This window comes from Cryptomeria japonica, chromosome 1 (assembly GCF_030272615.1).
Source record: "Cryptomeria japonica chromosome 1, Sugi_1.0, whole genome shotgun sequence".
Taxonomy (NCBI): domain Eukaryota; kingdom Viridiplantae; phylum Streptophyta; class Pinopsida; order Cupressales; family Cupressaceae; genus Cryptomeria; species Cryptomeria japonica.
The window spans coordinates 374,914,160-375,058,338 of record NC_081405.1 but is presented as its reverse complement, the minus strand read 5'-3'; positions in this window follow the sequence as shown (position 1 = coordinate 375,058,338).

The following is a 144,179-nucleotide window of genomic DNA, read 5'->3' as shown; positions in this document are numbered from 1 at the left end:
AGATATGAGCTTGTCCCACATTGTCTTTGCATCATTGCAGCCTTCTAGATCATTAAACTTGGAGTCGGTCAATGCAAATGTTATTTCAATCATTGCTTGAATATGTTCTTGCTTTGCCTTTATCTCTTCCATTGTCAATGGATAGGTTCTCGGTGTAATGAAATCATTCTCCAGATAATATACAACATATTCTCCAACTCCTGATAGGTGCAACTTCATCCTTTTCTGTAATGTAGAGAAACTTGACTTGTTCAGCTTCGGTGCATCCCTCTTGTACATCTTTGGATCTTTTCCTCAAGTACCTTTAAATTTTTTTTCTTCTGGAGTCCAAAGCTCTGATACTTAAAGTAAGTACAGATGCCAAGCTAACAAGATGAGAGTGGGGGTGAATCATACAAACTTAATCTTCCATAAGAACAACAGATTCAACCTCGGTAACATATACTTCAGTAATATAACCAAAACTGCTAAACATGCAAACTCATAAGCATATAAACATCATAACACTCATAACACCTGATTTAACATGGAAACCCAAATAGGGAAAAACCACTGTGGGATTTTAGACCCACTAAGAAATATACTCTTCTAGAGTATGTTCGGTTAAAAGAAAAACCTGTTAAAGATTACAAACACATTGCTAGATGTGACCCGGTTAAGGAATTTCCCTCAGATCTGTTAGGATCTTCACCTTGTTAGAAGTGACCTTGTTAAAGGATTTCAAACACTCAATAAGAATGTCACCTTTCTAGAGGGTTTTACAAATAAGACTGTTAAGTCCACTCGGTTAAGAGATTTTCTATCACTTTACAAAATAACAGTAATAAAAATCTATTTGCAACTTCACATCTAAAAATGCTAAAGAAGATTCTTATTTTCTCAATACAATTTAGTCATAGGACTTATCTTGTCCATCTGCTGGGCTCTGTACTCTATTATTCAAATAGGTCTTCAAGCTTCTATGCTCGGTTCACTATGTAGCATCCCTGTGCTTACACTTTCCTGCATACATTGTTTGTCAATGGTTCCTTATTTATAAACAGTTTGCCAACTGCTTAATATCCTTTATCACATATCCCATGATCAATCATAGCCATTATATCTTCAAAGTTGACTAGGTTCAATGTATCCTTTGATCTAAAAATGTTTTACCTTGCCTTGGAACTTGCATACATTTCTTGGAACTTATGCTAGGGTATTGCGGTTCAATCTGAGCTGTAGATTTTCCTGCCGATCTTCCTTTGCCATAGATCCTTAACAACCTTTATACACATTGTAACAATCATTTAATCATAACCAGCTCATCAGCTTCCTTCATTAAATAATGCTTTTATTCATTCAATGCATTCTGTTATTACTCGGTTGCAACTCGGTAAATATTAAACTTCACTCGGTACACATTCTGCCTTCATTAACCGATAGCGATAACCTTAGGTTTTATCGACTAGGTTCTTTTCTTGGTAACATAGTATAGTATTAACCTTACAAACAATAGCATATGTAGGATATCAAAAACAATCTAAACATCATGATCTCATCATTGTCTAACTCAGTAATAGTTGCCCATTAAATAACTTATTTCTCCGCTTATTCATCATATTCTTTCCATGTCTTTTACCAACATCTTTATACTCACCAAATCATACTTCTTAAGATATGGCAACATCATACTAAATTAGAAAATCAATTTCTTGACATCAATGACAAAATAATAATATTAAGACAGTAAACATCCTTTAGCAGTTATATCCATAATCATCAACAACCTTCTCAATATCCTAATTGAAATGCCAACAATCTCCCCCTTTGGCATTGATGGCAAAACCAATTGATTTGACCTAATTGATTCAGTTTGCTATGAGATTCTGAAATGCTCTCCCCCTGTCATCAGTCTTCTCCCCCATACAATAGTTTTCTCCCCTTTTCTTTAGTTTTCTCCCCGTTTGACAACAATGCCAAAAAGTAAAGAACTAAAACATAATTTCTTCCTATATGAAGTGATTTCCTGCTGTTATGTGTCAAATTAGTCTCAGTCAGAGCATTATGTCTTCAATTCCTGTTCCTTGTATTTGTTTCCTGCACACTTTTAGAAAACATCCTAAAGTGTGTAAATAAGCATCAATCCACACATAATATTATGTAGATTCATCGAATTGATGCTTTCACCGAACTCAGTCAATGAATGGAAGATAGGGGTAGGACCCCTAACTTACTTCTGAGATACTCAAAAGTGTCCCTTGGTAGTGGCTTGGTGAAGATATCTGCTATTTGTTCCTTTGTGCTAATATACTCCAACACAACTTTATTCTCTTGAAATTCTTCTCTATGATAATGGTATTTGATAGAGATGTGTTTTGTCTTAGAATGCATAACAGGATTCTTTGAAATGTTAATGGCACTAGTATTGCCACAGAATATAGTTACTGGCTCGGTAACTTTCTCATTTATACCTTCCAACAGTTGTTTGATCCATGATATATTGGTACAATTCAATGCTGCAGCAAAGTATTCAGCTTCTGTTGTTGACTGTGAAACACATCCTTGTTTCTTCCTAAGCCAACTCACTAGTCTTTCTCCTAAAAAGAAAGCTCCTCCACTTGTGCTTTTTCTGTCATCAATGTTGCCTGCCCAATCAGCATCAGTATAAACTTTTAAATCAAAGTCATTTCCTTTCTAATATACTAAGCCATAATCCTTAGTGCCTTTCAAGTATCTAAAAATTCTCTTCATTGTTGTCATGTGTGTTTCCTTGGGCTCTGCAGAGAATCTTGCAACTATACCTACTGCATGTGCTATATCTGGCCTACTGTGAACAACATATTGTAGCTTTCCAATCATGGATCGGTAAAGTATCTCATCAATAGATGTAGATTCATCATTCTTTGATAGTTTACAGTTGGTAGTCATAGGAGTACTTACTAGTTTTGAATCCTTCATTTCAAAATTCTTCAAGATTTCCTTTATGTACTTGGATTGAGTAATGAAAATCTCATCTTTCATTTGTAGTATCTGTAAACCTATAAAGTAATTTATCTCACCAATTAATGACATCTCAAATTCTTTGCTCATTTCATTTCCAAAGTTCTTGCATAGAGAGTCATTTCCACAAAAGATAATATCATCAACAAATATGGTTGAGATTAGTATTCCATTTTCATCATTCTTCATGTATATATTGTTCTTTTCACTTGTTCTCATAAAACCAATCTTGATCAGATAAGGGTGCAATATTTCATACCATATAAAGCTTTGTTCAATTTACATACCTGATCTTTATTCTTGTCTTCAACAAATCCTTCAGGTTGTTCAATAAAAACTTCTTCTCTAATATACCATTCAAAACTGCAGATTTGACATCCATTTGATATACCTTGAAATTCTTGTAAGCAGCATATGCCAACAATGTTCTTACTCTTTCAAGTCTTTCCACAGGTGCAAAAGTCTCACCATAATCAATTCCTTCTTCTTGGGCATAACCTTTGCAAACTAATCTTGCTTTATTTCGAATGACCTCACCTTTTTCATTCAGCTTGTTTCTGAAAATCCACTTTGTATCGATTACATTTTTATCCTTCGATCTTGGGACCAGGTCCATGTGTCATTCTTCTTGATTTGATCACTCTCTTCTGTCATAGCATTTATCCAATCTTCACTGTTAAATGCCTCTTTCACTATCCGCGGTTCAAATTCAGATATCAGACATGTGTTCTATCTCAGTTTCTTCCTTGTCATCACTGGATCATCCTTGACTCCTATAATCTGACTTGATGCATGATGTCTTCTGACATACTTGGCTAATATAGGCTCGGTAGGCTCTATATGATCTTCTTCATCACTCGGTAACTGGATATTCTCTTCATTTTCTTCAATAGTTCTCTCGGTAAGACTTGTCGGTTGAACATAGACAAATTCTTCATAATCTTTTGGTTCCTTAGAATTTCCTTCATCATTTCTTTTTGCAAATTCATCAATTTTCACATTTGCACTTTCTACTATTTTTTTAGATGATTTGATCAGACATTTAAATGCTTTACTTCTAGAAGAATAACCAAGAAATGTTCCTTCTTCACTTTTCTGATCAAACTTTCCATTTCTATCATCTTTGTGTACATAGCATCTACTTCCAAATATTTTGAAGTAACTTACATTAGGTTTCTTGTCATACCAGATTTCATATGTTGTCTTCAAAGTTCCTTTCTTCAGTTGTACTCAGTTCAGGGTGTAAACTGATGTGCTTATTGCTTCTCTCCAAAATGTTTGTGGCACTTTCTTTTCAATCATCAGGGTTCTAGCACAATCCACAATAGATCTATTTCTTCTCTCAGCAATTCCATTTTGTTGCGGAGTTCTCTATGCAGAGACTTGTCTTTTTATACCATAATCATTGCAGAATAACTTGGACTCATCAGATGTGAACTCTCCTCCTCTGTCTGATCTAAGACATTTCAGTTGTCTTCCTGTTTCATTTTCAACTCTTGCCTTGTACCATTTAAACATTTGAAAAGCTTTTGATTTTTCTTTTAAAAACATAACTGACATCATCCTTGAGTAATCATCCACAAATAATATGAAATATTTGTCACCATAATAACTTTGGAATTTCATAGGACCACAAAGATCAGTGTGCACAAGATCTAAGATTCCCTTAGAAGTGTAGGACTTACTTGTAAATCTTGATCTTGTCATCTTACCCATCTAGCATCCTTGGCACATAGCGTTCTCAGGTTTTTCCAAACTCGGTAGACCTCTTACTCGGTGCTTCTTGCTTATCTTGATCAGATTATCAAAATTTACATGACAAAACCTTTTATGCCATAACCATGTATCATCTATCTTTGCATACAGACACTTGTTCCGAGTTGAGTCAAGGTTAAATGTGTTACCTTTTTTTTGTGTCCCAGTAGCAGCTAACATTCCATGCTTGTCATGAACTTTGACAAGTCCTTTCTGAAATTCTATTCGGTAACCTATGTTGTTTAGCTTTGCTACACTCAACAAATTGTATTTCAAACCTTCAACCCAATAAACATCATTGCATTTTGCATTGTCAAGAAGTGTTATAGATCCTTTACCTTTTACCGGACATGGTGCATCATTACCAAATCTTACATAGCCTCCATCATAATCTTCTAATGTAAAAAACTTGTGTTTATCACCTGTCATGTGATGTGAGCATCCACTATCTATGATCAGAGAATTATTAGTATTTATGTGATATTAGGGCTTTTTCTTCATACCTTTCTTCATCTGATCCATCTTTGATAGCCACATAAACTACTTCCTCTGTATCAGTTTCATTTGATTTATCAGCATTGGATTCCTCATCGGCTATTAAGCATGACTTTCTATCTCTTCTTCTGAAGTCTCGGTGTCCTCTGTAGTGATTATCTTTATGTTTGTCATCTCAGTAATTTCTCTTTTCAGTAGAATCTTTGTCAGGATAGTTAGAAGTCATATGTCCTATCTTATCACAATTGAAACATTTCAAAGGTAGTTTTCCTTTATACTTACCTTTGCCTCTCGGTAACCTTCTGGCTAATAGTGCTTCAAACTCTTCTTGCTTTCTGATTTCCTCATACAGCTTGTGTACTTTTTCCATGTTCTTGCAAAATCTTTCACTTGCTCCATTGTGATCCCCTTCAGTGTACTTACTCATTCTATCATTGTAATCATCAGATTCACCAATATGAAAAGAACTAAATGCAGATTCAACTTTATTTACCGAAGACCCACTGTTATCAAAATTACTTAACTCAAATGCATGTAGCTTACCAATAGTAGCAACTAAAGAAGCTGGCATATTGGGTATAGACCTCAATTGATTGATTACAGAGACTCGGATTGCATAAGCTAGTAGAAGGGTTCTTAACAACTTACTTGTTATATCCTTTTCTTCAATAGTTCCACCTACTCCTTTGATTTGATTGACAATCTCCTTTAGTCTTGTATTGTATTGGGTTATGTTCTCACCTTCATTCATCCTCATAGATTCAACTTGTCCTGTTAGACTGTCCACTTTTTCTCTTTGAACATGTTCATCACCACCATACGTAGATATGAGCTTGTCCCACATTGCCTTTGCATCATTGCAGCCTTCTAGATCATTAAACTCTGAGTCAGTCAATGCAGATGTTATTTCAATCATTGCTTGAATATGTTCTTGCTTTGCCTTTATCTCTTCCATTGTCAATGGATAGGTGCTCAGTGTAATGAAATCATTCTCCAGATGATATACATCATATTCTCCAACTCCTGATAGGTGTAGCTTCATCCTTTTCTGCCATGTAGAGAAACTTGACTTGTTTAGCTATAGTGCATCCCTCTTGTACATCTTTGGATCTTTTCCTCAAGTACCTTTAAACTTTTTTTCTTTCAGAGTCCAAATCTCTGATAATAATTGATAGTTCTGATACTTAAAGTAATTACAAATGCCAAGCTAACAAGATGAGAGGGGGTGGGTGAATCATACAAACTTAATCTTCCTTAAGAACAACAGATTTAACCTCGATAACATATACTTCAGTAATATAACCAAAACTGCTAAACATGCAAACTCATAAGCATATAAATATCATAACACTCATAACACCAGAGTCAACATGGAAACCCAAATAGGGAAAAAACATTGTGGGATTTCGGACCCACTAAGAAATATACTCTTCTTTATTATGCTCGGTTAAAAGCAAATCCTTTTAAAGATTACAAACAAATTGCTAGACGTGACCCGGTTAAGGGATTTCCCTTAGATCTTTTAGGATCTTCACCTTGTTAGAAGTGACCTTGTTAAAGAATTTCAAACACTCAATTAGAATTTCACCTTGCTAGAGGCTTTTACAAATAAGACTGTTAAGTCCACTCGGTTAAGAGATTTTTTGTCACTTTACAAAATAACAGTAATAAAAATCTATTTGCAACTTCACATCTAAAAATGCTAAAGCAGATTCTTATTTTCTCAATACAATTTAGTCATAGGACTTATCTTGTCCATTTGCTGGGCTCTATACTCTTTTATTCAAACAGGTCTTCAAGCTTCTGTGCTCGGTAATCACTATGTAGCATCCCTGTGCTTACACTTGCCCGCATACATTGTTTGTCAACACTTCCTTATTTATAAACAATTTGCCAACCGCTTAATCTCCTTGATCACATATCCCATGATCAATCATAGCCATCAAATCTTCAAACTTGACCAGGTTCAATGTATCCTTCAATCTGAAAATGTTTTACCTTGCCTTGGAACTTGCATACATTTCTTGGAACTTGTGCTAGGGTATTGTGGTTCAATCTGAGCTGTTGATCTTCCTGTCGATCTTCCTTTGCCATAGATCCTTAACAACGTTTATACACATTGTAACAATCATTTAATCATAACCAGCTCATCAGCTTCCTTCATTAAATAATGCTTTTATTCATTCAATGCATTCTGTTGTTACTCGATAAATACTAAACTTCACTCGGTAGACATTCTGCCTTCATTAACCGATAGCAATAACCTTAGGGTTTACCAACTAGGTTCCTTAGGGTTTATCGACTAGGTTCTTTGCTCGGTAACATAGTATAGTATTAACCTTACAAACAATAGCATATGTAGGATATCAAAAACAATCTAAACATCATGATCTCATCATTGTCTAACTCGGTAATAGTTGCCCATTGAATAACTTATTTGTCCCCTTATTCATCATATTCTTTCTGTGTCTTTTACCGACATCTTTATACTCACCAAATCATACTTCTTAAGATATGGCAACATCATACTAAATTAGAAAATCAATTTCTTGACATCAATGACAAAATAATAATATTAAGACAGTAAACATCCTTTAGCAGTTATATCCATAATCATCAACAACCTTCTCAATATCCTAATTGAAATTTCAACAATCTCTCATTGTTTGTTATAATGCCAACGGCTGAGTCATCCTCTTTGGATAGTTTACAACCGATCACCATTGGTGTACCAACCGGTTTTCTATCTTCCATGCCAAAGGTCTTCAACACCTCTTTGACATACTTGGACTGAGTGATAAAGATTCCATCTTTCATCTGTTGGATCTGCAATCCAATGAAGAACTTAATCTCCCCTATCAGTGACATCTCAAACTCTTTCTTCATCTCATCTACAAACTCACGACTCATCTTGTCATCTCCACCAAAGATAATGTCATAGACAAATACCTCAGAGATTAGGATCTGATCTCCTTCAGACTTCAAGTAGATATTGCTATCTTCACTTGTTCTCTCAAATCCAATCTTCACAAGATGGGAATGCAGACGTTCATACCAAGCTCTAGGTGCCTACTTTAGACCATATAAGGCTTTATGTAGCCTACACACCATGTCACTGTCTTCAGATAGGAAAAACCCATTTGGTTGCTCTATATACACCTCCTCTTCAAGTACACCATTTAGGAATGCAAATTTTACATCCATTTGATATACTTTGAATCCTTTAAAAGCTGCATATGCAAGAAGCATACGAACTCCTTCCAATCTAGCTATAGGAGCAAAGGTTTCTCCATAGTCTTCTCCTTCTTCTTGGGTATATCCTTTGCACGCTAGTCTGGCTTTGTTTCTAATCATTGTTCCATCCTTATTCAGCTTATTTCTGAAAACCCATTTAGTACCAATGACATTTTTATGCTCCGGTCTGGGTACCAAAGACCATGTACCATTTTTCTCTATCTAGTCAAGTTCCTCTTCCATTGCCTTGATCCAGTCTTCATCTTTATGTGACTCTTTGAATGATTTAGGCTCAAATTCAGAGATCATACATGAGTTTTCTCTTACCTTTCTTCTTGTAAGGATTCCTGCATCCTTATCTCTTATGATCTACTTAGGATCATGATTCATCTTGACATGCCAAGGAATGGTCTTGATAGATTCCTCTTGCTTTTCTTATTCATCCTCATCTCCATCAGTATTAGCATCTACATCTACCGGTGTAGGAACACTATTATTGGTACTCGATTGACTGACAACCAGTTCCCAAAAGGTTACAACCAGTTCATTTACCGCTTGCTCACTGCTGGTTTCCTCAGTTTTCTCAGAGGTTTCATCAACTCTTACATTGATGTTTTCCATAATTCTCCGAGTCCTATTGTTGAAACACTTGAGAGCTTTGCTCTTAGTGGAATACCCTAGTAATATTCCCTCATCATATTTTTCATCAAATTTTGTCTGGTGTTTGCTCCTCTTGATGTAACATTTGCTACCAAACACTCTAAAGTAGCTAACCACAGGTGTCTTACCAGTCCAATACTCATAAGGAGTTTTATCCTTACCTTTCTTGATGAGTACCCGGTTCATTGTGTAGACTACAGTGCTCACCGCTTCTGTCCAAAAGGTGTGAGCTACCTTTCCTTGAATCAACATAGTTCTAGCTACTTCAACTACAGTCCTATTATTCCTCTTTGCTAGGCCATTCTATTGTGGAGTTTGGGGTGAAGATAGTTGCCTCTTGATCCCATGTTCTTCACAGTACTTGTTGAATTCACAGGAAGTGAATTCCCCTCCTTAATCAGTTCTCAGGGACTTGATCCTTTTACCGCTTTCCTTCTCCACTAATGCTCTGAAAGCTTTGAACTTTATAAAAGCTTCAGACTTATCTTTCAAGAATGTGACCCACATCATTCTTGAGCAGTCAACAGCAAGAATAATGAAGTACCTATCACCCTGCACACTCCTAGTTTTCATAGGACCACACAAATCAGCACAAGATCAAGCAAATTGTCAGTAGTGAAAGGTTTACCTTTAAAGGTTGAGGAAGAGATTTTCCCCAATTGACACTCTCTGCACAAGGTATTATCCGGTTTGCTTAGTACTAGCAACCCTCTAACTACCTTGATCTTACAAGCCTTCATAATGTTATCAAAGTTTACATGGAAGAGTCTCCTATGCCATATCCAGCTATCATCAAATTTAGCCATAAGACATGTACTTATATTTGCATTCAGCTAAAATAGGTTACCTTTGGTCTGCATGTCAGTGGCCACCAATTCACCATTATTTCCTTTGATTTTGCACACTCCATTCTTGAATTCTAGAGTGAGACCATTGTCATTCAGCTAGGCAACACTCAGAAGGTTGTGTCTGAGACCATCAACCCAATACACATTGTTAGCACTACTTTTTCCATTCAGAGAGATGGACCCTCTGCCTTTGACCATACATGGTGCATCATTACCAAAGCGAACCACACCACCATCATACTCTTCCAAGGTTAGAAGCTTGCTCCGGTCACTAGTCATATGGTGAGAACAGCCACTGTCAATGATCCACTCATTGGAATTATCAAATTAGGAGACAAGAGCCTTCTTGTCTGACACATCTTCCTTGATAGCAACAAACACAATATCTTCATTTTCTTCCTCTTTTTATTCCTCATCTATGACACCTTCATCAACTGCCACAAAATAGTTTCTCCGGTTTCCTTCTTTGAATTTCTTGAACCTTTCCAGTTTGTCCTTGTTGTCACCATTAGGACAGTTTACAACAATATGTCCTATCTGGTTGCAAGAAAAGAATTTCAAAGGGAGCTTACCTCTATATTTTCCAGTTCCTTTAGGGAGTTTTCGGGCAAGAAGAGCTTCAAATGCCATCAAAATCTACTCATCATCCATTTGTCTGCTCTGTCTTGGTTCACCACTAGTGCTAGCTTCTTTTCCTTTTCTGGATGGTACTGCAGAAGCTTTAAAAGCTGATTCAGTCTTTTGAACACTGCCATCAAAACTATTTAGCTCATAGGCTGTCAACTTTGCAATGATGGAGTCGAGGGATACCTTAGTCTTGTCTATTGATCTCAGCTCCTAAATAGAAACAACCCTTATTGCATAGACTAGTAATAAGGATCTCAGGACTTTGCTTACCACATTGGAATCTTCCATTTTACCACCTACACTCTTGATATCTCCAACAATGGTTTTGATTCTTATTCCATACTGTTGAATGGTCTCACCTTCAACCATCCGCATATCTTCAAACTTCCCTCTAAGGCTTTCTTCCTTAGCTTGTTTTACATGCCCATCACCGCCATAGATATTTTCAAGAGTATCCCATACCTCTTTGGGATTTACCTTATCTTGGACATCAATAAACTCAATGTCAGACAAACTACTAATTAGGGCTTCCATGACTTGCCCATTCTCCTGCATCTCTCTCTTTTGGTCATCGGTGAGAGTATCGGTAGGGGCAACATAGGCATTCTCAACATAGCTCCAGTGTTGAGCACCCATGCTTCTGATGTATATCTTCATTCTGTCTTTCCATATACTAAAATTTTCTCTGTTAAACTTTGGACCTTCCCTCTTCATCATTAGACTGGGATCTTTACCTCAAGCAGTTAAGCTTATAACACAGAGGACCTAGAGGATGCTCTGATACCAATTGATAACTCAATGATGAACGAATAGTACCAAACTGGTACTGAGAGGGGGGGGGTGAATTAGTATAGACAAAAACATACTCTTAAACCAGTTTGTCAGTAGACACTATGCATTGATAGACAAACAGTAACACCGGTCCTTAAATAGAGTACAACCAGCAAAACCCAAAATAATTGAGACAAGCATAAACTGGTTGACACTTATCTTCTCATACAATCTAACACTTCATTTTCATTTAACCCTAATGCATGAACAAGTAATCTACCATCAAAGATATACATATAAGCAACTAGATCAACATGATTCACCGCTTGACAGAAAACAACATAGCATCACATGAAGAAGACATCACACATGACACACATATTTTTCACGTGGAAACCCAACTGGAAAAAACCATGGTGGGGATGAATACCCACAAGCTTGTTTTTGAACTCTTTAGAATTTCGCTCTATTAGGAGCCTTGTCCGGTTAAAGATTGATACAATAGGTTCTGTTACGAACCGATCCTGTTAGGGATCACCTGGTTAAGGGATGGCTAGAATACTCGGTTAAGGGTTAAACTCTGTTAAAGGTTACCTTGTTAGAGGATTTCAAGAACTCAATGGTTTGAGTCACTCGGTTAAAGGATTTACAGCAAGCCGGTTAAAGCTACCCTGTTAAGGGATTTCTCAACTATTGAAGTGGTTAAAGATCAACAGGTATTACAATGATATGGTAACATCACTCAATGCCAATGTAGATCCGCTTTAGCTCCTCTTCACCTTCTGCACTTACACTCTATAGGTATCACTTCTCTCCTCTGGTCTAGCAAGAATTACATATCTCTTCTCTTGGATACACACACACACAACTTTTGCCAACAACCTCAGAAAGAAACACAACATCGACCTTATAGGAAATAGATAGGTTGGTAGCATAAACCCTAAACCCTAAACCTATTAGGTTAAGGAATTCAAATGGTTCAATCCTGACCATTGAGCACATTACATTAAATGCAATACTCTTGATCCAATCTCAAGACATTCTCCATCGTTTGTTTTCCACTGATTTCTTGGTGGCTGATAACCCATCACATGTTATCACCGTTTACAGACTTCGCACATTCCTGAGGTAGATAGGAACAATCTCCTTCATGCAAGATCCTTCACGTGCACAAGGCTTACGTGACAACACGATCTGTTCTTCGTTACCATGCTACAAAGTCACCGGTTGAGCCACACAGGCTTGAAGTACTTCAACCGGAAACCCTGAAGTTGAGACTACCAACCGGTAGTCATACAAAGCTTCCATGTGTCGATTCCCATAATCATATGCCAGTTCACCTTGAACAAACACACCGCTTCACTTTGGCATGAATGCCGGTTCACAGTGTTATACTGATTCTCACATATGCCGGTTCTCACCTCTTCAGCATATTGACATCAATGACAACATACAATGACATTATGTCCTCATAACGGTTCACATAATGCCAACAACATATACATATATATATATATATATACATATATATATATATTTATGTATGTATGTATATACATACATATATACATAAATATATATATATACATACATACATACATATATACATAAATATATATACACACACACACATATATATACATACATACATATATACACAAATATACATATATATATATAGATATATAGATATACATATACATATATATGTATATATATACACATATATATAGATATACATATACATATATATAAATATATATATATACATATAAATATATATATGTATATATATATATATAGAGAGAGAGAGAGAGAGAGAGAGAGAATGTATAACTAATTGTTTTGACAAAGGGGGAGATAATACAATAAGATAGAGATAAGCTGTACAATTGGGAAAGTTAATGCAAATTATCTATATTGCATTAAGTGAGTGTTGTCATCAATGAAAAATGGGGAGATTGTTGGTAGCTGTTATCATTGATGTCAACTTGCAGCTTGCATGTTGTCATTGATGATATGTTTGATATGATGATTGTCAGAGCATGGGTAGATTGTTGGAAGGTGTTGTCATTTATATAAAGTGTAGATGGATGGTGGTTGCAAATGCTATGTGTTGTGGATGCACACCTTCTTGGTGTCTGATGTCTACACTTGGTATGATGTGTTGATAACGTGCTTGATGGAAAAGATGGTATAGTAATGATATCATATTAAGATGAGGATTAGAAGCATTAAGATGAGGATTAGAAGAATTAGAATGAGGATTAGAATAATGATGATGATGAATATATGAAGTATTAAGTTGAGGATTATAAGCATGCAAATAAAGTGGATTTGATTATGATGATCTTGTGTATACTACAGGGTAGTGGTTCATATTTCTTATTTTATCTTGAGTGTGAAAATTATGTTTCTAATATATTCTGGTCTTTGGAAGATTACTGAAGTAAATAATTATAGGAATGTATGTTGAAAATAGTTTCAAAGAATGATCCACATTTCTCTATATTTGATGATATGGTCTTGTAGATTTGAATATAATATGTATGCTCTATGGAAATTGTACTCTTATTTTTTTAGGTCCTTGGTGTTCCAACCTATGTGGTTGGTAATTGTAGTTGGTATTGCAATTGATATGGCTGGTAATTGCAGTTTGTTAGCAATCTGGCTATCTGTAAGCATTGGTCCAAAAAAATCTCTACATTTCCCCGCACTAGTGTTTCTATTGTTGTAGCTTGGCAGACATGGTTAAAATATTTGTATTGTGTATCAGCTCAAGTTTTAGTTGTTGAAGTATTTCACAAGTGTAGTTAATGATGTTATGTTCATGACTATCTTTTGGCCTTAAAAAATGAAGTGTTTTGTATCAGTTTGTGTTGCGCCAACATGTTTTGATGTGACAGTGAGAAATAAGTATTTGGGAATTTATTTGGATGTTCAAGGAACATCCTTATGTGCTCAACATGATGTTGAGTGATTTGTTTGGTGTCACATTATGCCTAATACTAGTTGTTCAGGTTAATTATTGTAGTTTGGTTGACAAATCTTGTTCCGCTACTTGTGCTATGTCCTTGGGGGTTTGTGCCAGCTTTGGAGGCTCATTTAAGATACCATTGGGTCCTACCTTGGGTTGTAGGGATCTACATTGAGTTACTTCATTTAAAAAATATGATTTTAGGTCAATTGTTTATGTGGTACATGGTTCATCTACACATTACCTTGTTATTGGCTTTGGAGGATGTGTGTCAGTGTGTGTGATTTTTGGGACCACTTATAAAGTTGTAATATGATGTTTTAGGTCATCTCTATCTCTTGGATTGGATCTCTCTTATAATAATTATGTATGGTGGCCAACTTGATAGGACATATTTTTGTCCCCTATTTTGGTTGACCTAATTGAATTTTTGTAATAAAGAGGATGATATATATGGAGGATCATATTAGTATGGAGGTGGCGTGAGTTTGTGAGTTATAGTGGAAAGTGAAAGATGTGAAGTTGTGGTTGTAAAAGTGTGTGGTAAATTATTAGCGTCTAATTGCATTATAGCTTTTTGTATGAGTAGCTACATTCAAAGGAGATTTCCAGGAGTATTTTTGTTGAAGGATTATTCATCTTGACTCATATATTCATGTACCTTGCTTAGATATAGGGATTCTCCCTAGAAATTTCTTTGTGTCTTTCCCTAAAGTAATGAGTCACAACCTGCAAGTCTCTTGTATCTTTCCCTAGGGTAGTGCGCCTCAGCTTGCAAGTCCTTCCAGGAGTAGTGAACTTCCTTGGTAGTATGTCTAAAACAAACATTGTAATCTTGCTCATATATTGTGAGTTAACTCTCACCGTGGTTTTTTCCCTTTTTTGGGTTCTCCACACAGATTTTGTTTTCTCTTGTGTGTGGTGTTCATTGTTTTATATTTCATTGCTACTAATCTAACTAAGGATTCATTGGATATGAAATTGTTATTAAAATCATAAGTGATTGTTCAAGACTAACTCAACCACCTCCTCTCAATCTTGGGGTGTTCTCAACACAATAGACAAGTTGAGGAGGATTAAATACAATATGTCCATATTTGATGTGTTGCAGAGTTTCCCAACACAAAGGGAGGCCTTGATCAAATTATTAGAACCTTCCAAAGGCAACTCTACCACTCACCCATTGAAAAAGTATGCATCCAACATTAATATAGTCAAATCTATTTTGAATATGCTCAAAGATAAATTTGAAGTACCTTTATTTCTCTCAAGTGTGCAAATCTTGGGAAATAATCTACACAGTTTCCTAATAGATTCAGGAGCTTCTTGCAAAGTCATGAAATATTCTATCTATCAAAAGCTCAATCTCACTCCTCCTACCAATCGAGTTGTCATATAGCTTGATAAATCAAAAATAAAAGTGGTATGAGTCCTTAAGAAAGTGCATATCTAGATGGTTTGATCCAAGAATATAATAATATTGATTTATATGTGGTGGACATCCCCAAACTATATGAAATGTTGCTAAGTTGTGAATGGATGAAATATTTAAGAGGATGGTTTTCCACCAACTTCATTTAGTTATAGTTGCCATGGAGGGGCTTTAATAATCAAATGAAGATATATGTTGAACCAAAGATGAAACAAATGATAATAGAATAAAAATCTCCAACTGAAATAATCAACTTCATGGAGACTGACTTAGGGGTCTACAAGCTCAACCAAATATTGGCATTCAACCATAAGGAAGATAGTGATTTAGAAGGATGCCCCATCATGAGCTTACGATATTTTACTATCATTGATGGTATATTCAAGGAATTCATGAACAAGATGGCCAATAACTTGAGACAACTAGGGGTTTTGATGGATTTGTCATTCCAATTACTTCCAAGGTAGTGTCGCATTCATCATCAAGATGACTTTGAATTCACCTATCCTACTTGCCAAGATGTAATAGCACGAGTTAATATCCAATTACGTTGGGATGAAGGTGAATAATACATAAAAAATGCAAGCTAGATGTGTTAAGGTAGTTCATATAAAGACAACTTGAATGATTTCAAGTGAGAAGCACATGTTACCTCAATGAGAGATTCAACAATTAAAGTAGATAATCAACAGGAAGGCTATGTTGATAACAATCAGCTCCAATAGACCAAGATAGAAGAAAAGGAAGACACTTACTCCCCACCTTCGAAGAAAATAAACAAGCCTAAGTCTTACCATAATGAGAATGAAGGCATATGGAAGCTATGATTCAATGGATCAAATAGTAAGAAAGTATTTGGAGCAGGAGTTTAATTATTAAATGCCAAAGGAAAATCACGTGTACTAGCAATATGGCCTAATATGAAGCATTAATACATGGTTTGTTGTTGGTGCACAAAAAGGGGGTCAAGGTGTCATCAATAGAAGGTGATTCTCAATTGGTCATCTACAAAATCAGAATTCAATATGCTTGTCACGACAAATGGCTTAATCCATATTGGAATTGAATGTGGGATTTGATTGAAGACTTTGATGCCTTTAATATCATAATTATCCCATGCTGAAATAATAGTGTAGCTAACTTGTTGGCAATATCAACTAGCTTTTTGGAGTCTATGAAGAAATCTAAAATAAAGAGGTTCTCTATAGAATTGATCTCTACCCTAGAAGTGCCTAACAATATCATTAAATTTTAAGTTTTCAATGATGACAAACACTACTAGAGTTCATTATGTGTAGAAATATTTTCAAAGCACAAGTGATTAATGAAGAAGAATGAGAACTTGTTGAGATAGAAGATGAGAGGATTACCAATCTTAAGATGAATACAATTCCCAATGGGATGATTTTGCTAGAAAGGATATTTTACTAGGATGGTTCTGCTCAAAGAAAGAAGCCTCCTATAGAGTAAAGAAGAGATAAAGGTTACCTTCACAACTTAGGTAGTAAAGAAGACAAGAGAGAGGTCCTGGTTGGGAAAGTATGTACCATCAAGTGAGGGGGAATAAATTATCCAAGCCTTGAGAGATTATCGGGGGCGTGATAGCTTAAAATTATGAAGAATTGAATACTTATGACACCTTAATGATTATTCACACTATTCTAATAAGGCTCGATGCAAACCCCTTTAGGAAAAGATAGCACCCAATCAACACACTCGTAGAACCATTTATCTTGAAGGAAATGAAAAAAAATTTGAGTACGAAGATCATCTTTCTAGTGTGACATTCTACTTGAGTGGCCAATCTTGTCCTAGTAAGGAAGAAAAACTAGAGAAATCTAGCTTTGCATAGATTTTTATAAGCTCAATAGGTCTTTAAAAAATCATAATTATCCTCTACCATCCTTGGATGAAGTATTGTAGATTTTGAATGTTTCCCAAATGATGTCCTTCTTGGATGGGTATTCTAGATACAATTAAGTAATGGTTCAGAAAAAAGATAGATTGAAGACTGTTTCTACAATAAAATGGTGAATATTTGCTTACCAACGAATGCCATTGAAACTTCTAAATATTGGGGAATTTTTTTTAAGAGAAATGGATATTACCTTTAGCAATTTATTCGAGAAATGTATCACCATATACATGATGACTTAACCATATTTTCTAAGAAAAGAGTCAACCATGTCAAAGACCTCAAAAAGGTACTACAGAGATGTCAAGGTTTCGGTATCTCATTAAATCCCAAGAAGTGCATCTTTGGGGTGATGTAGGGAAAATTGATAGGCCATGTAATTTTGGAGAAAGGAATTTTCATTGATCTTGAATGCATAGAAGCTGTCCAGAGGTTGTCTTTGCCAAACATCAAGAAATAACTTAAGTCCTTTGGTAAAATCAACTTCATCTAACAATTTATTAGCAATTTTGAAGAGATCGTCCACCTACTTAACAATATGCTAAAGAAAGATGCTAAAATAGAGTAAAACCATTGAAGTAAAGAAAGCATTTGAGGAGATCAAAACCACTATAGTGAGTGCCCCTATACTTTCAAGTCTTTACTATACAAGGCCCTTCAAAATATACTCATTTGCCTCAAAACACTCCTACGATGGATTTTTCACTCAAAAGGGATCAGATGAAGACAAAGGGCCAATTTAATTTATGAGATCACCTTTAAAGGTGTAATACAGGGAAATAGGTGTTCACAATATTAGGCATGCAAACTAGGAACTAAACCTATTTCACTAAACATTACATTAGGGATAGGAGATGAAATCAATAGATTCAACTTGAATTATGTGAAGAAGGTTGAATGTTTATCACTCCTTTTAATTGAGTTGAATTTGATATTGTGAAGATGAAAATTGAATGCTTAATCTATGCCTAAAGATGGAAAATTTATGTAAATTGACATAAAAAGACATTTGTATATTTGATATAAAGTTGTAAATATAGATTTGAGATGAGGAAGATGAATGGAACTTGTAGATAGACCAAAAAAGAGGGACAATGGTGTTTCAGGAAACCCTATTCTCAAAATGTTAGATGTGAATGAAACTAACCTTTTCAAAACCAAAATTCTACTTAGAATTTACCCTAGAATTTTCATAAGTTGTTGGACATAGGTGTGTGAGGCAACCGTATCCTCTGCTTTTCATGCCTACAAAAGATAGATTTGATTGTCTCTGCCTAATTCTAGATTTATAGTTCTTGAACCTATCACCTGCAAATAGAAAAATAGGAAAAGTGATATGTATAAAGGTTTACCTAATTCAAACCCTAGGTTTGGAATTAACCCTTTAATTTAAAATTAAAATTAAAATTGAAATTGAAATGTAATGGAAGTGTAAAGTGCGTCTTTTGATGGAAGAGGATAGATCTGATTTGAAATGCTTAAAATTGAAATGTGATACCTTGATGAGTGTTTCCTTGAAGTATTCATGCAATGGTTGATGTTGTATTTAGGATGTAGGATGTCTTCAAAAATTCTTGATTATTGATTCCATGTTGAATGCTTGACCTCTCTTTCAATCTCTTAAAAATTCTTGATTTATTTCTCACTTAAATTGAATCTTTATCTTGGTAAATGGAATTGTGAACTTGTAGAGAGATGTTCAAATGAGGGGGTAAGACTTTCTTTTATACCCCACTGCATCAAGCATATTTGAAATTTTGATATAGGTTGACATGGGAATAGATTTCCCACCCATATTTCATGATCACTGTTGGGAGCAAAATTGGGCCTCTTTTGTCAAGAAAAGGGTGCCCAAGGTGCCATTGTCCATGGAAAATGGTGCCTGAGGTGCCTTTGTCTAGACAATCAAGGTTGAATACAGTTCCACAAACTAGATGCTAGGTGAAGTTTGATAATTGAAGCTGGTGTGAGCAAAATCAAACATGGTTAATGCACAAAAGGCCAAAATGAGAAAGTGAGCCCTAAGTGTGGATGAAAATTGTATAGGGATGAAATTTATGATGCTACATTTATCCCCCACTTTATCAGGAGTATGATCCTATAGTCATACTCTCAGTGAAGTACAAAATCACATTTAAAAAATTTCATCAAGATATTAAAAAGGTAAGACATACCAAGCCCCCATAGACTTGGGATCTTATCAATCTAATAAAAAGGTAAAAGGATCAAAACTTGAATAAGAGAGAGAGAGAGAGAGAGAGAGAGAGAGAGAGAGATCATGACTATGTTTACTATGAGTCATGTTTAGAAAAGATATAAATTTTGAATTAAAAAATCATTGTAAAAGATTACAAAGCAAAAGGCTCAGTTTGAAAAGTAATCTAAAAAGAGATTGGAACATGTCATGGTGTGTGATCAAAGTGTAAAAATCAAACTTTGTGATGTGTGTACTGTTAAAGCACAAATTTGCACCCTACTAAACTATAAGTTTAGCAATCTGGCCTAACATGGGATTCACTTCTGCATGTGGGCAATGCATATCCTGAAATGAAACCTCCGGTTCCTAGGCCGGTTCCTATTGGATAATCACCTGATACTCTCTGATATTGAACTAACTTTGCAGGGTAAAGGATAAGAATTGCAGAAATGAAACTTAAAACTGAAACTAAACTTAACCAGAACCTGGTGATACACCAAAATGTGAGAGATAAATGATAAAAACCGATCTCAATCTACAATATTCTACTTTAATTGATAAACACTTCTTTCCTGTTATAAGTTTGCATAAGTGTTTCATAATAAGGTGTTGAGATGAACCAATGAGGAAGAGTAATTCTTCACTCAAAAGTTTTGAACTCTTAAACACATACTATGACCTACAAACATACACACGTTCCTATATTAAGGTACTATCTGAGACAAGTAAACAAGGAGCAATATAACTCACAAATTTAACTTCATCAATCATGCTTGTACACAAAAAAAATGGAAGGAAGACGAGGCTTGATTCCATAGAATACTGCTCCAAAAGATGCTATCACATATATAATATCTCTAAATCTGAGTTACAGAATCCATGCAAAAGAAATGCTAAGGACAAGAAACTGTCTCTGAAAACACTGTTCTTGCATAAATCTGAACTAACTTTTTTCAAGTGTCCCAAGACACTAAGTACAAAACCTCCCAACTGATTGGGTCGGATGCAAGAAAAGGGCCTCAAAAAGAGGAGTCTAGAAGACACCAAAAAGGGCTACAAACATGGAAAAGTCTTCTTCAATCAATAATCAACCCAACAGATCACTAGAAATAGCCTCAAAAAGCTCAACCAAGTAATAAAAGCTCCCTAAAATGATGAAAAAGTCCAAACTCGACCCTTTGCCTAAAAGTGCTCCAACCTTCCTAAATTTACTCCATTTGATTTCAAACAACCTCATGTTCCTATTAAAATGTCCTTATCTCCAAAATTATCTCAACTCCTTTTGAATATTTCCCAAGTAGTCATGAATACTCCTATATGCTCTCCCTATGTCTCCAAACCGAAAAGGCTTCTTCAATGGTAGCCTTATCTCTCCAAAATTAACTCATCCTTCAAAATTAAGTCAAAAGACTTAGTCTCCTTTTAGCACATAGATACATCTTTTACACTTTTAATAATAATAATACTTAATTACAATTTATAATGATATTGTAATTAAATATTTTTACAAAATGATACAAGCTTAGACAAAGAAAGAAAACAAAATATATAAAAAAATAAAAAATAAAATAAAACATACTTGATAATATCGATGCTTAATGAAACATTTAAACATTGATATTATCAAATATATTTTATTAATTTTATATTTTGTTTTCACAAAGCCCAGCGGACTTGAAGAAAAGGATAAATATTACAAAGGGCTTTGTCATAACCCTAAAATCTTATACTCTTCCGCATTGACTTAGCCTTTCATTTTTTACAAAATGAAGAAAACAGCTAAAGAAGCTTTTCAAGGGTTTGAGAGATAAGGAGATGCTGCCATTGCTGTTCGGATTTCTATTGCTTTGCGAAATCTTTTGGTGAGGTTCTTCTGTGCTACTACCGCCATTATGAATTATTTCTATATGAAAAATATATGTTTGCTACTGGTGCTAAAATATTCACAAGCAAATTCAATGTAGATTTTATATTCTTCTCTTTCCTAGTGCTTTTCTAGTTTTAAAAGTGAATACATAGAGGATAAAACTTTGTCCTTCCATAAATTCCAAATGAACATCATTGTTGTTGAAGAGACTCTATTCTCCAGAAGCATTTTGGAACTATCAACCCTTTCGAAAAACTCACTCCTTCGTCATGCTCAAATGTTTTGACATCAGATCGAAGGTGCACATCAAGAACTTTACGAAGAGAAACAACTTCGAATTTGACATTTCTCATCTGGTGTGAAGATTATTTGAACAAACCCATTTTGTGCATAGCTTACAATCATTGCATTCCATGAGAAGACATCTTTTTTAGGAATACTGTCAAACAATTCACGTGCCCTGTCTATGTTTCCACATTTTGCATACATGTCTGCCAGGGCAGTTGCAACTACAACATCTGACAAAACTTTCTTTATCTTTTATGCTTTGATGGATGTCCATACCCTGTTCTAAATTTTTGATTTTGGCACATGCTGGGAGTATGCTGGCAAATGTGAAACAATCTGGTTGGAGCCCTGTTTGTTGCATTTGGTAAAATAATGTGACTGCTTTGTGAAGATACCCATGTCTTTAGTATGCTGTAATAACTGTATTCACTTTATGAGCATCTCCCAAACTTCCACACTTCACATACATGCTAATAAGCTTATTCTAAAAAGTTGTGCATGTAGAAAATACAAATATTCTGTGAGTGATGAAAAAGTGGACTTTTTCCCCTTTTGAAAAAGGTGTTCTTGAGAATGCAGGTCTCTAATAATTGAAGATATGTAGAGGAGTCTCCAGGTGAACTGAAAATGCTCCCAGACTTACCAACATAGATTGAATAACAGTGCAGATTTTCCTTGCTCCAATTAGTCATAAAATGCCATTGCTACCTTATATCTCCTGACTGTGCATTTTGATCTTATGTAGAAATGAAGTTCGAGCATGGGCTCATGACACTCATTTCATTACTAGTTGATTCTGATTTCATTGAAGTTTACTGTTTGAACATGCATTAAAATATTTCAGATACTTTGTTTCTATAACAACCTGTTGCATTGAATCATTTATCTTCACTATGTAGCATTGACCTTTTTAAATACTGTAAGGTTTCACATTGAAATAATATGTCCCTTAAAGCAGTTTATCCATTAATGCTTTATTTTTATATATATCATGACTAGTAAAGTAAAAGGTTTCATATTTAAAACAAATATGTCCCTTTGATACTTCAGTTGGTTTCTTCATCATTCCATTTTGATATTCTGAGACTAGTTACTCTAAAAAAGGTATGTCGGGCTCATACCCGAAGGGAGCCTCGGTCAGGGGCACATGCCAATTAGAGTAACTAATTATCTCCACATGAAACAAACACATTAGCATAAATATTTCTTTCTCCTGAAGCAGTGATTTGTGTCTTTATCTTTCCTGCCCTTTCGAAATAGAAATAAGATAGGATATGATAAATAGTATATTGTAGGATAATCTTTCATTGTGTAGATCTGTTGAATCTGACACCTCTTCTCTTTTGTGCAGGAAAGTAGGGGTTGTTCAGAATTTGAAGACCGAGAAAACAGTCATAAGGGCAACGGGACAACCAATAACCAGTCAAAGCAACCCAAGGCAATGACTGGTTATCCTTACACTCACTATTTGATTCTATCGTTTTCTATTTTGGATATGTACGAAAGATAGAAATGCTAAGCTCACGGCTTGTGTGAGGTTTTAAGGAATTCAGTGCATGTATAAATATGCTTCAAATGCATGAACTCAATTTGTAATCTATCATTGTTCAATACAAATGAAAATATTTTTTAAAAAACACTACAATGTACCTTCTGTAAATGCAATCATTTGATAAAAATGCATCCCTTGGCTAAAATTACATGGGTAATGAAATTTTAGGTAACATGTGTTAGTGTAGGTTTTTTTATTTTCCTTATGTTAGGGGGTATTTATTTTTCCTACACATATATTATTAAGCTTGCTTAGGTTATTAGGTGTGGTTAATATGAGGACACGTGGCGGAATACATTAGCTACATGTGTAACTCTCCACCTCACATGGGTAGTTGAGTTACACACCCTCTTTTGGCTTGTTGTGCCACCTCTCATAACCACTATTTTGTCATTTCCTAAGTGGGTTATGGGGTAGTTGGGTTTCTCACCCTCTTTTGGCCTTATGTGCCACCTCTTATAACTCCTTTTTTGTTTTCATGTAAGGAGGTTATGCCACATGTTTTGGCATTTACCAAGTAGGTAAAAACCTCCCACCTTTTATGGGGTAGTAGGTAAAACCTCCCACTTTTTATGGAGGTGGGAGTTAATGCACCTCTTGGTTGTATATGCTATTATTTTTCTATATAATAAGCAATATACTCTCACCTTCACAAGTGAAGTGATAGCTCGGTGAGAGTCTTCTCTAAATTCTCTTCTTTATCTCTATTTTTCTCTCATATCAGATTTATCTTCATTCAGCTATTTTGATCTTCGATCATCCGTTGCTTGGAGTTGCATGTGATCTATGACCGACATCAGATCCTGGCTCAATTCTTGCTTCTCACAGAATTTAACATGGTATCAGAGCCGTGTTGTCTGGTATAGCTCATTGCTTTTCTGATTTATTTGAGAGATTTGAGATTGTTAGATAGCTAATATTTTTCTTAAAAACCAAGTATGCTCTTCTCCTGCATTTTCGTGTGATCTGGAGAATCAGAACAGTTTAAAGGAAAATAAGCTTCTAGTTAAATCTGGTTTTATATATGTGTTCTTTGAGATCTGGGTGATTGCAGCATTTTTGGTAATATTGGAGGCTTCTTTAGCATTTCCAGAGTGTCCAGAAGGCTTGTGAAAATCATAAGTGACTTTTATTTCACCAAATTCAGAGTTTGGAGAACACAGTAAAAAAAAATCAGAGTACTTGACGGAAAGCTGGAAATGAGCACTCTTCATAATTGCAGGTCTTATTGAAATATTCTACCCTTCTTTGTTAGATATTGCAGGTTGAATCAGCTGAATATTTTTTTTCCCTTCTATAGATCATATCTTTCTTCTCACAACTCTATTTTACAAAAATGAATAGTTGTTGGAAAGGTATTAAGATACATTGAGCAGCTAAAAGGCTAATTTTTTCAGATTTTGTGTTAAATTTATATGTATTTAAACTTTCTATTTTGGCCATTAAAGCCTTAGAAAGCATTGTAATCTGATAAAAGCCTTGTAAATGCACTAATTATAAAGTGCCAACCTTGTAATATTTGGGGGGGGTGATTTCAAAGACTAGTGAAAAGGGGGGGTGTCTCTTGTGTCTTCTTTCTTGCACTCTTCTTGACTCTTTGCAATCTTCTTTTCTGCTATCATGGATGCATCTACAGTTCCACTTTTAACACCATATAATTACTTTGAATGGAAATCTAAGATGATAATATATCTGAAAAGACATGGATATCATTGTGTTACTATGGGACTTGAAACTGAACCTCAAGATGCTGCAGAAAAGATTAAATGGTTTAATAAATGTGATGAAGCTTTTGGTACATTGTGCATGTCAGTCTCTCCAGACCTTCTTTTTCACATTGAATCTGCTACTACACCAAATGCAGTATGGACTACTTTGGGAAACCTCTTTGGTAAGCAGGATGAACTAAGAGGTCATCAATTGGAGAATGAACTCATAGGGTTGAATCCAACCAATTTTGATACTATACAAGACTTCTTCACTAAACTTAAGTCTATAAGATTGCAGTTGGAACAGTGTGGAACTAAGAAAGATGATAAGCAACTGATCTTGAGTATTCTTTCTAAGCTTGGTCCTAACTATTCAGTGTTTGTTTCTACATTCTATGCTACCAAATGTGCCCTAGGTACCACATTCAAAATGCCTTCTTTAGATGATTTTGCTACAGAACTCACTAGGGAGTAGGACAAATTGGTTCAAATGGGTACAATAAAGCCCTCTAAGTCACATGCCTTAGTTGTAAATCAAGGCACAAAAGAATAGAAAGGGTCTAGTAAGCAAGATAAGAAACAAAAGAACCAAGGAGAGAAGAAGAAAGATCAGAAATCTGCTACTTCAAAAGCAGACAATGAGACCTCTTCATCAAAAGGTGAACAACCTAAGAAGGAGAAGGTCAAGTGTTCTTATTGTAAGAGGCTTGGTCATGATGAACATAAGTGTTTAAAGAAACAAATTGATCACCTTTCAAATCTTCTTGAAAAGAATAATATCAAGGTTCCTGATTCAGTCAAACAGAGTTCATCGGAAGGATCTTCTAAGGACATAGATAAGAGTAAGGGGAAAGGAAAGGGTAAGGCCCTAGTTGCTATTGCTTCACAACCAAATTCTTGGATAATTGACTCAGGTGCTTCACACCACATGGCTTCTTCAGAAGATGATTTCATATCTTTAGAGCCATGTTCTATGCCTTCCATCCTAATGGGTGATGACACTCCTGTTGAAGTGCATGGGAGAGGGTCTGTTGATGTGGGTGAAGGAACATTTCAAGATGTCCTTTGTGTTCCATCTTTATCAACTAATCTCCTATCTGTTTATCAGATCACTCACACTGGTTCTGGCAAGCGAGTTGAGTTCACATCAGATGTAGTGGTAATCAACGAAATGCATAATGGGTCTACTGTTGCTATGGGAAAAGCAGATCATCATTCTAGATTATATCAGTTTTCTCACTTTGTTCCTGATTCTCCTTCGATAGTTTTACTCACTCATGCAGATGAGGTGAGTTGTTTGTGGCATCAACGGTTTGGCCACTTGAACTACCATTACTTGCAACAACTCAGTCAACAAGAAATGGTTTCAGGGTTGCCTTCTATTCGATTTTCTGATGGAGTTTGCCAGGGGTGCATTCTTGGTAAGCATCCAGAGGAGAAGTATGATAAAGGTAAAGCTTGGAGAGCTACACAACTATTGGAGTTGGTACATAGTGACTTGGCAGGACCATTTCCACAACCATCTTTCAGCAAGGCTAGATATGTCTTGACATTTATTGATGACTTTTCCAGATATACATGGGTTTACTTTCTCAAACAAAAGTCTGAAGTCTTTGAAAATTTTCTAGATTTCAAAGCTTTTGCAGAGAAACAATCTGGGAAGTTCATCAAGATTCTGTGTACAGATAATGGGGGTGAATATGTTAATAATCAGTTTGAACAGTTTTGTGCTTCAGAAGGTATCAACATGCAGCACACAGTTCCATACAGTCCTCAACAAAATGGTGTAGCAGAACGAAAAAATAGGTCCTTGAAGGAGATGGCTAATTGTATGATTCACTCCAAGTCTTTGGCACCTCAGTATTGGGCAGAGGCCATCAACTGTGCGTGTTACATCCAGAATCGAGTTCCTCATAAAGCTGTGAAGGGGGTAACTCCCTTTCAAGCTTGGACTGGTCAAAAACCCACAGTTAAACACTTTAGAGTGTTTGGTTCTCTTGCATGGGCCCACATTCCAGCTGAAAAACGCAAGGCTATGGATCCGCAGAGTAAGCCTTGCATATTTGTTGGATATCCAGATGATGTCAAAGGGTATAGGCTTCTCCATCCCACTACTCATGAGTTGTTCATCGAGAGGAGTGTTCGTTTTGAGGAGAGTTCTTCTAGTTCTTCTCATACCACCTCTCCATCCACTATCACATTGGAGAAATTGCATTATGATGACAGTTCTTCAGAGGATCTTAATCCTCCTAATCTTGATGAGGAGTCTTCCTCCTCTATTTCAGATGGTGACAGTGATGATAAGGATTCACATTCCTCTCATAGTCATCATTTCGAGGCCGATGATTCTCCCCCAGACTCTCTAGCCTCAGTGCCTCTTTGGGCTCGACAAACTTTTGAGTCAGCAAGAGATTGGCTTGGCGATCCATTAGATACTAGAAGAACAAGGTCACAATTTCAGCAAGCTCCACATCTCTTCATTGCTTCAGCTTCTGATCCACAGTCCTTTCGAGAAGCTTTAGGTGTTCCTGAGTGGGATGCTGCAATGCAAGAAGAGTTCAATTCCTTGGAAAGGAATCACACATGGGATTTAGTTCCTCTTCCTAAGGGAAGGAAACTTGTTCAATGCAAGTGGATCTATCGAACAAAATTTGCAGCGGATGGGTTGGTTGATAAGTATAAGGCTCGCTTGGTAGCAAAAGGTTTTTCCCAAGTTCCAGGGGCTGATTACTCTGAGACTTTTGCTCCAGTTGCTAAGATGAATTCCATCCAACTTGTTCTTGCTATAGCTGCAGCCCATCATTGGGAAGTTCATCAGATGGATGTGAAGAGTGCATTTCTTCATGGTGACCTTTAGGAGGAAATCTACATGGAGCAACCACAGGGGTTTGTTCAGGATCCTTCACTTGTGTGTCAACTTCGAAAGTCTCTCTATGGCCTCAAATAGGCTCCTCGAGCTTGGTATGCCAAGATGGACTCATTCCTTCTGACAGTTGGTTTCACTCGGTGCCATTTTGATCCAAACGTATACATTCTGCAACAGGATGAAACTCTCACATTTTTGGTTCTCTATGTTGATGACTTGTTACTCATAGGGAGTCACTCATCCACCATCAAAGCAGTGAAAATTGCTCTACATGATAGATTTTTGATGTCAGACTTGGGTCTTCTGCATTACTTCTTGGGAATTGAGATCACTCAATCATCTTCAGGAATCTTCCTTGGACAACCCAAGTATGCACTTGATATGCTCTCCAGATTTCACATGGCTGATTGTAAGCCTGCACCTACTCCATTTTTGTCAGGGGTCAAACTTGAGGCTAAGTGCTCTTCACCCTTGGTTGATGGCACTTTATATCGACAACTTGTTGGAAGCCTCATTTATTTGACTCATACGAGACCCGACATTTCTTATGCTGTGGGCATGGTCTCTAGATTCATGCAGGAGCCACATGAGTTGCATTGGAAAGCAGTTAAGCGGATCCTCCACTACATTCAGGGTACTCACAATTATGGAATTCAGTATGTAGCAGGTGTGGATATTGACTTGGTAGGATATACGGATTCAAATTGGGCAGGTGATTCTTAGGATCGCAAGTCTACTTCTGGGTATTGCTTCTCACTTGGTTCTAGTCCAGTTTGTTGGTCGAGCAAGAAGCAGTTTGCAATTGCTCTTTCATCGATAGAGGCCGAGTATCGAGGGGCAATAAATGCCACCATTGAGGCTATTTGGCTTCAAAATATTCTTACTGAGTTTGGTATTCCAATCAGAAAGCCTACCATCATCTTTTGTGATAATTAGAGTGCTATACAGATCTCAAGAAATCCAGTTCATCATCAGAGGACGAAACACATTGAGAGACATATGCACTATATTCGGGAGCTCATTCAGGAAGGCATCATTGATCTTAAGTATTGTTCTACATCGGAGCAAACTGCGGACATCTTCACCAAACCTTTCACTGAAAGCAAGTTCCTTCATTTGCGATCTTTGCTTGGGATGCAAAAGGTGTCTACTTCAGGAGGGGCTTCTTAGTCCTTCATTCTTTCTCTCTCTATTTAGGGGGGTCTATTCCTCTTATGGGGGGGCTTCTTCTTTTGGGGGGGATATTTATGTACATGGGTACCTAACATGGCCTTATTTGCCGGGACCCATCTTTTCACCCACCTAAGCTACGCTTAAGGGGGGGTGTTAGTGTAGGTTTTTTTATTTTCCTTATGTTAGGGGGTATTTATTTTTCCTACACATATATTATTAAGCTTGCTTAGGTTATTAGGTGTGGTTAATATGAGGACACGTGGCGGAATACATTAGCTACATGTGTAACTCTCCACCTCACATGGGTAGTTGAGTTACACACCCTCTTTTGGCTTGTTGTGCCACCTCTCATAACCACTATTTTGTCATTTCCTAAGTGGGTTATGGGGTAGTTGGGTTTCTCACCCTCTTTTGGCCTTATGTGCCACCTCTTATAACTCCTTTTTTGTTTTCATGTAAGGAGGTTATGCCACATGTTTTGGCATTTACCAAGTAGGTAAAAACCTCCCACCTTTTATGGGGTAGTAGGTAAAACCTCCCACTTTTTATGGAGGTGGGAGTTAATGCACCTCTTGGTTGTATATGCTATTATTTTTCTATATAATAAGCAATATACTCTCACCTTCACAAGTGAAGTGATAGCTCGGTGAGAGTCTTCTCTAAATTCTCTTCTTTATCTCTATTTTTCTCTCATATCAGATTTATCTTCATTCAGCTATTTTGATCTTCGATCATCCGTTTCTTGGAGTTGCATGTGATCTATGACTGACATCAGATCCTGGCTCAATTCTTGCTTCTCACAGAATTTAACAACATGTACAAAGTGTGACAAAGAGCGGAGTGAATGCCGCCACATTAAAGTGGTTGCACATGCCTTATCAAGAGTAATTGCTTTAAGCTACCATACATCCATCCAAAAGACAAGAACATTTCCACAATGATATGCCCACAAGAAAGGACAAATCAAGGACAATGAAGTACATGATAGAAAGGGAGCACATAAGGGATCCACTAACTAGGGTTACTATGATAATTCTATAAATAATGTATATCAAGTATGATTGCATTGAATTGACCTCATCCAAAAAAATAAAGGAGAACTAAGTACACAATGAAAGAAGAGCACATAACATGAACAACAAAAAGTCTTCTGGGGTCAACATGGAAGAGACCAAAAAGAGAGATCTAAACACTTTGCATCATCCCCAAGTAGACAAAACAAAGGTATATTTACAACAATAGCACATGTATGACATAACTTGAATACAACATATAGAAGAATTGAGATACAAGTAGAGGAATATAACAACATTTCTTTCCTCTTTATTCCCTTTCACCAGTGAAGAAACAAAAATGATCAAAAGAGAACCTAACATAACACAAAGACATATCAAGCAACATATCATAGGGGAAGCACATTATAGGCAAGCAAACACACAAAAGAGAATCCACTACACAAGTGAGGCTAGTTTAGCAAATCATCTGCCTCCCTATGTTGCTTAACATAATTTAGGGATGGTGGACAAGATGCAAGAGGAGATACAAAAATCACATTAAGTGGAGCTATGTCAATTTCCAAATAAGGACCATGCTCTAATGATGGGTTGCTTTGTTTGTCACTATGAGATAGGAATAATTATTTTAAAAATATTAAAGATAAATCATGATTAATCTCAATAATCTCATACACATAATCAAAATCATTAGTATCCACATTGCTAGAATCAACAATATTATTAGCATCAATATCATCATTGACATCATCCAAAATAACCATAATAGGATATTTAATGTGTACATGAGATGAATCATAATTTTGTTTAGAAAATTTTAACTTTTGGCATGATTGATTATGATGAACTTCCTCCCTTGGGCTAGTCAAAGGTTGGAAAAATTGAATCAAGTCACAATTTATCATATTAGGGGAGGAAATGATTTGGGAAGAAAGCTCACCATCCTTAGCATGACATCTTCATCAATATTGTTTGGCACTATGATTTCTCTTGGTTTGACTTGAACTTGTGAAGGTTGGGGATTAATCAACATAGGATTCTTTTCTTCCCTTGTAGGGGGAGGAATTGAAGAAACCTCACTAGGTTGAGAGATGCATGATGTTGGCCATTTTCCTCTTAGGATATAGGAGGTGGGACCACATCATATATGGGAGGTATATAAGGAGTAGGAAGAAGTATGAGTCCAAAAATAAGGAGGAATATCCTTAGGTTTACTCAAGGTAGATGTCCTCTCATGCTTGAATTTTTTATAACATAATAATAGGATATCTTTACATAGTTTCAAAGGTTCCAGTTTATTAGGCCAAAATAAATCTATGCTGAAGTTTCCACAACTCACAAAGGGTTTATAAAGACTATGATTGATCATGATAATACACCCATCATGAGGGAACTTCAAACATTTATGGATGGTAGAAAGGATATATTTCATGGAAGAGACACAAGGAAGCCCCAACTTCACATAAAATTGGTCGGAGGTAGGGATAATAGAAAAGGTAACATCTAATCACTTAGTGCCAACCTCAACAAGAAGATTGATGGAGCCTATAGTTGGACAAATAAAGCCAATATGAACCTTAATCATAGCATCAAATTTTTCATAACTATCTCGACAAAATTGTTGAGTATAAAAATATTCTTCAATAATAAAAATCACCATACATATTGGATTAATGATCAACCCTTGTGAGAGATTTCCTTTAATTTTATATTAATGTATAATGGTCCATTGGGTGCATCAATAGTCTCTCTTGAGTCAAGGGTAATGTGAGATTCATGTTTAGGCTTGGATTGATCAATAAGGTTCACAACATTTGTAGCCTCTACACACATCTCATTAGGAGATATATTAGTTAAAGGTTTAGGCTCTACGAGATTGGTCGAATGAGAAAGAAAAGGATTTGTAATTATTTTCAAGTTTTGATTAGGAGGTGCGATGAATTCATTTCCTTTATCATTCACACCCTCCAAAATTATAGTATTAGAATCAATAAGGTCTTGGATCACATTCTTGACCTATAACACATCTCAGTATCATGTTGATGGTATTGGCAAAAGGCTTTAGGTTCAAATGAAGCTACTAAATTCTTATAGGTATCTATGGGTTTGATGGGAGAAAGATTCATCACATTAGCATTAATTAACCTAATCAAGATACTATACAATGATTCAAAACGGAGTAAAATTAAGATGTGTAAAGATTGATGATAAAGGGACTACACTTGAAATTGTGGTTGCCACTTGTGTATCAATGTGATTGAGAGAATTATTGTTTATCTTGATGAAATTATTTCTTTGTTTTTGAAACTTTTGAAGTGATTGATGCTAAGTACCCTCATTCTTACCAATTAGAGCCATAGGTGAGGAGTTGAATTGACTCACTTGAAACTAATAATTATGAATCATTGTGTATAAATGTGTGAAAGATTTAAAATCATAAAATAGAAGATCATATCTAATATCCTTTTGAAAATTATTAAATAAAATTATTTTAACATCACCATCAGACATGAGATGAAATTTGTGCATGCAAATGTTTATATCTTCTAATGAAATTTGTCACTTTTTCTTTAACTCCTTGCTTACAATGCATCAAATTAGTTAAGGTAATTTGAGGACCAATATTATTTTAAAAATGTTGGACAAATGCACTAGCCCATTGCTGGATGGAATTAATTGATCATGGAGGCAACAAATAATACCATTGCAAAGCCTTATCTCTTAAGGTACAAGTGAACAAGTTTTTCCATAAGTCTATGATCATGTGAGAAGTCACTACACAATGTTTGAAATGTTTTCACATGAGTTTGGGGGTCACTTTTTCCATTGTATAACTCAAAATGGGGAACATTAATGTATTGAGGAGTAATAACATAGACAATGCCATCAGAGAGTGGGCTTTCTACATTGTTCATGTGGGAACATTGAATTTGGATTGGGTTAATGAAGCCAATTATTGTAAGGATGAAACATTTTGAGCTAAATTATTTATAGTGGCTTTGGTGGATGAATTGAATTAGGAACATTCTATTGTGATGGAGGTGTTACAAGTATAAACAGGTGGAGCTTGAGAATAGGAAGGTAGAACATTATGGTAGGTGGGTGCAAGAGATGGTTGTGATACAAATGCAAGTATAGTGGAAGGAGGTGTGTAGGGGTATTTATTGATAAATTTTCCCTCATTACTAACACGTGTAGGATTAACATATTGTGTAGAGGTGGACATGATGGAAGATATATATGTAGGAACATTAGGCAAATATGTAGGCATAGGAATGGAGTGCTCAACTTGAGTTCTAGTATTGGAAATACCAAGAGCTTCGGCACAACTTTTCATTGGCATAACATTAGGGTCAATACTATGAGAAATGTCACACAACACTTCCACACCAATTTAATCACTTAGAATCATTCTCCTCAATCCTTAAATCAAGGGGATTTCCTCACTACTCGATTGTTCTTGACCCATCCATTATTGAAGCTTATCCAACTCATGGTCAAGCTTCCCCAATTGGTCAATAGTTACTCAAGTTAAGGAGTCATATTCATCATGAGAAGTGTGAGGGGAATGGTTCTCCATAATGTTAGGCATGCCTTGTGTAGGGATAGAGGATTCACCCAAGTTCCCATGGAATAGGTTATTCAACCCTAGCTCACACCCCTTGGTATTTAAACTTTAGGAAGCCATGTCTATAACTTCATCTTTTTAGGATATTGGATGTAGGCAAAAGGGTAGTGAAACTCATACAAAAATAGGACAAAGCTAATGGAATGTATTTGTACTCACATTTCCTCTTATACAATAAAAAATGCAAGTAAAATATATGATTAAGAATGCAATTTCCCAATAGAATGATTTATTAAGCAATGAAATACACTAAATAAATTATAGATGTGATAAATGATGAACACTTTAAAAAGACATTGTTAGTCATAATTTATGCTTAAAAACTCTATGTATTGTGTTAATTAATGTCTCTGGTGGTAGAATATATGCATACATATTTATTTATTTTGCTTTAATACTTTGGTAATTAGAGAATATATATTAGAAATAGTATTTTGTGCTAAATGTATTACTTTTGTGACTAATCAATGAAGAAACAAATATTCAAGATTTTTGGTGTTCTATCTTGTTCTATCTTTCTTGGATATGTTTCCAGATGTGTTCGAAGTTATTTCAAGATGTGGAGTTATAAACGTTTTGTACAAATATGTAGAATGCTTGATCACTCAACTAGATGATACATCCACTCTCTCCAAGTCTTCTTTCATCAACTATCTATGAAACGTCTAGTTTCATCTATTGCAGTAAATTCATTGTAATAAAAGCATCAAGTCTTCTATAGTTTAAGTTAGTAGTTGTTACTCATCTAGGTGGGTAACATTTCATTTAAATTTAAATAAGGATATGTGTATATACATCCCCTAGCTTTCATCAGAAAGTTAATCTGTAAAATAGTCATTAGTTTCATAGTCTCATTTATTTGTAATTTCCAAAAACTTGTTTTACTTCCTTCTGGAAGCCAAATGCAATGCAAATTTGAAGTTGATTTGAAATCTCAGTGTTCATGGATCCCACCAAAGGAAGAGATGTTAGGGTTTAGGCAGACATGGAGAAAATACAAATTAACAATTATATGTAGATACAAACACAAAAGATGAAGAAAAATGCATAACACGGATAACACAGAGATTTATCATGGTTCACCCAAGATGGGTTACATCCACCAAACACAGTCGTCTAATCTTTTCTTATTATCCAGTAAATCAGTACAACATCATTACAATGCCTTTTCATTCCAGCCACTTATAATAAGCAATTTTTAGGGCAACACTCAAACTCGGTTATTTTTAGGGTTTTCTTACAACGTTGATTTTTTCAACAAAAAAATGCCAAAATTTTGTTTCCTCGGGGGCTGCGCCCCTGAACCCCCGCTAAGTCGAGGGTTGTACCCCCGAACCCCTATAATACATGATGAGTGTATAGTAATTTCTTGATCAGATGCCATATATCAACAATCTCCCACTTGGAGACTAATAAGGCTCCACACTAAACAATCTCCTACTTCGAGATTGATCTTGGATGATACTGCTAAATTTGCAGCTCCCATTAGATAAAACTCCTAGTCTTGGTTGTTCCTTAATTCCATAATTTTTTGTCAAGAACAAGAGAAACTGAGGAGTAAATCAACTTCTCTCGTGGGACTACCTTCATGAACATATTTGAAGGATTATTACTTGTATGAATCTTCTCAAGCCATGACTGGCCATCCTCCAAAATAAACCATATGAAGTGGTACCTGAGCTGAATGCGTATTGTCCTCTAATGAAGAGCATAATTCTTTGCAAGATGAATGGAACTTTGGCTATTAGTATACAATGGGCTAGCCTCATACATCTAGTCCAACTTCTCCAAAAAATATTGTAACCAAATCATCTCCTTGCTAGCTTTAGTAGCAGCTACATACTCAGCTTTAGTGGTTGAAAGCGCAACAACCTTTTGCAGTCTAGAAATCCAACTATTTGTAGTTCCCCCTATAGTAAAAATATACCCTATAGTACACCTTGTATCAATATCACCTACTAGATCAGAGTCAACATATCCACAAAGAGAATCATTTTATCCTTGGAAACATAATGCCTTGCTAGTAGTACCTCTCAAATACCTGAGAATCCATTTGACAACATAACAATGTTCCATTCCTGAATTGCTCATATACCTGCTCACAACTCCCACTGAATGTGCAATATCTAGCCTTGTGCATACCATTGCATACATCACACTACCAATAGCTGATGAATATTGGATGTTAGACATTTTGTTTACCTCATCCTGTGTCTTTGGACACATCTCCTTAGTCAATTTAAAATGACTAGCTCAAGGTGTACTAAATGCTTTTGTATTTTGCAAGTTAAATCTAGTCAACTCCTTTATATACTCACTTTGGGACAAAGTTAATGTTCTATTTTTCCTTTCTCATGAAATCCTCATACCAAGGATTTGCTTAGCTGCACCCAAATCCTTCATAGCAAATGACTTTGCTAATTATTGTTTAAGTTCATTTATATGCTGCACGTTAGACCCAACAACAAGCGTGTCATCAACATAAAGTAATAGGATAATATAATTGTTGGAAATTGACACCCTATTCATTGGTTTCTATATGTTTTTATTGATGGCAACATGATTTTGTGTTCCATTTCATGTTCTGATTCTATGGTGTACCGATAGACACTGGCATCGACACCGACAAGTCAGAAAGATTTCTTTGGTGACCGACAATGCAGGCTGACATGGTATAGTAAAGGTTATCGGTATTGGAGGCTGACATATCTTGGATCTAGCATCATAAATTTGTTTTAATGTTTATACATTTTTTTTATCTGGCCGATATGTAATCTGATATTGTATATAACTTTGTAAGCTGACATAAGGCATAAAGTTGTATAGGGTATATAGGTTAGTTAAGATTAGATCATTTTGATATAGAGATATAGACATGAGATAGGAGATTATGGATATGCGAATGTAATATGATGCAAAATCATTCAGAGAGATTATGTATGTGAGGAATTTATTGTAAGGGTTATTCCGATAAAGGGATTTAGGGTTTCAAACCGGAACAGACGGAGCTTAAACCGGAACATATTTATACGTGGAAAACCTCAAAGAGGAAAAACCATGGTGGGATTTGTGACCCACAATATCAATTCACTATCCATATGAAGGGATTTTTCACATGAGTGTTTCCATCAATTCCAAAGGGGGATATTGTTGGCAATTGACACTCTATTGGTTGTTTTCTCTATGTTGTCATTGATGGCAACATGATTTTGTGTTTTGGCTTCATGTTTTGATTCTATGGTGTACCGATAGATACTTCACAGATTCGACACCGACACTAGCACCGGCAGGTCAGAAAGATTTCTTTGGACACCGACAATGCAGGCGGACATGATATAGTAAAGGTTATCGGTATTGGAGGCTAACATGATACATTTATGTTATCTAGGTGACATGTAATCTAATATTGTATATATCTTTGTAAGCCGACATAAGGTATAAAGTTGTATAGGGTATATAGGTTAGTTAAGATTAGATCATTTTGATATAGAGATATAAACATGAGATAGGAGGTTATGGATATGTGAATGTAATATGATGAAAAAAAATTATGAGAGATTATGTATGTGAGGAATTTATTTTAAGGGTTATTCTGGTAAAGGGGTTTAGGGTTTCAAACCAGAATAGACAAAGCTTAAACTGGAACTACATTCTAGTATAAAAGATTCTATCTTAGCAGTTCACACTTCTCCGGATTGTAGTTTGGAATTTTATGTAGTCAATGAGGCTCCTATTGTGATTGAGCAGTGTACTCTAGTTCTGTAAGCCTTCCTACAAGTGCAAGCCCCTCATATTTTGTAATATCTCTTCATATGGATAGTGAATTGATATTGTGGGTCACAAATCCCATCGTGGTTTCTCCTCTTTGAGGTTTTCCACATATAAATATGTGTGTTACGATTCTGATTTATGTGATTGGCTTATTAGTTGTTTTACTTCTTTCAATTCTGTTTATATCAGTATACCAGTTGGTGTATGCATGTTTTAATAAGGCTAAAATCTACTATTTCGGTATAACACTAATTCACCCCCACCCCCCCTCTCAATTTTATTGGTTTCCAACAATTGGTATCCGAGCCTTGTGCCTCAAAGGAAGTTTAACAACTTGAGGAAGATCTTGAAACCGAAATCCATGAATATGGCTTTGGAGAAGTAGCTTGAGATGGAACTTGAAGATTATGATGTTGAAAGGTTGAAGAACTTAAAGCTACAAGATGAATTAAATTCTGCTAAGGAATTTATTCGTGTCCTACAAGAGAGGCTATCATATGTTCAAGCTAGAAGGGAGGAACTCTTGCAAAATCAGGATGATGAAGAGAAAAATGCACTTAAGGAGAAATGTCAGAAATTGAGTCAGGAGAACATGGTTATGAAGAATGAAATGCAAGTTATAACTATGAGGATGTCTAAGGAGATCAAGGACGGAAAGAAAAAGGAAGAAAATATTGTTGTATCCCTGAAGAACAAGTTTGAAGAATGTGGTAGGTTAATTCATGAAAATGATATGTTGAGAACTGATTTGGTACAATCCCAGAGTAATGAGCAAGAGATTGAGAGACAAATGATAATACTAAGAGAATATTTAACTACTTTAAGTGAGTACAAAGAAAAATTCAAGATCATCTCAGCACAACTTGAGGAGTTATTGAAGAGACAGAGGAAAATTGGAGATTCCAGTGGACTTGGGTTTGAGAAAGGAGAAAGTTCTGGTACTGCTAATGAAGATCCAAACCATAAGGCACCAGTAAGACAATTCAATGCTTATAAATTCAACAGTAGATGTTTTGTTTTCAACAGATTTGGTCACATGCATAGGCAATGTAGAAATAGAGCAAATCAGAACCTTGATTCTGCTCCCAATAAATGTTCTAAATGCAATAAGTTTGGTCATAATACAAAATATTGCAGAATGAATGTAAAATGATATGCTTGTGGAAAATTTGGACATATGGCTAATCAATGCAAATCAAGAAATTTCACCAGTTTTAGCAAAGTGATTCAGAAGAACAATGTTACATGTTATGCATGTAATGAAGCTGGACATATTGCTAAGTTTTATAGAAGTAGAAATCCACCAGTTAGTAATAGATGATCAAATGAAAAAGGAACAGAGAAGGTTAGTGAGATCTGACAAGATCATACTCAGAGATGGGTTAGGAAGAATGAAGAACAATCATCAGATGGGAATGTCCTGGTTACTTATCTGGCAAAAGAGGCTACTCCTGCACTAGTAGGAAGCTCATCTGGTAACTAAGGTAGATGCCTTAAGGGTAGGGAAAATTCATGAAGATGGTGCATATGCCCCAGGAAGAGGTTCTGGAAGAAGTTCTAGATATTGGAGAGGATTATCCGACATGGATATGTTCTAAGTGAGATCCAGTATCTTTCACTAGCAATCATTTATGTCAATGGAAGATTGGATTTTTTTTTTTGAAGGTTAAAAGGTCGAATACACTTCATTGTTAACCACCTTGCATTCAGAGCAATTCAGAGCGACTAAGTGTGATCAAAGGTGATTTAGAGGCAATTGGATTTCTTCTTGAGCGATTTCACCGATGTCTAGAAGAATTTGTTGAAGGTTTTCACTGAGAGAAATTAAAAGGTATTTTTCTTTAAATATGGAAGTGGGATCATCTTCTATTCCTATTTTTGTTGCAAACCCAACTGTCGTAGAGGTCAAGGACCGCCCCAGGTCAATTTCAAGTGGTATCCACATGTGGCTACCCTGGAAGACTCGGTTGGAGCATTTTATCACGTTCTAGAGGGAGTTGTCTATGTAGAGGATATTAGGGCATATATTCACTATCATATCGAGGACTTGGGAACTTTAGAAATCAAGGGAATATATATGAGTGAGCTCATGGGAGAATCTGGAAAGATCAAACTGGCATATCAACATATTGAAGAACTAGGGTTTACAGACAATTTGGATATTTCATAGTTTGAGGATGAGATAATTAGATATGTATTGAGTAAAGTACATGGGAAATTCATATGGCTGAACAGACCTTACAAAATCACCAAGGAAGTCATTCAGGCAATTACTGGTTTACCATCGGTAGGGAAACATCCAGAGAAGAAAGTTTCAAATGACTTCATGAGGAAGATCATTGACGCTACATCTGACAAAAGATCCATGAAAGTGAGCACTATCACTGACACTAACATAAAATTTGGTAGCATGATTATCGGATATAAGGTAATTCAGTCAAACCGACTGAACTCTATTTCTAGTTCATGCATTTTGGCTGCATACAAAATGATGAGAGATAATGTAAAGTTAGATCTATGCAGTTGTATGCTTGATGAGTTGTTAATCAACTTAGGATATATTAAGGGTGAGAAGAAGGGCACTTTCTAGTATGGGAACTTGTTAGTTTGCCTAATGTATTTTCTGAATGATTCACTCAGTTCTAGTAAGAGGCAATGGGCATTTGACATTTTGGTAGGAAGACAATTGAAATAGTCAATTGCTGCATTAGGAAGCCAGAGAGATGATAAGCTATGGGGTTATTTTCAAGCATTTCAAAAATATATGAGGTCTAGGGTAAGAGTACTTGAGAATATTATAGAGAAATACTCCACCGACATATGCTTTATGGTAAAGAAGGACGAGACTCTCATGGAAGTAGTTAAGTCCCAGAAGATTTGGATTGAAGAAATGGGCTATGAGGTAGATGCACATACTATTGATGTCTATGCAAAAATGCTAATTGATGCACCAATAGATGAGGTAGAGAAGCCCTGTGGTACTGCACACCAAAAGACTCAAGAGGTTGAAAAAAAGTTCAACTGGAAGAAAAGGGGGAAACAAGAAGGAAAAATAAGTAAATTTATGTAGAAGGTCTCAAAGGACATCAAGGCACTAATTGATGTTGTCCCGGAGAAAGGTAGAAAGAGGAAGGATCCAGAATTTCATATTGAACTTGTTACTACAGCATCTGAATCATAGGATGACACACCATTATCATTTAAGAGGGTTGTTAGGAAGAAACCGGGGGAAACAAAGGTGAAATAAAAGAAGCAACCAGTTAGGAAGGTCACAATCAAGCTATCAGCACAAAAGAAAGCACCTAAAGCTACATCTGCAACTGCATCTAATACTGCCAAGAGGAAGAAGAAGAGTGACATTGACTTAGCACTTGAAACTGGTAATGTAACTATCATACCACCTAAAACTTATGCAGATATTGTAGATTAAATCACTAAAGATGGCATGTTGAAGAATGTCAAATTTTATTATGAAAACTTAGAGGATGATGAACAAAGAGAGGTAAAAGAAGCAGTCTTATTATACTTGGATATCTATAAGAAAGCCTTAATAGAGATAGAAAATCAAATACCTACTGAGTTATATAACATGTTAGATGCTAGAAGATTTTCAACTATGCAAGAAGATAAACACATTAAAGTTCAAGAACTATTATCTCTCTGTGTTAATACAACTCTAGATGAAATGGAAAAGACACTTGAGGCAATAGACAGAAAAGTCTTCAATAGAAAACATAGGATAATGAGTTTGATGCTAGGGAGAGTGAATGAAATAATAAATGAAACTCAAAAAGCATGGGTCAAATTTTTGGGAGAAAACAAAGATTCTTTACTTCATTGGAAACCAAGACAAACACTGTAGATACCCCAGTTGAAGGAAAAGGAAAGGGGATTATGGGCACTTTACCATCAGTTTTGAAAAATATTAAGATAGTGGAAATTGAGCCATCGATAAATAAAGATGTATAAACAAATACTGAGATGTCGGTTAATACTAAGAATGAACAAGCTAACATTATACATGATACTAATATTGAGGATAATTATCCTCTGGATACAAATGTATAGGTTGAGGATACTATTCCTATAGAGGAATCAATAGTTACATAGACTGCACCAACTAGCGAAGCCACCGGTGCATGTGAGGAGGTTATAAAGGATAAAACATCAGAGGAGAAAACAGGGGAATCCAACAGGGAACCAGTTTTTGGCCCATCATTATTGTCAATTGACACTTATCAAGTAGAAAATAAAACCATCACAAAGATGAGCCCCACTAAACTGATGATGATGGTTGCTCAAAAACTGATGAAGGAGGGATCCATAGACAAGGGGATTATAGATCAATCAATCACTGTTCTGCACAGATTGGTCTTAAAATGTAAGATTGAAAATGAAGCAAGCCCTTCCGGAAAGCTTAAGGTAATCACTGAGCACATATCAAAAGACTTTCAGTCCTTACAACAAATATCAAACTGGAAAGCATTAGAAAGATTTACTTAGGATAAGAGAGTCGCTTTTGATCAGGTAATTAAAATAGAGAAGAAAAAGATTGAGGAGAAGCTAATCCTAAGAAAATTATTTGAAACAATGTACAAATATATATAGGGTATGTTGTAATACTGAAATACTTACAGTAAATATAGATAAAAAGATAAAAGAGATTCAAGAGAAAATTGCAAGTATTTTTAACTCTTTTGATGGGTTATTTTCATTGACTACATCAATTAATGGTCAAATTTTAATTTTGGAGAACCAAATTTTTTCTCTTGAGAAGGAAAGAGACAAAATAATTTGAAGAGCCAGAAGTTTGAGAGGCCTGGTGAGTCCACTATTGGATTCACTTTGTGTACACAAGAAAGAATGCATGGATATGGTGGGAAAACCCACACCGACAGAGGTAAATGAGAAAGAGTCTTTTGCACATTTATTGAGTGGACTTGTATCTATTTCCAGCACATTCAAACCAGCTGGGATACTTATGTGGAGTTACTTGTGAGGCCTTCCCCAAACCAAGCTTTGATTAACTTAGTTGACCATGTTTGACCTATTAATAAATGTTTTATAATTCAATAGAATGGACTGTGTTAGACAGATAGATTGGTGAGAAAGGTAATTGAACCAAGTTATAGAGTTATTGCACCTTGGGGTGTACATTTTGATATGAAATGAATTTGAAATCCCAAAAGATCCATTGATTGGATAATCTTGATTTAACGTATGTCAGCTATGTCTGGATGTAGAACGTATATGATTTCATGATTTGATAACATTGATGAATGTTGATGCTTCATTTATATGCTTTATGATAAAGAACTCTATATGATTCTAGAATAGGATAAATTGGAGATGATGTATGTCATTATTGGATTTGCAGGACTTTATTATGATGATAGAATTAAGATGTATGTGTTATGTGTGGACCAAAATTATGAGAATTGTGATAATTGCTTATGTGGATTTAATTGGATATGAGATATATTGAATTGTTCAAATGTAAATTGTATGCGAAGTGTTTGATGTGTATTCTAATTCATGTGTTTAATATTATACGAGGTTATTGGAAAATTACTAATGTGTATTTGAGTGGTGCGGGAAAAGATATTTATGTGACCATGGAAATATTACGGAGAACCAAACCTAGACCTATGTATGTTCGTAAAACCAGGGTTTGTCTATTTGGAGAGACAACACCTCGTTTGTGTTGTATTTTATTCGTAACAGTAAATGATGCATGTGTGTTAAGTGTTATTTAATTGATTTATGAAAAATCCACAAGAGACACAATTTCATGTATAAATTTGTAAAAGTATTTTCTTTGTGTCACTTGACACATGTGTGGATTTATGTTTGAAGTTTTTTAAATTTTTCTCTTGGTGGGAATTGTTTAACTATAGCTTTTTCAATTAATGTGATGTGATTTCCATAAAAGCCTTGGGTAAAGAATCTTTGGGATGGTCAACATAGATTTGACCCGAAAATAAACTTCAGAGGGGTTAAAAAAGGGTTAAATGGACACCTAGGGGTAGTTTAATAGGGTTTCCTAAAGCCCATAAGGTATACCTAAGGGTTAGGGGTAATTTTAGGCAAGTTTCTACTCCCATGTGACCTTTTAGACACCCTTAAATGTGACTTTTCTAAGTTGTGCGAAAATTGAACTAGAAGACTTGAACTAAGTTGAAGACCTTCCTTTCGAATGAGAGTTACCTTTCCCATTTTACCTTACTTTCCTTTTCAGTTTTAGAAACTTGAGAGAACTCACACTAGTGTCTTCTTAAACAAGAAAGTGAGATTTTGGGGTAATCACCCACTCTCCATTTTTGGAGACAGAAGAATTTTGCAAAGAAAAAGATAGATTTTTGGATTGAGAATTTGGCTAAGGGTAGAAAGAGAAGAACTGTGGAATTGGGTTGCTCATCCTCAACAAAACTAGCATACCTTTGAGCAGTTTAAGGTTGGTTCTATTTTGCTTATAATGTTTTCTTAATGCATGTGGTTTGAAAGAAATGTTGTGTAAAAGATTGTTTTTCATTGATGTATTTCTTGTAAATTTATTTGGTGTTTTATGCTTATTCCATGTATGTGTTTTGGGAGTAATCAAGACCTCCTACTCTTGGGAGAGAGGAGGGTCTTGTGGGTGGTAGAAGTGACAGCTCTCGAGTGAGAGGCTCTCATTATGAGAGTGATCACAAGGGATTCTATGTGACCCTTGTTGCATGGCTTGTTTATGCATTGGGGGTCATAAGGAGGGAAATAAGGCATGAATGCCTTGGGGGGCATAAGGAATGTGGGGTTGTTACACTTGGTGTAATTGGTTTGCCATGAGGTGGCTATTTGTTTTACCACACTTGCAGTCTTCTCAGGGTACTTGGTCCACTACCACCCTTGAAAAGACATCACAATGTGGTGCAGTGTAGCCTTGGTTGGGAATGTGATTGTGGTTGTTTTCCCTTGTTTATTTGAGTTTGCATGTGTGTTACCTATCTAGGGTTTGGTTCTCCGACCTCGGGGGTGGCTACTAGTTAGCCTAGGCTAGGAGGTGAGCACTCCATGGTCATATTCTTGATTTTATTTGCAGGTTGTTGGAAGGAAAGGATTAGGACAAGTGGAAAATTCGATGGAGTTATTTGTTGCAAAAATCTGATTTGGAATATTTTATTATTTTGTTTTAAAAGTCCCCATTTTTTTAATATTGAGAGACCCAATTGTAAAATAACGATAGTGTCTTGAAATGTAATTTAAAGAAATGAAATATGTTATTGCTATATTGCAAGAAAATGAAATGAATAAATCTGGAATTAGTCCTAAAGTTTTTTTGAACTTTAATATTTGTTGAATAGATAATATTTTGGAAAAAGCAATAAATATATTTTATTCCTTAAATGCATGTGAAATAAATCAAGGAAATAAAGAAATGATGTAAGGATTGCATGTATGTTGCTTGAATATAAATGTTTCAGTAATTCCTGATTGCATGGTTAAAGTTAAAGGAATCTCGATAAATAAAACGCTCTTGGAATTTTATCTAAATCTGTCATTTTATTAACTTGCAGAAAATAGAAATATAATGTTTATTATAGTCATCTCTAAAGATAAATTTTAGATTTCTAGAATTAAATAGGTGTTGTGTTAAGTTTGTTTTAAATCGATTAATTACTCTATTTTTGCAGATAGGAAAGCCATATCTAGATAGCCTAACTATTTCTTCTTGGCAACTAGGATATTATTAAAAAGGAATAATTTATATGATTTAATTTGCAAAAAATATCTAATTTGTTTCATTTGTTCGGAATAAAAATAATTGCATGAAAGAAATTGCCCTAGACTCAATATTATAATATTTATATATATAAATATAAATAAATATACATTCAACTAATTTATATGCATGCACAAATGCACAAAGGAATTCATTTCTTAAAGTTAAACAAATAAACTTGTTGTTTAAAATATTTATATACAAATACTTATCTCTTTATATATATATATATATATATATATATATATATATATATATATATATATATATATATATATATATATATATATATATATATATATATATATATATATATATATATATATATAATTTAGCTCTTTTAAATAAACAAAAAAAATAGAATTAAATAAGTCATATTTTTTTTAAAAAGAGAAAAAGAAAAAAAAAAAAAATACGGGGGGGTCGGCTCGAGCCGAACCACTGTGCAATGCATAGTGGACGGCGGGGGCCAAACACTGTGCATGACATAGTGGGCGGCCTTGGCCAGCGCCACTGTGGGCGACCACAGTGGGTGTCGCCACTGCGGCCGTCCGCAGTGAACGGCCCGAGGGCCACCACTATGGGTGTCCGTAGTGGTCGCCGCCACTGTGGTAACCCACAGTGAGCGGAGCCACCCCAGGGTCGCCACCTACAAACTTTACACCTCCGCCCACTGTGTAAAAAAGATCGCCTTTGCCATTGTTGCCATTCAGCCCCTTGCAAAAACAAAGCAACAAAAAAAAAATGGGAGAAAACCCTAGCCAGGTTAGGGCTAGGGTAAATAGTGGTAAGAAAAAAATAAAAAAATAGAAGACTTATTTTATAATATAAAATGACTATTAGGGTTTGCATGGGTAGAACCCTAAAGCTTAAAAATATAGTAATATCTATACATATATATATAGTTGTATAAATATATTGTGTTCTATAATTATATAAATATATATATGATTATATATATATATATATCTGTGTGTGTGGAGTTGTCCCAAATTAAATATTAGTAAAGATAATATTTAATTTTGAATTTTAAATAGTTTAAAAGTGTTATGGATTAAACTATTTAATTTTAAAATTTAAATAGATGGAGATGATTTAAATATAAGTTTTGAGAAATAATATTTAATTTTAATTTATTAAATTTAGATGATTTAAATTAAAACATTAAGGGAATTTTATTTTTATTGATCTAAAGGGTTTAATTTTTTACCCTCCTTAACATAGATGCATGTGGTTCAACCTGGTAGAGGAATATTCATTTGTGAATAAAATCGACCCTATTTGTTGGTTTAGTTTAATCTATTGTTTAACTATTGTTAAGTAAAATATAGACACTTATAATACTAAGTGCTTAGACTAAATTAATTAGCTCCTAAAAGCAATTAATGATTATTGGAGATTATTTATACCTTCGTCAATTATTTTAGACAATGTTGATTTAATCCATCTATTGACTAAATTTGATGAGTTAATAAATTAACTTATTTAGTATTCCACAATTAAATTAAATTATTAAGAAAGGATGTATTAACAGGATGATGGGAACTTGATATTTATTAAATAATTGGTATCGGCCCAAGTAATTTTATTAATGTCTATTTAGTGGAAATGGATCTAATTAAGTACTAATAGACCCAACTGAAATGATAAGGACTTTTGAGTGAAATTATTATTACTCTTATAACATTTGTTCGTTCTGCTTGTTAATAGGAATTATCATGATAGCATTTAATATCATTTAAGATTTCGCTTGGAACAACTTGTTAAGATGTCTCAACTGGTTAAGCAATGGTTGCGTGTAACTTTAGTGTTTTAAAAATTTAGTGTTTAAAAAAAAAAAAATTCGTTGGTTGTGTTTTGCCCAAAAGTTTGGGCATGACATTACTGGAGAAAGCTTATCCGGAAATTTTGAAGTTGGTCAAGCTCTAGTAAGACTTTTTTGGGGATATTCAATGTACAATTATTATTCTTTGACATTCTTTTTAGAATTCTTGATGGCATTGATATCAAAGGGGGAGTAGTATATATGTTAAAAAGAATAAAAGAGTTACATACATTAGGGAGAGTTATGGAGTTTTGAAGTTTTTGGAGACATGGAGTATTTGCATATTCGGCTTAGGGGGAGTAGGGCAGGATGAAACCGGCATATGAAACCTTGACCATTTTTCACATGAGTGTTTCCATCAATTCCAAAGGGGGATATTGTTGGCAATTGACACTCTATTGGTTGTTTTCTCTATGTTGTCATTGATGGCAACATGATTTTGTGTTTTGGCTTCATGTTTTGATTCTATGCTGTACTGATAGACACTTCACAAATTCGACACCGACACCAGCACCGGCAGGTCAGAAAGATTTCTTTGGACACCGACAATGCTGGTGGACATGATATAGTAAAGGTTATCGGTATTGGAGGCTAACATGATACATTTATGTTATCTAGGCGACATGTAATCTAATATTGTATATATCTTTGTAAGCCGACATAAGGTATAAAGTTGTATAGGGTATATAGGTTAGTTAAGATTAGATCATTTTGATATAGAGATATAAACATGAGATAGGAGGTTATGGATATGTGAATGTAATATGATGAAAAAAAATTATGAGAGATTATGTATGTGAGGAATTTATTGTAAGGGTTATTCTGGTAAAGGGGTTTAGGGTTTCAAACCATAACAGACAAAGCTTAAACTGGAACTATATTCTGGTATAAAAGATTCTATCTTAGCAGTTCACACTTCTCCGGATTGTAGTTTGGAATTTTATGTAGTCAATGAGGCTCCTATTGTGATTGAGCAGTGTACTCTAGGCTATAAGCCTTCCTACAAGTGTAAGCCCCTCATATTTTGTAATATCTCTTCATATGGATAGTGAATTGATATTGTGGGTCACAAATCCCACCGTGGTTTTTCCTCTTTGAGGTTTTCCATGTATAAATCTATGTGTTATGATTCTCATTTATGTGATTGGCTTATTAGTTGATTTACTTATTTCAATTCTTTTTATACCGGTATATTAGTTGGTGTATGCATGTTTTAATAAGACTAAATCTACTATTCTGGTATAACATTGATTCACCCCCCCTCTCAGTTTTATTGGTTTCGAACAATAACTTCCATTATCCAATTTCTTAAAATAAACAACATGATTAGAGTGACATCTGTGGTAACCTTGTTCATCCATGAAACTATCAAATCTCAAATATTATTGTCGGGGTGCTTGCTTCAGGCCATGCAAAATCTTCTTCAACTTGCACACTAAGTCCTCCTTACCTTTGACCTCATATCTCTATGGTTGCTACATGTAGATTTCCTCCTCTAAATCCCCATGGAGAAAATTTGTTTTAACATCTAGTTGTTCAAGACGCAAGTTTTCTGCAGCCACAAGACTTAGAATAGTTCTAATAGAAGTTATTTTTACAACTGGAGAAAATATTTCATAAAAATCTATACCCTTTTTCTGTGCAAAACCTTTAACCACAAGTCTGGCCTTATATCTTTTTTGTCCTCCATCCTCCTCCTTTAGCCTATAAACCCATTTATTTGGAAAGGCTCTTTTTCCTATAGGTAATGGAACTAAGTCCCAAGTCTGACTCTTCATCAAGGAATCCATTTCCTCTTTCATGACTAGCTCCCACTTTTGTTTGGCATTCACCTGCATTGCTTCTTCATATCCTTTTGGTTCACCAGAATTAGTTAATAAAATAGAATACAAGGAAGGAGAAAAATCTTACATGAGGTCTACTTAACCTCGTATAGCATCTAACGCTTGCAAGAGTTTGTGGGATATTTTGTTGTTGCTGAGCATTAGGTACCAATGGCATTTTATTTTCTGGAACCTTGTCCAACACCACATATTCCTTTTTGACCTGTTCATGCTTCTTTCCCTACATCTATTCTTTATACATGAACTTCTCATTGAATATAACATCTCTACTTACATTTATTTTCTGATTTTCAAAATCCCATAACTGATAACCAAAGTCATCCATACCATATCCAATGAAGGTACATTTTTGAGATTTAGCGTCAAGCTTGGTTCTATTTTCTTTATCACCATGAACAAAAGCTTCACAACCAAAGGTTTTCAAAAAATAATTATTTACCTTTTTACCAGTCCATGCCTCCTCTGGAATGCCACCATCCAAAGGGTTTGAAGGTCCTCTATTTATCAAATAAACAACAGTATGTACAACATCTGCCAAAAATGTAGGGGCAATCCAACATGCAATCTTATGCTCCTAGCACACTCCATGATTGTCCTATTCATTCTCTCAGACACACCATTTTCTTATGGGGTTCCTGGAACCATCTTTTGCCTTTGGATTCCATTGAAAGAATAGTAATCATCAAATGATTTGCGACAATACTCGCCTCCATTATCAAATTTGAGACACTTCAACCTTTTGCCTGTCTCATTCTCAACCAAAGCTTTCCACTTCTTAAACATTTCAAAAAAATATAATTTTTGTTTTAGGAAATATACCCATTTTTTTTGGTTGCATCATCTATAAAAAATAACATAATAACAAGATCCACCAAGAGATGATACCTGAGCCAGTCCCCATACATCTGAATGCACAATCTCTAATTTCTCACTCTTCTTCTCTTTTCCAGCCTAGATAAATCTGACTCTTTTTTTTTACCATAAGCACAATTTTCACAGAATTCTAAATCAATCTGCTTCAATCCTGGCAACAAATTTTTAGAGTGAAGGATTTTCATCCCTTTCTCACTCATGTGCCTGAGTCTATGGTGCCACAGTTTTGAATTTGTCCTTGCAACATCTATTTTAGTTGTCCCTGCAACAACTTTTTCTATAGTAGCTAAGGTAGAATAAGTATTACCAGTACATAAATACAATGTATCTACATTTCCACCTTTAGCTACTACTACTGCACCTTTAGTGACCTTCCAGAAATTGTCTGTAAAGGTAACTATGCAGCCTTCACTGCCCAGTTGTCCTACAGAAATTAAATTTCTTTTTAAATTAGGAACATGCCTTACCTCCTGCAACAACTAGTCATTTCCATTCTGCAACTTGATTTTTATCTTGCCTTTTCCAACAATCTCACCAGGCTCATCATCACCCAGATATACCTATCCAAAATCACCTCTAACATAATCTAGAAAATATTTTCTATGGGGTGTAGCATGAAATGAAGCCCTTGAATCTATTACCCAAGAATCATTAACATTATCTAAACAGAGAATCATGGCATCTTGTAAAGTATTACTTGCAACATTACCTTCCTTACCGTCATCTTCATTTCCATCTCCTTGTTTGTTTTTTTGAGACCAGCAATCTTTCTTTAAATGTCCAAGCCTTCTGCAGTACCAACAATCTTTTCTTCCTCTGGATTGAGAGTGACCTTTCTTTGACCTCCCTCGTGACTTCTCACACCGAGGGCCTTTTCCTTTTTCCTTTGATCTTCCCATGTTGTCAACATTCAAAATAGTTCCTAATGATGTTGAATTCTCACATGTGCTTTTCCATTTCATTTCCTCGCTTAGGATAACACCAACAACATCATCAAATTTCAAAGTATTTGAACCGGAGACAGAGTTACTTACAACCATAACCAAGTTATTCCAGCTTTCTGGTAAAGAACATAAAATTAGGAAATCCCTAACCTCTCCATCAAAGTTAACATTTACAGAAGTCAATTGGCTGGTAACTGTATTAAATTTATTTAAATGATTTGCTATAGATCCTCCCTCACTCATTTTCATATTAAACAAATTCTTCATATGAAATACCTTATTCGAAGATGAGGGTTTCTCATACAGTTTATCCAATGTTGCCATTAGATCTGAAGTCGTTGTTGCTTTTGATATATTAAATGCTATAGACGGTGCAAGACACAACCGAATGGTTCCAAGTGCCTTTTTGTCCAAAATATCCCAATCTTCATCTAACATCGTGCTCGGTTTCTTTGATTTTCCTTCCAGTGGTCACCATAGATCCTTTTGATACAGGGAATCCTCCATCTGCATTTTCCATAACTGATAATTCTAGTCGTTGAACTTCTCGACCTTGATTTTGGTTTCATCCATTGCTCCCACTCAAAACTGAAAGTCCCTACCAATTTATAGAAATACATGACTCTAATACCAATTGTTAGGGTTTAGGAAGATGTGGAGCAAATACAAATTAATTATAGGCAGATACAAACACAAAAGATGAAGAAAAATGCATAACACGGATAACATAGAGTTTTAACGTGGTTCACCCAAGATGGGCTACATCCACCAGCCACAGTCATCCAATCTTTTCTTATTATCTAGTAAATCAGTACAACATCATTACAATGCCTTTTCATTCCAGCCATTTACAATAAGCAATTTTTAGGGCAACACTCAAAGTCGGTTATTTTTAGGGTTTTCTTACAATGTTGGTTTTTTCAACAACAAAAACGCCAAATTTTTTTTCCTCGGAGGCTACACCCTTGAACCCCCATGAGGATACATGATGAGTGTATAGTACTTTCCTAATCAGTCACCACATATCAATAAGAGAAAGGCCTTCTCAACCAATGGGAGGTGATCCTAAGTTGGTTCTTCATTTTTATTTACATATTGCATGTTCATCTTAGTTACATTCTTTTTTGTATGTTCATGTTCATTCCAAAAGATAAAAATCAATTTCAATTTGTAGCCTTTATTTATAGGTTGTTTAAGTAGCTTTCTAAGATAGATCAATTTGTTCACATAGGTTCAGATTAATTTTTTATTAGTTGGTATATTTTAGTTTCTGATTTTAATAAGATAGATGAGAACGGTGATTAAAGTAGTGATTAGACAGAAGCTTTGTTAAACTTGTTCATGGGATTTAGTTTACTTTAAATTTTTTGTAGAATATAATTCCGATTTTCTACAAACGAAGAATAGAATTTGAATTTGTGTTGTAGGTTAGATATGGTTTTAGTCTTAGCTAGATGATTACATGAATTAGTTCTAATCAAGTCCTATTTATATTGCACTAAAAGAACCGAGCCCTTCTTAGAGTAGATTTAGTATCTTAAGTTCCAACTATGTTAAGAAAGAGAAATTTCATTAGCATAGGATTCAATTCTTAGAAAGTGAGCGTAAAAGATCCAGATGGAGAATGACCGAAACATAAGTAACTTTTCTCAATGCAGAACCATCCAACTTAAACTCATCCTTATTTCATATAGCTCTAAGACACACCTGGTTCGATAATGACAAATTAAATGGTGAAAGTTGTGACATCAACAACCTCACCCATCAATAAGCAAATGCTTCTAAATTTGAAAATATCAAATAATAATAATCAGATTTGTAAAGTAGAAATTATGCAACACACAAGTCAATTTTATCAAAATATTTAGGGTTTAGGTGAATTAAACCTCTAAATTTGTGTAAATTAAGTACATAAATGATGTATTTAAAAAATGATTACAAAAGTGAATTAATTAAATGTATACAAATAAAATCTAAAAATGAAAATTAGAATTGATGCAAGCACTATGTCAGGTTCACCAAAATGTAATCAAGGGAAATGGGTATTCACAAGCTTAGGCATGGACTAGGAACTAAACCTATTTCACTAAACATTTATTAGGAAGAGGAGATGAAATTAATAGATTCAACCTCAATTGTGTGAAAAGGGTTGATTACTAATTGGATTCCACTCCTCTTTTTGTTGAGTTGAATTGGATATTGTAAAGATGAAAATTCAATGCTAAATCTAGGGCTAAAGATGAAAAATTGATGTAGATTGACATAAATAGGTAGTTGCATATTTGATATGAATTTGTAAACACAAAAATGAGATGGGAGAAAATAATGTTGCTCAAAATATACCCCAGAAGTTTTATCAAAAAAATTTCAAACATAGGTGTGTAGGGTGACCCTGTCCTCTACTTTTTGTTCCAACAAAAGCTAGATCTAATTTTCTCTATCTACTCCACCTAATTCCATATTTACATCTCCTAAACTTGTCACCTACACACAAAAGAAAAGAAAAACTATTGTGTATAGGGGTTTTCCTAAGTCAAACCTTGGGTTTGGAATTAACCCCTTAATTGAAATTGAAATTGAAATGTAATGGTAGTGTAAAGTGTGTCTTTTGAGGGTAGAGGCTAGATATAATCGAAATGCTTGAAATTGAAATGTGATATCTTGATGATTCTTGCTTTGAATTATTCATGTAAGGGTTGATTTTCTCATGTAGATGTAGGATTTCTTCACAAAATCTTTATCATGGATGCCATCTTGAATGCTTGAAATTGAATTCTTGACCTCTCCTTCAATGTCTTAAAAATTCTTGATTACTTTCTCACTTTAATTGAGTCTTACTCTTGAGAAATTGAATTGTAAAAATATAGACAAATTTTCAAAGGAGGTAGTAAGGCTTTCTTTTATACCCCACTATATCAAACATGTTTGAAATTTCAAAACAGACCGACACAGGAAAGGAATTCCTTCCCATATTTCATGATTATTGTCGAGACCAAATTTGGGCCCCTTTTGTTAGAACAAGGGTGCCCGGGGCACCATTGTCTAAGGACAAGGGCACCTAGGGCACCTTTGTCTAGCCAATCAAAGTTGAAAAAAGGTCCACATACTAGATGCTAGTTGAAGTTTCAGATTTGAAGCTAGTGTGAGAAAAATCAAACATGGTCAAAGCACGAAAGGCCAAAACACCAAAATGACGCCTAAGGATGACAAATGTATAGGGATACAATTTATGATGCTACACAATAATGCTAAACTAAGGTATCCAAAATTGGATAGAAAATATTTTGCACTAGTAAGAGTAGTGAAGAAGTTTTGACACAACATATTAAGAAGTAAGTCACTACTATAATACTAGACCTAGCAGTAAAAGCCATGTTGATGCAAAATGAAATAGGGGAAGGCATGGAAAGTGGATGACCATATTACAAGAATTTGATTTAAACATCCATTTGATGAAGGTTCTATAAGTAAAAGGGATTTCAAAGGCACTTGCAAAGGTAGATGAACATTTTACATCCCATCAATATTCCTTCCAAGATATAACTATAGATGGTTGGTATAAAGATGTGTTGTACTATCTCCTACAAAATTGTTGTCCTAAAGGAATGAATGACTCAAAAAGACGAGATCTAAAAATAAAAAGTGGCTATTACATGATCAAAGGTGTAAAGATTTACAAAAGAATCTACCATGACCTATACTTAAGATGTTTGGACAAGGATGGGGCACTCACAATGTTGTGATACTTTCATGACAAGTATAGGACTGAACATGGGTTAGCATAGGTCATGACTCACCAAAGATGTAGATCGGGCTATTACTTGATGACCTTGTTCAAATATATGCATAAGCACATGCAGGCATGACATACTTTCCATATCACTACTACTAAGGAAAGGAATTTTGCAATATAATTGTAGCTCATGTACAAGGTACACCCATTCACTCAATGGCATCTTGATTTTCATAGGAATGATTAATCCTCCTTCCTCTATAGATCATAGGTATATCCTCATAGAAATAGACTACTATAATCGATGGATTGAAGTGTTGGAATATAATAATTGTATTATTCAAGCCATAATCAAGTTCTTGGAAGACCAAGTCATCACAAGGTTTGGGATGCCCTTTTATTTGGTATGTGATAATGGTCCCTCATTCTCTTCCACACATTCACTTCAATGGGTATTTGAGAACAAGGTAAATTTTAAGTTCTCTAACTATTATCTATAGGGGAATGGAGTGGCTAACTCCACTAATAATAACCTGATCATGGCGATAAAATGATCACTTAACTAGAATATGAAAGACTAGTATTCCCAATTAAAGTATGCTTTGTGGGCAGACTGGATTTGTAGTGTCCTAAATTGTGCCCGGTGCATTTATGACACTTACGCATGATGCCTAGTGCATTTATGAAAATTCCATGATCAAAATTATGTTAATTTGACATCTTGGATTCAGAAGACAAAGTGCCTCAGAATTCCCTGAAAGCCCCTTTGGGCCTACTTTTGGATGGACAGAAGCGTGATGAAGTGATGTCTGCACGCCACGCTAACATCTCAAAAAATTTGCAGAATCTCTAATCTGGCAGTGAGCTGGACATTGGCTGGCATGTGTCCATTGGATCATGTTTCTCCATAACGGCTCTTCACACCTTTTTAGGTTTAAGAACCCTTCCTAGCTCATTTTCAAGGGTTCTTGATTTGGGTTCTTGGCTCTTGGACTTTGGTTGCACTCTCATGCTCTTATTGCTCTATTTCTCTCTTCATGCTCTTGGATACACACTCTACAAACATCAAGCTACAACTATCTTGTGGTGGCTCTTACCAACAAGCATTTCTGTGAGCTTCTTCACGCTCGTACCATCAACAAGGAGAGATTTGGCTTCACGTCTCATCTTCTCTTTTATCTATTTTACTTACTTGCAATGATTCCTTTGCATTTTTTATTGTATCTATCATCTAGGTGCATTCATTATTTCTTACATTTTCAAATATTTCCAATATTTAATGCATGCAATAGGAGTTTTCTTCCATTAAGCATAGTATAGTTTCTATTTTCATATTTCCAAGTTTCCAATTTATCTTTCCAATCTATCTATCTGGCTATCTGTGGTGGTGGAAACACCTTAACGGGGGTCTGATTGAGGCAAGCCCCTATACAACCCCAACAATTTTCCCTATCTTAGTGTGTGCAGGTGATGAACAAGTTCTGTGCATAGGAAATCACTTGCAGGCTTCTTTCTAGATTTTTCCCTATTCGCGGGCCGTATGGACTACAACGCGTTGTGCTGGTGTCTCCTCATGCTAGCATCTGAAACCCGAGAGCTCCCCGACTGGAAGGTATAATCTATTTTCAATATTGTGTCATCCTATAAATCTAGTTTGTATTTACTGTTCCTATGTTATAATTATGTTATTTAACTCTTAGAGCATAGTTAGTGTAGTTATTTGTTATCCCTTGGCTCATCTTAGCACCAGTTGGATGAGGTAGCATCAGACTGATTTTCCTTCTAATATTCATCATCTTGGAGGGGGGAAATCTCCTCCCTTACATTTTGGTGAACTCAACGTGAATCACTTAATGTCAGATCTCTTCCTATTGGAGTTTGGTGCCTTTGATAAGGCATTCTTGAAGGATGATTTTGATATGTTGGATGAAGTCTTGGATGAATTCCTTGAAGCACCTTCTCTTAAAAGAGATGTAAAGGGTGGGTCATCCTCCATGACATCTTCATGCAAAAATGAAGGGTCTGTGAATGTTATTGTTGTCTCTGTGGCCCCTCAAAGGCCTAAGAGACCTTACATCCATGTAATAGCAGCAAGTCCTTCTCCTAAGAGATTTAAGACCATTAATGGAAAACCTTTCAAGGGAGAAGCTTTTGATTTATATACGAGATTCATGCAATCCAAACAATCATCTTATAATACTATTTCTCACACATATAACACTCAAAATAACAAACAAGTTCATGAACCACCCTGAACTTCTTTACCTCCTTCTCAACCTGTCCTTCATAAGGTACCTTTGCCAGTGGACATGCAACCAAGTGATTATAATCTTATCGAGAAACTTAAGGTTACTCCGGCTAAGATCTCACTTTGGGATTTTCTTCAAATTGTCTCAATGTATCAAGGTATGCTATAGGAAACTTTGCAAAATATTTTGCTACCTTCCTCTGCAAGACCGACTGATGTGAATGCGCTGATGGATCATATTCATGTGGATTGGCCACATATTACCTTTTATCCACATGTACTTCCACCTCCCGAAGTGAGGAATTTAGCGGATTTGTTGATGATCATTATTCATGTGAATGGCATTGGTATTAGATGAACGCTTGTTGATACAGGTTCGGCACTGAACGTTTGTGGTTTGAACTTGTTACCAAAGATCAAGGTGGACCCAAATTCTTTGGCAGCCTCCTCCTTGTTCATTCAAGGTTTTCATAATAGTTGAAAGACCATTGCGGGGACTACCATACTATCCTTGAAGGTTGGACCAATCACTATTCCAACCCTTGTGCATGTTATGCCAGGCCCTTTATCATACAATCTTCTTTTAGGAAAATCATGGCTACATGCTTTAGGAGTTGCTTCATCTACACTTCATGGATATGTGAAGTTCATGGCTAATAATCAGGTTATCATAGTTAAGACTGATCTAAGATTGATCTTGATTGAGGCTATGCAGTTATGTCAAATAGCCGCAGTTGGTTAGGCTTCTGTTACACCTTCATTTCAAAATTATGTAACCACTTTGTCTTCTTCGATCGTAAATTTTTCTTCTATCTCATCCCCTAAAAAGGAAGAGCGTAAGAAGAAGAAGTCACTAAGGAAGTTGTTAAAAAGGAGAAATCACCTAAGAAGCAGGATTCTTCAAAAGAAAAATTCCCAAAGGTAGATACTCCTAAGGTGAAGATGTTGGAGGCTACACCTGAAAAACCTTCCCTGGCTAAATCACTTTCTCTATCAAAAGTCAATGCATGTTTGGGTGATGATTGGGGTTCTTTTGATTTTAGTGACTCTCATGTTGGTGACTAAAAAATAGACCATGTCCATCTAAGATTTCCTAAGATTTAATTCACCTCGACTATGAAAGATGATTATGCATCTATAAATTTGGGTGATGCTTATCATGTCGATCACCTTTTCTATACAAAACCACCATCATTCAAAGAATTACAAAACATCTATGGTCCTAGATACAATCTTGTGTCTCCTCTTAGGTATGATGGAAAGGGTTGTGGAGATAATGAACAAGGTATTCAGATTCCTTTAGATCCCGAACCTCATCACCACAACACTAGACTAGGATACCATCATATGGGTCGAAAGGTGAAATGATGCTTAACTGTTAACATGATTTCGACCGATCCCCTTCCTTTAAATCTTGTTCATCTGGAACTCATCAACGTTGGTGTATCACCTAATGAAATTTGTTTGGATCTTTTCCCTTCAAAAGAATCCTTGAATAAATTTTTGGGTGCATACGATGGGCTGCCTTCTTACCATCATAAACATTGATTCCCATATTGCTTGAATGCTCAAGCGTATTTTGGAGAATCCATTCCGCAGGGGCACCTCTATCTCACAATGGAGAACAAATGTCTATTCCTCATCTAGAAGACCATAGTGCACTCCTTAGTGGACAAACTACTGACATCATCATGAGCGATAAGACTCTCAACAAGGTCATAAGAGTGGGAAAATGCTTATCCTCTGAAGAATTCAAAGAATATTCCAACTTGCTACATCAATTCCATGACATCTTCGCTTGGTCTTATGAGGAGATGCCTAACACTTATGAGTCCATTGTGGTACACAACATTGTGCTTAGTCCTAACACTAAGCTGGTCAAGCAAAAGATTTGAAAGATGAACCCTAAGGTGGCTTTATCCACCCCATTAACTATTCACCTTGGATCTTGAACATTATCCCAATAAGAAAACCCAATGGTTGAATTTGTATTTGTATTTTCATTGATTTTTAGGATGTGAACAAAGACTCCCTCAATGATGACTTTCCTCTCCTGAATATCGATATGATCATTGATTCAACCATGGGATATGCTTTACTCTCATTCATGGATGGCTTCTTAGGTTATAACCAGATTTGTATTAACCCAAAAGATCAATATAAAACTTCTTTCACAACCCCTTGGGGGACCTTTTGCTATGTCGTCATGTTGTTTGGGTTGAAGAATGTAGGAGTGACCTGTCAACAAGCCATGACCTTGATATTCCATGATTTCATCCATGGGGTCTTAGAAGACTATGTTGATCATATCTTGGTAAAATCCCTAGCACGTGAAATGTATATTGAAATCTTTGTTTGGTCTTTGAAAGGCTTCAGTTGTATAAAATGAGACTGAATCCTCATAAGTGTGTCTTTGGTGTTGACATCGGGAAGCTCCTAGGATTTATTGTCTCCCACTAAGGAATCGAAATAGACATAGATAAGATCAATGCCATTGTGAACATGCCTCTGCCTAAGAATATCTCTCATCTTTGTAGCTTGTAGGGAAAGATCCAGGCCATTCGTCGGTTCATGGCACAATTGGTTGTGTTGGTGTAAATAAATATTCATCATGGATATTATTACACTTTACTTAAGTTAAATTAGGATAATGCATCTCTTCATAGTCTGGATATGAGACACTTAGGGAAGTGTGCACATAGGGATATAGCTTGTAGGAGAAATTCTAGTACCTTTTGTGGTCTTATCTTGCTGTTACACTCCACATTCAGTGGGTCATCCACCTCTTCTGGAATATTATATTATTTCTCCTACCTACCCCTAGTATTTCTTACCTACCCTTATTTCTCATTGAGCCACATGTTATGATGTGCTCACATATCCATATGGCCTTGCCTATATAAGCAGGCTCATATTCATTATATTGGCTAATCTAGTTGATCATTTGTATATTGATGAGAATACAGTTTGTTCTTGTCCTTCTATTGTCTCTCTTTATGCTTTTCATTGTGCCCTTGATCTTGGAAAAATCTCACATGGTATCAGAGCTATTGGGGCTTCATTGATTGGCTTTGGGAGACATCTTGGAAGGCTTCTATTTTTGGATCTAAGGTTCTACATGTTTTGGAGGCATCCTAGAGCATTTTCGACCTCACCAATGCATCCAAGAGGTCGTTTTCATAAAAATTGAGTATAAACTCAACCTATTTTGACGAAAGTCAAATTTTGGGTGTGGAGGAATTTTTTGCCCAATTCAGGCGGTATGGTACAAAAATTTTCGAATTTGTACAAAAATTATTTTTTATTTTCCGAAAAAAATTCTTGGAAAAAAAGGGGGGCATATTTTTTTTTTTTAAAACAAAAAAGTTTTTTTTAAAAAAAGGATAAAAATAAAATAAAATAAAATAAAGTTTTTTGGGGGTCCGAAGACCCCCTCCCCCACCGTACCGTGTAGTGTGTCATGTGGAGGTTCGACAACCGTGCATTGTACTCTATGGCCAGTTTTGTCGGCCACTCTAGCAGCCACCGTCCGTTGCTAGGAACACCGCCGCTCCAGTAGCTACCGACCCCTCCGGCTCTAGGCCTCAACCCCACCACCGCTCAAGCAGTCGCCGACCCCTCCGACTTCGGGCCCCAGCCCCACCATCCCTCGCCGGCCACCGTGACAGCTAGCCACTTCCACCACCGATAGACCACCCAAGCCGCTAGCCACCTCCACCGACAACCCGGCCCATGTGTTACCCACATCACCCGCAGGCCACCTCCGCCTACCACGTCATACACTTGCATTAGATGCCACATCAGCGCCACTTGAACTTTTTTGTCCAATCAACAATGCACAATTAGCTGCCGAGTCAACCTCATCCAAGGGTGCAATGGCCATTTTGATGGTCATATGACCGTCAAATCTAGCACAGTGTTTTGATGACATCATCATTTTTTGAAAATTTTAGACCCCCCTCCATTGAGCACTTTGGATTTTTGGGTCAACTTTGGAGGCTCATAACTTGCTCAATTTTGCTCCTTTTTGGGTGTAATTTTTTTTTATTTGGGCTAATTGTTCATGCTCTTTGCAGTGGTATGGTTACTTTCAAATTTTGGTGCATAAGGTTTTCAGAATTTTTGGATTCTCTTAGTTGTACTTGTCTAATCCTCAATTTTGCAACTTCAAAGGCTTCATTTGGGCTCATACGACCTCCTTTTCTGGTGTCATTTTTATTGAAAGTGCATATTTTTTTGTCTACTTTCATAATCTATGATTAATTCTTTAGAGATTTTGAGTGGATATTGTACTTTTAGATATTGGTATTTTTTGGCCTACTTGGTACTTGTAATTTTCTTGGATCTTAGTTTAGATCTCTTGCATTATTAGTTTGAGTTTCCTTTGGCCTCATTGAGGTAGTTGTAATGTTGAAATCAAAAGTCCACTTTTCCATTTTTTGCAAGTGGCCCATTGTACACACACTTAGTATAAAGTGCCAAACCATCATTGTGGGGGGGGGTTCTTTGATTGAGTGAATTTGGGGGGTTTCTTGTGTGATTGTGCCTCTCTTTCCTTGTGCTCTTTCATTTTTTGCAACGAGTCCTCATAAATTTCCACCTTTAACTCCACATAATTATGCATCTTGGAAAATTAAAGCATGGAGCAAATTAATGGAAAAAGGTCTCACGCATTACATAGATGGAACAATATCAGCACCACCAAATCCTAAGACTGATCCTAATGCTTAGTTAGAATGGATCACTAAAAATTGCATGGCTCTTGGAACTTTGCGCAAGTATGTATCAGATGACCTCATTTTTCACATTGAGAAGTGTTCTATAGTCAAAGAGGCTTGGGATACATTTTTGAAATTGTATGGTTAAGTTGATGAAATCAAAGGTTACAAGATTGACAATGAGCTCACCAACTTGAATCCCAAGAATTTTGATACAATCCAATATTATGTCACCAAAGGAAATGAGCTAAGAGAAAAGCTTAAGGATTGTGGAATTGACAAAAAGGATGTTCAGCTGATATTCAACTTGTTGGACAAGCTTGCACTAGAATATGCAGCATTTGTTTCTAGCTTCCAAACTCATCATTTGATAGTGGGGAGCTCCTACACTATGCCTTCATGTGATGCTTTCACAAAAATGTTGATGTTGGAACAATCTAAGTTGTTGAACATGGGGATTCTCAAGTCTTCAAAGTCCCAGGCTTTGGTGGCTAATCAAGGGAATCAAGGAGGTCAAGGAAAAGATTCCAACAAGAAGAAGAAGCAATCTATTTCAAATACACAACAGGGGAAAGGACAATCATCCTCTCCATCACAAGGTGATTTTTCATCCTCTTCCAAGAAGGGGACACCACCTAAGAAGGATAAACCAACTTGTGCATATTGCAAGAAGTATGGTCATGATGAGCATCGATGCCACGCCAAGCAAGTTGATGAGTTGACAAGTCTTCTTAAGAAAAATAACATCAACTTCCCATCCACCTACATAAAGATGGATTCATCTCCTTCCTCTTCCTCACAGTATAAAGGAAAAGGGAAAGAATTTGTGGCCACAACAAGTTCTTCACAGTAGTGGATAATAGACTCGGGTGCTTCTTATCACATGGGTTCTACAAAGGAGTAGTTTTCTTCATTGGATCCATCAAAGGTACCTCACATTTACATAGGTGATGATACACAAGCTGAGGTTGAAGGGAAAGGTTCAGTTGACATGGATGATGGAACATTTGAGAATGTTCTCTATGTTCCTAACTTGTCTACCAATCTTCTCTCTATCTACCAAATCACTCACTATGGGAATGGGAAAAAGGTTGAGTTTACACTTGATTCAGTTGTGGTAAAGGAAATTTATAATTATGCCTTGGTAGTAGTGGGACAAGTCAATGACAACTCAAGGCTTTATTCATTCTCCCACCTTGTGCCAAATTCTCCTTCTAGGGCCTTACTTACTCATTCAAATTCAGAAAGTAAGTTATGGCATGAGCGGTTTGGCCACCTCAACTACCACTATCTTCAATAGCTCAACACTAAAGACATGGTCACAGGTCTACCTTGAATTGGTTTTTCAGAGGGTGTATGTTCAGGTTGTTCCATAGGAAAGCATCCCAAGGAAAAGTTTGATAAGGGGCAAGCTTGGAGAGCTTTGGAGGTTCTTCAACTTGTTCACAATGATGTAGCAGGTCCATTTCCATCACCTTCATTTAGTAAGGCCCACTATGTCCTCACCTTCATTGATGACTACTCCCGCTTCACTTGGGTCTACTTTCTTATTCATAAGAGTGAAGTATTTGATAGTTTTGAGGACTTCAAGACTCACGTGGAGAAGCAATCTGGGAAAGTGGTCAAGATTCTTCATACAAATAATGGAAGGTAATATGTGAACAAAAGACTTGAGGATTTTTGTACATTTGAGGGGATTGATCTTTAGCATTCTATTGCATACACTCCACAACAAAACGAAGTTGCAGAGTGCAAGAATAGAACTCTCAAAAAAATGGCTAGTTGTATGATACATGCAAGTTCTCTTGATCCTGCCTTTTGGGAAGAGGCTATCAGTTGTGCCACACACATCCAAAATCGGGTTCCTCACAAAGCTTTACAAAGTATTACTCCTTTTGAGGCTTGGGCTGGTAGGAAACTGATTGTGAGACATTTCAGTCTTTGGGTGTCCAGCATGGGCTCGCATACCTCCGTAGAAATGCAAGCTATTGGAACCTCAGAGTAGGCCTTGCATATTTGTTGGATATCCTGAGGGTGTTAAGGCATATAGATTGATGGATCCTAAGACACATGAGGTGTTTATTGAGAGGAGTTTTCACTTTAAGGAAAGCTCTCCTAGCTTAGCCTCTCCACCTCCACCTTCCTCCATTGTGGATAGTGATGCCAATGATTCAGATGATGAGACTCCTTCAACTCTGACTTGCAGGGTTACACCTCTGCTAGGTCCACTTGTAGTTAAGGAGCCTCATTCTCCACCTCCACCTAGACCTTGTTGGACTTGATAGACACTTGAGTCAATGGGTTCTCTTGTTAGGGATCCTTCAGATACACAGAGGACTCGATCACAACATCAGGACCTTCCAAGTGCATTCATTGCTACCTCTTCCGATCCACAAACATTTCAGGAAGCATCAGGGGTTCCTGAGTGGTACCATGCTATGGAGGAAGAGTATAGTTCCTTGATGAGGAACAACACATGGGAGTTAATCCCTCTCCCTAAGGGGAGAAAGATGGTTTGATGTAAGTGGATCTATCGGACCAAGTTTGTAGTGGATGGTAGTGTGGATAAGTATAAGGCTCGGCTTGTTGTGAAAGGTTTCTCTCAGGTTCCAAGTGTTGACTATACTGAGACGTTTGTGCCCGTAGCTAAGATGAACTCCATTCACTTGACACTTTCTATTGCCGCAGCTCATGGTTGGGCTATCCATCAGATGGATGTGAAGAGTGCTTTACTTCATGGGGATATTGATGAGGATATTTATATGGAGCAGCCACAGGGTTTCATCCAGGATTCTTCCTTGGTTTGCAGACTAAGGAAATCTCTCTATGGCCTTAAGAAGGCCCCTAGAGCTTGGTACGCCAAGATAGATTCCTTTCTTCTCTCAACAAGGTTCACCAGGTGTCATTCTGATCCAAATGTCTACATTTTGCGACACGATGACTCACACTTGATACTTGTGCTCTATATTGATGATTTGATCATTATAGGGAGCACCACATCCATCATTAGCAGAGTCAAATCTACTTTGCATGATAGATTTTCTATGACTAACTTGGGTCTTTTGCACTATTTTCTTGGGATAGAGATTTCACAGTCATCTTCTGGGATCACTCTTTCAAACCCAAATATGCTCTTGATCTTCTTGCACACTTTCATATGGTTGATTGTAATCCTGCACCGACTCCCTTTCTTTTAGGAGTCAAGCTTGAGCCTTGATGTTCTTCTCCACTAGTTGATGCCACATTGTATCGCCAGCATGTGGGTAGTCTCATTTACTTGACTCACACACTCCCTGATATTTCATTTGCGGTTGGCATGGTTTCCCACTTCATGCAAGAACCACATGAGCTTTATTGGAAAGTTGCTAAACACATCCTTCATTACATCTAGGGTACACATGACTATGCAACAGGCACATGAGTTTGCTTGGTTGGTTACATAGACTTCGATTGGGCTAGCGATCTTGATGATTGTAAGTCTACTTTAGGTTACAGTTTTCACCTTGGTTTAGGCCCCATTTGTTGGCAGAGAAAGAAGAAGCATGCTATTGCTCTCTCTTCGAGTGAGGCTGAGTATCAAGGAGTTGTTTACACAATGACTAAGACCATTTGGCTTCAGCATATTCTCATAGAGATTTGGTTCACCAATCCATGACCGATAGTTCTACATTGTGAAAATCAGAGTGTCATTGTAATCTCGAAGAACCCAGTCTAGCATTAGCAGACCAAACATATCGAGATCCATATGCACTATATTTGAGAGCTGATTCAGGAGCAGGTCATTGATATGCAGTATTGTCCTATAGCGGAACAGGTTGTCAACATCTTTACCAAACCTTTCACTGAGAGTAAGTTCTAGTAGTTACGAGCTCTCTTGGGGGTGCGTGATGTCTCATTAGGGGGGGCCAGTTGACTTCTCCTTCCTCTCTTATGGGGGGGACTTTTTCCTCTTTGAGGTTTTTTCCTTCTTCTTTGAGAGTCTTTTGTACATTCATCTCTCTTTTGGGGGAGAGTTTCTTCCCACTGGGTTTTCTCCCTTTCTCTGTTTGTGAGAGATTGCATTGCATATTTTTTCTTTACCTATCATCGCCTCATAGTTGGGATCCATCTTGCAATGTTGACTCTTCATTCCCCTAAGTTGCACTTAAGGGGGGTTGTTGGTGTAAATAAATATTCATCATGGATATTATTACACTTTACTTAAGTTAACTTAGGATAAAGCATCTCTTTGTAGTTTGGATATGAGACACTTAGGGAAGTGTGCACATAGGGATATAGCTAGTAGGATAAATTCCACATTTTGTGGTCTTATCTTGCTGTTACACTCCACATTTAGTGGGTCATCCACCTCTTGTGGAATATTTTATTATTTCTCCTACCTACCCCTAGTATTTCTTACCTACCCTTATTTCTCATTGAACCACATGTCATGATTGTGTGCTCACATATCCATATGGCCTTGCCTATATAAGCAGGCTCATATTCATTGTATTGGTTAATCCAATTGATCATTTGTATATTGATGAGAATATAGTATGTTCTTGTCATTCTATTGTCTCTCTTTATGCTTTTCATTGTGCCCTTAATCTTGGCAAAATCTCATAGGTTGATCGTACCCTCCCTTTTACATAATTACTGAAGAAAGATACCCATTTCAAATGGAATGAGGAATTCCAAAAAGCATTTGATTCCATCAAGGATTACCTAGCTAATCCTCCTATCCTAATGTCATCTATGTTGGATAGACCTTTCTTCTTGTATATTTCAGCCTCTTCTCATGCTTTGGCGGCATTATTGGCCCAATGCGATGATGATGGGAGGGAAAGAGCAGTCTATTACATCAGCCACACTTTAATAAGATACAAAACCCGATATTCTTCTATGGAAAAATAGTGCTTAGCTCTTGTCTTCATGAATTAGAAGCTGAGACACTACATCCTCCATGCATACACATGGTTCATTGCTAAGAATAATATCCTCAAGCACCCCTTTGCAAAGTTTGATCTCTTGAGAAGGTTGGCCAAGTGGGTGATGTTGCTCTCTAAATTTGACCTACACTTCATAACTTAAAATTTGATCAAAGGGCAGGTCATTGTCAATCAATTAGCTAACGCTCTCTCAGACAAGTCTTTTCCCACCTTAGACCTCTTCCTTGACAAGGATGTTCTGATCATTAACCAGGACTCCATGTGGGACATGTATTTTGACAATTTGAGGTGTCAAACTGGCTCAGGTGTAGGTGTGGTTTTCATCTCACCTGAAGGAATGCCATTTCCTCTCTCTTTTAGTTTAGAATTTCCTTGTACCAATAACATCGTTGAGTACAAGGCCCTGATTGCAGGACTTTGTGTTGCGATTGTCATGGGAGTAAAGAATATCCACATCCATGGAGATTCTAAGCTCATTGTAAACCAAGTGATGGGTGCCTATCATGTTAAGCGGTTGAAGTTGTCTCAGTGTAAGGATTTGGTATTGACCATACTAAAGCAGTTTGCTACTTACATGATTGATAACATCTCACAGAGGGAAAATTGTCATCCGGATGCAATGGCAAGCATTGCTTCCCTTGTAGGCCCATACTTTGGTCAGGACAAATACCACTTTGTGGTACAAGTCTCCAGTCTATAGCTATATCTGATCAAGCTCAATTTGATGACCTTATGTGTACCCATGTCGATTCGCGAGAATGGTTCACATACATTTTCAATTATTTAAAAACTAGAAGTTTTCCTGATGACGCTAGCAAAAGTTTGTGTGTGTGGATTCGAAAGTTGGCCAATCGTTACATTCTCCTATCTAACGTGATTTATAGGAGATCATACAACGGTCTTCTTTTGCGATGTCTAACAAAAGCTGAGATCACCCTTGCCCTTCAGGAAGCCCATTCAGGCTCTGGAGGTGGGAATTTTGGAGGAAAATATTTGATACACAAACTGATCCACATGGGGTACTATTGGAAATTGATGGAACAAGATTCCTTTGCCTTTGTCAAAAAGTGCCCCCAATGTCAACAACATAACAACCTGATTCGAGCCCCTATGCAGGAGCTCCGTAGTCAGGTTTCTCTATGGCCTTTCCAGACTTGGGGATTGGACATCATTGGAAAAATATCTCCCCCTTAGTCTATGGGTCATGTCTTCATCATCACCATTATGGATTACTTCACTAAGTGGGTTGAGGTAGTGCCTCTCCGATCGAATACCGCTAATATGATTTTTTGGCTTCATCATGGATAACATCATTTCTTGATTTGGCTTGCCGAGTACCCTTATTTCTGATAATGGTATGCCTTTTAAGAATAAGGAGTTTAGGAAGTTTCTTGATAAATTTCACATTCAACACCTCTTTTCTACACCTTACTACCTGCAATCTAACGGTCAAGCGGAAGCATCTAACAAAACCATTGAACAAATCTTACAAAAGACCGTCACTAAACATGGTAAAGATTGGAATTTGCAATTAGTATACGCATTATGGGCCTATCACATGAGTATTCATATGGCTACAGGAACGATGCCCTATAACCTTGTGTATGGTGCCAATGCTATTATGACTCTTGAATTGGAGATTCCCTCTTTGTGGGTCTCCTTAAAAGGGGTTATTAATGATGATTCCTACCACACTCTTCATTTAAATCAGCTTGAATTATTGGATGAGCATCGCTTAAAGGACCTTTCAACATCTTCAATCTTATAAAAAGCCTTTATTCAAACAATATAACCAAAGTTTGCTACCTCATACCTTTAAGATAGGTGACCTAGTTCTTTACGACAACCACAGAAATGTTAATGCACTGCCTAACCAAAGAGGGAAATTTAGCACGAATTGGTTAGGTCATTCATCATCACCTCTATTTATGGTTCTATTGCCTATGGTTTATCCTCCACGAATGGTACTCCTCTTAAAGAGTCAATCAATTCCACACACCTACATAGATACTATGCATAGAAGATGTGCAGTATGTGTCTTGTGTGTGATACGTAGATGCCTAGGGGGGAGGTCACGTCCTGACATATATCCTTCATTGACACGACATTCATCTTTGTGTTATGGAGTGACTATGCATTGTTACATCTGTGTGTGTGCGTGCATGTACATGTTATATATATATATAAATAGATCATCATAAGATTTAAACATGTATATGAACATAAGTAAATTAAATCATGATCTAAAATGCTCCAAAAAAGCACTAAAAATACAAAACAAGGCATGTTTAGAGTCGTACTTGGTCAGGCTCACTGCCCTGCTTGACTATGGTTCGCAATTCTTCAATCCTGATAGCCCTAAGCTCTCATCTGCGTGGCATTTTTTGTTTAGACTCTATGCAAATCTCAGCTAGAACGCCCATAGTGAATAGTAACAATGACCCCTCTTGGGGCCCACTTTCAAGTATATAGCCTATTTTTTGTCCGACATGGCTTTTGCCCATTTTTGGATGATTTTGGCTCGTTTTCCTTCCTATTTTCCCACCTTATTGGGGGCAAAACATGAGGGGGCATATACTCACCTTCATCTAATTTTTCTCTTCTATCTGTACTAATGCTCCTTCAGCATTCCTCTCACTGAAGTAGCTTCCTCTATTTTCCATGCTAACAACTTTTCTAATCTTGTAGTATGGGATTCATCATACCAAATATTGGGTTTCCTCGTGGATACTTGAGGGCATTGCTCATGATCGTTGCCTCAACCTCTATGGTTTTTATAGTATCCTTTTTGGCTAAGTATTTATTGCATCTATTGCATTTATTGCACTAGATGAGCTTAATGAACATATCTTTCCAAACTACTTTAGTGTGACTTATCCCTACAACCGATCAGTCCACTAAAGTGGGGGAAAAATTTAGTATCCTAAATTACGCCCGGTGCATTTATGACACTTACGCATGATGCCTAGTGCATTTTTAGACACCTAAAAATGTCTCATTGATCATGTACTAATTATTCCTCTAATTGATTCTTTAATTATTTAATTAAAGTTAATTAATTATTCTTCTAAATTCATTTTATTTAATTTCTTCCAATTTCATATTTTCTCATCATCTTACTATTTAATTCTCAATTTTTATCTCTAATCATTTAATCATTCAACCCTTTTTCTAAATATTAATTATTTAATTAATTATGATTTTTATCCTTTAAATTAAATAATCTTTATTATTTAATTAACAAATTAATTCTTCCATTTCCAAATCTGTAAGTTCTAATTTCATTTAATTGTTTCTTCTAATTTCTTCCAAATTCAAATACATGTGCATGCTTTCAAAAACCAAATTGAAAATCAAAGACAAGTTCTAAATATATTCAAATACTAAATTGAATTAAAATAAATTCAAATTTGAATAAATTTCATGCAAAGATTAAATTGAAAATCTAAGTTAAAGTGCAAGCACTTGCTAAATTAATTAATTCAATCAATTAATTAATTAAATCATTTATCTCTCCAATCTCTATTTCCATCTTCTAGTTAGCTTTTTCTAAAATTAAGCTCTCTTTGTCATCTTCTTTATTTCCTCCAATCATTCTTTTTCTTCCTTCAGTCAGCTTTTTCTCAATCAATTGACTCAATTAATCTATTCAATCTATTAAGTTTCACTCCTACAATCAGTAGTTCAACTATCAATTTTCATGTGAGCTCACCTGAGTTCCACCTCTTGATCAATTTGTTCCACCTTTCAATCAATCTCATCCAAAAATCTATAAATTTAGCATTCAATCTCTATTTTCAACAATCACGAACTTCGAATCTTTGTGTCACTTGCAGGTTACCAATACAATATCTGAGAGCCATCATACCACAGAGAAGAGAAGAGAAATGGAAGCTATATGCGATCTTGAAATAGGGAGTTTGATTTGAATTGTTTTAATTCCTATTTGCTTGATTGTGTTATTTCATTGTCTGTTTGTTATAATTCTTTGATTAGATAGGGATTCGTGATTTCCCTTTGATTTCTAATTGATTTTTATTAAGATGAATTTTACATAGGACATCTTGGTGAACCCAATGTGAATCAACAGCTAATTAGCTTTCTTTAATTTCTGTGTGATTTTTGTAGATCGTACAGATTTTTCTTTTTTTTGTAGGTTGCATGAATTTCGAGATAAGATTTTTCATCACACAATTGCATGGACAGCGCTACACATTCAACCCCTTGGGATCACGCATTTGCTCAGACAGGGTTATGCAATCGCCCTGTCCAGATCATGAAATCGCCCTATCCAGATCATGCATTTGCAAGGAGAATTGTTGTCTAACTTTTTCTTCTATCTGTCATTTCATCTATCTAAAACTAAGTTAATCTGGGATCAAATTTCTTCTATATCATGATTTGATTATAACAGTTTATGGCAAGAAAAGTATAGTTCAAGATTTCAGGTGCAAGAAGGACGAAACAACAAAGAAGAGAACCCAAACGCTATCAAAAGGTTCTCCAAGAAGAAAAGGAGATACAAGATTTGGAAGAGCAACTAGCCTTTGATAGATATAATAGCTTAGTTCGTTCTTATCAAGTTAAATATGATCTAATCAATATTGAATGAATGATTAGAGATTTGGCTAGGGCCTCCCAATTGGTTTTGCAAGTTTCTGATCGGGTTTAGTTTTCTTTCATTTTTTAGTTATTAATTTTTGTTGTCTGCCTGTTTGTCAGGAAATTGACCTATTAGTGCTATGCAATTGATCAGTTATCATCACGCATTTGGTCTATCAAAATTATGCATATGCTTTGTCAGGTTTACACATTCGATCTGTAAGTATCACACAATCGAATAGGTATTGTCACACATTCGCTTCTGTCAAATTTTGAGTTTCTAATTTTTGTTGGTTTGATTTTATTACTATTCTCCTATTTATAGCCTATGGTGGATTTACATAAAGGATTAGATTAGTATTTTTGCATGTGTCATCTAACACTTCATTTTTTTGGTGCTTAAAATCAACAACAGTTCAAATGGACATGCATGGATAATCTCACACTTTGTTGTTTGGTGCTTAAAATAAACATGGGCTAAAATTGACATGCATGTATCTCACACATTTTCTTTTGGTGCTTAAAATTAAAAAAAGGTTAAAATTGACATGTATGCCTACATATTTTGATTTGGTGTTTAAAATGGACATGCACATGCATATTTAACACCCAAATTTGGGCTATAAAATGAATGTGAATCAGGTTGCATTAGATTAAATCATATTTCTTTTTCTTAAGGTAAAGAATTTTTATCGTGTTTGGGGTGGACCTACTATTGCATTAACTGACTTTCCACCCACCTTCGGGGTCTTGGGAGAAAGGAAGGAGGTGACAACGACATCCAATTTTTATTTTATTCTACATAGTGAGGGGTATCTTTTATTGGGGATTTCATCACCCCACAGAGGTACTTGGAATTGGGATAGGTTGGGGATATCATCTCTCCCAACGTACTCTCGAGTGGGTTTTTCAAGCCGCTATATAAGTATACTAGTCAGGCGGCTAGAGTGTTGAGTGAATTTGACATATGTGGGGGCATTCCCTGCACCGATAAGCTAAACTAAAGTCTTAAGTGGCTTGCTCTAAGAATCCATTGTTGGAACAGGATCCCTTGAAACCTAATACTATGAACCAATTTAGTTGCCAAAAATCCTACATTCAGTCATTCTAGGAGTGTAGATCATACCCCATAGATACCCTTCATGTACCTTACACTATGATACAAAAATCCATCGGCTATAAGATCTTTGGATCTTCGGGGTAAGAGAGAATGGAATGCCCGAGAAGTATGTGTCATGGAGTGGAGCTAGTGTTGCTAGACTCTCTATCTATTTGTTTTGTCTTAGTATTTCATAAGGGCCTCATTGAATGGTGTCCACTTTCCAGCCTAAGATTGTATTCCATGCTTTTTTATGTATCATTGTGCTAGACCAGTATTGAGTTAGTCCCTTGGGCTATTTCAGGCCCTATCCTACGTATCTCTGAATTTTCTGAGATTGTATGAAAATTGAGTCAATCAGCTATACATACCTTCAAGCAATTGTCCTCAGATTTGGAAAACTACAAAAAAATTGTCATACACATGAAGTTACAGAAAACAAATTCCATTTTGAAACCAAAAAAAAAGTCCTTACATACTTGTTACCCTAGGGAGTCTTTGCATAGTCCCACTTACATCCTCATTATCATCCCAAGTCTTTTGCATAGTCCCACTTACGTCCTCATTATCATCCTAAGTCTTTGCATGGTCCCACTTACATCCTCATTATTGCATCCTCATTATCGTCCTACATAGTCCCACTTATGTCCTCATGATCATCCTAGATAGTCCTACTTACATCCTCATTATCATCCTAAGTCCTAAATTTTGACTCCACATTATCATATACGTCTTCATAGACCTCATATATGTCTAATTCCATTGTCAGTTATAGAGTCATATCATGTGTCATCATGGGTCTCCCAGGTGATGGTTTTCTCCCCTTCAAGCAACCTAATTTGGAACCAAACGACGGTGAATGAGAAATCATTGATGGTCTAGCTAACTTAGCTTGGGACTTAAGAAGAAGTGCACCTCAATATATAGGAGTCATACATGAGATTAATATTGAGTCTAAGATTTCTCGTAGAATTCATAGAGAGATTGAGACAGAACAACTTAGGCAACATATGGAAAAACTTGCATTAGAGAAATCTAGAAAAACTCAATAGGTCTCACGTCAAAATCCTCAATAGAGAGTCTAGTCTAGTCTAGTCTTGCATACCTCAATTTTACATCTACAGTCTAGTGTTAGTTGTCTTCTTGCATAGAACCACCCTCATATAGTAGCCTTAGATGCCCATCACAAGGTCACAAAAAGCGAAAGGTATAATGGACTTGAACAACACACAGTTTGTAAACCCCACTTGGAATATGGACATGTCAACTGGTCAACATACTCAGACAATGTCTACCCTAAATGAATTACAACAACATTTGACAAAGGAAGAAATTGAGTCAGCTCAACAAGATCCACATGTCCTCATGATCCTAGATGCACTTATACATAGTGATAGGGACAAGTATCTCTCATTGTTAATACAAAATGGGGAAAAACTACCTGAAGATTTTGATGTCACAAAGATTTTACCATTGGGAAAAACTTTAGATCAAGATCACAATCAAACACCACCCATGACACAAATACAAGCAACGACCTCCATTTTTCCTCAAAATGTACCTATCCAAACAAATGTCAACATAAATGTAAACTTTCAAACAAGTGTGTCATCCTCAGCGATCAATGCTACTATGCCAACACAAAGCATACCAATAATATCAACTGTCTCAGCACCTATTCAAACACAAATAACAAGTGCAACCCAACCTCCAGTTTCCTATTCTATGGGATCAACATATAGTCATAAAAATGCAAATCTAGGTCTTGCCAATACAACAAGTACAACTCAACCAAACATGGGTTCACATACTACCTATTTCATAGTACCTAGTGGAATGCACAACACACAAAGTTATAATCTTGGTACCTTCCAACAACCTCCTAGTTATGCAACCACAAATCCTTTTGTGGGACATACACAAACACAAGGTTTACCTATGACTCAAACAGATATTCTGACACAACAAATATAGAATTTGCAACAACAAATGACAACCCTGCAGACTGGTAATGATAAAAAGAGCTACACAATGCAGGATTTACGTCCTTATCCATTTGATCACACACTATACATGTCACCTTTTCCACAACATTTTGAAACACCCAAATTTGATAGATATCGAGGGAAGGGTGATCCTAGAGATCATATCAGATAATTTTTTATATCATGTATAGAGGTTGCCTCAGAAGATACTTATCTAATGAGACTATTTCCTAAAAGTCTGGGAGGTCCAGCTTTAGAGTGGTTTTCACATTTGCCACCAACCATCACATCATGGGGAGAATTAGCTGAACAATTTATTGCAAACTTCTCGCACAACATTGACACCCCGGTTACTTTGATGGACTTGTGTGTCTCTAAGAAATATGAGAATGAAACATTTGCATCCTTCATAAAATGATGGAGGGCTCTCTATAGGAGGTGCAAGACAGTTATCCCAGAAATAGAGCAAGTAGACATGTTCACAGAAAACTTGATTCCCAAGATTAAATATCTGATACAAATGCAATGTTTAACAACATTCAAACAAATCATCAAAAAATCTCTCAAATGCAAGAAGGGACTCGTAGAAAAAGGCCTTATTAAGTATGGTAACACCAACAACAATGAAAAATCTAACTTTTGGTCGAAAAACAAAAATGTGACCAATGATGGTATTGTAGATGCCAGAATGATAAACAAAACTCAACCCATTTTATCTTTGGGAACAGGTCAGTCATCTAATCCACATATAGGGAACAAAACAACCTCCACAAATGTAAATTCTACACAAAACATGAATACAAGATACCCCAGGGTAAATGCTCCAAGAAGAAATTACACACCTCTAGGAGAACCTATTGAGTCAGCGCTTAAAAAGTTAATACAGACAAACATGATCACTTTACCTAAAGTAAGAGTGTATGAACCAGGTCCTTTCAAACCCACATGGTGGAATGATAATAATTTCTATGATTATCATTGGACTAAAGGTCACAAAATAGGCAGTTGTGAGAAATTGAAAAACTTCGTCCAAGATATGATAAACCAAGGGGACATCACAATCGATACCGATAAAACCTCGGCAAACAAAAATCATACAATTTTTAAGGATCCTTTTGTTAAACATGACAAAGGGAAAGCTACCACATTAGGTACCTAAGACAATACAGCTAACTACACCAAAGTCTCATACAACTACACTATTCATGCCATTAGCTCAGGAGATATAGCAAACAATGATTCACAAGAAACACTTGATCAAGATGAGCAATGCCAAGACACTCACATAGATGATAACCAAATTTGCATGATATCAGAGGCACCAAAGTATGATGATGATAGAAATCTTTGTCTCAAAGACTGGGGGCATGATCAACCATCTCATTTAGGTTGGTTTGAAGATGAACTCATAGAACACATCATGGATGTCAAACATACACATAAAGACTATGAAGAGGGATTTTACATAAATCCTGATAAAATAGCTTATGATACCGATAGAACTTGTAAGTCAAATGATACAGTCACTACAATCACCATAACTCCCAGAGACAGAGGTTGTGCAGTGGTTACTCGCCGATCAAAGGTAACTTTACAAGAGATACCGCCAAATCATCCACCAGTAGTAGGGACTTATAATGTTGTTGAGAAACTTAAGAAAACTCCAGCATAGATATCATTATTCAAACTTTTGCGTATTTCACCCACTCATAGAGCTATACTAGATAAAGTACTCCAAGATCTAGTAGTGGACAAAGATATAGATGAAAGTGCCTTCCAGTCTATGGTAGGGAATTGACACAAGGCACACGTATTGCATTCACAGAACAAGATATTCCTAGTGATAGACTACTCCATAATGAGCCACTACATCTAGAAGCTTACATTCATAAGAGAAGAATCAGAAGAGTACTCATAGATGGAGGAGCTGGTCTCAACATTTGTACTTTAAAGCTGGTCAAGGCACTAGGATATTTTGAACTTCACGTCGATTCTTCCAAGAGGATAAATATCAAGGCATACGATGATGAAGAACATCCATCAAAAGGCATTGTAACATTACCAGTACAAGTAGGACCTATAAAAATAGAGGTCACTTTTCAAGTCTTGGAGAGAGAACTGGGATAAACATGTTATTGGGTCTCCCATGGATTCACACCATGCAAGCAGTACCATCCATATTTCATCAGTGTGTCAAATTCCCATATAATGGGGTTGAAATCACCATAAGGGTGATCCAAATCCCTTCCAACATTGCAATTACTTGAAAGAAAGTGTGGATAATTAGGTACCTATCAATCAGGAAACACCTATCACTACACAACTGGAGACATTAAAAATCCTAGAAACAAAAAAGGATATGCCTACAACATCCTCCTTACAAATAAAAGATATGGGTTGTGGAGAGTATTATATTCAAAATACTTTAAGTGGGAAACAATTGTCTCTTTCTCCTAAATCCTTTGGGAAACCTCACAATACAATACAAAAACAAGACAAAGGAAAAAAAATTGTCAGATACACAGACTCATGCTCTTTCATTAAATGGGGTGACTTACAAGAAGAATCCCTGAATGAAGATGTTAACCATTGGATGTATAGAGAAGAAGATCATATGACAATACCCAGAATACCCATAGATCAGTATGGCAATGGATTTAAAATGCTCCAGAGACATGGATATGATGGTACCACAGGCCTAGGGTTATAGAAACAAGGAAGGCTAGAACCTATTGTTCCTAATGATAATCCTGGGAATCAAGGATTGCGATATAAGCATGTACAACATATCACCAAAGCAAGACAACGTAACCTTGATATACTAAATCAACCAAGAAAACCATCAGACTATATACCACAAAGGGATTTGTCCATGCAAGTGCTTCCATTTTCATCTCAAACAAGTATGCAGGTACCCACATCACCTAGTGCAGAATCAGATGGAGAAGACATGAGACAACTCTTGCAAGAACCTAGCACTAAGTTATAAAATGATGTAGTTATTGACACAATAGTACAGGCTAATGTAGCAATAGATGCAAGTTTACCATCACCACCTGAATCTCATCCATGGTTATTGTCACTACTTCTACCATGAGAAATGGGCTCAAGTAAATGAATCAGATGAAGAAAGATTGCAAAGGCTTATACCAGGCTTGAGAAGGGTAACTAATGTCCACCGAAGACCAGTCAATCTACACCAGAATTTGAGGCAGGAACAAGAAGAAATTAGTGATGATAGCTCACATGATGAGACATATATTGAAAGTGAGACAGACTCTCATGACTATGAGTTCTTATCACTCCATGATTCTAGCCCACCAGAAAGTGTAATATCAAGGTATCAAATAAATCTTATAGAGGATGAAAATACACAAAGTCATTCAAGTAATCAAGTCTTCATGTTAACAGAGTCTACTAAAGAAGGGAGTAATGACTTAGCCCTAGTACATTCACACTTGATTGATTGGGGGCAAGAAGGAAAACTAAAGCTGGATTGGTTTGAAAATGATGAAGTAATTACAAAACTTCTCGGAGGAAAAGAGGGATTTCCACAAGGTGATCACAAAGCAGGGTTTGTTGTAGACCTGGATAGAACAACATATTTTGGAAAAGAGAGTGCTTCTGCAATAGAAGATAAAGATCAAACTACCCATAATGGCAAGAGTGAGCCGAGTAATCTTCCTATGGAAAGACAAAGTTCAGCATTGCTTATAGAAGAAACAAAAGAAGTGAACATAGCAGAAGGGGAGGTTGTGCATAACATCCATCTAGCAAAATCACTAAGAAAAGAAGAAAAAGATAGATTCATTCATTTTTTCAAGCAATTACCTATCAACTTTTCTTAGTCCTAGGCAAATATGCCAAGCTTAGACTCTGAGTTAATGTTACATCATTTATCTCTAATACCAGGAGTTAAACCTTACAAGAAAAAATTGAGAAAAATGCATCCAAGTATTGCATTACTGGTTAAAATAGAACTCCAAAATTTGCTAGATGTAGATTTCATAAGACCTATTGATTACACAGAATGGATATCCAACCTGGTACCTGTGACTAAGTCCACAGGAGGAATAAGAATCTGTACGGATTTCTGGGATCTAAATAAAGCTTGTCCTAAGGATGACTTCCCGCTACCCAATATTGATATGATAGTTAACCTAACAGCTAGAAAAGAAATGCTATCCTTAATGGATGGTTTCTCAAGCTATAACCAGATTAAAATTGCACTAGAAGATCAACATAAAATGACCTTTACATGCCCATGGGGGACATACTATTGGAATGCGATGCCATTTCATCTCAAAAATGTCGGAGCAACATACTAAAGAGCTATGACAACGTTGTTTCATGACATGATCCATAACATAATGGAATATTATGTGGATGACATATTAGCTAAATCACAAACAAGAGAAGGTCACCTTACGGTCCTTGCATAGATATTTTATTGGTTGGAGCAGTATAATGTCAGATTAAACCCAAAGAAGTGTGTGTTTGGTGTAACAGCAGGTAAACTGCTAGGGTTCATAGTATCAAACAGAGGAATTGAAGTAGACCCTGCCAAGGTCAAGGCAATCATTGATATGCCACCTCTGTCAACACTTAAACAACTCAGAGGGTTACAAGGAAGACTGCAATCCATAAGGAGATTCATAGCACAGTTGGCAGATAAGTGTCACCCATTCCAGCATTTACTCAAGAAAGGAGTTACTTTTAAATGGACAAACCAATGCCAGGAATCTTTCCAAACTCTGAAAGATTATATTGTAAACACACTAGTGTTAGTATCACCCACTCCAGGAAAACCTCTATTATTATACATATCAGCAACAAACTCAACTCTAGGAGCTCTCTTGGCACAACATGACACCAAAGGAAAAGAAAGAGCCATTTATTATATAAGTAGGAGTTTGATTGGCTATGAGCTTAATTATACCTCCATAGAGCAAGCATGCTTAGCAGTAATCTTTGCATCCCAAAAGCTCAGACATTACATGCTATCTCATAAGGTACAACTCATTGCACGCTTTCATCCACTCAAGTACCTATTGAGCAGAGCAACATTGACTGAGTGATTGGCTAAGTGGGTCATGATCTTGAGTGAGTTTGACATAGAGTACATAGACAGAAAGGCCATTAAAGGATAAATTATAATAGATCATTTAGCAAAGGCTCCTTTACAAGATAGTCATCCATTACTCATAGACTTTCCAAACGAATCAATGTTTACATTGACAACATCCCTAATGTGGAAATTATACTTTGATGGGTCATATACAAGTCATGGATCTAGAGAAGGGATTCTCTTCATTGGTCCTCAAGGGGATTCTATAACTAAATCATTTAGGATAAATTTTCCATGCACAAAAAATATAGCCGAATATGAAGCTCTTCTCATAGGACTTCGTACAGCTATACAGTGGAGAATACAAGAATTACATGTCTATGGTGATTCACAGTTGATTGTAAACTAGGTCAATGATGATTACAACATGAAGGATGACAAACTCATGCCTTATAAGAAGCTAGTGGAATATTACAAAGGGCACTTCAGCAAAATCACCTTTGAACAGATCCCAAGAATACAAAACAAGGCAGTAGATGCAATGGCCACCATAGGATCCCTTCTGAATATGCCTGCTAATAAAACTTAGTTTGAGTTTATCATAGAACAGTTGATGCTATCGGCTTATGAGACTCCTTCAGTAGAACATGTATGTACAATTGTAGGTCCAGAATAACCTTGGTACAATGAAATATATACATATTTACACACTCAATACATGTCACTGGATCTGTCCAGAAATTAAAAGAAGACCTTTATTCATCAAGCATCTAGATACACCATTATAGTTGATACTTTGTACAGAAGGGTTTCTATGGAACTCTTCTTTGATGTCTAGATGAGAATGAAGCACACCTTGCTTTAATGGAAGTCCATGAAGGAATCTGTGGGGCTCACCAAATCGGTCTGCCATTGTCAAATAAATTGTTGAGAATAGGTTATTACTGGCCAACTATGGAAAAGGACGCTTGTATGTACAGAAGTGTAAACAATGCCAAATGCAAGGAGACCTCATTCATGCACCAGCACAAGAACTTCAACCCATTACATCACCATGGCCATTTTCACAATGGGGATTAGATCTAGTGGGTAAAATCAACCCTACTTCTTCCAATGGGCACAAGTTCATCTTGATAGCCACTGAGTACTTTACCAGATGGGTTGAGGAAATTCCTCTTACATACACCACTGGAAAGCAGATATCAAAATTCATGCTCAACTACATTATATGCAGATACGAAGTTCCAATGTGCTTCGTGACAGATCACAGACGTCCATTTAAAAACCAGGAAGTGAAAGAATTGTGTGACAAGTTTCACATACAATAGAGATTTGCCACGCCATATTATCCACAAAGCAACGGACAAGCAGAGGCTACAAATAAAACAATATTGAAAATTCTTAAGAAAGTTGTCACTGATATAGGATGGGACTGGCATCTCTAGTTAAATCCTGCTCTTTGGGCTTACAAAACAGGAGTACGCACAACTATAGGAGCAACACCATATTCCTTGGTCTATGCTATAGAAGCAATACTCCCCATTGAAATAGAAATACCGTCTCTAAGAGTTTCCTTACAGAACATCATATTAGAGGAAGACTACAGGGTAGAAAGGTTACAAGAACTCGAAACCCTTGATGAAAAAAGACAAACAACGTTCAACCATTTACAAGGATATCAAAATAGCTTGAGACAGATTTATAATAAAAGAGTCCACTCATGAACTTTTCAAGTGGGAGATCTAGTCCTTAAATAAAATCAAAGGAACCTAGTGGAACGATAAAAGCCAGGAAAATTTGAACCTAACTGGCTAGTTCCTTTCATCATAACAAGGGTTATAGGCAATGGAGCATATAATTTGGCTACCATGGAGGGAGATCCACTCTCTGACCCTATGAACAACATGCACCTTAAACAATATTATACCTAAGGGCTATGTAGTTTAGGTTTTATTTTCCGCATTACATATCATATTATTCAAAACATTGCATTACATATAGTTTTCAAATGCATCACATTCTCAAAGATTCTACATTTTCATATAGTAGCATTAATAAAACAAGGCAACTGTCCATGTTTATCATTTGTTTGCATTCAAGACAAACAAGGGTCTTCTCCTTTCTCAGATATTCAGACATGAAGTCTTTGAGATCCTAAGGTCATTCATTTGCAACATTACCCTATGACGATGCTTTACTTATGGTTGGGTAATGATTTCACTATTTGGGACTTGTTAACCCAAAATATATCAATTTCTATATCTCAAACACAATAAATCTCTAATTTACTCGAGACACCTAGTTGATCATATGACTAGTGAAAAATCTAAAATTCTACTTCAGCGCCACTGTAATTGTCACACCTGAGTAGGTTTCATTACTTACAAGTCAAGGCAAGAAAATAAAAATAAAAAGAGCTATGCCAAATATTCATCTTAAGGCAAAAGAGCAATGATATATAACTGAAATATCATGCATGCAAATGCGATAAAAAGCTTAACTATGGGAACATGCAAGTAACTCCATCAGGGCTATGAACACCTACTGGCAATGGAGCAATATTTGAGAAATTACAGTCTATAACCTAGTCGGAGCTCTCAAGGCTTGCTGGCAGCGAGGCTCTAGTCAGGATGCTTTTGAAGTTAGAATAATCCATGTAACTAGTCATATAGGATGCTAAGGATCTTTAGTGAACACAAGAACAGGAATTAACTCATCTGCACACACATGGGCGAAAGAAGATCAAAGTTTCAAGAACCAGTGGGGAAGTTTTCCGCGTCTCCATTTGTAAATCCTAGTCACTAAGTGTGTTGATTTGAATTTTTCGAGGGACCTTAAAGATCAATTGACTGCTTATCTATGAAATGTTTTACAGCTATATTTCAATTGGTGTATTACAAATTCTAAAACAAATATAGTCAACCTTGTTTGAATACAAAATGCATCTTCATCAAGCATATTGCATTAACATAGGTCATGTCAAAAATTCATTTGTCTCCACATACATTCTGCAGATCATCATGTCATACAAGTCTTCACACTGGGGGCATAACTGAAAAAATCCAAAAAATCATATATAGTCCTAAAAAAATCCAAAAACATTGAAAAACTCAAAATACCAAAAACATCTACAAAATAATCCTTCAAAAATAAAAACCATTTGCAAAACAATCCTTCAAAATACCAAAAACATCTGCAAAAAGTCCTAAAAAAATCAATCAAAAACATCCAAATATCGATCTACATAATCCAAAAACATAGAAAAAGCTCTTGGGAAAGAACTAAAAATTGAAAATCAATCAATCAATCAAAAAACTTGTAATAAAATGTCTTGTGAGAAACAAATACCCTAGAAGATATCCAACAAAAACTTCGCACAAAGTTAACAAAGGATATGACTATCTAGTCAAACATCTGCAATCAACTGATCAAACTATCTTATCAATCGTATCATATCCATATCAAAGTGATCATTATCTTGTCTTAAATAGAAGAGGATACACTCGAAATCAGACAGGTCGGTCTTAAACGGGGTCCGCAACTTTATGAGATCAGACATTATCAACCATCACGTCAAGCAACTGAGAACGAAGGCACAAGGTCAGTATAGCTGCTGAATTTTGTCTGGGTTAGTCTTTATCTTTTATCATTTGGTGATAGATATTGTTCCTATGCTACTCAAGGATGTCCACATGTGACTAGAGGAGCTATGATGGGCATTATCTTTTTCTTTGTTTGTTGTTTGTGGTGTGAACTGATGAAATTCTAGGGAAATTGCTCTAGTGGGTGTCTATGATAGGAGCTTCTAGCTATTGGATGCCACACATACCTCGACCCCTAGCATAATTCCCAGAATGGAGGGTTCTCTCCTTGTCTGCTTCGTGTTTGTTTCTACAATGAGCTATCTTTGCATCTTGGTTCCTTATACCCTGACGTGCTAAGCTTCATTATTCAATAATAAGGCTCAGTGATGTTGGCATTGCACACTCCAATGAGAATTGTAGATGATTGAAGGTATTGTCATTGATGGAAACCTTGCAATCTTATAGCACTGGGAGGAACTGGCACCGGCAGATAGTTCACCAACAGCAACAAAGATGATTACCTGCACCCTAGCTGACATGATTTTGATTATTGTATATTGTATTTAATTGTAATATATTTTTGTAGGCCAACATGGCATATTGTAATAAGATTCATATATAAGTATGAGATCTTGTATATCATTTTGAGAGTGAGAGATATATAGAAGATAGATGGAGATGATGAGCGAATATTAAGGCAGATTTTGGAATAAGGTTTATGGTTGTTGTATGAGCTTAAACCGGTACTGAACCTAGCATAGCAGATGCTTTTTTGTAGCAGTACATCACATTGGATTTCCATAATCCACTTTTTAAGTCAGTGAAACTTCCTTTTTGTAATTAAGCAGTGAGCTTTAGGCAGTTGGCCTTCCTGCATGTGCAAGCCCCTATTGTAAGTAATATCCATTCATTGGCCAATGAGTGAATATTGTGGGTCACAAATCCCATTGAGGTTTTTCCCACACCGGTTTTCCTCGTTAAAAATCTTGTGTTATGGTGTGCTTTCTATGTTGTGTTTGTTATTCATATTTATTGCATTAATTCTTGTTTATTGGTACACTGTTTTGGAATGCAATCTATTTAATAAGTTCAGAAAATCTGTAAACTGGTTAGATATTGATTCACCCCCCCCCCCCTCTCAGTACCTTTGGGAATCCTAACAATTGGTATCAGAGCCTGGTCCTCTATTTTCAAAAGCCTAATAACTTGAGGAATATTCTAACACCAGTATTAAGGAAAGTGACTTGGAAGGGTTACAACCGGAAGCTCACCTCTCACCGGTTGGAACTTCATCTGACAGTGAAAAACCCGCTGAGTTTAAGAAAGTAGAAAGGAAAAGAAAACCTTCACCGGCACCCTCTCCCGCACCAAAGAAAGAAAGAAAGAAACAACAGGTAGTAAGGCTGCCAGCAAAGAAAATGACACCAAGGAAGAAGGAAAAACAAGTTATCCCTCCTCTAGACAATCTTCTGAATGAAATAACAAATGAAGGAAACTTGTCTAATGTCAGCAAATTGTATGATACTTTTACAAATGAAGAAAAGGAAAGCATACAAAATAGTATCATTCTACACCTAGATATCTATAAGAAATTTTTGATAGAAGTTGTAGATGATCTACCCAGTGACTTGTATAGGCGACTTGATGCCAAGAGGATAGCTATTATAGAATTAGATAAGAAAATAAAGATTGAAAAATTGCTTGTTGTACATCTTGTGAAATCAGTAGAGGAAATTGATGAATTGATAAGTGAAGCAAATAGGATAGTATTTTCCAATGGTCACTGGCATGTAGGTCTAATGGCAAGTAGAGTCAATGAAATCACTAAAGAGACAACAGACAAATGAGATATCTTCTTTGTGGAGAAAGAGAAGCAAGAAGAACTCAAAAGACCCAAAACTTTCAAACTCTATCAAAAGGATAAGGACAAAGATAAAGGTAAAGGCAAGGTAGGTGGACCACCAAGCATAAAAGTGACAGACAATTTGCCCCCACCTCCTTCTGATACTCCACCGGTACAAACTATCGATACACCACCGGCTACTGAAAATGTTGAGATAGAGACTCCACATGAGGATACAAATCCTAATTCTGAAGTTTTATACAATGAATATTGATACACAAGAGGTCAATATAGTGGTTGATAAGGAAACCACTAGTGAGAAGAAAGATGTGGATACTGAGCCACTGGTAGACAATGTTGTAGTTGAAACAACAGTTGATAACATTGAGATTGGGGTTGAGACACAACTTGAGAAAACTAAACAATCAGTTGATCCCCTGGTTACTGGAATGGATACTGACAATACCAATAATACAAACATTGAAATACCTACAGAGTTAGAGCAACCGGCTGATAACACAAAGAAACCTATTGAGATACTAGCAATGGATAGTATAGAGGTGCATACTAAGAAACTGGAAGAAAAAAAGGTTGAGTCACAGGTTCATGCAGAGATAGTGCCACCGGCAATAGATGAGAAGCCTAAGCCTTTGCTGATAGAAATGCAGACACAAAATGACCTACCAGAGGTCAATACAAGCAAAGAAGTTACTCACACCGGTGGAATGCAGGTTGTTAAGGTAGTTGGACAATCATCTGGTTCTTCCATGATAGAATTCAAACCAACTAATGTGACAAAAGTATTACTGGATTCAATTAAGAAAATCACAGATTATAATGCTCTAGCATACAAAGCTATAGATGATACCATTCCTATTCTAAAATTGATTGCACCCAAGTGCAATGTGGAAAATAAATATTCTTTAATTCAATTAGACACATTGTCTAAGTATATCACTAACAATATATTGACAGTGGAACAAATAAATGAGGAGACATTTAGAGAGAAAATGAATAAGGAAAAAGACAAATTCTTTGATGAGACAATAAAAAAGTGCATGGGACATATTGACACCCTCCTACCGGCACTAAGCAAAACAATAATGGAGCTTAAGGAATTGTATAGAGACACATGTAAGACAAATCTTTTGACAACAGATATTGATAAGGAGATCAGCAAAGTATAGAAAGAAATAAATGATATAACTGACAACATCATTGGTTCCTCCCAACCAATAACAGTTATAGAGAAAGAAATAGCAGGTTTTGAGGAAAAACTTGAGAAATTGGAGAAGGAAAAGGAAAGAATAAAAGGAAAGGCAAAAGATCTAAAATGTAGACTCGGTCCTAAACTTGATAATCTCGTCTCTTTAAGGAAAGAGATATCAGAGGTACTTGTTCAAGGAATGAAGACACTGGAAGAGAAAATGCACACCCTCACTAGTACAATTCAAATAATAGAGGCAGCATTGAAGGACAGTGACAAGTTCAATGAGAGCCTGAATTTTGTATTAGCAAACCTTTTTCGGATTGTAACCAACCGGTTACAGGGTTCTAGCTGATAACTACACTCAATTGACATTTTGACAACCTTTGTCATTTATTTCAAAGGGGGAGTGGTAGAGAAGAGAAAAATCCAATGACTTAGAGATCATCTGCTCAGGGGGAGCACACAGTTTTGGTAAAGATTTTTGGATTTCAATTTTTGGATACAATTTTGAATTTTTCTCATGGGTGTTGCCATCAATGCCAAAGGGGGAGATTGTTGGAATTGCACACTCCAATGAGAATTGTAGATGATTGAAGGTATTGTCATTGATGGAAACCTTGCAATCTTATAGCACCGATAGGCATCAGCACCAATAGACTCTACACGGATAGATAGTTCACTGGCAGCGATAAAGATGAATATTGGCACCCTAGCCGACATGATTTTGATTATTGTATATTGTATTTAATTGTAATATCTTTTTGTAAGCCAACATGGCATATTGTAATAAGACTCATATATAAGTATGAGATCTTGTAGATCATTTTGAGAGTGAGAGATATATAGAAGATTGATGGAGATGATGAGTGAATATTAAGGCAGATTTTGGAATAAGGTTTATGGTTGTTGTATGAGCTTAAACCGGTATTGAACCTGGCATAGAAAATGATTTTTTGTAGTAGTACATCACATTGGATTTCCATAATCCATTTTGCAAGTTAGTGAGACTTCCCTTTTGTAATGAAGCAGTGAGCTTTAGGCAGTTGGCCTTCCTGCATGTACAGGCCCCTATTGTAAGTAATATCCATTCATTGGCCAGTGAGTGAATATTGTGGGTCACAAATCCCACTGAGGTTTTTCCCACACTGGGTTTCCTTGTTAAAAATATTGTGTTATGGTGTTCTTTCTATGTTGTGTTTGTTATTCATATTTACTGCATTAATTCTTATTTACCTTTACACTATTTTGGAATGCAATCTATTTAATAAGTTCAAAAAATCTGTAAACCGGTTAGATACTGATTCACCCCCCCCCCCCCCCTCTCAATATCTTTGGAAATCCTAACAAGTGATGAATATATATTGATGCAATAAAATATGTGACACAGGTTCATGATTCTTTAAATTTCATTCTCATCTCATTTGCTTATTGATAGTTTGTTGATTTCCCATCTTCTTTCTAAATCACATTCTTTCTAACATTCTTTCTATCATCAATTTTTCTTTCTATCATCTAACTAACATTTCTTCACAGTGTATCTGAGTTAAAATTGGTTCAGCCATTATCATACAAAAACATTCATTATAGATTCCATTGCATTCATAACAGATTCCATTGCATTCATAATAGATTCCATTGCACTCATTATAGATTCCTTTGCATTCATTATAGATTCCTTTGCATTCATAATAGAGTTCCATTGCATTCATTAGCATCATTAATACATACATGTACTACCATTAATTCAGAATAATATAGAATCAAATAGATATGCATCATAAAACTCATAGCATAATATAAAGTATACATGAAAAGCAAAACACAAATAGATCACTGCCAAAACCCACATATCATATATATATATATATATAACTCAAAAATGATAATGTGTGTGAATACAATAAATAGGCCCAAAGGCTTAGATAACATGATCAACAAAATGTCTCAACCAAGACTGCCTCTGTCAGCAGGTGGATCCTATCCACTAGATCCTACCCCAAGATGTCGAGGTGGTCCCATAACGCCACCACTACTAGTTCATTGTGAATTAGATATACTCGATCTCCTCTCCATAAACGCATTGAAGCTAGGCTCTCTCTGACCCTCAGGGATGGCTCTCTTATATGCCCGTCTATAATAAATAGCCTTCTGCGTAGCAGTGAAATACATATCTACCTAGTCGCCCGCATTTGTACCTACTTTAAAAAGTTGATCAAAGGCATCCATGGTAATATGACATCTCTGCACTGCCTCATCTCTCTCCCTCTAGAGATGATCTCTCTCAGCATCAAGGGCACCATAATCTACATGGTAGGTCTCCCACTCGACATCTCATCTAGCGACCTCATCCTCCAAACTCTAGACCCACGCTCTAAGAGTCTACAGCTCATCCTCCTCACCACCCTGTCCTCTCCCACCCTCTGCAATAGACACATCCTCCAACTCTGACATGTCCTCATCATCATCTCCACCCTCACTGCTTGATGACTCAAAAGAATCATCGCTATCCTCACTGCTAATAGACTCAGTGTCTCCACCAATGTCTACATCCTCATCTCCCTCATCTCCCCTTCCTCCTCTCTCATCTCCACCCTCTCCTCCTCCTCCATCTCCCTCCCCTGTGACTATCTTCAACCATTGTCTTGGATGTCGAATCTATTGGGTTGTAATAGGAACAGTAGGATCAGTAAGTGGCACTGGCCTGTGCCTAGCACGCCATGCATCATACTCCGTCGTCGTCCCTAAATTAGTTGCACCTCTACCCCAACCCTAGAGTAATGGCTACAGAGCATCAAACTCAGTAGAAGCAACATGAGGCTGTATACACACACCCCAATCGAAAACCTCATGAGATACGCGAGCAAAGTAAGCAATAACCACAGGTGTCACCTGTACCTCACCAAACTATCTAAGAATCCACCCTGGAAGATACATCTCAATAATTTGCTAGGTCTCAAAGGTCCTACCGATCAGATATCTTTGTTGTCAGTAGAAAGGAAGGTAAACTACATCATCCACCCAACCAGGGCAATCTAAGTATGGTCTCCAAATAAAATGTTGCAAAATGTCAAACTGATGTCTCCAGTACAAGGTGTTACCTGAACCCCGGTGTCTAAGACCTGTTGTGTACCTATAAGCATATGGCTCACCAGGCTACAAATCAACATGAATAACAGGCCTCAAAATAGAAATATGCTCCCAAGCCCATGTTTGGAGCAGAGTCACACCACAACTGATAGATTGATATCCAAGATACACAATACCATGCATCTAATAGTATAACATGGCTAGTAGACAAGGACCCCAAGCATATAGTCGATGATGAACAATCATATCATGGAGCAGTCTTCCCCATCCAACTGGAAATCCATGAATTCATCTATCAGGTATCAGTAAACCATTGACAACACCGCATAATATAATAGTCATGTCATCACAGTCTAATCGGCCCAAGGGATGTCATAACGACCACTGATCTGTAAGTCTTGAATCTCACACTTGAAAAGTGTGCATAACCCAGCAATGCCATCATCATGGTCATATACAACTCTCTCACCATGAATAGGAATATGCAATATACACTATACATCCTTTAATGTAATGGATGCTTCACCAGTTGGAAGATGAAATGAACAAGTCTCAAGTGCCACCGCTCTATCAAAGTTATAATCATGGCCCTGTTGGTCATAACCTCAGGCAAGTGTAAAACATGATATAGACCAAGCTGTTGGATATGCTCAATCTCCTCATCAAGTAAGTTTGCACGAAGATCAAGTCCACTAGGTCTGCTCTACCAGCAGTATAACACTCCAATGTTCTCCTGCAATGAGAAAATGTTGAAAATATCAGATATCAGATCCCAAAAAACAAAAAATATTTTCAAAACGCATGACAAAAATTACACATACAACGAATGCATGATAGTTATGAAAAATGTGGTACAATTATGACTCTTGTGTGACATTTAAAGCTAATGTGTAACACTTAAGGCGAATGCGTAGCGTTTATAGCTATTGCGTAGCAATTAATGAGAATGCATAAAAATTGACAAGTGATTGCTTGATACAATGCAAAAATTGATCATGGAATTTTTTTTGGAAAATAGCAAAAAACAGGCAAAAAATAAAGAAAAAAATGGAAAAATACCATGTTGCCAGTCCCAGGAGGTCTCTGATATGAACATACTCGGTTAGATAGATGCAATCGAGCTCTATAACCAGCCATGACGATCAGATACTCGGAAGAAAGCACACAAATTGCAGAGAAAACCAAGAAATTACCAAATTACAAATGAGCAAATGAAAACCTACAAATCTCTATTTATAGCTCAAAATTAGGGTTTTTTGACACCTCGACGCCCATGGTCCCCACTAGCTTCAAACAACTTGTAGCCTACTCAAATGATCTCGAAATTGCATGAAACTTCACACGCTTGCTCATTACACTGATATCGAAAACATGGTCTCAATTTTTGAATTTTTCGACCACCTTTTCCAAGGGGGCATATTTACACTATACAGTAGTACCAAGGCATACTAGGGCAGAATTTTTCGTTTTCTTTTAAACAACATTGTTCCAACATTGTCTCAAAGAGGGGCAAATGTAGACACCTAAAAATGTCTCATTGATCATGTACTAATTATTCCTCTAATTGATTAAATAATTATTTAATTATTTAATTAAAGTTAATTAATTATTCTTCTAAATTCATTTTATTTAATTTCTTCTAATTTCATATTTTCTCATCATCTTACTAATTAATTCTCAATTTCTATCTCTAATCATTTAATCATTCAACCCTTTTTCTAAATATTAATTGTGATTTTTATCCTTTAAATTAAATAGTTTCTTTAAATTATTTAATTAACTAATTAATTCTTTCATTTCCAAATCTGTAAGTTCTAATTTCATTTAATTATTTCTTCTAATTTCTTCCAAATTCAAATACATGTGCATGATTTCAAAAACCAAATTGAAAATCAAAGTCAAGTTCTAAATATATTCAAATACTAAATTGAATTAAAATAAATTCAATATTTGAATAAATTTCATGCAAAGATTAAATTGAAAATCTAAGTTAAAGTGCAAGCACTTGCTAAATTAATTAATTCAATCAATTAATTAATTAAATAATTTCTTTCCAATCTCTATTTCCATCTTCTAGTTAGCTTTTTCTAGATTAAGTCTCTTTGTCATCTTCTTTATTTCCTCCAATCATTCTTTTTCTTCCTTCAGTCAGCTTTTTCTCAATCAGTTGACTCAATTAATCTATTCAATCTATTGAGTTTTACTCCTACAATCAGTAGTTCAACTATCAATTTTCATGTGAGCTCACCTGAGTTCCACCTCTTGATCAATTTGTTCCACCTTTCAATCAATCTCATCCAAAAATATATAAATTGAGCATTCAATCTCCATTTTCAACAATCACAAACTTCTAATCTTTGTGTCACTTGCAGGTTACCAACACAATATCTGAGAGCCATCATACCACAGAGAAGAGAAGAGCAATGGAAGCTATATGCAATCTTGGAATAGGGAGTTTGATTTAAATTATTTGAATTTCTATTTGCTTGATTGTGTTATTTCATTGTCTGTTTGTTAGAATTATTTGATTAGATAGGGATTCGTGATTTCCCTTTGATTTCTAATTGATTTTATTAAGATGAATTTTACATATGACAGCATTTATGACAAGTCCATGATCAAAATTATGTTATTTTGGCATCTTGGATTCAAAAGACAAAGTGCCTCGAAATGCCCCGAATGCCTCTTTGGGCCTACTTTTAAATGGACGGAAGCATGATGTGGGGACATTTGTGCACCACGCTAACGTCCTGAAAAGTTGGCAACATCTCAAATCTAGCAGTGAACTGGACGGTAGGTGACATGTGTCTCGTGGCTTACGTTTCACCGTAACGGCTCTACACGCCTTTTTGGGTTTAAGAACCCTTCCTAGCTCATTTTGAAGGGTTCTCAATTTGGGTTCTTGGCTTTGGACTTTGATTGCACTCTCACACTCTTATTTCTCTCTTTCTCTCTTCATGCTTTGGGATACACACTCTACCAACATCAAGGTGCAACGATCTTGTGGTGGTTCTTACAAACAAGCATTATTATGAGATTCTTCACGCTCCTACCATGAACAAGGAGGGGTTTGGCTTCATGCCTCATCTTCTCTTTTATCTATTTTACTTACATGTAATGTGTCCTTTACATTATTGATTGTATCTATCATCTAGGTGCATTCATTATTTTTTACATTTTCTAATATTTCCAATATTTAATGCATGCAATAAGGGTTTGCTTCCATTAAGTGTAGCTTAGTTTCTATTTGCATATTTCCAAGTTTCCAATTTACCAAGTTTCCAATTTATCTTTCCAATCTATCTATCTAGCTGTCTGTGGTGGTGGAAACACCTAAACGGGGGTTTGACTGAGGCAGGCCCCTATACAACCCCAATAATTTTCCCTGTCTCAGTGTGTGTAGGTGACGAACAGGTTTTGCACGCAGGAAAGCACTTGTAGTCTTCTTTCTAGACTTTCCCTTATCTGTGAGTCATACAGACTACAACGTGTCATACTGGTGTCCACGCCCTGCATTGGCATCTGAAACCCGGGAGCTCCCTAACTAGAAGGTATAATCTACTTTCAACATTGTGTCATCCTGTAAATCTAGTTTATGTGTATTTATTGGTTTTGAGTTATAATTTTGTTATTTATCTCTTATAGCATAGTTAGTGTAGTTATTTGTTATCCCCTGGCTCATCTTAGTGCCAGTTCGAAGAGGTAGCAGCAGGCTAATTTACCTTCTAAGATTCATCATCTTGGAGGGGGAAATCTCCCCCCTTACATGATCAAAGTAAAGAACTTGCTAGGAACATCCCCTTACCAACTCATATATGGATTGGATTATGTTTTCCCTATGAACCTTAAAATCCCATTCCTTAAATTTATGGAAGGGTATTTAGAAGAAGACAAAATCTATATCTGACTTATGAACCTATTGGAATTAGAGTAGAAAAAAGTATATACTTTAGAACATGTAGTGAAGAATCAAGCCATAGTCAAATGTTGATTTGACAAGAGGGTTAAAATAAAGGTTGTATGATTTCAGATCGACCCCTCACATGGGATAAGTCAAAAGAATAGCTAGTAGCTACACAAACTTTGAGCGTTTATGGAGTGGCCCATATTAGATAGCAGAAATCCTTGGAGATAATTCATTCTAAATCAATACCTTAGATTAATAACTTGTTCCATTTCTCATCAATGGTCAATCTCAAACATTATTTCAGATCCTAGAAGAGTGGGGAGTGTTTCCCATGTAATATAGTAGATGTAGGTTTTATTTGTTTTGGGTTTTGGTTTGATTGTTTTCTCCCCCTTTTTGTTTTGATTTATTTATTTTTGTTTTATTTTCTATCCTTTGTGGGCGTTGTCCCCTGGACTTGTCTAGGTTAGTGAATCCTAGGGTTCTCTTCCTAGTTGAGTGAGGCTTTCAAGTTCTTTTCTTGTGGGAGGTTATTTGTATTTCTTCATAAAAATATTATGAGGAAATCAACTATGCCTATGAGTGACACCCACAATATATTAATCTTGAAAAGGACATCTCTCGCAGAAGTGGAGCATAGTCACTTTCACATATTGGGTCTATATTAATAAATACTTAAGTACCAGGTTTTGGGAAAGATTTCCTGAAAGTAATCTAAAGATGGTAGTTTTACTATTGTGATATCCCAAAATGACCATGGTGGTTCTTGACCCTCACTACAAGCTTCAAATAGAGCTTTGTTGTTGAACAATACTATTATATATATCATAAAAAAGTGCCAAAAGGGAAGTAAAATATTTAAAAGAAGATTATAGTAAATTCAACTGTAAGAGGGAGATCCTAGTAACCTCTAGTGCTGCTATGGAGGCCTGGCTAGTAGTGGAGATTTGTTGTGAGAGAACCAAAGGTAATTTTGTTGGGGATATGGATGCCCATCTGGCAATAGAGTTATTCCCAAGAAGTTTTGGGGACATGATCAAATAGCATGAACTTTGACCTAATTCCTTTCTTAGTCCTCCTTACCAAGATTTTGGGCAAAATATATTCACGATACACACACTATATGGTGTCGGTGTTTGAAACTAAACCTCGGAACCCATGTGATATATTGAGAATAAAATGTAGGTAGTAGAAAGTTTGTTTTCTAGTTAATTATTTAAACAAGTGATTTTTGTTGATAAATAATGCCAAGGGAATTTCTCTTTGTTTGGGGATATTTGTTGTGTCTTCATAACTCACACCCCACTTTCTCACTTGAGTAAGTGGAGACCCATATTTTTTTGTTTTTGTTTTTCCCCTTACCTTCTTTTCTCTTTTCTTTCTTTCTTCCTTTTTCTCTTTTCCTCATTTTGTGTCAACCCTTTTCGAGCTTTCAGGGAATAGGATTGGAAATATTATGTTTATGTTGGGGCTTAATAACCTCGACTATCGACCCCCGCATTTGTCTCATGTCATGTTTTGGTTGGTCATCAGGGATTATTCATCCCCAACCTTCCATTCCCGACACCCCTGAAAGGGGGTCGGCACCCTAACTTCCCCCCATCGTGCATTTAATGCACTTTGTCTTAATAAATATGGAGGTAGAGAGTTTATTTTTTCACTTTGTTTTCAAGATACTTAAGATCCATTTTAGTTTTCTAAGGTAAAAAAGAGGCCAGTATTGTTATTGAGTGTAATTAGGCAGCCTCGTGAGTTCCATATCAGTTGAATTGGGAATTGGGGCTTCTTCTTCCTAGTTTTGAGGTAGGGATTTGGCTTTTTGTTCCCTCCTTTTGCATTTTCGTGTGGTTTTTCCATTTTCTTTGGTTTTTCTTTTTGCTTGGAGGTAAGCTATGAGCTTTTGCACCATCTATTTCTTCTATTTTGTTCTTGTATCTAGTGTTTCTGGTCATTTTTTCATCCTTCCACACTGCCTAGGGGTTTTGTCATGGTCTTCTCTTTCTTTTGGCCCAACATCATTGGCATAGTTTTGCATGCCTCAATGATTGCAATAGTTAGAGAACTATTTATTCAACCACCCTAGGGTTTGAGAGACTTTTTCCTTGCTTGAGATTGATGAATTCCCATAATGAGTAGCAAGGATCTACAACCCATTAAGCCTAGGGTTTGAAGTGATACTTTAAATTTTACCCTTTCACATAGATTGATTAAACTAGCATTTAATGCAGATATTCATGGATCTAGTAGTCAGGTGGATTTTAGAATATATGGTGAATAAGATAAAGTGTCAAGTGCTCAGAATATTCAAATATATCCAAACAGTGGCCCTAATTCAATTTCCCAACCCTTGGCTTTGACAAATTTTATCTTTTTGGGTGTTAGGGAGAGGGGATAGCATGATGCCCAAAGTGGATTTGGGATGTCACATCACGAATCCCTGATACCTCAACCCACTGGTATTGACATTAGGTTTTGGGGATGCGATACCCTCGCTACCCTAAAGGTGTTAAGGGTGTGAAATCCTTGACCCCCAAAATATATGCATACTTGCTTCTAAATAAGTTATCAGGGCTGCGATAACCCCGACTACCAAGTTTCTAGTTGATGCTCTCACACATCCCCAACACCCAAAAAGGATCTTTTCTTGCTTTGATTAACATTTTTTGTTTTAATTTGCAGTAGTCTTAGTGCAAGATTTAATTTTTATTTTTATTTTAATAGTGCAATTGGTAACTAATGAATAAATTATCTTATCTATTGAGTAAATATGGTGTTAAATTCATTCATTTTGTGCATAATTAGTAATATTTCAAGAGAAGGTAGGATTGATGAAATACAAATTGAATAGATACCTTTCTCAAACCATGTTTGTGTTAGTAGAAAGAAATGTCACTAACACTGACCTGCGACATATAGATGTGGGTGAGTTCCTCAGAAGGATGTCAAATCCAAATGGAAAGAGTTATTGGGCTACATAATTGGTTCAATCTAGATTGATACAAGCTATTGGCTTCTCTATTTTATTACAATTTTTGGAGTTGGTATTGGCCTACATGATGAATTACAAGTCAGAAGAAATGAGAGTTTATGATCCACTAAAAGAAGTCATCCTAGATATTTCACTAGACTCAATGGAATAAGTGTTTTACATCCCATGATGGGATCAATATGTAAGTTTTTTAATGGCTCATGGGGAATAATTTTATGAGAATGAAAAGAATCCTACAGACTAAATCAATGAGCAATTGTTTAAAAAGCCAAGGAAATCCTAACAAATAGAAAAAGTAAAGATGACATGCATGGCCTATTTACACATGGATTTAGGGGATATCCTACTAGAATCCAATGAATTCCAACATTGTATTCTCTTGTTCATTAAAACCATTGCAACTAGAAAACTATACATTGATTGGGGCAAGATGATAGGTGATACTTTGGACAAGCAACTAGTTAGGGTGAAGAATGACCCTGAGTTTTACATGACATCCTATTTGGTCTACCTCCTAGATACTTAGACTACTTACTCGAAACCAGGGAAGGAAGGATCACTCACAAATCCAAATATGAGGGTATACAATCATTATCCTTAGCTAACTCTGGAGAGAAGTAAAAAAACCACATGATTGCTAATGATGATTTTGTGTTCGCAATCATAAGGACTTTCAAAGGAGCATTTTCCAAGATGTTATTACTAGATGTTGCTACATAAATTCAAAGTTTTGGTAGCTACTTTATTCAATTTAAAACTTTGACATATATCAAAGTAGCATGTTGCAATGTAGTTCCAAATGTATTGCCTAGGTACCATGTGACAGATTGATTGGTGTTAAACAAACACGAGCCTTTCTTTCAGCTACCAATCACAGTAGGTGCTCATGCTTGTTTAGAGATGAAAGTTGAAAAGAATTTATAAGTTGAGTTATTGTAATCTTCTTTGTAGCCCTTGAAAATACAAAAGAGCAAGCTCAACCCAATTGGCACATATAGTGGGGTGATGGGTTCACATTGTAACCATGCACCTAGAATTCAGGATCATTGGGAAAATTGTGTAGATGATTATAAGGTTAGGATAATAGACCAATATAGATTGGATTCAGATCTATAAAATAAAGAAAAAGGAGTATGGATCCCATCTAACACTCAAGCTCAAAACAATGAAAATAGGTTACATCCATTATACAATAGGAAAAGGATCTTCAACATCCCTATACATAATGTGAACATGAACCTGGTAGAACAAGAAGACATGAAGCATCGAGCATGGAATGTTCTATACTAGACACATGAATGAATTAATAATCATTATCAGATGTTTCTTGTCTCACAAGTAGAAGTAGAACCCCAATAGGAGCAGCCAAGTACCTCCAAGAGTAAGAAATATCCTTCTTCTTCTAAGAATCCATCTCTACTCACTCATCCAATAGGTCATGCAAGGGTGGTTACATAGCAAGTCCCTCTCAAGATTTAAAAGAAAAGAAAAGAAGCTTATTCTACACCTTCCACTAGCACAAAGAGGGCTAAGAAAGGGAAACTAGCTCCTCCTCTCATTGCTGCTACCACTACACTATCTTTAGTCCATCAAAAGACTAGGTCAACTAAGGCCAAAGAAAAAACTAAAGAAGTCCTTGAGAATGTTCTTCGAGTTTATAAAAGGATAAAGAAAGAACCCAAGCCATAAAGGATAATCATACACTGGTCAGAAGAGGAACCCAAAAAAAAACAACAACAATTGCATAAGTAGAAAAGGACAAGGGTAGAAACCCATATCGTACAAGAACAAGGTGCTCATTCTACCCAAACAAGGGTATCAACTCCTCTCCAACCAAAATCAATAGACCAAGGGGAAGATCTTGTATAAACTTCCTTAGTCAATGAACCAGAAAATGAGACTTTGGAGCAACAACCTCAAGATACAATTCACATTGAAGATGATGAGGAGAAGGAAACCAAAGGAGACAATTCTCTAAATACCACTAAAGAAAAACCTTTAATAGAAGAGAGTCTTCCTCAAAATGAAACACAAGAAGAGGATTTTCCATAGGTGAATGTGGAGGTTGAAGAAAAAGAAAAATATGGTGAGGTAGACAAAACTGGTGAGGCATCAGTAGAATTAGATGCAATTAATAAGGAGAGTGAAGAAGAATTGCACTCCATGATTGGTGGAGGAGATTCATATGATGAAGGTAATGTAAAAATGAATTAACCTCTTCATGCCCCAAAGGAACGTCAAGAATTAGAAATCTTGAAGGAAGGTCATGGAGAAGAAACTTATGAAGAACATCAAGAAGAGAAAATTGAGGAGCTTCCCAAATACCAAGAAAAGGAGCAAGAACAAGAGCATGAATATGGAAAAGATCAAGAACTTGGGGAAGATAGGCCCCCATTATATACTAAAGACCAGAATATGAAAAAAAGAACATCATGAGGAAATAATAGATGATAATAACAATGCAAAAGATGACAAAGAAACTAAGTATCAACCTCAGACCACTACAAAACAACAACTAGAGGATATAAATATAAAAACTATGTGAGCTTGAATTTCATCCTCAGAATGTTACCTGCAACAAGTTAGTTTCACAAAATACCAATGGAAATGCTACAAGAAATCCAAATTCAACCAATGAAACCACATGAAATACATATGAAATAAAATACTAATATTACCTTCATGACTTATGTCCCATTGTGTCCTAACTCCACTGTTCCTGGTTGCAGATGGTGTGCTCTCAGACAATGCACTGATGGCTTCCAAGATGGCATATGAAGAATGGACTGATAACTTGTAGTTAACTGATACTATGATATGCAATACTACATGATTATGCTAAAATGCTATATGATATTGGCTATTTGCCATTTGCTTCAAAAAACTCACGGATGCATATGATTAATTTGAAGACTAACTCTCTCTCAACTGAAGCTCTTGATTTTATAGACCTTGAGAGGATTAGATGATGTGGCTCCAATCAACGGTCTTGATCAGATCTGTAGATTTGAATGGCTATGAGCAAAGGTGAAGGTTGAGAGAAAGGGGGAAGGAGAAGATAAGTGTCACTCATCTCACCTTGAGTGGGTTGCTGATTGAGGGAATCTAGGGATGGTTGGAGGAAATTTAGGCATTAGAGGACAAGCGGACTCAAGTCCTTCCTAAGATGTAGGGGGTGTTGGAAAGAATATAGGAAATGGTTATGAAATATGTGTACATACACAATTTTCATTAATTTTGGTGGTTGAAGATAAATATGTTGGCATTATGTGAACCGGTATGAGGACATAATGATATTGTATGTTGTCATTGATGTAAATATGTGATATGATGTGAACTGACATATGTGATATGTGAGAAAAGAGAACTAACATATGTGTGAACCGGTATATATGCCAAAGTGAAGTGGTATATTTGTTCAAGGTGAACCGGCATGTCAAGCTGAACTGGCATGTAGTTATGGGAACCAGCACATGGAAGTATTGTATGACTACCGGTTGGTAGGTAGTTCCACTTCAGGATTTCCGGTTGAAGTACCTCAAGCCTGTGTGACTCAATTGGTGATCTTTGTGTGATGAGTTAGCAGTATAATGGAGAACAGATCATGCTGCCACATAAGCCCTGTGCGCGTGAAGGATCTTGCATGAAGAAGACTATCCCTATCCACCTTGGGAATGTGTGAAGTTTGTCAAATGGTGATAACGTGTGATGGGTTATCAGCCGCCATGAAATCGGTGGATAATGGATGATGGAGAATGTCTTGAGATCGATTCAAGATTGTTGCATTTAATGCAGTATGATTCAACGGTCAGGATTGAATCGTTTGAATTGCTTAACTCAACAAGTTTAGGGTTTAGGGTTTTTGCTACCGACCTGTCTATTTCCAATAAGGTCGATGTAGTTGTTGGCAAAAGTTGTATGTGTGTATCCAAGGGAAGTGATACGTGATTCTTGCTAGACCAAAGAAGAGAAGAGATACCTGCAAAGTGAATGTGCAGAAGGTGAAGATGAGCCAAAATGGATTTGCATTAGCATTGAGTGTTGTTACCAGATCATTGTAATTCCTATTGATCTTTAACCACTTCAAGAGTTGTGAAATCCCTTAACAGGGTAGCCTTAACCGGCTTGATACAAATCCTTTAACAGGGTAACTCAAAGTTATTGAGTTCTAGGAAGCTATAGAGCTCTGGAGATCCTTTAGCTATTGAGTTCTTCAAATCCTCTAACAAGGTAACCCTAACCGGGTTTAACCCTTAACTGGGTATTATAGCCATCCATTAACCAGGTGATCCCTAATAGGATCGGTTCCTAGCAGAACCTATTGTAATGTCTTTAACCAGACCAGGCTCCTAACAGAGGGGACTTCTAAAGAGTTCAAAAAGAAGCTTGTGGGTATTCATCCCCACCATGGTTTTTCCTAGTTGGGTTTCAACGTGAAAAATATGTGTGTCATGTGTGATGCTTTGTTATTACCTGTTAAGCATATGATGGTTTTGTGTTTTATGCCTATCTATAAAACATATTGAACTAACTATTGTGAAGATCTGATGATAGTTTACATGTTCATGCATGAGGGTGTAATGGTACTATAGTATTGAGCTAAGAGGAAAGCTAAGTGAGTAACCAGTTTATGATTGTTTTAGTTGTTCTGGGTCTTACCGGTTGCACTCTGTTTCAACCAATGTCACTAGTTGCCAGTCATTTGGAATATTTATTGTCAAACTAGTTTTGGACAGTATTTTGTCTGTACTGATTCACCCCCCCTCTCAGTATCGGTTTGGTACTATTCGTTCATCATTGAGTTATCAATTGGTATTAGAGTGCTCTAGGTCCTTTGTGTTGTAAGCTTAACCGCTTGACGTAAAGATCCCAGTCAAATGACGAAGAGGGAAGGTCCAAAGTTTAACAGGGAAAATTTTGGTATATGGAAAGATAGGATGAAGATATTCATCAGAAGCATGGGTACTCAACACTGGAGTTATGTTGAGAATGTCTATGTTGTCCCTACCGGTGCTCTCACCGATGACCAAAAGAGAGAGATACAAGAAAATGGGCAAGTCATGGAAGCCCTTATTAGTAGTCTATCTGGCATTGAGTTTATTGATGTTTAGGACAAGGTAAATCCTAAAGAGGTATGGGATGCTCTTGAAAATATTTATGGTGGTGATGAACATGTAAAACAGGCTAAGGAAGAAAGCCTGAGAGGGAAGTTTGAAGATATGCGGATGGTTGAAGGTGAGACCATCCAGTAGTATGGAATAAGAATCAAAACAATTGTTGGAGAAATCAAGAGTGCAGGTGGTAAAATAGAAGATTCCACTGTGGTAAGAAAAGTCCTGAGATCCCTATTGCAGGTCTATGCAATAAGGGTTGCTGCTATTCAGGAGCTGAGATCAATAGAAAATACTAAGGTATCCTTGGACTCCATCATAGCCAAGTTGACAGCCTATGAGCTAAATAGTTTTGATGGCAGTGTTCAAAAGACTGAATCAGCTTTTAAAGCCTCTGCTATACCACCCAGAAAAGGAAAAGAAGCTAGCACCAGTGGTGAACCTAGATAAAGCAAAGAAATAGATGATGAGGAGATTCTGATGGCATTTGAAGCTCTCCTTGCCAGGAAGCTTCCTAAAGGAACTGGTAAATACAAAGGTAAGCTACCTTTGAAATGCTTTACTTGTAATAGGATAGGACATATTGCTATAAACTGTTCTAATGGCGATAACAAGGACAAACCAGAAAGGTTCAAGAAATTCAAAGGAGGAAACTGGAGAAACTATTTTGTGGCAGTTGATGAAGGTGTCACAGATGAAGAATCAGAGGATGAAGAAAATGAAGATATTGTGTTTGTTGCTATCAAAGAAGATGTGTCAGACAAGAAGGCTCTTGTCTCCTAGTTTGATAATTCCAATGAGTGGATCATTGACAGTGGCTGTTCTCACCATATGACTAGTGACCGGAGCAAGTTTCTATCCTTGGAGGAGTATGATGGAGGTGTGGTTCACTTTGGCAATGATGCATCATGCATGGTCAAAGGCAGAGGGTCTGTCTCTCTGAATGGAAAGAGCAGTGCTGACAATGTGTACTGGGTTGATGGTCTCAGACACAACCTTCTAAGTGTTGCCCAGCTGAATGATAGTGGCCTCACTCTGGAATTCAAGAATGGATTTTACAGAATCAAAGGAAAAGATGGTGAATTGGTGGCCACCGGCATGCAGACCAAAGGTAACCTATTTCATTTGAATGCAAATATAAGTACATGTCTTATGACTAAGTTTGATGATAGTTGGATATGGCATAAGAGACTCTGCCATGTAAACTTTGATAACATTGTGAAGGCTAGTAAGATCAAGGCAGTTAGAGGGTTGTCGGTGCTAAGCAAATCGGATAATACCTTGTGCAGAAAGTGTCAATTGGGGAAAATGTCTTCCTCAGCCTTTAAAGGTAAATCTTTCATTGCTGACAACTTGCTTGATCTTGTGCATACTGATTTGTGTGGTCTTATGAAAACTAGAAGTGTGCAGGGTGATAGGTCCTTCATGATTCTCACTGATGACTACTCAAGAATGATGTGGGTCACATTCTTGAAAGACAAGTCTGAAGCCTTTGTGAAGTTCAAAGTTTTTAGAGCATTAGTGGAGAAGGAAAGCGATAAAAGGATCAAGTGTCTCAGAACTGATCAAGGAGGGGAATTAACTTCTGGTGAATTCAACAAGTATTGTGAAGAATTTGGCATCAAGAGGCAACTGTCTACCCCCCGGACTCCACAACAGAATGGCCTAGCAGAGAGGAATAATCAGATTGTGGTTGAAGCAGCTAGAACCATGTTGATTCAAGGAAAGGTATCTCACACCTTTTGGAGAGAAGTGGTGAGCACTGCAGTCTACACAATGAACCGAGTACTCATCAAGAAAGGTAAGGACAAAACTCTTTATGAGTATTGGACCAGTAAGACAACCGTGGTTAGCTACTTTAGGGTATTTGGTAGCAAATATTACATCAAGAGGAGTGAACATCAGGGCAAATTTGAAGCTAAATGCAATGAGGGAATATTCCTAGGATATTCCACCAAGAGTAAAGCTCTCAAGTGTTACAACAATAGGACTCAGAGAATTATGGAAAGTATCAATGTAAGAGTTGACGAATCCTCTAAGAAAACTGAGGAAACTGACAGTGAGCAAGTTGTAAATGAACCGGTTGCAACCTTCTGGGAATCGGTTGTCAGTCAACCAAGTACCAATAATAGTGTTCCTGAACTAGTGAATGCTGATACTAATGAAGATGAGGATGAAGAGGAAAAGCAAGAAGAACCAGTCAAGACCATTCCTCGGTATGTCAAGCTGAATCATGATCCTAACCAGATCATTGGAGACAAGGATGTAGGAATCCTTACAAGAAGAAAGATTAGAGAAAACTTATGTATGATCTCTGAATTTGAGCCTAAATCATTCAAAGAGGCTCATAAAGATGAAGACTGGATCAAGGCAATGGAAGAGGAACTTGACCAGATAGACAAAAAATGGTACATGGTCCTTGGTACCCAGACCAGAGCATAAAAATGTCATTGGCACCAAATGGGTGTTCAGAAACAAGTTGAATGAGGATGGCACAGTGATTAGGAATAAAGCTAGATTGGTGTGCAAAGGATATGCTCAAGAAGAAGGAGAAGACTATGGAGAAACCTTTGCTCCTGTAGCCAGATTGGAAGGAGTTCGTATGCTTCTTGCATATGCAGCTTTTAAAGGCTTCAAAGTATATCAAATTGATGTAAAATCTGCATTCCTAAATGGTGTACTTGAAGAGGAGGTGTATATTGAGCAACCAGATGGGTTTGCCCTATCTAAAGACAGTAAAATGGTATGTAGGCTACATAAAGCCTCATATGGTCTATAGAAAGCACCTAGGGCATGGTATGAGTGCCTACATTCCCATCTTGTGAAGATTGGATTTGAGAGAACAAGTGAAGATAGCAATATCTACTTGAAGTCTGAAGGAGATCAGATCCTGATTTGTGAGGTTTTTTTTATGGCATTATCTTTGGTGGAGATGACAAGATGAGTCATGAGTTTTCTCATGAGATGAAGAAAGAGTTTGAGATGTCACTCATAGGGGAGATTAAGTTCTTCATTAGATTACAGATCCATCAGATGAAAGATGGAATCTTTATCACTCAGTCCAAATATGTCAAAGAGGTGTTGAAGACCTTTGGCATGGAAGATAGCAAACCGGTTGGTACACCAATGGTGACTAGTTGCAAATTGTCAAAAGAGGATGATTCCGCACTGGTTGATGCGAAGGAATACTGATCAATGATTGGTAAGTTGCATTATGTAGTGCATAGCAGACCAGATATTGCACATGTAGTTGGCCTTACTGCAAGGTTCCAGAAAAGTCCAAGAGAATCCCACTTGGTTGCAGTCAAGCAGATTCTTAGGTATCTGAAGGGAACAGTTGACTATGGATTGTGGTACCCATACAGCAATGATTTCATTCTGAAAGTATTCATAGATGCTGATTGGGCAGGTAATGTGGATGACCAGAAAAGCACAACCGGTGGTGCATTCTTTCTCTATGGTAGACTGGTCTCATGGATGAGTAAAAAGTAGAGTTGTATCTCTCAGTCTACAGCGGAAGCATAGAATGTTGCAGCTTTCATGAACTGCATTCAGACAATCTGGATGAAGCATGTTTTAAATGGCTTCAAAATCCCTGTATCTAAACTAGTAAGTATATTCTGTGATAACACAAGTGCTATCAATATTTCAAAGAATCTGGTTTTACATTCTAGAACCAAGCATTTTGACCTTAAGTATCATTTCTTGAGGGAAAAGGTTTAGAATAAAAAGATTGCACTGGAACATGTTTCTAGTAAGGAGCAGTTAGTAGGCATATTCACCAAGCCTCTCCCAAAGACTACATTTGTGCATTTAAGAGGTGAATTGGGGGTACTGCCCTTTCAGGAGGTGAACTAAAAGTATTTGTTCCACATCAATCAGGTATTGCATAGTCATTTTTTTGTTGATTGATGTGTTGAAGGATGCTACTCCTTAGGGGGAGCAGCATAATGGAATAGGGATGTGTGTGCCTCCACTTTGGCATTGTTGTCAAAGGGGGAGAAGGAGTGAAGCGGAAAAGATATCTGCAGAAAATGGGGGAGAAAATGTGAAGCAGAGAGATATCTTTGTATATTGCCATCAATGCCAAAGGGGGAGATTGTTGGCATTATGTGAACCAGTATGAGGACACAATGATATTGTATGTTGTCATTGATGTCAATATGTGATATGACGTGAACTGGCATATGTGATATGTGAGAAGAGAGAACCGGCATATGTGTGAACCGGTATATATGCCAAAGTGAACCAGTATATTTGTTCAAGGTGAATAGGCATGTCAAGGTGAATCGACATGTAGTTATGGGAACTAACACATGGAAGCATTGTATGACTACCAGTTGGTAGGTAGTTTCCACTTCAAAATTTCCGGTTGAAGTACCTCAAGCCTATGTGACTCAATCGGTGATCTTTGTGTGATGAGTTAGTAGTATAACAAAGAACAGATCATGTTGCCACGTAAGCCCTGTACGCGTGAAGGATCTTACATGAAGAAGACTATCCCTATCCACCTTGGGAATGTGCGAAGTTTGTCAAACGGTGATAACGCATGATGGGTTATCAACCGCCATGAAATCGATGGATTATGGATGATGGAGAATGTCTTGAGATCGATTCAAGATTGTTGCATTTAATGCAGTATGATTCAACGGTCAGGATTGAACCATTTGAATTGCTTAACCTAACAAGTTTAGGGTTTAGGTTTTTTGCTACCGACCTGTCTGTTTCCTATAAGGTCAATGTTGTGTTTCTTTCTAAAGTTGTTGGCAAAAGTTGTATGTGTCTATCCAAGGGAAGTGATACGTGATTCTTGCCAGACCAAAGAAGAGAAGAGATACCTGCAAAGTGAATGTGCAGAAGGTGAAGAGGAGCCAAATGGATCTGCATTAGCATTAAGTGTTGTTACCAGATCATTGTAATTCCTATTGATCTTTAACCACTTCAAGAGTTGTGAAATCCCTTAATAGGGTAGCCTTAACCGGCTTGATACAAATCCTTTAACAGGGTAACTCGAAGTTATTGAGTTTTGGGAAGCTATAGAGCTCTGGAGATCCTTTAGCTATTGAGTTCTTGAAATCCTCTAACAAGGTAACCCTAATCGGGTTTAACCCTTAACCGGGTATTATAGCCATCCCTTAACTGAGTGATCCCTAACAGGAACGGTTCCTAGCAAAATCTATTGTAATGTCTTTAACTGGACAAGGCTCCTAACAGAGCGGACTTCTAAAGAGTTCAAAAAGCAGCTTGTGGGTATTCATCCCCACCGTGGTTTTTCCCAGTTGGGTTTCTATGTGAAAAATATGTGTGTCATGTGTGATGCTTTTACCTTGTGATGCTTTGTTATTACCTGTTAAGCATATGATGGTTCTGTGTTTTATGCCTGTCTATAAAACTTATTGAACTAACTATTGTGAAGATCTGATGATAGTTTACCTGTTCATGCATGAGGGTGTAATGGTACTATAGTATTGAGCTAAGAGGAAAGCTAAGTGAGTAACCAGTTTATGATTGTTTTAGTTGTTATGGGTCTTATCGGTTGCACTCTGTTTCAACCAGTGTCACTGCTTGCCAGTCATTTGGAGTATTTGCTATCAAACCAGTTTTGGACAATATTTTGTCTGTGCTGATTCACCCCCCCTCTTAGTACTAGTTTGGTACTATTCATTCATCATTGAGTTATCAAAATAGTGAATTAATATTTAAGAAATATTAATTTCCTTAGCCACATGATGGATGAGTTGGCAAAGGGAAGATGAAGTGGAGATGGAGGGTGAGTTGGAAAAGGGATTAAATAATTTTGAGAATTATTTAATATTTGAGACTATACGATAGGAGAATAACCATTAAATATTAGATATTTAATTGTTTGGAGGAGATAATTATATATTAGATATTTAATTGTTTGGAGGAATAAGATAAATGAACTAATTAATAAAATATTAATTAATAGAAAGATACGAAAAATGCATTAAATAAATTAATCTTTTCAAATTAACTATTTAATAGAAGAATAATTATTAAATAGAAGAAGTACATATGAAATAAAATACTAATATTACCTTCATGGCTTATGTCTCATTGTGTCCTAACTCCACTGTTCTTGGTTGTAGATGGTGTGCTCTCAGACAATGCACGTATGGCTTCCAAGATGGCATATGAAGAATGGACTGATAACTTGTAGTTAACTGATACTATGATATGCAAATACTACATGATTATGCTATATGATAATTGCTATTTTGCTTCAAAAACTCCCGGATGCATAAGTTTCACAAATGATTTGCTTGAAAATGCACTTGAAGTCTTTTTGAAGTTTAACTCCCTCTCAACTAAAGCTCTTGATTTGATAGACTTTCAAAGGATGAGATGATGTGGCTTAGATCAATGGTCATGATCAGATCTGCAGATTTGGATGGTTGTGAGAAAAGGTGAAGGTTGAGAGAAAGGGGGAAGGAGAAGACAGGTGTCACTCATCCCACCTTGACTAGGTTGCTGACTGGGGGAGTCTCGGGATGTTTGGAGGAAATTTAGGCATGAGAGGACAACTGGACTCAAGTCCTTCCTAAAATGTAGGGGGTGTTGGAGAGAATATAGGAAATGGTTATGAAATATGTGTACGTACACAATATTCATTAAGTTTGGAGGTTGAAGATAAATGATGAATTAATATTTAAGAAATATTAATTTCCTTAGCCACATGTTTGATGAGTTGGCAAAGGGAAGATGAAGTGGAGATAGAGGGTGAGTTGGAAAAGGGATTAAATAATTTTGAGAATTACTTAATATTTGAGCCTATATGATAGGAGAATAACCATTAAATATTAGATATTTAATTGTTTGGAGGAGATAATTAAATATTAGATATTTAATTAACTTGATTAAAAGGATAATTAAATATTATATATTTAATTAATTAGAAGAATGGGATAGATGAATTAATAAAATATTAATTAATAGAAAGACACGAAAATGAATTAAATAAATTAATCTTTTCAAGTTAACTATTTAATAGAAGAATAATTATTAAATAAATATAAAACATTTATTTAATTGCTCATAGCCAATTTTTATGTGTATACATTTTGCCCCTCTTTGAAATGATGTGAAGACAACATTGTTTCAAAGATTAAATCAAGTCTTGAAAATGCGCCTGATAGAGATAGAAAATCTTGATTGTGTGCCCCCTCAGGAAATTGATCATGAAATTGTCAAAAATTCTGATTTGAATGATTAATCTCATGATAATTTGATAAACTTATGGTCAATTAAATTCATTTGTGAAAAAAAACAAATTAAATTGCCCCATTGAAATTAATTACTCTTCAAATAGTAAATATAAAATTAACCAAGGCTAATTTTAATTTCATTGTTATCCTTGTCAACTTGTGGAGAAAATATTCTTGCTGAGGTGGTGAAATGGTGATTCCCATGGAGAACCATCATTTTGAGCGTGTTCGGCATTATCAACGACCTATTGAGTATGGGTATCCGGTAGGTATCTTATCCCAAGCTTTATTGTCAACTTTTTGTGCAAATTTTCAAGTTTTTAGCGCATTTTTTAATTTTCAAATTTTTTTTTATGATTTTTTCAGCGTTAGGTTTGTTATTTTGCAATTTGTTTTAGCGCATATGCAATTAGGATTAGTGCATTTGCATTTTTTAGCGCAAATGTTCTTTTTGTTAGCGCATATGTTAAGGATGTTAGCGCTTATGCATAGGATAACACAAATGTTTCGTTTGTTAGCGCTTGTGCTTAATAAGGTAGAACTTTTGCATGGGTTTGCGCATATGCTTGTAGATTTAGCGCATTTGTTCAAAAGGATAGTGCATATGCACTAGTTTAGCATAAATGCCTTTAGATTTAGCGCATTTGTTGTAGTTTAGCACAAATGCTCAATAGTATAGCGCTTTTGCTTCAAATTTGATGTTTTTGATAAGTGCAAAGGCTAAAAATCACTTTGATGATTAGATTTAACGTGTTTAATATGCATTGATGATAAAATAGGGACTTGATTGAGTGATTTGTTGGATAGATAGATAGATTGATTGATTTGATAGATTGATTGCGTGATTGGCTTGATTGCTCGATAGATTGCTTGATAGATTGCTTGATTAGCTTGATTTCTTGATTGATTGCAAGATTAGCTTGATTGCTTGATAGATTGCTTGATTATCTTGATTGCTTGATTGATTGCTTGATTAGCTTGAGTGCTTGATTGATTGCTTGATTGTGAGTAGTTCTAAGAAACCGATTTAGTTTCTGATGTAAGAGCTTAGCAGAGTTTTGAGTGAACTCGGTGATTGATAGAAAACCATGATTGATAGGTTTTAAAATGATTTGATAGCATAAGTTGCTTCAATTTGATTTGATAGATAGATAGCATAGATTGCTTCAATTTGATTTGATAGATAGATGGTGATTTGATGATTGATTGATTTCTCTTGATAAATAGGAGAAACTTGATGTTCTCCAGTGTCGTGAGAAATTACCTGCAGTGCGTCATTTAGTGCCAGAGTTGACACAGGCCAAGGTTAGACATATAGATGCATGTGGTTTACACCATTTGTTGTATATGCCTGAGATTACACATAATAGAGGATTGTTGACGGTGTTAGCCGAGAGATGGCACAGTGAGCATAACACTTTCTACCTACCTACGGGTAAGATTAGTGTGACTCTTGAGGATGTCTATAGGCATCTGCACATCCCAGTGACTAGCGAGCTAGTGTAGTATGATTTTTAGGATCATGTTGGTATAGAAGCTTGCAGAGCCGTGTTTGCTGATGATAGCATTGAAAGAGAAGAGATATGATGGGTGGATATGGTGATGTATTATGAGGCTCTTCCTATTATCCTTGCTAGTCTGATTGGAGGATTTATTTATCCAGATAGGCAATCATGAGGTTTTTCTATTGGATGGGGTGAGATTCTCTGAAGTATGATGCAACATCGTACTCAATATGCTTGGGGCATTTGTATGCTGGCTCATTTATACCATGATCTTCATTAGGTAGTGTATGATGAGAGTGTGAATTTGTCTACAGGATGCACTTTATTGTAGATCTAGTGTTGGGAGCACATTGCTATTACTCGGCCTATCCATCAAAGAGTTCATGGAGAGAGGAAGCCATATGTATATTTTTATGTAGGTATCCTTACTCAACATAAGTTGGGTAAGATGGAGTATTGGCGGTGGATGCTTGATTCTTTGGATAACATTACTTGGAGACCATATGTTGATTGTGAGCTATGGATGGATGATGCACGGACCTTACCATTTATCATGCAAAGTAGATATATCATTGGTCAGACTCCTTACATTGTTGAGTGACAATTGCTTAGTTGCATTCTTAGACAGTTTGGTATCATCCAGCCTATGCCTACTGGTGTGATGATATATGCTCGGTGGTAAAGAGATAGGCGAGATTAGGGACCTTCGTTATCATTTGAGATTGCTCATGTAGAGTTTGTTTCTACTCTGAGAGTGGCTTATGATATGAGATTGCACATTCTTGATCTTGGAGTTACTGCAGAGTATGCTCAGTATATACTAGCTCATCCATTTCATCGCATTACTGATCTAGCAAATCCTCCTCCCAGCTTAGGAGAGGATGATGATTCAGATGATCCAAGTGAGAGGAGACGTAGTTAGAGATGAGAGCTTAGAGCTACTCAGAAGGTTGGGGGAGGTGGAGATGAGGGTGGGGATGGAGGTGGTGGTGGTAGGAGACTTGGATGGAGGGGAGGTCGACTAAGAGTTTGTGGAGGACCGTTTAGACTAGTTGGCAGGATTTGGAGACCACATCCTATGGGTGGGAGGGATGTTGGAAGGATTGGGAGGGATCATGGCAGAGCATGTATGAGATCACTGAGAGGGTTGCCATTGACAGGAGGAGGCAGGGTGACTGGATTGGATGGGGGTTGTAGGAGAGGCATTGATTTTGGACAGATTCAGCTAAATCCTAGGGTTATTGTAGCTCATGGTGGAGATGATGAGGATCCTGAGGATCATGTTCCTCTTATTAGATGACGGGTTCAGAGAGTTACTTGGACCAAGATTCCAGCAATTGGATAGGTTGGTGGTGAGGAGGGGATTGGGGTTCATGCACCACAACAAGATTTGCCAGAGCAAGATGCACCAATGCATGATATGCCAGAGTAGGATGCACCAGAGCATGATGTGCCAGAGCAGGAGACCATTGACAGTCTAAGAGCACAGATTGATCACCTTCGAACAAAGGTGCAGACTCTTATGACTGAGAGGGATAGAGCTGTTACGAGACAATAGGATACTCAGGGCCTTCTTGATCATATTCAGTAGGTTGGATCAAGTACTCTCTTGGCTGACACTATTAGCGCACTAGTTCAGGCTTAGAAAGAGACTTCCCACTAGCGACGATGATATGAGGATGTAGTTGCAGAGAGCCAAAGAGCAAGTAGTTATCATACTACCATGTTGATGGACACTAGCAGTGATGGGGTCATGGGACCTCCTCAGAGGAGTGGTGAGCATGGGAGATAGACATCTGGAGGATCTTCTTGCCCACAGCCACAAAGATGGACAGAGTCAGGTGGTAGTGGTACAGGACAGTCGTGACTTGATGTGGAGGCACTTGTATTGTTTATCTGATATCATTATATACTTGGACTTTTTATTATTTTATATGCAGACATGGACTCTATATGATGATGATCTTTATCATGCATGTTATTCTATTTGATGATCTATATGCCTTGATTATATGGATGCAGTGATTATATGGATGATGTTTCTTTATGCATGTTATTCTATGTGATGATGATATGGATGCAATGTTATGTTTTTGTTTTGATTTTTTATTTTGATGATCTTGGATGCAAATGAAAATGATTACTATCTTAAATGATGCAAATGTAATGATCTATATGGAATACAAATGAATGATTGATTTGCATTTGATGATGATGCAAATGATCCATATGAAATGTTTTTGTATTTTTATATGTAATGTTTATAATGTTTATGAATCTAAGTGCAAAAATGCAACTAAATGATTGTTAATGAAATGATAATGAAAACTATAATGATGATACACTATATGATGAATAAAAATGCACTCAATTGAATGCAAACTAATGCAATTATAAAATGCAACTAAATGAAATGGATAATGATTAAAATGATTCTAAAAATGTATGCACCTATAATGATTTAAATGCAAATTGTTTTTGTTTGTCCAAGTATACTCAATCTTTATTTATGACCGTTGATCTATTAATGAAATGATATACTTATAATGTAACTGGTAATGAATGCTTATAATGCAAACAAATAATGAGCTAATGAAATGATCTAACTAAAATTGTACTGCCATTCTTCATATGTTATCTTGTAACAGTGCTTGATTTCATCATTGAGATTTAAAATGTTGTAAGAAAATACAAGCAACTTGACATAATGATTCAAGATGACCTGAGTATTCTGTACATGGATTTTGATATAGCAAGCTAATACAAGCAACTTGATATAATGGATCAAGTTGACCAGAGTATTGCTTGCAGAACAAACAAGGATTATCTCCTTTCATGCATGACTTGGAACGTCCTCCTTGATCTTTTGTCGATCATATCCTGAGACAAGTTCATACCATAGTAAGAGATAAACCACAGACAACAATCAAAGAAAAATAATCATGCCTCATCATAGCTTCTCTAGTCATGGACATCCTTGAGTCGCATAGAGTACATGATTAGCAATAAAATCAAGATATAAACATTGAATCTTGTATGTCATTCACATGTTCTTATGGTCATTAATTGATATAATCATCTTGATGAATGATCTTTAATAATCCCATATTACTTGCTGATTGATTCTTTGGTTTCTAAGTTTCATGATTCAGTTGTTATGAAATGCCTTGATTTTTGTTGCTTTATTACTCATTATTTGTTTCAAAATCCTAGGTGTTTTTGGTTTTTCTAAGTTTTTTAAATTTTTTGGATTTTCAAAGATTCAAAAGATCACCTTAGCAAAAGGAATTATGATTTTTCCCCCAGTGGAAACAAAAATTTATTATGGATGTATGAATTGATCAAGATCCAAACCATGACGGGATAAAAATGCAGATATGATTGATTTTGATAAAATCTAAGACAGTGACTATGACAAGTATGTCAAATATTAATAACTATTGGTAAGTTGCATATTTCTGCTGATGGTTCAGAGCAATGGATGCGAAAGATGAAAGGTGGAATGAATAAACTAGGATAGATGGAAGTGATAGATGCGATAGGATGGAGTGGATAGGTGCATGAAGAGATCTCATAGATGGAGGAACTCACTTTTTAGATAGCACCTTTTTACAAGGTTTTCACTGTCTAAATTTATTGCATTTTTTCCATATTTTGATTTTTATCTTTTAAGACTTTATATGCTTTTTGTTGATTTTTTTTAGGACTTTATATCTCAAGCATAGAATTTCTTGAGATGGATAGAATTGATAGGTTCATCAAACCAATCACCATCAGGGGTAGATAATTTTTATGCTTCTGATCCATATGTTGCTACTATGACAAAGGGTCCTAGCCAATTTGGTTCAAATTTTCCCTTCTTTTCCCAGTCTTGTTGATTCTTGGATTCTCCCTGAGAAATATATCTCTAATCTATAAAATATGTGGCTTGACTCTGTGGTTTATAGCTTCTTGCCATTCTTTGTTGGTATACTTTCAAATGTTCTATTGCATTTTGGCGACATTCTTGAATCAATTCTAGTTCTTGGAGTCGAGAGACTCGTTGTTCTTCTTCTGGTATAAGACCTTGCAAGGATACTCATAGAGAAGGTATCTCTACTTCTATAGGTAATATGGCTTCTGATCCATAGACAAAACAATATGGAGTTGCCCCTATTGGAGTGTGGACACTAGTTCGATATGCCCAAAGAGAAGGATTTAGCTAAATGTGATAGTCTTTTCCAGCTTCATTGAATGTTTTCTTCAAGATTTTCAAGATAGTTTTGTTTGATGTCTCAACTTGACCATTTCCTTATGGATAATATGGAGTAGAAAACCTATGTTGGATATGAAATTGTTCACATAGCTCCTTCACATCTTGATTTTTGAATGGTCTTCCATTATCAGTAATAATGGTCATAGGAACTCCATAGCGATAGATTATATAATTCAAAATAAATTACGATATTTGTTTTCCTGTCACTGTTGTTAAAGGAACTACTTCAATCCACTTAGTAAAATATTTAGTAGCAATCAGAATAAACTTATGTCCATTAGAAGATGAGGGATTGATCTTTCCTACCAATTCAAGGCCCCATTGTGAAAATGGCCATGATCTTGTCATAGGATATAACTCTTGGGTTGGTGCATGAATGACATTTCCATGGATTTGACATTATTTACATTTTCTAGCATATGTGAATGAATTTATTTCCATAGTAGGCCAAAAGTAACCCATACGAAGAAGTTTCTTAGCCAATGTTAAACCACTTGAGTGTGTTCCACAAATACCCGCATGAATGTCATTAAGAACTCTCTCAGATTCATCCTTTTCAAGACATCTCAAGAATGTACCATCTAGACCACACCTATATAGGATATCAACAATAATAGTATAGTGATAGGACTGACGGATAAATTTTCTTATCTGATTACGAGATAATTCAAGAGGAAGGATATGATCTTTTAAATACTGATAAATTTGACCGTATAAGGATTGACTGGTTCTTGATATGTGGAAAATTTGATAGGTATGCTGGGATTGGATGGTAGGGGCTAAGATATCTTCCATGAGAAATTCGTAATGCTATTGATTCTCCTTATTTTGCAAGAGAGATGATATTGTCGACATTGCATCTGCTACTTTATTCTCATTTCTTGGAATTTGGGTGAATGATATTTCTTTAAAGTGTTCTTTAAATTCCTCCACCAACTATTTGTATGACATAAGCTTATCATCCTTTGTTTGATATTAATCATTTATTTGGTTTATAATAAGTTGTGAATCACCATAGACATGTATCTCTTTGACGTTCCACTCAATGGCCATTTTAAGCCCTATAGCCAATGCTTCATACTCTGCAGTCTATGTCAAATTCACTCGGTATCATGACCCATTTGGCTAATCTCCCTGTCAATGTTGACTTGCTCAACAAATATTTGAGAGAATCTATCTTTACTATTAGTTTCACATAATGAATCAACATATAATGTCACAACTTCTGAGTTGGAAATACAACTGCTAGACATATCTTTTCACTTGAGGAATAATTTAATTCATAGCCAACAAGTGTTCTGCTGATATAATAAACTGCTCTTTCTTTTCCTTCATCATCATGTTGAGCTAGGAGAGCGCCTAATGATACACTTGTTGCAAAGACATAGAGTAACAATGGTTTCCCTTTGGTTGGTGATATCAGTACTGGAGGACTCATAAGATATTGTTTTATTTGCAACAAAGCTTCTTCACATTTTAGATCCCATTTGAATGGAACATTTTTATGTAGAAGATGGGTGAATGGAAAACATCTATCTGCTAACTGAGAAAGAAATCTCCCGATTGATTTCAATCTTCCTTGTAAAGATCTCAATTGACTTATGTTCTTAGGTGACTCCATCTCCATGATAGCTTTGACTTTTTTAGGATCTACTTCAATGCCACGAGCTGATATAATGTACCCAAGGAGCTTTCCAGAGGTTACCCCAAATGCACATTTATTTGGATTTAATCTCAATTGATATCTTTCCAACCTGTCAAAAATCTTGCTAAAAATGTTCAAATGTTCTTGTCTTGTATGAGATTTTGCAAGTATGTCATCGACATAATCTTCCATAAATGTGTGCATCATATCATGGAAAATTGTCATCATAGCCCTTTGATAAGTCTCTCATGCATTCTTAAGCCCAAATGGCATAACATTCCAGCAATATCTTCCCCATGCACATGTGAAAACTGTCTTCTCTTGATCTTCAGGTGCGATTCTTATTTGATTATATCCTAAGAAGCCATCCATTAATGAAAACATCTCATGTCCTTCTGATAAGTCCACTATGATATCAATGTTTGGTAGCGGGAAATCATCTTTTGGACATGCTTTATTCAGATCTCTGAAATCTATATAGACTCTTATTCTCTTCTCTAGCTTTGATACTGGTACAATACTTGAAACCCATTCTAGATAAGCAACTGGTCTTATGAAACCTACTTCTAATAGTTTCTTCAGTTCTATTTTTACAAGAAGAGCAATGTGCAGATTCATCTTTCTTAGCTTCTGCTTAATGGGTTTTGCTTTTAAATCCACATTAAGATGATGCAAGATAAGATTAGGATTAATTCCTGGCATATCTGCATAAGACCAAGCAAAATTTATTTTTCTTTGTGTAAAGAATTCCATGTATTCTTTCCTCTCTTTTTCTCACAATGAGGTAGAAAAATGAAGTATTTTAGGATCCTTTGATGTACCAATGTTTACTACTTTTGTTGGTTCTATCAGGATAGCAGATCTCTCTTGAAAATATGTAGGAAGAATGTCAAACCTTCCATCTTCTGGTGCCTCAAGGAGGTTTTCACCATCAGATACGTCCTTTATTTTCTCTTTTGATTGATCTAATGTTGCCATGAAATGGTTTTCAACAATAGGTCTCTTTCCTTGTTTTATTTCATTTTTGCGACTGGAAAGTTTGGCATTTTCCTAACTATGAGAAACATCACTTGATTCTACAATGGAAGATATCTTAGGTGGGATGGGTTCAACAGCGTTAAGGTACATGACTAAGTCATGATCATTGGAAAAGACATTCAGTTCAAGGTTATCTAAATCATCCCAATCAATTAGTTCAGGATGAAGAAGGGGTAAATCATAATCACTGTCATCATTAGGTGTTTCAACATTCATGACATAATGATCATAGCTTGGCATATAATAGGTATTGTCATAGATTAAATGTTTTTGAGAATTGTCTTTCTCAAGCATTTCCAAATTAGTCTTAACAAAATTAATATTAGCATTGTGTAGTTCACACTTAAGTGGTTCTTCAACTGACGTTTGTCCCTTAAATGAATAGATTATATCCACATGCACATCTTTAATACTACAAGTTCCTTCTTGATTGACCTCATTTGCATTTAGAAGTTGACATATTTATGCACATGATAAAGAGGATTCTTTTAATATATTTTGTATCCTTTCAAACTCAACTTCTTATAGACTAATAGTCAATCCAACATGAATGTCTCTTAGTTCTTCTAGGGTTTTGCCACATCTGGATACATCTTGTTCCTCTTTTGATGAAAATCTTGTATTTTCAAATGCTTGATTTATCCTTGTTTGTACTTGTTGTGGCATTAGTTCTTTGTCTTTTTCATTTCCTTTCCTTTTTGCATACACCTCTTTTCTCTGAATTCTGAGTTTTTCTTGCCTTCTTTCTAACTTCACCTTTTGTTCTGCAATAGAAAAGTCTTCTTTCGTGATAGTTCCTTGATCTTAATTGTGTTCCTTACTTGATGTAGTAGATAAGACATCTGGACCCCATTCATACTCATTGGAATCTATTTTTGAATCCTGATCTAAGATTACTCCACTATACCTTACTGGAATGTCGTATGCTGCAAAAAGTTCTCTGATTTCTGGCATCTCTATTTTTACTGCTTCTGGAATATCTTGTTCAGATTTTGCATTTGTTTGACAATATTTTTCTTCACCTTTGATGGTAATCTCCTCTTCTTTCTTTTCATGTTATTCTTGCTTCTTTTGTTTATTGGTTACTATTTTGGCCACTTGATGTAGCTTTTCTTACCAATTTTCTTCTTTAGAAACTGATTTCTTTCTCCACTTTTGTTGTTGATGATTATGTTGCTTTTGATTTAATTTTAGATATCCCAACCCAGATTTATCTTCTATAGATTGTGAGTGCGAACAAATAGGTTCTGAAATACCTTGATGTTGCTTACCAATTGGTCCTTTTCCTTCATATCCCATCTTTTGCATGATTTCATATCCTTTGCCATATTGTTTTATGGGAATATTGACTTCTGCTGCTATTGCTATAGTTTTATCTTCATCCTTGTATAACCAACCAAGAATGTCTCTGTCTTCATTTTCCTCTTCAAGAGTTCCAGCACTAACAAAAGTTCCTTTAAACATATGTTTTGATCTTCCTGATGTCTTTGATTGAATATCTGTAGGCTTTCCATATGACTTAGGGGAAAGTGGAAAATTCTGCAAAGAATACTTTCCCATTCCTTCATGTAATTTGAGCTTTTCTTCAAAAGTTTCCCATAACTTTGCTTGAATTTATTTGGTAGGATATACTGGTTCTCTGTTATGTGGAACTCTTGTATCTTGTGTTGGCTTCAAATTATTGCAATATTGACTGGAATATGCAATTATAGTGATTTATTTTCCTTCATGAGGAAATTTCACACATTGATGATATGTAGAAGGGACTGCTTGCATCTTGTGAATCCATGGTCTCCCTAAAAGAATGTTGTAAGAGAGGTTCAAATCTAAAACTTGACACAACGTATCCCTTTCCATAGGTCCTATCCTTATTGGTAGCACAACAAATCCTTTAGAAGAATGTTTCGCTTCATCATAAGCCTTGATGGTTATTTTGTTTTTTGGGTCTACTGTATTCTCTAAATATCCCAAAGCTTTTATCAAACTTAATGCACAAATGTTTAAGCCAGCTCCTCCATCTATGAGCACACATTTGACATGATTTTTATTAATGGAGACTTCAACATGTAAGGGAGCATTATGCGGATGTTGTAAGGATGCATCATCATTTTCAAAAAATAATAAGCAATGAGGATCTATAAAGTGTCCTACCATGTTTTGGAACTGATCTACATCCAAATCTTTTGAAACTGTTGTTTCCACTAAATATTTCTCCAAAATTTCCTTATGCATAGGTGAAACCTTGAGAAGTTCCAGAATTGATATTTGAGCGGTTATTCTTTGTAATTTCTCTACTAAATTGTATTGTTGTGATGTGGATGTTGAGTCTTTTGCTATACCTAGAAAGGTAACCTTTTCTTTTCTTCTCGTGATAACATTGATTGGTTTTGAAGATGGATTTTCGTTAACAATGATCGCATTTACCACATCATTGTATGTATAAGTGTAATTCACTTTGGATTTTCCTTTGTCATCTTTTAATTGGGATGATTCACCTTTGTCATAATTTGGAAGTGGAGTTTTGAAATCCAAGTGTGATTCGTTTGTCTTATGGCTATCCACTGTGATGGTTCCATTATCGATTAGATCTTGGATAAGGTGTTTTAATCTATGACAATCATTTGTTAGGTGTCCTTTATTCCAATGATAATTACAAAAATGATTGTCATTCCACCAATTGGGCTTGACTGGTGGTTCATAACTTCTTGCTTCTGGTAAAACAATCAATTTGTTGGCAAGTAGAATTTTTAGAGCTGATTCCAAAGATTCTCCAATGTTTGTGAATTTCCTCTGAGGATTGGAGAAAAAGGACTTGGCTTATGGTTTTCTGGATTATTATTGCTTGGGTTTTGACTTGACAGATTAAAAATTGGTTGTTGTTGTTTAGTAGTACTATTATAGTCATTCCCTTCATTGCTGACATTCCTATTCTTTGACCAGAACTTGGGTTTGTCATTGTTGTTGTTGTTGTTGTATGAATTATTGTAAATTTTTAGCTCTCCTTTCTTCACCATTGCGTTCTCTATTTTCAGACCATTCTCGATCATTTTGGCAAAAGAGGGAGGACATTGCATCCTTAGTTGATAACTCATTTCACTTATAAGATTATCAATGAATATGTCTATTTTTTCTTGATCAGGTACATCTCAAGGATACTTATTAAACATGCATTTCTATCATTGTAAGAAAATCATAAAGGGTTCACCATTATTTTGTTTAACATTGCAAAGATCCAGCATTGTTATTTCATTCCTTATATTGTAGGAGTATTGTGAAATAAACCTATTCACAAGTTCTTCAAAGGATTTGATTCCGGATGGTAATCTTGAAAACCACTCCATTGATTGTCCATTTAAACTCCTAGGAAAAAGACGCATAAGGTAAGTTTCATCATGAGCAAATTTCATGCTCATAGTACAAAACTCCCTAATGTGATCTTGAGGATCAGATTTTCCATCATATTTGTCATATTTAGGAATCTCGCAATGTTGCAGAAATGATTTCATATTCAAATTTTTATCGAATGGATATGGGCATATATCTTCTAATGAATACTTCTTGGAGCTTGTCCCATTTTGCATGTCCCATATCTGTTGTTGTAGAGTTTGTATTTGTTGAGTAAGGTTTGACAATGGATTATCCATATAGTTTCTCCTTGTTTCTTCGTGACTTCTCTTATCACTATGCTCTTTTCTTTTGTCATCCCTTTCTTTCCTTGTTTCTTCATTGCTTTCTTTGTTCACATCTTTGTTATTTGGCTCATCTATGTTTTGGGTGTTACTTGCCTCCGCATCTTGTTTCAAGCTTTCTATGTTAAAGTCTTGTGGTAGTTTAGCTCCAGATTTTGCCAACATCAAGAGATATTTTTGTTTTTGTTTTGCCAACAATTTTTCCATGAGCCTATCAAAATTGAAATCTTTCTCATGGTATCTAATGGTGTTATTGACTGCTTCTTCATCAACAGTGGTAAATCCAAAAGTTTGGAATACATGATTATCTTCTTCCTCCATTTATTGTTGTTTTCTAAGTTGTTTGTGTTGGGCTCTAGTCCAAACTGGCATGTGATTATTTCAAAGTTGTTGAAAGTTTCAAAGGACAAAGTCAATAGGTGATTATTGGTTTAGGAAGATATGCCTTGTTGATTTTACCGCTATTGTTTGTTCGTTGGGATAAAGCGTCTCTTTGTTGAAAAGCACGTCTTTGCAAAATTTCACCATCAAATTCTGTACCGTAGCCACGTAGGTAGTGATGAAAAATGGTGTAGGAATGTCCTATGTTTCAATAAGATCTTGCGATTGATATACAAGAATCGTATCCTTTTTTGAGTATCTTTATAACTAGGTTTTCTTTTCTTAAGGTGATACTTAAAAGTCATATAAGCATTTGGCAATTCACAAGTTTGTTTGATTCCAATGTTGGTGCGATTCTGGTTTTGATATAACCTAGGTTCAAAATAGGAAAGATATATCCAAGATTAGGAACCTAGTATAGATTGATCAAGCTTCGTGATAGAGGATTTGTTTATCCTAATGAGAAACTTGACAAGGATGTCGATTTTCTTAGCACTTAAGATGTTTGAATCAATAGCTTGTTCAATGTTCATGTTTATAGAACCTTTTGGGAATAACCTATTAGATTAGTGACCTAGTTGTTTGAGCTAGTTTGAAAATACGTGATGGTTTAGAGACAAATCTACTACAAGAATTATTTTGATATTGATGTTTTGACACTTTGATTTTGATCTAGTGTTTTAAGTGTTGGAAAGATTTTTGTATTTACCCTTTTGATCACACTTTTCCAGTAATTTGTTGGATTTTTGCTCTCTTCTAGATGATAATTTTCTTCAATTTTTGACCATTTGGAACATTTTACAGACATAGAAGACACAATGTTTAATAAACAAAATGCACAAGCAAGTACAATCCCTATGGCAGACTGAGACAATAGTTGTTGAATCTCACGTGGGGTTTCCCCTGAGGCTATGCTATTCAAAGTGGATATTTAGATGCTTGACCCCACTGGCTCCACCCTCGGCACTCACTTCTTCGGGGAAGCCAAGCACTAGTTTCCATGAAAACTCCCCATGGCAAACTTTATATCTCTACTAGGAACTGTATGTATGTGAGCCGCTTCAAAGGTCTGACCTCCTGTGCCAACAACTAGAAGAATTTTGGCAACTAGTACAAGTGGTTTTTAATAAAGGCTTCTGTGTTACTACTTATCAGATTGCCATTAGTTTTATGTCAAAGTTATACTATATACTCTAGCCGGTTATCTATTACCAAAATATTCAGTCGGTATGTACAGTCTAGTCGGTTACAGAAGAAAGCAGTCACAGAACACAGTATACACCGAGCTGTCTACCGAGTATCTTTACATGTTTACCAACCAGCAAAGATGACACACCAAGTTGATTTACACCAAGTGAAACATGTTACCAGATATATTGAACCTGGACATGCACATGAAAATGTGTTACAAGATCAAGGCACATCTAACCATTATGAAATTGGAAATTACACTTAAAGATTGTGTATGATTTTGAGGTTATCTAACCAATGAAATATTTTGCATGGTTATTCATTTAATAAATCATGTTTGTAAGATCGAAGCAATGAATTGGATCACCGTCATAAGTGATCTATTTATATAGCATGAGTTAAGAGTTAAAGGTGTGTGCATGAGTGTAAGAAGACTGTTACAGAGACACAGAGGTCACCGAGAAGGTTTTTAGAGAACAGTCGAAGAACAGAGTAAACAGAAGGGTTTACCGAGTTACTATATGGGTTACCGAGGTATGCTATAAGCAAGGTAATCTATTCTGAGCACATAGAATCTGCTATAACATTCCAGATGTAAAGTTGCAGATATTTGTAATGATTTTATTGTAATATTGTGAAGTTGAAAGAGAAACCTTTAACAGGGTAAAAGACTCTAATCAAGTCTATAAATTGTAAAACCTCTAACCAAGTGCAACATTTAGGTGAAGTGTTGTAAAATCCTTTAGCAAGGTAGATCTAATAGATCTTGTTACTCCTAATAGGGTAAGCTATCAGAAATAGCTAAACATGTAGCTCTAATCGAGCACTCTTTATTATTGCAGTAGTGAAGTTGTGGGTGCCATCCCCACCACAGTTTTTCTCTCTAACCAAGAGTTTTTGCATAACCAAAATATATGTGTTATGGAGTGAATCATGTATGATTGTTATCTATTAGTTTTAGTTTTATATTATGTTACTGCACTATTCGGTTTATGAATAATAGTAAATATATTGTTGAAGAAATGTTTTGAAGTACTGATTCACCCCTCCCCTCTCAGTACATTAGCTTTCCATATTGGGCCTAACAATTGGTATCAGAGCTTGAATCTTGGAAAAGGGTTTAACTACCTAAAGAGAAAGATCTTATCAATGGAAGGCTATAAACAATCTCAGAGGATTGTGTATCTGCAAGAAGAGCTGGATCATGCTAATCAAGTGATTGCAGACATGCAAAGGCAAATGCAAAAATCTCTAAAAGTGAGAAGAAGATTATCTGATGATTTGCAGGACTCTCAAGAGTTAGTGGAACAAATTGAGACATCATCTAAGAATAGTATATCTGAAGAGACTGAAGAAATGATTGGAGTATTGAAAGAAAAGAACAAAGCACTGGCTGATCAACTAAAATCAATGAAAAGAGAACATGAACATTTCAGCACACAGATGACTGAAAATCTTGATGCATTGAGAACAACTGAGGATAAAGTAAGAGATTTAGAAAGAGAGAAACAACAACTTGAATTCTTAGTATCTGATAAGAATGATGAAATCACAAGGTTGACTGAAATTCAACAAAACCTATCAGATCAACTAGGCTATGCACATCATGAAGCAATTCTGAAGAATGATGAGAATCAAGCATTGAAACTTGAAGTATCAAAGTTAACCGATGAACTTGAAACAGAGAAGAAATCCAAAGAAACACTAAAGAAGAGTTATGAAGCATCAAAGATGTTGGATGAGCAACTAAATGCAAGAAGACCCAACAAAGATGCAGGACTCAGTTACAAAGGAAAAGACTCTACTGAGAAGGGAATTCATACTATCAAGAGAGGAAAATCATCAAAGCAAGCTGGAAACAAGAATAACATCAAAAGAAAGAAGCCTATTTGCAACTACTATGGAAATCAAGGTCACACTGCCAACATATGCCAAATTAGAAAAGGTAAGCAACCGAATGTCACTAAGTCCAATGGTTATTATTACAATTGCAATAAATATGGTCACACATCTAATCAATGTAGGACAAAGTCTGTTAACAATTATCAGAAGGCAAAATTCAAAGGGTTTTGTAAAAATGCAATAGATATGGACATAGTACCGAGAAGTGTTGGTTTAAGCAAAAGAACTATATGTGGTATGCACACCGAGCAAATGCTAGAGGTTACCGAACTCACACAGATCCTTACCAACAATATTCTGCAGTACCATGGGATTACAATACAAGGATATGGTGTGAATGTTGTGGAAGATATGGACATATTAGTGCTAACTATTTTATAAGGTTTGGGATGTACAACTGAAGATCATGGAGAAATCCTAGTATGGCATGTTTTCATTGTCACAAAGTGGGACACTTAGCTGGAGATTGCAAAGATCAACCTAGAAAAGACAGTGAGGAAATAAAAGAAAAATTAAAGATGATTTGGAAAAAGAAGGAAATTGTATCAAATGAAGAAAGCACCTTACCTACCGAGTTAGGTGCTCCTATTCCAAATTAATCGGTAAAGGTATGAAGGGACTGCATTCTCTGAAGGTTAAAATCTTAACAGTTCCTATTATATTATGTATTAAATTCAAAATCTGCATAGTTAAGATGTATTAGTAAGTTTGAAATTCTATCAAAGTCTTTTGAAGCAATTTACAAGAAACTTGTCAAGTCGGTGAATACAGGAAGTTTGTCAAGTCAGTAAATGAAGGAAGTTTGGTTACTCGGTTAAAACGGAAAAAGGAGAGTAAATCAGTTAAGGAGGAATCGAGTGCATTTAATGTTTTTGACCTAACCCGCATGGAGCCCAATAAGGTATTTTGTGTACTTAAAAGCATTTTTGTTGTCATTTACACTTACCAAGTTTTTGAGAAAGTAGAGCAAGCAATTCAAAGGTGATCAAACCTCCTACAAAGCAAATTCAAGGTATTTACATCAAATCTCAACACATTGTTAAGCTGGTTTACAGTGTTAGTGTAGGTTTTTTTATTTTCCTTATGTTAGGGGGTATTTATTTTTCCTACACATATATTATTAAGCTTGCTTAGGTTATTAGGTGTGGTTAATATGAGGACACGTGGTAGAATACATTAGCTACATGTGTAACTCTCCACCTCACATGGGTAGTTGAGTTACACACCCTCTTTTGGCTTGTTGTGCCACCTCTCATAACCACTATTTTGTCATTTCCTAAGTGGGTTATGGGGTAGTTGGGTTTCTCACCCTCTTTTGGCCTTATGTGCCACCTCTTATAACTCCTTTTTTGTTTTCATGTAAGGAGGTTATGCCACATATTTTGACATTTACCAAGTAGGTAAAAACCTCCCACCTTTTATGGGGTAGTAGGTAAAACCTCCCACTTTTTATGGAGGTGGGAGTTAATGCACCTCTTGGTTGTATATGCTATTATTTTTCTATATAATAAGCAATATACTCTCACCTTCACTACTTAAGTGATAGCTCGGTGAGAGTCTTCTCTAAATTCTCTTCTTTATCTCTATTTTTCTCTCATATCAGATTTATCTTCATTCAGCTATTTTGATCTTCGATCATCTGTTGCTTAGAGTTGCATGTGATCTATGACCGACATCAGATCCTGGCTCAATTCTTGCTTCTCACAGAATTTAACATGGTATCAGAGCCTTGTTGTCTGGTATAGCTCATTGCTTTTCTGATTTATTTGAGAGATTTGAGATTGTTAGATAGCTAATATTTTTCTTAAAAACCAAGTATGCTCTTCTCCTGCATTTTCGTGTGATCTGGAGAATCAGAACAGTTTAAAGGAAAATAAGCTTCTAGTTAAATCTGGTTTTATATATGTGTTCTTTGAGATCTGGGTGATTGTAGCATTTTTGGTAATATTGGAGGCTTCTTTAGCATTTTCAGAGTGTCCAGAAGGCTTGTGAAAATCATAAGTGACTTTTATTTCAATAAATTCAGAGTTTGGAGAACACAGTAAAAAAAAATTAGAGTGAAATATTTTACTAGAGCTGTTTTCATTTTGGCCCTAGTGTTCTAACCTCCATTCATTTTCAGAAAATAATATTTCTGGGTTTTATTCTCAGCATCGAAAAACTTCTGGGTTTTGGAGGGTTTTTTTAGAAAATTAATAATTTTTTCAGAAATCGAGTTTCAACAAGGCTTAAGTCATTTTTCTATCGGGGAAATTCAACAACCTTTCTTAAAAGTTGCATAACTTTTGCCTCAGGTGTCAGTTTTTTGCAAATGAGTACTTGACGGAAACCTGGAAATGAGCACTCTTCATAATTGCAGGTCTTATTGAAATATTCTACCCTTCTTTTTTAGATATTGCAGGTTGAATCAGCTGCATGTTTTTTTCCCTTCTATAGATCATATCTTTCTTCTCACAACTCTATTTTACAAAAATGAATAGTTGTTGGAAAGGTATTAAGAATACATTGAGCAGCAATAAGGATAATTTTTTTAGATTTTGTGTTAAATTTATATGTATTTAAACTTTCTATTTTGGCCATTAAAGCCTTAGAAAGCATTGTAATCTGATAAAAGCCTTGTAAATGCACTAATTATAAAGTGTCAACTTGTAATATTTGGGGGGGGTGATTTCAAAGACTAGTGAAAAGGGGGGGTGTCTCTTGTGTCTTCTTTCTTGCACTCTTCTTGACTCTTTGCAATCTTCTTTTCTGCTATCATGGATGCATCTACAGTTCCACTTTTAACACCATATAATTACTTTGAATGGAAATCTAAGATGATAATATATCTGAAAAGACATGGATATCATCATGTTACTATGGGACTTGAAACTGAACCTCAAGATGCTGCAGAAAAGATTAAATGGTTTAATAAATGTGATGAAGCTTTTGGTACATTGTGCATGTCAGTCTCTCCTGACCTTCTTTTTCACATTGAATCTGCTACTACACCAAATGCAGTATGGACTACTTTGGGAAACCTCTTTGGTAAGCAGGATGAACTAAGAGGTCATCAATTGGAGAATGAACTCATAGGGTTGAATCTAACCAATTTTGATACTATACAAGACTTCTTCACTAAACTTAAGTCTATAAGATTGTAGTTGGAACAGTGTGGAACTAAGAAAGATGATAAGCAACTGATCTTGAGTATTCTTTCTGAGCTTGGTCCTAACTATTCAGTGTTTGTTTCTACATTCTATGCTACCAAATGTGCCCTAGGTACCACATTCAAAATGCCTTCTTTAGATGATTTTGCTGCAGAACTCACTAGGGAGCAGGACAAATTGGTTCAAATGGGTACAATAAAGCCCTCTAAGTCACATGCCTTAGTTGTAAATCAAGGCACAAAAGAACATAAAGGGTCTAGTAAGCAAGATAAGAAACAAAAGAACCAAGGAGAGAAGAAGAAAGATCAGAAATCTGCTACTTCAAAAGCAGACAATGAGACCTCTTTATCAAAAGGTGAACCTAAGAAGGAGAAGGTCAAGTGTTCTTATTGTAAGAGGCCTGGTCATGATGAACATAAGTGTTTAAGGAAACAAATTGATCACCTTTCAAATCTTCTTGAAAAGAATAATATCAAGGTTCCTGATTCAGTCAAACAGAGTTCATCGAAAGGATCTTCTAAGGGCATAGATAAGAGTAAGGGGAAAGGAAAGGGTAAGGCCCTAGTTGCTATTGCCTCACAACCAAATTCTTGGATAATTGACTCAGGTGCTTCACACCACATGGCTTCTTCAGAAGATGATTTCACATCTTTAGAGCCATGTTCTATGCCTTCCATCCTAATGGGTGATGACACTCCTGTTGAAGTGCATGGGAGAGGGTCTATTGATGTGGGTGAAGGAACATTTCAATATGTCCTTTGTGCTCCATCTTTATCAACTAATCTCCTATCTGTTTATCAGATCACTCACACTGGTTCTGGCAAGCGAGTTGAGTTCACATCAGATGCAGTGGTAATCAGCGAAATGCATAATGGGTCTACTGTTGCTATGGGAAAAGAAGATCATCATTCTAGATTATATCAGTTTTCTCACTTTGTTCCTGACTCTCCTTCGATAGTTTTACTCACTCATGCAGATGAGGTGAGTTGTTTGTGGCATCAACGGTTTGGCCACTTGAACTACCATTACTTGCAACAACTCAGTCAACAAGAAATGGTTTCAGGGTTGCCTTCTATTCAATTTTCTGATGGAGTTTGCCAGGGGTGCATTCTTGGTAAGCATCCAGAGGAGAAGTATGATAAAGGTAAAGCTTGGAGAGCTACACAGCTATTGGAGTTGGTACATAGTGACTTGGCAGGACCATTTCCACAACCATCTTTCAGCAAGGCTAGATATGTCTTGACATTTATTGATGACTTTTCCAGATATACATGGGTTTACTTTCTCAAACAAAAGTCTGAAGTCTTTGAAAATTTTCTAGATTTCAAAGCTTTTGCAGAGAAACAATCTGGGAAGTTCATCAAGATTCTGTGTACAGATAATGGGGGTGAATATGTTAATAATTAGTTTGAACAATTTTGTGCTTCAGAAGGTATCAACATGCAGCACACAGTTCCATACAGTCCTCAACAAAATAGTGTAGCAAAACGAAAGAATAGGTCCTTGAAGGGGATGGCTAATTGTATGATTCACTCCAAGTCTTTGGTACCTTAGTATTGGGCAGAGGCCATCAACTGTGCGTGTTACATCCAGAACTGAGTTCCTCATAAAGCTGTGAAGGGGGTAACTCCCTTTCAAGCTTGGACTGGTCAAAAACCCACAGTTAAACACTTTAGAGTGTTTGGTTCTCTTGCATGGGCCCACATTCAAGCTGAAAAATGCAAGGCTATGGATCCGCAGAGTAAGCCTTGCATATTTGTTGGATATCCAGATGATGTCAAAGGGTATAGGCTTCTCCATCCCACTACTCATGAGTTGTTCATTGAGAGGAGTGTTCGTTTTGAGGAGATTTCTTCTAGTTCTTCTCATACCACCTCTCCATCCACTATCACACTGGAGAAATTGCATTATGATGATAGTTCTTCAGAGGATCTTAATCCTCCTAATTTTGATGAGGAGTCTTCTTCCTCTACTTCAGATGGTGATAGTGATGATGAGGATTCACATTCCTCTCATAGTCATCATTCAGAGGCTGATGATTCTCCCCCAGACTCTCCAGCCTCAGTGCCTCTTTGGGCTCGACAAACTTTTGAGTCAGTAGGAGATTGGCTTGGTGATCCATTAGATACTAGAAGAACAAGGTCACAATTTCAGCAAGCTCCACATCTCTTCATTGCTTCAGCTTCTGATCCACAGTCCTTTCGAGAAGCTTCAGGTGTTCTTGAGTGGGATGTTGCAATGCAAGAAGAGTTCAATTCCTTGGAAAGGAATCATACATGGGATTTAGTTCCTCTTCCTAAGGGAAGGAAACTTGTTCGATGCAAGTGGATCTATCAAACAAAATTTGTAGCGGATGGGTCGGTTGATAAGTATAAGGCTCGCTTGGTAGCAAAAGGTTTTTCCCAAGTTCCAGGGGTTGATTACTCTGAGACTTTTGCTCCAGTTGCTAAGATGAATTCCATCTGGCTTGTTCTTGCTATAGCTGTTGCCCATCGTTGGGAAGTTCATCAGATGGATGTGAAGAGTGCATTTCTTCATGGTGACCTTCAGGAGGAAATCTACATGGAGCAACCACAGGGGTTTGTTCAGGATCCTTCACTTGTGTGTCGACTTCGAAAGTCTCTCTATGGCCTTAAATAGGCTCCTCGAGCTTGGTATGCCAAGATGGACTCATTCCTTCTGACAGTTGGTTTCACTCGGTGCCATTCTGATCCGAACATATACATTCTGCAACAGGATGAAACTCTCACATTTTTGGTTCTCTATGTTGATGACTTGTTACTCACAGGGAGTCACTCATCCACCATCAAAGCAGTGAAAATTGCTCTACATGATAGATTTTTGATGTCAGACTTGGGTCTTCTGCATTACTTCTTGGGAATTGAGATCACTCAATCATCTTCAGGAATCTTCCTTGGACAACCCAAGTATGGACTTGATATGCTCTCTAGATTTCACATGGCTGATTGTAAGCCTGCACCTACTCCATTTTTGTCAGGAGTCAAACTTGAGGCTAAGTGCTCTTCACCCTTGGTTGATGGCACTTTATATTGACAGCTTGTTGGAAGCCTCATTTATTTGACTCATACGAGACCCGATATTTCTTATGCTGTGGGCATGGTCTCTAGATTCATGCAAGAGCCACATGAGTTGCATTGGAAAGCAGCTAAGCGGATCCTCCACTACATTCAGGGTACTCACAATTATGGAATTCAGTATGTAGCAGGTGTGGATATTGACTTGGTAGGATATACGGATTCAGATTGGGCAGGTGATTCTTAGGATCGCAAGTCTACTTCTGGGTATTGCTTCTCACTTGGTTTTGGTCCAGTTTGTTGGTCGAGCAAGAAGCAATCTGCAATTTCTCTTTCATCGACAGAGGCCGAGTATCGAGGGGTAGTCAATGCCACCACTGAGGCTATTTGGCTTCAGAATATTCTTACTGAGTTTGGTATTCCAGTTAGAAAGCCTACCATCATCTTTTGTGATAATCAGAGTGCTATACAGATCTCAAAAAATCCAGTTCATCATTAGAGGATGAAACACATTGAGATACATATGCACTATATTCGAGAGCTCATTCAGGAAGGCATCATTGATCTTAAGTATTGTTCTACATCGGAGCAAACTGCGGACATCTTCACCAAACCTTTCACCGAAAGCAAGTTCCTTCATTTGCGATCTTTGCTTGGGATGCAAAAGGTGTCTACTTCAAGAGGGGCTTCTTAGTCCTTCATTCTTTCTCTCTCTATTTAGGTGGGGTCTATTCCTCTTATGGGGGGCTTCTTCTTTTTGGGGGGATATTTATGTACATGGGTACCTAACATGGCCTTATTTGCCAGGACCCATCTTTTCACCCACCTAAGCTACGCTTAAGGGGGGTTGTTAGTGTAGGTTTTTTTATTTTCCTTATGTTAGGGGGTATTTATTTTTCCTACACATATATTATTAAGCTTGCTTAGGTTATTAGGTGTGGTTAATATGAGGACACATGGCAGAATACATTAGCTACATGTGTAACTCTCCACCTCACATGGGTAGTTGAGTTACACACCCTCTTTTGGCTTGTTGTGCCACCTCTCATAACCACTATTTTGTCATTTCCTAAGTGGGTTATGGGGTAGTTGGGTTTCTCACCCTCTTTTGGCCTTATGTGCCACCTCTTATAACTCCTTTTTTGTTTTCATGTAAGGAGGTTATGCCACATATTTTGACATTTACCAAGTAGGTAAAAACCTCCCACCTTTTATGGGGTAGTAGGTAAAACCTCCCACTTTTTATGGAGGTGGGAGTTAATGCACCTCTTGGTTGTATATGTTATTATTTTTCTATATAATAAGCAATATACTCTCACCTTCACTAGTTAAGTGATAGCTCGGTGAGATTCTTCTCCAAATTCTCTTCTTTATCTCTATTTTTCTCTCATATCAGATTTATCTTCATTCAGCTATTTTGATCTTCGATCATCCATTGCTTGGAGTTGCATGTGATCTATGACCGACATCAGATCCTGGCTCAATTCTTGCTTCTCACAGAATTTAACATACAGAGCGTATCTAGTTGCCATTATCTGCTAAGTATAAAGCATCTGTCGTTTGAAATCTTGAAACCCTAAGGACTCTTTGTTAGTTTTTTATCTGAAATCTTCAAATGGTGCCCAAGATCCAAGATCCCATAGTTGTCAAGAATTTAGAGAAGCCCTCACTAAAATACTCTTTGACTTCCAAAGTCGCTTCTGAACCAGATGACAAAACCGCCTTTTCACTCATCTCGGACAGAGTGTTACTAGTCGAAGATGTGAGATTCTTCACCAAATGTCATGTTGAAGAACTCGGTCATGTTGAAATCAGAGACACCTATGATGAGCTATGTATCGATGGTATATTGAACAACAAGTATGAGCACATCAAAGTCAAGGGATTAACTGAAGCCCTAACCTATCCTCGTGTGTTCAAACCCTAGTGGGTCAAGTTTGTTCTGAGCAGAGTTCACAATGATTTCATGTGGCTAGAAGAATAACCATTTAAGATTACCAAGGAAATCATTCATCTAATTACCGGTTACCCTATCTATGATCATGCCCAAGCCCAGAAGATGATATCACAGAAGGAATTGATCAGTTTAACCAGAGTGGAATCTGATTGCAGAGGATTGAAATTGAATAATGTCACTGATGAAGAACTAAAATTTTCCATTAGAGTAATGGGTTACTGTTTCTTCCAATTGGCAAGGGAAAATAGTGTTCCCTATGCAGCAGTAGACTTGGCTTACAAAATTGTGGAAAAGGGAATGAAAATTGACCTATGTGAGGCATTGCTGAAGAACCTATTTGAAAATCTGAAAACCATCAGGAAGCCGAAGAAGAATAACTCGGCTAATACTCTAAAGTTTGGATCACTACTGGTATGCATGTTTTTCTACTTTGAAAAATTCTTTCCATCAGTCGGTAAAGTTGTTTGGGAGCTACACCAACCAATCACCCATCAGATTAATGAATTCATTAAGAAGTTAGGAGATAATTTCAATGATATCATGGATGATTACTTCAGTAAATTTCAAGAGAAAATGCATAACAAATATAGGATACCACCCCAGCTAGTAGAGAAATACAAAAATGATATATGTTTTGAAGTTGACACCGATTACTGTTATGTGAATGTTGTGGAATCGAGGACTCAATCTTTGTCACCAATGGGTTACGAGATTGATTTTGACATCACAAAATAGCAAATTGATGCATTTCTTACATTTCCTAGACATGCTACCGAGCTGAGGTATGGTACCTATGAGGAAGTAAAGGAAAAGGTAAAGATGAATATTGTAGTACCCAAAGCTACAAGAAAGGCAACAAAGATGATTAAGGCATTGTCTGAGAAATTCGGAGAAGACTCTTCCTCTACACCTATCAAAGGCACCATTGCCATTACCGAAGAGGAATCTGAAGCCCAAGAGGTAGCTATAACACTGAGCACTGAATTGCCTAAGGGTAAAGTGTTAAAGAGAAAGAAACAGGACACATCAAAAGCCTCACCAACTCCACCTCCAGTAAAGCGACCTAACACTAGAGCATCTACAGCTTCACCGAGTAAGAAGACAAAGAGTGTTATTGTTCCCAAGGTAACAAAGACATACAAGAAATCTACTTGAAGACTCATTTTGGCAAAAGAGTCTAGTGATATCGAATCAGAGGATGCAAGCAAATTTCATATTGTCAAGAGGAAGAAGGTAAATGTACATAGTGTTCAAAACTTTTGTGCTAATCTAAAAGAATATGGAGGATTTGGAGGATTTAGATATGTTAAGTATGAAACTAGGAACGATGATGAAAAGAGACAAATTGAAGAAGCTGTCATCTGCACACTTCTAAAGTTCTGGTTAGCTCCATTGGAACTAGCTAAGTCACTTCCAAATGAACTATATTTGCATATTGATAATAGGTGGAAGTATGCAATGGACTCGGAGAAAGAAGTCTGGTCCATCTCTTTCCTGATATGTCAGTAGCTGAAATAAAGGAACATTTGACAACCTACAATTCAAAGTTTCTTGTCAAACAGATAGCCTTAAAATTGATGAATGGGCTATATATTGACGTAGAAAATGAGACAAAAGAAAAGTGGCGGGAAATCTTTAAAATCAAGGATGTCGGTGAGCAAGCTACAGTTGAAATCGTTGATGTCACTGAGCATGATCCTGATGTCATCGAGCAAGGTCCTGATGCTACTGAACAAGACCCTACTGACACCATTCAAATAGATGAAGATGTCATGGATTCAGAGGCCCCGGACTAGGAAATGATAGAAGGCACTACATATGCAAAACTTGTATCTAGTAAATCAGTCTTGGAACAAGTTCAGCCTTATCCACTGGTCAAGCAACCTATCTCAATCGAAACTCCTCAGGATATAGATCAAGGCACTGAAGGTCACAAATCTGTAACAGGAGAAGGTACTACTCAAGAGCAGACATCTCAAGCACCTTCTGGCACTGATAATTTTGCAATTGAGACACCAAGTACCGAGACACCGAAGGACTCTACAGAGGCTAAAGGAACCGATCAAAGTGTTGCCTCTACCGAGCAACCTACCGAGGGTAATCAAGCCTCACAAGCAATTGTCTTAGTTCCATCGGTGAAAGGTAAAGAAAAGAAAGTGAAGTAGCATAGTTTTAAAGTTGATTTGTCAAAACCAATAGTGTTTCCCAATGTAGACATAGCAAAATTAAAGGGGCAAGCACTCATTGATTTTGGTGAACTGTGCAAAGCAAAGGCCGAACAAGAGAAGCAAATGGTCATTCAAAAGAAAAATAAAGTACTTCAGAAGGTAAAAGCACTCCTAATAGATATGCTACCTGAAGCTATAGTATCAACAAATGTAGCTATCCACATTCAACTGGATGAACTCCTAACAAAGATAGAGACATCTAGAGTAGATGCATCAGAGTATTTGAGCAAGCTAAAAGACAAAGAGCTCACTGCCAAAATGATAGAAGAGGTACAAAAAGCTATAGCTATTGGCAAAGTTAAACTTGTCAAATTTATTGCTGAGTTGACTCCTCAACTCAAGCACATTCATTATTTATTTCAGAAACTCTGCACATTTTCTTTATTCATTAAAGACATTAAGAATAAAACAGAGGCAATTGAGAAAGAGATCACCGATCTCTCAAATAAGTTGACCACCGAGCCAAATTCAATTCAGAATTTTTATACAAAGCTTCAACAACTCATGGCTCAACAATTGGACTTAAGAAATGAAGAACACAAGATCGGGATGAACATAATGACACTTCAGACATTATTCCTTCCACATCTTTCATCAGTCCAAGAACAGATCAACCGAGCCACATACTTATCTACTACTCAAGAGGGAAGCACTCTAGATGGCTTAATATCACTATTGGCTGATATTCAAGCACAGAATTCTTTAATGGACAGTGTAAAGGATGCACTCTCTGTCACTCTCACCGATGCCCAGACCAAGTACAAATCCATTTTTGACCAGTTACCGCCCCTTAATGGAAATTAAGTTTTTGATGTTTGTCAAAAAGGGGGAGTGATACCATATATTTGGGAAGTAATATGATACAATCTTGGGGGAGTGATACAATATATTTGGGGAGTGATACAGTTTTGACATAGTATTGAGAGAATGATATAGTACTCAGAGTATAGTATACAGGGGGAGTATACCGAGCAGAATAAGCAAAGTATCCAAGAGCAGTATATAGAACAGTAAGCAAAGCACACAAGAACAGATCACCAAGCATGCAAAATCAAAGTTATGTATAGTATATCGACAAGGGGAGTATATTTGATATATTATTTTATTGACTATTGTATATACTGTCAGTATAGCCATTTTGCAAAGTACATAGATTTTTGAGTTATAACTTTGAAAGTAGTTTTTGTCAAACATCTCAACTAATGTCAAAAGGGGAGATTGTTACTACTTATCAGATTGCCATTAGTTTTATGTCAAAGTTATACTATATACTCTAGTCAGTTATCTATTACCGAAATATTCAGTCGGTATGTACAGTCTAGTCGGTTACAGAAAAAAGCAGTCACAGAACACAGTATACACCGAGTTGTCTACCGAGTATCTTTACATGTTTACTGAGTAGCAAAGATGACACACCAAGTTGATTTACACTGAGTGAAACGTGTTACCGGATTCATTGAACCTGGACATGCACATGAAAATGTGTTACAATATCGAGGCACATCTAACCGTTATCACATTGGAAATTGCACTTAAAGATTGTATATGATTTTGAGGTTATCTAACCAGTGAAATATTTTGCATGGTTATTCATTTAATAAATCATGTTTGTAAGATCGAAGCAATGAATTGGATCACCGTCATAAGAGATCTATTTATACAGCATGAGTTAAGAGTTAAAGGTGTTTGCATGAGTGTAAGAAGATTGTTATAGAGACACAGAGGTCATCGAGAAGGTTTTTAGAGAACAGTCGAAGAACAGAGTAAACAGAAGGGTTTACCGAGTTACTATATGGGTTACCGAGGTATGCTATAAGCAAGGTAATCTATTCTGAGCACATAGAATCTACTATAACATTCCAGATGTAAAGTTGCAGATATTTGTAATGATTTTATTGTAATATTGTGAAGTTGAAAGAGAAACCTTTAACAAGGTAAAAGACTCTAATCAAGTCTATAAATTGTAAAGCCTCTAACTAGGTGCAACATTTAGGTGAAGTGTTGTAAAATTCTTTAGCAAGGTAGATCTAACAGATCTTGTTACTCCTAACAGGGTAAGCTATCAGAAATAGCTAAACATGTAGCTCTAATTGAGCACTCTTTATTATTGCAGTAGTGAAGTTGTGGGTGCCATCCCCACCATAATTTTTCTCTCTAACCAAGAGTTTCTTCATAACCAAAATATATGTGTTATGGAGTGAATCATGTATGATTGTTATCTATTAGTTTTAGTTTTATATTATGTTACTGCACTATTCGATTTATGCATAATAGTAAATATATTGTTGAAGAAATGTTTTGAAGTACTGATTCACCCCTCCCCTCTTAGTACATTAGCTTTCCATATTGGGCCTAACATTTTGGTCATGTGGCCATACATGCAGCACTTTCAACTCTATAAATACAGAAGGTTCCCAGCCTATAGAGGTTACGCTCCATAGGGTTTATGGGGAAACATAGTGTCGGTATGAACTTATTAGCACATGTTGTTTGGGACTTTCATCATAAACACGATTTATTTATAGTGGATTGCAAGGACTCGGTATTAGCCTATTTTCACTTTAGGTCGTTCCCCTCTCATTGGCCCCCTCAAGGTAGCTCGGGAAGGTAGGCCCTCTAAAGGATTTAATTGCTTGAAAGTAAAGAAAGTGTAAAAGAGTGGGTTTGGCTTTTTGGTCACCCAATTAAGGGGAGAGCATATACCTACCACTTTCGAGACACAAAATATAAGTGTTCTTTTTAACCTTTTCAAAGCAATTGTTGGCTAAGTCCTAATTGGAGATGTTGCTCCAAAAAGCATGGTGTTTATTTAAGCCCTTTTAAAAGTCTATGTGCAACTATTTTAGAGAAAATACTAAAAAAGCAAGTTGCATGTTGTCAATTCATCCTCTTAGTTAAACTAGATGAACAAGATATGATATGTTACTTCCCAAAACAAGGCTTTTAACTAACTAGACGATGAAATGCATAAAATTTGCCTTAAATACCATCCTCCACATGCATGTTAGTAATCTGAAAAATCTGATTTCTTGGACATTCGGACTTGCAAGAAATTTTTGTCAATTTGTAAATAGAAGGGCTAATCTAACACATGCGCTATCTTTTTGCTCAAAAGCGCTAACCTGCAGGTCAAAAGCGCTAACCTAGACTATAAAAGCACTGCTCTATGGATACAAAAGTGTGATTTCTTTGACAAATGTGCTAACCTAGGACACAAATGCGTGAACCTGTAATGCAAATGCACAAACTTTAAGACAAAAGCGCTAACCTATGGTGCAAATGCGCTAACCTAGAATGCAAATGCACTAACCTAGGATGCAAATGTGCTAAACTATGGAACAAAAGCACTGTCAGAATTCACACATGTGAGAATCTGCATTACAAATACGTTAATTTTACTTTTTCCGAGATTTTTTAATGTATATGCGAGGTCCATGAGCCCCACAGTGGGTGCCAAAATGTGTGAGCTTGAATTTCATCCTCAGAATGTTACCTGCAACAAGTTAGTTTCACAAAATACCAATGGAAATGCTACTGGAAATCCAAGTTCAACCAATGAAACCACATGAAATACATATGAAATAAAATACTAATATTACCTTCATGACTTATGTCCCATTATGTCCTAACTCCACTATTCCTGGTTGCAGATGGTGTGCTCTCAGACAATGCACTGATGGCTTCCAAGATGGCATATGAAGAATGGACTGATAACTTGTAGTTAACTGATACTATGATATGCAATACTACATGATTATGCTAAAATGCTATATGATATTTGCTATTTGCTATTTTCTATTTGCTTCAAAAAACTCACGGATGCATATGATTAATTTGAAGACTAACTCTCTCTCAACTGAAGCTCTTGATTTTATAGACCTTGAGAGGATTAGATGATGTGGCTCAGATCAATGGTCCTAATTAGATCTATAGATTTGAATGGCTATGAGCAAAGGTGAAGGTTGAGAGAAAGGGGGAAGGAGAAGACAAGTGTCACTCATCTCACCTTGACTGGGTTGCTGACTGAGGGAATCTAGGGATGGTTGGAGGAAATTTAGGCATGAGAGGACAAGTGGACTCAAGTCCTTCCTAAGATGTAGGGGGTGTTGGAGAGAATATAGGAAATGGTTATGAAATATGTGTACGTACACAATTTTCATTACTTTTGGTGGTTGAAGATAAATAATGAATTAATATTTAAGAAATATTAATTTCCTTAGCCACATGATGGATGAGTTGGCAAAGGGAAGATGAAGTGGAGATGGAGGGTGAGTTGGAAAAGGGATTAAATAATTTTGAGAATTATTTAATATTTGAGACTATAGGATAAGAGAATAACCATTAAATATTAGATATTTAATTTTTTGGAGGAGATAATTAAATATTAGATATTTAATTATTTGGAGGAATAGGATAAATGAATCAATTAATAAAATATTAATTAATAGAAAGATACGAAAATGAATTAAATAAATTAATCTTTTCAAATTAACTATTTAATAGAAAAATAATTATTAAATAAATATAAAATGTTTATTTAATTGCTCATAGCCAATTTTTATGTGTATACAAAAAGAATATAAGTTTCCTCTGAAGTAGTCTCTGGTACTACTCCAATATGGTTGACCCATACTATTGAAAAGAGACAAAGGAGATATAAAAAAGTAAGTGAAGATGACTTCATTATATTGGAGCAGACATTCAAGACTCCATAGCCTAAGAGGAAGAACAAGAAATTGTTATAATAGTTGTCACTGGCCATCAAAAAACCCAACTTGCAATGCCTTTGGTAGATAAGCCTAAAGATAAAATGGAGATACAAGACTACCAAATATAGGAAAATATTTGGGATTGAAAAAAAAATAAGGAGAGAAACATTCTCTCTAACAAGCAATAGAGGCAATCTTCTAGAGATTAGACAAGGAAGAAGATTCTAAGAAAGATTTTATGGCACAAGTTAGAGAACCAAAAAGGTATATTTGTCATTTTAGGGAGCAATAGATTCCAATGCTCCATCAACAAGCCTACATGATACACTCTTATAAGTAACAACATTTCCAAGTGATGATTCTTTTATTTTTGTTGCATTAGCATGAAGGTAAGAGATTGAACAACAAGGAGAGTAAGTGATCAATAAAGTCTCAATTTTATATAATTCTATCAAAGACCAGCTCACATTGATACATCAAATTATGACTGGAGAGGTAAGGAAACTATAAGTATTGATGATACGGTCCTCATGTGGGTTGATTTCCTCCCCATCCTTTGAATAATTAAAAACACAAATGAAGATGCATTGGTAAAAATGGGAGTTCTTGATGATTCAGATAAATAGATGATAATGAAATGGGTAAGGGCCATTAAGATGGTCATAAAAGAGTATAGGAAGGCAGCTTGGAAAATATCATCAAACAAATCAATGTTGCAAATACTCTGCTAGTTAGAGGTAAAGAGTTTATAGAAGCTCTCCCTTTTACACTTTTTGGATGATAAGATGACGGTGAATGATGCTCAATAGATAGTACAAGAGTTTAAGGATAAATTACATAAATTTTTCACTCTTGAGACAATTAAAAAAATGATACCCATGAAGAAGTATATTTAAATTATGCAAGCTTAAATTCCATAGTTTAAAGAAAAGAGGAAAAAGTTTAAAACCTTTAGCAAAAACTTGATTGTGTAATGGAAGTACACAAAGACACCTGAAATCGAAGAGTTGAATAATTTGGTTAATATGTTTAACCATAAATTCTTTGAGGTAGTTCATTACTTGCATAAAGAGTGTGTATTTGGTTTTTTGGTAGAGTTAGCACTAGAAAGGGTAAACTACAATGGTTAATAAATATTGGATTATGTTTTGAAACATGTTTTTTGCAAATTAGTTCGACTCTAGTTTTTTATGTGGGAAAGAGAGGTCAATAAAGGGTCTATTTTCCTTGAATTTACGTGTTCGAGGAACTCCAGTTCACTTCATATGACTTAGAAAAGATTGGGATGCCAAAACCCATGTTTTGGGAAAGAAATCTTGTCAAAAATGAAACAATAGTAAACTAGTAGTTAAAACATGGTAGAAAGGACATTTTTTCTTCAAATTTCATGCCCCAAGTTGGTCATATACCTCTTGCATGAGGTTTAAAAGTAGTTTTATTTAGTTTTATATTAGTTTATATGTAATTGTTTTTAGTTTTAAATAAATTTTGACCCTTGATTATGCCCAAAAATCCTAGTTTCAAGTTTGCAAACTGAGCATTGTAATATTTATATAAATCCTTCATTTTAACTTAGAAAGGGTTGAATTATTAATATAGACATTATAGTAGAGTGATTATACATTATTTGTTGAATATTATAGTGCACAAGACAATTGAGGGGGGGGTGAATCAGTTGTATAAAATCTTAAATCAGATTTGCAATAACTTAACTTTAACACATAATCCAGTAAAAGATATGAGCATGAAAGGACATGAGAAATTAGAGCACACCATACACAATGAAACACTAGATTTTACGTGGAAAACCCTATTAGGGAAAAACCACAGAGAAGTTATTCTCAATAAATGAACACTTGTTAGGGTGACACTGGTTAAGGTGATTTTTACAAAGAAAGGCTCAATTCCAAATGGTCACTGCCAGAGGGCTTACTGCCTGAGAGAAAGAAAGATAGGCTCACTATCAAAATAAAGAAGAATAAAATAGAAAGAATCCACCACTGATGCACTTCTACGATCGTAATATCTATAGATACCTTCGGTGCACTGCTTCTAGTAGCTAACACATGAAAGTTCACACTACTCAACACTTTTCACCAACTCGAACACTAGTCATCATATAGTCAAGGAGATGGATTCTCTTTTATATATCTTCATCATATTTCACTTTCATTCACATATACACCACCCACATCATCCTCAACAAATTATCCCTTATTTATATCATCCTCACATATACAAACTCTCCGAAGTTCGGCTAATAACTGAACATAATTCAATTTAGGTCAGCACTAAACATTCCCGTGGTGGAAAATAATGTAAAGTGGACCACAAAACATCTTAATTAGGACCAAAATAAACATCAAACACATTATACAACAATCCATAATTATTGGAGCAAAATATGAAGTGTAAACACACAAGGTCAGCCAAACCTAGAGTAAACACTATCAAACTTGAAATCAAGCTTCCAAAACCCAAGAACACGTGTCAACTAAATAGAATGAAGCTAAGGACATTATCAACTTAACTCCAAAAATGCAACACTAAAAACCACAACACGAAGAAATGTGAAGCATGCATTTCATATGGAAACATTGTCAAACATAATAGTAAACACAATTTCCTTATTATAGAAATCCAAATCACCAAATCCATAATATAACATTTCCAAACATAGATTAACAACATATCTAAACTACATTAAAATATGCGCAATATAGAAGATATGTGGAGAAAATCTCTCACCACAACTACATAGAAAACTTAACATCACTTATACCAACTAGTTGTGCTAATGACAACCAAAGCATGTTGACAACAATGACAACACATAAGAAGCTCATTTTGATCAACCTTGCAACAATGTGTGAATTTTTTTCCAAACTTGTGAAATTTGAATGAAATAAAGCTAAGTTTTCATCATTCTCTATTTGTGTTGATAGTTCAAAAAAATTTATTAGATAGTATTTGTTTACGGTAAAAATCAAATCAAGTAGTTTTAGGACCTGATCCCACTTTCATCCAAACATTGGAGTACAAAAGAACCTAAACCAGTGATCCTCTTTTCCTAACTCTTGTGAAAGATAGTCAAGGGACACTTTTAGGGTTTTTATTCCTTTGCTACTATGAAAGAGAATGTACTTAATGTGGGAGAATGCAAGGCTATGCTTATAGGATGAATGCAAGTAACTAGAACAACAGTAATAATAGATTGATAAAGTAACATAACTAAAATTTAAAAAAAGTACATATATGAGAAAAAGGACCTAATGTGGACCTATGATAAAAAACCAAGCTTGATTTGATAGGACCAAGGTGTTGTACACCATAATCTCAAAGACTATGTTGATCTACAACTTGGGATTTTGAACTCTAAGACTACCTAAAAGATGCCTATAAAATATGAAGCTAAGTAAGGGGGACCAAGGCATGCAGCACCCTGAGCCTGGAGGACTAGGATGTGGGGTGCCCTAGTCCCTGAAATCCAAGACCAGTTTCTATTAGAGAGCTTGCACCTTTTAGCTGAGATCTCACAAAAAATTTCTGCTCCAACCAAAACCTGTAACTATACCTGGAAGTTGAAAATGGTGTGTTTGTGGCTATATAGGGTTTTGTCTTAATAAAACCCCTTTTTTGGTGATTTCCACCTCCACAAATAGACGATGTTGTAATTACAAATGTGTGTGTGCTCTTGAATCTTATGTGTTTGTAAGATTGATATGAGCTAAATGCAAACTAGATTTCTACCCTATGTTTTGAGAAAAAACCTAAAATGAGTGTAATGATAATGCTTTAAATAAAAAATGCAATGAAAATATAAATTAATAACACAAATATAAAAATAAATATTATGTAGATCTGAAGCTCGATATAGAGACATGAAAACAACATGAAATCATACCAAATCCTAAGGAAGAAGTACAAGCCAATCAACAACCGGTGATTTCCTTATCATTCTTCTATCTCTCCTAAAGCTTCCATAATTGATGAAAATTTTGATGAAGAATTTATTGATGGACTAATTGTAGATATGAGACTTCACAACACAAAAATACTTTCACTTCACACGGATCTCCTTTCAAATTGATAGATTTGGTAATCCTCAAATGAGGGAAAGAAATGCCTAAAATATGAAACCCTAAGTTTAAATTTGGTAAAATGCCAACTTAGAATTGATTAAATATGACACCAAGAGAGATTTTAATATGATAAAACTTCTCAATTAATCTCCTACAATTTGGGGAAAAGGTATAGGACCAACTAGTATACTATCAGGTCCAACCAACTTTTTTTTTATTTTCTAGGGTTGCGAGCTATCATGATTCTAATGCTAGATCTACCACGATAGCACAAACTAAGATGTGTATATGTGTGAAATATATCTTGAAGATTGAAATTAGGAAAATATTAGGATTAAATTAGGATTAAATGAAAAAGGGAACACTTAGGGTTAAGGGTCCAATTTAATGATATGTAAATTGATGGGATAGGTTTAATTAAATTAATAATTAAATGCCTAAAGAAGTCCTATAATGTGAAATGTAACTAGACGCCTAAGTGTGGAATTGGACAACCTAATTAAGGGTGTACAATTTACAATGCTACATTATCCCCCACTTTAGCAGTCATATGACACTACATGCATATCCAAGCTAAAGTATAGAAAAGTAAACATTCAGAAAAAGGATATGTCCATAATATGTCGAATGAATCCCGTAGTAGTATCTGTAGTACAATGTTATGAACCATATCCTACAGAACCACATTGTTAGTTGAAATAAGAAAAATCACTGAAAATTCTTACTAAGAGTGATCAAATTTGAGGGTAGCTATATGACCTCTATTTTTGCTTGCTAATTAGTATGTTGAATAGGGTTTCATGTTTACCACATTGAATTCTGAAGGAATTTTGTGAAAAATTCTTGTAGAAAGATTTTATTTGAGATCAAATCAAAATGAAGTTCATTTGGTAAGAAAGAGAACCAAAGCATGATTCCAATGGAGCCAACGATGTGAGAATCAAAGCTTTCTAGCTCAAGATATGAGACATTAAGTGCAAAAAAGTAGAATTAGGGTTTAGAAAATAATTACCTTTAAATAATGTCACAAACACTACTAACATATCATTTTCATTCTTTTGTCTTGTAGCGTA